The 118,464-nt window shown below is 46.9% G+C and overlaps 1 protein-coding gene across 1 annotated transcript; it reads left to right on the top strand.

Moving 5' to 3' along the window:
- Positions 1-19,241: 19,241 nt before the first annotated feature.
- On the top strand, positions 19,242-112,869 carry MARCHF4 (membrane associated ring-CH-type finger 4; the record flags this gene model as incomplete). Its single annotated transcript, XM_084208891.1, has 4 exons — positions 19,242-19,700; positions 84,958-85,113; positions 93,965-94,157; positions 112,508-112,869. 4 exons carry the CDS (start codon positions 19,242-19,244, stop codon positions 112,867-112,869), a joined length of 1,170 nt encoding a protein of 389 aa, XP_084065017.1.
- Between the last annotated feature and the right edge of the window lie 5,595 nt (positions 112,870-118,464).

Below are 118,464 nucleotides of genomic sequence, written 5' to 3'. Positions count from 1 at the left end.
CGCGCGGGGCTTTGGGAATTGTAGTTTTCCGGTCGCGGCGCCATCTCGGGGGCGCTGGGGTTGCGGTGTTCCGGGGAGGGAGGCGGGATCCCGGGGCCACCCCCGCCACCCGCTCAGGCCCCGTTCGGCGTGCGGGGACTCTGCTGCCGGCCCCAGACTGAAGCCTTGCCCCAGGCAGCACCCAGCACTGTACGGAGGGCCGGACCCCCTCGCTGGCTGCCCCTGGTGTGTGTGTCTGGCGCGGCAGTGTGTGTCTGTTTCTGGACGGTGGCTGAGCGGGGAGTCAACAGCGAGCGGATGTGTGAGGACACTGGTGACGGCACTTGGCAGCAGTGAGGAGGGAGTCTGCCCCTGGGGGTTAGGAGCAGCAGCTGACATTGCAAGGCTGCTTTGTCATTTTTGAATATCGGTGGTAGGTTGGAAAACACCTCTGAGATCATCGAGTCCACGCTATGACCAAACGCCACCGTGTCAACCCCACCATGGCACTGAGTGCCGCGTTCAGTCTTTCCCTAAACACCTCCAGGGATGGTGACTCCACCACCTCCCTGGGCAGCCCTTTCCAATGTTCAGTCACCTGTTCTGTGAAGAAATTCTTCTTAATGTCCCACCTTAACCTCCCCTGGTGCAGCTTGAGGCTGTGTCCTCCCATCCTGTCCCTGGCTGCCTGGGAGAAGAGCCCTGCCTCCCCTAGCTGCACTCTCCTTTCAGGTGCTTCCAGAGAGTGAGAAGGTCTCCCCTGAGCCTCCTTCTCTCCAGGCTAAACACCCCCAGCTCCCCCAGCTGCTCCTCATAGTCCTTGTGCTCCAGACCCCTCACAGCTCTGTTCCCTTGTCTGGACTCACTCCAGCCCCTCAATGTCCTTCCTGAGCTGAGGGGCTCAGAAATGGTCACAGCACTCAAGATGTGGCCTCACCAGTGCTGAGTGCAGGGGGACAGTCACTGCCCTGGTCCTGCTGGCCACACTATTCCTGATACAGGCCAGGTGCCATTTGCCTTCTTGGCCACTTGGGCATTGCTGATTCATGTTCAGCTGCTGTCAGCCAGCACCCCCGGGCCCTTTTCTGCTGGGCAGCTTTTCAGCCATGCTGCCCCATCCTGTAGTGCTGCCTGGGGTGGTTGTGGGTGAAGTGCAGGGCCTGGCACTTGGTCATGTTAGATGTCATACCCTAATCTCAGCCCATTCATCCAACCTGCCCAGCTTTCTCTGCAGAGTGACAGTCCAACCCAGCTTGGTGTCATCCACAAATATACTAATGGTACGGTCCTCTCATCCAGATTGCCAATAAACAGGACTGGCCCAACACACTGGCCCCAGACACTGATCCCTGGGGACACTACTAGTGACCAGACAGATGAGGGGATGTGCCTGGAGGCTGGGAGAGGACAGATGTCAGGGCCTTCTACAAGCAGAACACAAAAGAGGACACAGGAAACTGTGGGCCCATTAGTATTACTCCAGGCCCTTGGAAAGTAGTACAGTCTTCCAAGAAACTATCACAAAGCAAATGAAGTAGGTGACTGGGGAAGCCAGCACAGATTTATTAGAGGGAAATCATGGCAGATTAACCTGATCACCTTCTACAGCTAAATGATATTTTCTGTGTACATGGGAAGAGTTGGGGAGGTAGTTAACCTGGATTTCAGCACAATATTTGACCATGTTTCCCATGGTCTCCTCCTGGATGAGTTGACCAGATAGGCTGAATGGGGGGGGGGGGGGGGGATCTGTGAGATGGGGAAGGAATTGACTCCCAGGCCACAGCAGAAGGCAGCAGTCAATGGGTTTTATGCAGGCTGGCACTGGCAGCCTGTCACAAGTGCAGTCCCTCGGGGAGCAACACTGGGTCCTATGCCATTCAAGAAATTACACTGGAAGAAGTTTCATCTTGAAATGAGAAAGAATTTTTTTTTGCATTGAGAACAATCAATCATTGAAACAACCTCCCCAGGGACATAGTGGGGCCCCCATCACAGAAGGTTTTCAAGATCCAGTTGGACAGGGTGATAGATAACCTCATCTTGGCTCCCTTTCCCACAAAGGGTTACATCAGATGGTCTTTCAGTGTGCTTTCCAACTTGGGCTGCTTTATGATTTTGTGAACATCTTCAAAATAAGGTGATTATTCATATTTGCATCAGTTAAATAAAAGTTAAAATAAAAGGGCCTCCCAGGGTTTTAATTATACATGGGGCTTGATTATACACATCAAGATGCCTTTCCTGAGCAACCACATTCCCCATGTGGGTGACCAGAGCAGTAACTGGAGAGAAAGCAGAGAAAAGGCTGTGGGGAGCACCATAAATCCCTCCCACCTCAGAATTTTACTACCCTGCCCAGTGGCAGGCCCAGAGCTGCCATCCTTGTCCCCAGACACCATTTTCTCTCACCTGACAGGCCCTTTGGCTCGGGACACTGCAGCCAGCTGGCTGTTTCACAGTTTATTCATTCTTCTCTCTGCTAGTTAATTAGAAAAGGTTATCATTAAATTGCTTCCTGATTAAGCAGCAGTGACTGCCATTAGTCAGGAGCTTGTCAGCCTGAGAAAAACAAGGCAGGCAGGAAGAGTGAGGTGCAACTCAACAAACACCACATCCCTGAGAGTGCTTTTCTCACCTGGGAATCACACGCAGACACGAGCACATCACATGCTCACAGGCACTTCCAAACACACCACTTTTCAAGAAAACCACAGGCTGAGGAGATGTCTGGGTCCAGGGTTTTGCTTCTCTCAAGCAAAACATCAAACTTTTCACATGTTTGAGGTCCTCTTGCTGCAGAGCATGTTTGCTAGGAAGGGATGCATAGCCTCGTGGTCTCTGTCCAGATTTTCTGCCTTTGCCCTTTCTTCCTCTGCAAGCCAGCAGACTCCAGGTGGCTGCACAGCAGAGAGGGAAAAGAGCTGATGAGAGACCTTTTTTCTCTCTTTCTTGTCTCACTTTTAACTGCCCAGAGCTAAACCAGATCCCAGTGTCACATATGGATGAGAGAAAGAGGGAAGGTGCGGAGCATAACCCTGCAACTGTTTCCAGCCACCTTCTCTCTGCCATCCAGTTCCAGGTCCCTGGCGATGGCTCCTTATGCTTTGAGAGATGTTGTGGGGAAAAAAACCAACAGCTTGGGAAGAGTGAGAAAAGCCCCATCCAAGGACTGTCCCCAGCTCCTGCAAATATTTGGAGCAGAGCAGTGTTTGCAGAGAGCCCTTGAGCTGCATGGTCAGGCAGACACAGACAGACGTTGAAGCATTTGTTCCATATGGCACAAGTTCAGCGAGACACAAGGAACAGGCCGGCCATGCAGAGAACAGACCTACAAAATGAGAGGCCACTTGCAAGCAGTTTACTGGTGCACTCCAGGTGTCCTTTCAGTCAGAACATGCTTCCAGCAGTGGCTTGGACTCATCCTCCACATACTGGGTCAGGGGCAGAGATGCAGAGTGAAAATCCTGGGAGGGATAGTACACCCCAGCTGTGCTGCAGAGGAAATGGTTGACATCCTTCCAAAGAAGTGCTCTCATCAGTGAAAAAAATTAAGGAAATGGGGTTCTCAGTGTTGTTCTTAGCAGGAGCTTTGTCTCATTTGGTCGTGCTCTAAACCTCCTCTCATGGGCTGGGCTGGCTGACTGCTGGCTTTAAATGAGCCAGAACTGCCTGTATTGTACATCTCATATGAGCAGCAGCTAATATCTAATATGAGTCTCCCAGAACTTCAGATCCATTCTGGAATCTTATGGATTATCCTTTGAGGGGTCTTGGGCTGCTCTTTAGAGGTCCTACTACTGTCATATTGAAAATATTTGCCCCATTTCAGCACACTGCCAGCACACCTTGGTGGTTTTCCACATGAACAGAGCTCACTTCCTTCCTCCTGGATGTGTGGCCAGCCTGCACTCTCTGCTGGGGCTGAATTGCATGCAGGGCTGCTGTGTGTAGCAAAGCTAACCAACAGAGAACTGGAAATCAGCCCAGACTAAGGATCCTGAGATGCCCCAGCTTCTGGGAGGGTATTGGTAGGCCACACTGAGCTCAGAGACACCATAACCAATGCCCAATTGCACCAGTCTTTGACTAGCCGTGGAGAACTTGTAGTTCCATCTTCTAAAATAAATTAATCACATGTTATCAGCTCGTACCCAGCTAAGACCAGTCAAGTGGTTGGACTGGGGGCATACAGGTCAGCTTTTAAGAGAAGGTTGTGGTGCAGGAGAGTCACAGGAAGGCTTCTGGACTGTCGGAGCTTGTTCCAGATGGAGAAACCTTTATTTTGGGCTGCTAGGGTCTGACCTGAATACTCCTTACAAGACCTGTCCTCTGTAGGCTGTGGGGTTGTACTTCCTCTGCTCTGGTATGGGATCCTCAAGAAGGTCAAAGTTGCCTAATGGGGAACTCTAGCCCTGGGCTTGGAGGGCCAGGGTGTGCTTGGGGAGATGCTGACCCTGCATCCCCTACAATTCCCTGGATTTCTTTTCTTAGACAGCTGTAAATCCCCTTGACTTTCCCTCTGCCATTGAGGCACATCAAGGACCATGGCCTCTTGGCCCATTTGACAGCTCAGGCCCTTTCCCTGAGCATCTTTGTTAGGACCAAAGACAAAATCTGGAGTCTGCTGAATCCTGCTGTCCTTGAAACTCTGATGAAAGGGCACCTGCAGAGGCTTTTCTGTGAGTTTTTTTAGCATAAGATTGCTCCCCTCCTCTGACTGCCAGCTCAGTCAAGACCACTTCTTTTTCCCTCTTTTTGGCCACCCGGTGCAAGAAAAATTAGTCACCCTCCATTCTTTTGAAGTAGCCTCTTTTATCTACACAGCTTGTTCTTCCCTGGCATGCTGAAGCCTTCCTGCTCTTGTTTATAGTACAACCCCTCCAACAGATTGCAGGGTCTCTTTTCTGCCTTCTGTCCTTCTTGGCTGGATTCCCCTCCATAGCTCCAGTCCAGAGCAATGGTCTGCACAGCACATGGCCCCCGCTTCACTGCCAGGCCACTGCCTCACAGTGCTGCTGCAAAGTTGAGTCTGCTCCTGATCTTTTGTGTGAGGCAGCCCAAGTGTGGGGGGCAGCTCATTGGCACCCAGCACAAAAATTTAAAAGACAAAAACCCCATATCCTACATTGAAATTCTGACAGTGTTTCCAAAGCTTCCGTGTCACCAGCATTTAACACAGTATGAGCTGTGATCGAGCTGGGGTGAGGGCACTGGCAATGTAGACTCTCCAGTATCTTATGCTTAAGATTGGAGCAGAGCACACCACTGGTTGGGATTCTTTGTTCAGATGCAAAACAGAACTTTATCTTTGTGAAACACAGTTGAACTGGCAGAAGGGTCCAAAGTTAGAAGGAAAGGCTTGTGTGCACACAAAGACAATTTAACTGCATAAGCTTTATTTCTTTAGGAAATGAGGTTAAACAAACTAAAGTTGCGTTCCTAGTTCTGTTCTGGAGTTTAAATTATTGGCCTGGTTTTCAAGCCCAGAACAAGCAGCTAATCCTGTGGCCTTGTATTTATATGAAGCCAAGTATTGAGATCCTGTTTGTTAAAGCTACCTACGGTTCTCTGCCCTTTCTCCTCCTGGTGCATAAGAGACCCAGAGACATGGAGATATCCTTTAAGCAGTAGAATCAGAGGTCACTGGTATGATATCACTCCAATGTAATATTAATGGTCCTTTGCTCTTTCACAGGCGCAGCATCTTTCCTTGAAGGATCTCAAAGCATAATCCCTACCAAAAGGAGTCGGCAGAGCACCTCTGGAGTTCTGTGGGATGCAAGGTCTGATGCCAAGGGGTCTTCCAAGAGAGAGACCCAGACCTGTGGCATGCTCAAGACTTTCCTAAAAGCCCTGAGCTTATAGTGGGTTCTGATACAATTGCTTGCCATCCTCTACTGTGGCTTAGATGGGAGCAATGTGAGACTGCTGCTTGAATTAGGAATGTGGACTCAGCTGAGGACTCTCTTCTACCCCAGTCTTCACTCAACCAATGATGCAGGAAGGTTGCTCTCATCTTAGAAACCTCTATGAGTGTAGTTCTTGGAAAGTGAGCCAGAATCTGGCCTTGACAAACAGCACGCTTAAGCACATGCTCAACTTGAAGTGTGTGCTTAAGCTTGTTAAGTCTGCTTCTTCAACAGAGAAGATTTTCCTTTGTGTTGGGAGTCTCATCTGCTAAAGAAGGTGGAAGTCACAAGGTGATTTGTTTATTATATTTTGTGCAGCAGCCTGATCTAGAAGACACTTGCTGTCAGCGGCAGTATTTTGCTACCAGCTTGTCTCAGTGATTTCCACTGGGCTCCATGGGATGGCAATTATTCCACAACAGGGAGTGCTCTTGAAGTGTCAGGGCAGTGTGCTTGCTCGGTACTGCTGCAATCTGCCCATACGTCTCTAATAATAAACAGCAAGGGTCATAGGCAATGGGAGCGCCCATGCTTTGTTTAGGGAGGGCATTTCCCCTTTCTGATCATATAATAGCCAGATCCTGAGAAACAACCATAAAGGTTCTGTTTAAAAGATTGTGACTACAGAAAGCAGATGCTCATCAAGTTAAATAAGGAATTTAATTAGCCAGCATTTTATCTTGTTTTCAGCAACATGATGACAAATCGCATCTTAATAAAACAACGTTAGGGAGCAGCACAATTCCAGTGCTTCAGGAAATGAGAAGCAGTATAAGTTATAGGCCTGTTCCCACCAAAGAAGTCATTCCCATTCAGAAATCTGACAGGCTGTGAAGATGGATAGTGTTTTAGCAAAATGGTCCTCTGGCATTTAGAAAGATTTACACCACTTTTGGCTTTAAAAGGCTTAATACAGGGTGGTGAGAGAGGAGGAGTGGCATGAATAGCTCGACGGACTGGTAATGCAATTAATACTTTTTTATTCCTGTGGTGGCACAGGTATTCAGGGTTCTTCACAAGTGAATGGAACAAAGTTATACTTTTCCTCAGTGGGGCTATAAATAAACATAGATGTTAGACATTTTATGATAAGTAACAAATTTAGTGTTTGTCATGTCAAAATTCAACTACAAGCTCTCATTTGATGTTTTGTGTAAGATACTGATCCTTGCCTAACACTGAGAAAGGTTTATGAAGGATCCACAGAATATTTGCTCATGACCTGGTTTGAGAATCACAAAAGTTTGTCTAAGCTCAGCTTCTGGGACCCAAGAAACTATTGTTGTTTGGAATATTTATGTCCAGTAAAAAGGATTACAAAGCATAAGAATGGCAACAATAACAGATGGAGGAGAATTAGCTTAATTATACAAGAATTAAGGAACTACTTCTCCTATTCAGCATGGCTGTCCAGTGAATCCTTCCTTTTCTCTGTATCAGGGATCAGACCCAAGTTTTAGGTGACAGATCATGTGATTATCACATAGCTGTCTACTATAAAATGCACATTTTGATCCTAGATTATGTATTGAGGCAATACATTTCCCCTGCTGATCATTTGTTTTAACAACACTTATTTCTGATGGTCTATTTGAGATTTTCCATCTTTCATATTCAGAAGTTGCTTCATAGAGCAGCTATTCATATTGCACCACAGAAAGGAGGAAAGTGCAAGAGTTGTCTGATTGGATTTCTTTGTCATGCGAGGGTGCACACATACAGAGACAGTACAAACACTGAGTTTATTGACTCAAAGACAGTCAGTGCAGAAGTGTGGGTTGGGAGTGGGCCTCCTCTTTTAACAGGCAAGAAATTCCTTTTAAGATTATCTTGCAGGAGCTTGATTTAAGACTGAGTGTGGAAGAGTGACGTTTTCTCTTCTCTCTTTTGGTGGAAAAAAACTGAAATGTATTGACCTGGAAAATCCAAGCTCAGAAGCAGCAGCTGGGTTTTCAGCAAGTCCCTTGATTCTTTCCATGTTGTCCATCTGGATTCACTGTAACACAGAGAAATCAAGCACTGCCTCTGAGGTCAAGTGAAGTTTGGAAATGGCCACCATTTCCATGTAATTTTCTGAGGATGAGGGGGCGCTGCTCCGTCCTCTGAGAGCGCTGCTGGATGTCAAGGTCTCTAAGCAGTGGTGGGTATGACTTCTCATTTGCAGAGCTGTTTGCAGAGTTGGACCCTAAGCCCTCCTGGAGTGAATTGTGAAGCAATGCACAAATCAAATCAAGATGCTGACTGAGATTGCATCATGGCACAATATCATGCTGACAGAATTTGAGGCTAAAAGCAGTGACATTCATGTCCTGCAATGTCTAATGCATTGTAAGATTGTAAAATGACAAGTGAGTCCTGGAGGACAAAGACTAATCCCCCTGTGCCCTGCAAATACTTTCCAGTCCACAGACAAGTTAAAGACCAAGTCTTCAAAATCTTCTGATTAGCACCTAAACTTGATCTCTTAACAGCAGAACAGGTAGTTCCCTCTGAATTTGCAGATGCTGTCAGGTTTTATTCATGGGCATGACACCTTGCAGTATTAATGTTCCCTGTGGATGCCACCATCTTTTTTTAACAGATTTTCCATACTTTCATTAATTACTTAATTGGCACACAGTAACGTAAGAATTGAAGCGTATTCCTATAGGGCAGTCATACTTTAGACAGGCACCATCTATTTGCAAGCTGAATTAAAAACAACTGGGAAAAGCATTTTCAGTTGTCCCTTCTTCATCCCTGATTTCAGCAACAAAGCTGATATATTGCCAGGTACCGATCCCACTACCTGGGATTTGTCCAGGTTGAGAACTTATTAGTGTTTATTTGAGGGAAGAGGGAGAGAGAGGGAGAACACAGCTTGTATAAATCAGATTAAAGTATTGACAACTCCTAAGCAATGCTCATTCCAGGAACAAGTTCTCTATGTGATAACACCACTGCTATAAAAGAATTGCATTTTGAATGCATGCCACTCTGCAAATACCTGGTGGGTCATGAATTCTTGAGGCTTAGCTCCTAGAAGAGAAAACAGGATTGCTTAAAAAGTTAAATACTCTAGATGGAGATCATGTGAATTATTTAATGTGGGAAACTTAACAGCCATTGGACCCTGCCCTAGTTGATGATTCAGAGGCATCTTGGATCAGAGTAGAGTAGAAATTATTGCAGGTGATACAGACTACATGAAAAAATCTTGGCCCAAGCCTAGTGTGCAAAGAACTCCACTGTGTGCCGTGATTAACCTTGGCTTGCACATTTCAGTGGGGAGGCATGGTTAAATGCAAACCTAAAAGTACAAACTCCCGTCTCTTCTCTCCATGTGGCTGCTGGATGTCACAACCATGAAATATAATAGTCAGTGTGTGTTAAGAGTCCTCCTCTCTGTCTGGTCCACAAGTAATGTACGTCTGTCTTTGATTGCAGCTACAGAACTCAGCTTGGGCTGCAGACACTGGTGTTTTTCTCTTGGGAGCCGTCGATGCACTCAGCAGCAAGGCAGCTTTGCCACTGGTGTCAAGTATGGGCTTGGCTTCCTGACTGTCAACCTGGCATCTTGTATCAGCACTAAAAAACCCTGTGTTATTTTTATTTGACCCTTTTTTTTTTAATTGCCACAAAGCAGAATGCATATCGATAGCAATGGATAGCAGGGTTGTAGGAAGCAGAATGAATATGTGGAGCAATGGATAGTAGGGTCGTAGGAAGGAAAGGGGACAGCTGCAGATGCAAGTAGAGAGCTCTTCAGTGGCTCTAGCAGTATCCCAACCCCTTTCCCCATCCCTCTTTCACACACACAGAGAGGCAGTTGAGCAGTGGCAGATGGAGAAAGAAAATAGATAAATAAAAGTGTCAGCAGGATGGATTGATTTGCACTTGGTCTCCTTTCATCTCTCTGCATATGACTGCTGGTATGTAAAGATCACACAAGCAAGGGACTCAGCACTGACCTGGAAAATTTATATCACTGAACATAAAAATGAATCAAGAAGAAAAATGTAGGAAGGAGGTGGTCAGGGGAGAGAACAAAAGGAGATTAATTTTTTTCCCCTTGTACATCAGGATTTCATTGGGACAGTGATTTTATGGGATCACATGGTGCCAGTGCTACTGCAGGTGCAGCTCTGTTTCAGAGAAAAGAGACTATGTAGGCAGTGTCCTGTGCTGAGGTTCCTTGAGGTTTTGATCCTTTTCAGCCTAAATGAGAGTTCCCCAAATGGCATCAGAGCCAGTCAGGGGTAGGCTCAGCAGCAGAGTCCCAGCACATGGTGGCTTTAGATAGAAAAGACTCCATCTCTGTCTGCACATTCTCCTGATACCAAGGAGGCTCTACCAGTACCTCCACACACACATACAACAGGGAGAGCAGGAGAATACATCTCAGTGTACTCTGGGCATATTCTCTTGTGATTTACCAGTTTTTCATTAAGTCTTCATGCTTAGCATGAAAGTCATACCCAGGATCACAGACAGCTTCAACAGTGGAATGAGGTTCAAATTTGGCCTGTGTTTTATGCACGAAAACCTTCCTTTTTAGAAAATGCTGGAAACATTTTTCCTAAGGCACCATTCTCCAGGGCATCCTTGCCTCCTTTTCATTGCTAGTTTCTTCACAAATGCAGGATCTTTGGTGCTTAGTCACTCTACTATTCCTGCTGTTTATTGCCTCCAATGGGCATAATTCTCTGCTTAGGAGACCTTTGCGAGTTGCTGCGGAGGAGCCGTGGGCTGTTGTCATCCCGTTTCCAGGGGGCAATAAACAGCAGCAGTCAAACTTCCATGGAAGAAAGATTGTGCGATTATTCAGTCATAAAAAGAGGTAAGAAAAATAGAGATATATTGCATGTGTTCTTACTTGCGCATCACACAAGGATGTGCAAATTGCTCTCGAAGAGAGACATGCTATGAGGTAAAATAAGTTCTCTGCGCAGCGCTTCACTGCTGACTCAAAGGGGGAATTCTCTTGCCTGTGCCTCAGTTTCCCAATATAAATTAAAGAGGTTGTAGCTCTTCCCAACTAGCTTGAGTGCTTTCTGGGGCAGGAATTAATTTATGTCCTTACAGGGCAGGGCAGGAAGGCAGAGTTGTGAGTTTGGCGATGATGCAGGGAGAGAAGTGTTTCCTGGGGTTGACAGCTTGTTTCCCCCCTCTTCTTGAATGAGAGCACATTGTCTGGGAGGAAGATCCAGAGAGACCACACTGGTCTTAGGATGGAAAGGACTGGTATTAGAGCCAGCCCGTCACCACAGTGATCTGCACTATGACCTGAGGGTTAAAAAATATCAGCAGAGAGAGCCCAAGCCTGTTAGGAAGGAAAAGCCCCTTTAGCAGCATGGAATTGTTGCCTACTTGCAGATACTGGCGCAGAAACCATTACTTTTGAGGGCTTCCTTTTAGGGTCTGTGAGACTGAATATTTCAGTCTACTGGGACCAAGTCATTAGGAACTGCATGACCCCAAAGACTAGAGGAGATTTCCAGCTCATCAGCACTGAGGGTTCCTCCCACAGGGAAACCCAGGCACTCACCACCTTTACAGATGCTGCTTAGCTTGTGGCAGCATCCATCCCTAAAATGCTCCCCCACAATAAAATGTAATTACAAAACTCTTTAACTACATAAGCTTCTAAATCAATTAATTATTTTGGCAAGAAAATGTGTATGGTTTTGAAATTTTGCTTTAATTAACATAAAGTGCATTAGGAAGCAGTAGATCTGGGCCATGTAACAGTCTCTCACTTCATGTGCTCCTGAGGCCCTGGGAGAGTGTCAATGAGATGTTTAAGCTCCCTTTCAAATACTGTGTCTGGGCCACATGCAAGGCCAAGACCTCCTTTTCAGAACAAAGTTTCCATTCTGAGGTACTATTGGGGGATGCTCCTTAGAAATGCAATGGTCAAAAATCAATTCCTGTTTCCATGGATGTAAATCCACTAATTTTTCCCACTCACAGCTCTTCTATTTCCCTCTGCTTTCATCGTCTGCACTATGCCACCTCCAACAGCCCTGCCTTTAAATCCACACTCCTCTCTTCCTGTTGGAGCCTTCAGTTCATTCATTGACAGACACTGCACTTGTCCCTTTTGCAAAGGTGCGGGGAGAGGTCACCAAGGAGAGTGACACCTGCCACTGGAACCTTTGTGCACTTATTAGTGACAGCTGTGATCTTTCCTGTGTTTCTGATGTGCGTTGGAGCATAGTCAGGCCAAGAGAGGAGACAATGCAGTATTTGAACAGGCTGTGGGTCAGCCCGGTGTTTTGTGCCTGACATTTCCAGGCAGATGTGGAAGACTACTGCCTTCTTCTGTGAAAATGATGTGGAGCTGCTGCATACAGTAGGTAGTTCTTCAGCACAGGGAGACCATAGGATGTCCTCCTGCAATGTACTTCAGTGTGCCTTTCTCTCATATCCAGTGTCCCTGCTCTTCTCAAGTCCCATTTTATGCAACAAAGATAATTTAGGAGACCTAAAAACGTCTTCTTCTCATGGCTGGGTCTTGGTCTCTGCCAACATGGAAACTCACCTACTGCTGATGAAGCTAGGGAGATTATCTGGCTTGTAAGCAGCTTCACTACCTGCACTGTACTTATGCAGCATGTGTGTATCTGCCAGCTGAGCCAGAAACAAGCTGCTGTAGGTGGGGAAGCTATCTGGGCAGCCTAAGATGTTAAATCCTAAGATACATATTGGTAAGAATTTGGGAAAACAGTCTCAAATATCCAAATATTCATTATACTGAAGTAGAATTGTATCTCAAGAAGGATCTTAGCTCAGCACAGGATTCATAGGACTAATCTCCTGGACATCCTGGTGTGGTGTCTCCATGCACTACCCCTTTATGCCAGGTACAGATCCTCCTGAGGACAGACTATCAATCTTCCCATACAAAACTGTTGCTTTTTTCTTGAGGATGGCAGTGTTGTGCCAGATGATGGTCCTAGGGGGAATGTCCCCAGTGTTACTGTGTCTGCTGATGAATCCTGGTAACTAAGCAAATGCTGGATGACTTGCTAGATCCTTTCTGTTCACCTGGATTTGGAGAGCATGGGATATCTCTTAGGATCGGCCCCTAATGGGCTTGTTTAACAACATTGGTTTTTCTCTAAATCCATCAGAGAAGTGTAAGCTAGTTCCAGGTCTGTTGTGTGTCACTAAAATAACATATGTCTGAGAATGCAATTAGACACTTGAAACAAATTTGACTTGACTTAGGAGAGTAGTGGAAATATCCAAGGGTCTTTTTTTTATTGTCTAATTTTCAGGTCCTTTTAGGCCTGGGATTTCATGCCAATTACTACATTCCTGGATAGTTAAATCCACTCAGCATTTGGCTGAATGCCTTCTGAAGATATCCTGAAACACACCGTCTATTGCAGCTGCTGTGTTCCAGTCAGAGTTCTGACTAGTCATCCAAGGGGACAAGGAATTCCTTTTGTAGGAGGCAGTGTAGGACTTGTTACCCGCAAAGCTCCACGTTTGAAGTTGTCTAGTCCTGAAGAGAAGCGCTGTGGCACTGCAAGTTTGAATTTTAAATCCAGAGCCTAAAGAAAGAAAAAGTGGGAGCTGTCCTCATCAGCAGTAGTATCTTCTCACCCACATTCTCCTGCACATTGACTGGCCTCAAGCTTTCTTGTAGAGAAAGCTCTAAAACAAAGACATGGATTTCTTCCTGAGCCCAGGATGTGCAGTTGTACTTTGATTTGCTTGGGGTCCTCTTGCTGGACATGCTTGATTTTTCAAAAAAGAACCAATCCTTTTCTCTCCCGTTTGCAGAGAGCAAGCTGCCATGGAAATAGAAAAATTTGCTTTGTATCAACTCAGAGACAGTCCATGATTTTTGCAGGAAGAGAGCAAGTGGAAGTTCAATCCCTGCCTGGGGAGAAAGCAATAGCACAGGAACTCCCTGTGTGCAGAGTGTGATGACTTTTGCTCCAGTCCAAGAGAGCAGACACACCAAGGCACAAAACTCCAGAAATTATTTGTGTTCTCCTCTGAGAAGATTATTCCAGTCAATATATAGATTATTTCTGAATGTTTAGAAGATGCATAACCCCCACCTGCTCAGCCCAGCTTTCCAGCAGCAACATCCTTTGCATCAGCACATTTGCAACTGCCTAGAAAGAAAGAAAGAAAAAAAAAGTGGCAGAGCTCCCTCTGGCCCCTGGCTGCATCTGCCCACAAGCTTCCTCAACTGAGTTATGGTAATTACATCACTTGAGATTTATTTAATATCTCTGTCCGGGAAAAAGAACTAGGAAGTCTGGCTGTGACAAGCAATCAGAGGGTACTCAGCTGATGAGCAGCTCCCCATCACTGAGAGAGCAGCAGGAACCTTCAATGTATTGGATTTAAGTAATGGTTTGCCAGAGGGATGGGGCCCATGCCACGGCAATCAAAGCTACTCTGCACCATTAAGGAGCTGTAAGTGGAGCAGGAGGCGCAGTGCAGCTATTGACCGAGTAGGTGGGCATGAAAATGGGTTTAGGTAACTGTTTCCTGAGAGATGGAAAACACAAAGGAATGTTTCTCTGGCAGCTTTCTGGCTCCCTGATCCTCTCTGTCCACATCAGCATTTATATTGTCTGTCTCTCACATGCTTGTGCACAATGACCAGTGTGCTGAGTTCAAGCTGTTCAGCTGCAGTCCACATAATGTTTTCCTGCTTGCATTTGCCCTCTCCCTATCTCTGCCATTAAAAAAAAAATCTCTGAGCTAACAACATAAAAAAAGAGGAATAAAAATTTGCTTATATGATTTTATGTCAAGCTGCCACACAGGCAGACCAAGTACTGATGACTGATGCAGCTCTAGCCACTCTTTTTCTTGCTTCCTCCACCCCCTCTGCACTGAGCCATGGCTTGTACAGAGAGGTGAAGAGGAGGCACATGAATAGCAATACTTTTTTTGTCCTTGTTGAGGGAGTAGCTAAGGGCAAATGGGCCCACACTGTGCTTTAGATAACCAGTGTTAGAGTGTCTGCTGTGAGACCAACCTGCAGCCTGACACCTGAATCCTTCTATAACAAACAGGCCTGCCAAGATTCCTGGATATCTCCCCAGTCTAATTTCCTGGTCAGTAGCTTGGACGTAAGCAACCAAGAGGAACTGGTTATCCACTCTTAGCAGATTGAGTCATGTGTTTTTTCTTCCTCTTTGGGTACCTGAGGAGGGCAGAGGTAGTGTCTGCCAGAGGTGATGCCTCCAATAGTTGTCCTCCCAATGCTAACCTCTTGCCTGTTAGTGGGTTAAAGAGACAGTGGATCAAAACTCCCAGAAACAGGTTCTTCTGCAAAAGAAGGTGCTGCCCATCATTTGCTGCACATTGCTTCCTGTGAAGCAAAATTAGAAAGGCTGAACAGGCCTCCTAACAGCTCCTGACTCTCACTGGGATCTCACCAAAGTGTCTTGGGCCAGCTCTTTACAGTGCAAGCATTTTAAGCGAGACACCTTGATCCATACCAAAGGGCCTGAATGCAGCATCCAAGTGTGAAAACATTGGCAGCTGTCCCATTTACCAAAACAGAAATAATACCCACTCACCTCTGGGAAGCATATGGAGCACTTCCGATTTATTATTTGTTTTATTTATTTTGTCACATTTATCAGCCATTCAACTCTCTGGGCACACAGCCCATACATTAAAACCCAGAGTATAACACAAATATCTCCTCTAGCCCGAAAATATCCTTTCTGTAAAACCAGGCATGGGAAGGAGGGAAGGATGAAAGATGTTTTACACAAGCAAAGGATGACAACAATATATTTTTCTCCAATTCTGTTACTGATGGAACCATTCTGAAAATGTTGGTGACATCAAGACAAGAAGATGGGAGCAATAAAAAGCATGGGGGGTGGTGGTGGAAAGCCATCCTGGAGCATGGACACAGAGACTCAGCCACTAGCCAGCCTGTCTCACACACAGGAAGTCTCTAAAATGCTCTTTCCATTATTATTTCTCTAATGACCCCATTAGACACATATGAAATTCTGAGAAGCTTTAATATGTTGTATTATACAGCCACACTGGCAAATCTGCACAGCTTTTCTGAGGAATGGCAGGCTGCATTGATGAATGTTTTAAAGCATCCCAATGTGTAATTTATTTCCTGGAAATTAATTGCATGTGCTGGTTTCATTTTCCTGTAGCAAATAATCAGTCTGCTCCTTTTTAATTAGGTAACAACATAGATTCCTCTACTAATCATGACACGCAATGTTTTATGCACGTCATGTCTCTTTCTATGGGAAACAATTTCAAATCATTGTCTAGGGTCCAGCACAATTTTCCAGAGACATGAGGTTATTTATCAGTGGTATTGCCTGGGTCACTGCAAATGAAGACCTTGCACACAAGACCAGCTAGAGTACCCAGAATGGGCATTGGTGCAGACACTGGCCTCTTCAAGAAGTTTAAGGAAGAAACCAAATTAAATGAAATTTCAATGGCGTTGACATGATGTCAGACCCAGGCTCCAAGAGGTGTGTCTCATCTTGCAGGTATTCACTGGTCCCTGAGTTGAGATATTGCACTAACATTAGCCATATTGCACAGACTGTATCAATAATACTTTTGGTCTACATCAAACTCAGCACCTTTGTCAGCTGTTCCAGCTGGAATGCAAATACCAAGTCCCACTGGAGACCTAAGTTCCCCCTAGCATTCAGAGGCTGCATGGGTCTGCATGGACATACATAGGAAGATGGGGTGGGGAAAGCCACTTCTGCTGATGATTGTAGAGAAGAGCTACTTGCCAAGAGCAGCTGCTACTTAAAATTTTCAAATAGGCTGAAAGAGTAAAAACTATTGGTCTTGGCATCCATTCATTACTTGCACCAAAACTCTAATTAAGCAATAGCGTTCAGTCATATTTACCCTCCATTGGGCTACAAGGAACCCATATTTCTACTGAAATACATGCTACTGAAACAAAACAAATCTATCAGCAAAAAACACTGCTGGAGTAAAATGTAATAATGATATCATAGCTATTAGACCGTGAAAACCTCTGCAACAAATTAATCTGCTAGGGAAAAGTTTGTTCGTGGGGTTTCGGCTTCCTGCTGGGAGCATGTAAAACCCTGACCACTGCCCGGGACATCGCCGCACCTGCGGCCTCTGCCTCCTGCCCCTGGAAGTTCCCGCGTGTCACAGATCCCCGCAGCGGCCGGTGGGAGGTGGAAACCCGCCTGGAACACACCGGGGCGCCGAGGCTTCGCCGCCTTCCGGGCGCCCCTCGGCCGTGGGGCCGCGTCCCGCAGGGCCGGGCTCGGCGGGGCGGGCGCGGGGCTCAGCGGGGCCGGCGCGGGGCACGGCGGGGTCGGCGCGGAGCTCGGCGGGGCCGGCGCGGGGCACGGCGGGGTCGGTGCGGAGCTCGGCGGGGCCGCTGCGGAGCTCGGCGGGGCCCGTGCGGGGCTCGGCGGGGCCGGTGCGGAGCTCGGCGGGCGGGCCGGGGGCGCAGCGCCGGCGGAGCCTCCGCGCCCCGCCCCGCGCCGCCCCGCCCGGCGGAGCTGTCCGCGCCCCGTGGTGCTGAAGCCGCAGCGCCCGCCCAGCCCCTTCCCCGCCCCTCCTCCCTTCCTCCCCGGCGTGGGCTCTCGCAGGCAGCCGGCAGCTCGGGGCATCAAAGGTTGGGAAGGGCTCCATTCCTCGCTTTGATTCTCCCCCTCTCACCCCGCCTTTTTGCTTCTTGTTTCTCTCTCTTCTTTTTTCCTTTTTTTTTCCCCCTCAATCTGGGGGAGGAAGAAGAGCGCGGCCACGTCCCACCCCTCCCTTCCTGCAAATCCCCGCTCGCACTGCAAACAATCTGCCTTCCCCATTGCATCCAAGGGAGATAGCAACAGCAACATCATCACGGCAAGCCGGATGGGAGAGCGGAGAGGAGGCTGCTGCTGAGGGAGGAAGGCATACACGCAGACACCAGCTCGATGTTGCCAAAGCGGTAGGAACCGCACGAAAAATAAGCCATGCTGCCCCATGTGTCTGGCGCATTGTGCTCCATCCGAGCCTTTTAGGAGGAAGAAGAGAATTATCTGCTCCGATTTTTTTTCCCTGCCAGCGAGAGTGCGACAGACTTGCGATGGTTGAATGTCAATGCCTGTGAGAGAGAGCAACAGTCAGAGCAGGAGGAGGACAGAAGGGGAGGAAAATGAAGGTGGGGACGGTGGAGGAGAGAAAGAAGGAGCCTCGTCCAATGCATCAAAAGGAGGTCCCTGCAATTGCTGATAGAGCCCTGACCGCCTCGCCATCCACAATGGTCTGTACAAGCTGCCAATGCGTTTGATGACGTTCCTGTTTTGTGAAAGGAGGAAAGGAAACGTGACCATGTAAGATCCACGTTTCCCCGGTCAATTACATGCGAAGAATAGATCCGATTTCGACGTGGGTTTTTGGTCCAGGATGGTAACAGCTTAGGGAATAATACAGCCGCCTTCCCTCATCAATTTCGCCCTGATTTTTTTTTTTTTTTTTTGTGTGGTCCAGACAGCTGCTGGAATAGAGAAGGTCAGAATATATAAATATATATAAAATATATATGATATATATATTATATATATAAAAATATATTTGTCTCAGTACATCTGGGATTAAGCTCATTGAATGCTAATTATTTCTTTCCGGACTTTTAATATTTACAATGAAATCTTTTAAAGGCAACGGTAAAATCTGAAGCCACCTGGGAGCACAGTGTTGAAAACGTAGGGTGTTTTCCCACAAACAATGTGAAGGTCTTTTTTGTCAAAGAGGCAATTTTGATAACAACAACAGCTACCAATTTTGCATTTTGATAGCCAGACCAGCTGCTATTTTGTCTGGATGCACACCGGGATTCGTGCGATCGGGTTTTATTTTTTAATTGAAAAAAAATATTATAAAATAGAAGAAAAAGGAAAATTACTTGAGATGCCAAATACTGTCGAGAGAACCATATTCTCTCTCCTCCCCACACCCACCGGAGACGTGGACCCTTCTTTTTTACAGGCTTAGGAGTTGCGAGAGCTGATCGGGGGCTTTCTCCCGAGACCGCCGCCTGCGCCCCTGGACCCTCGGGCGTGGGAGATTTATTTCCTCCTCCCGCTGATTTCTAAGCAAACTTGTGGAGGGGGGAAAGGATCCCTCGGCAGCACAGAGTCGGTTTTTTTCCTGGTGTGGATTTTTTTTTCAATTGCCGTCCCCGCCGGGTTGCAGCGGGCTGCCGGGGACTTGGCCCCCTCGCCCTCCGGCTCTGCTTTTGTGCGTTTCCCGGCGGCCAGCGCAGCCCCCCGGCACTGCGGCCGCTGCGGAGCCCCCCCGGCCGCGGGGCGCCCGGCTCCTGCCCTTTTCTTTCCCCCGTGCCCGCCTGCCAAGGAAAGGCACATGTTAATACCACCCGGCGCGGGCATTTTCTGCTACTGCTGCTGCGGGCTCCTCCGTCCGAGACAGATGTTGCGAAACCAAGGCCTCCTCAAGTGCCGCTGCCGCATGCTCTTCAATGACCTGAAGGTCTTCCTGCTGCGGAGACCCCCCGCGCCGCCGCCGCCCTCCCCGCCGCCGCCGCTCCCCATGCCCGGCGGCGCAGAGGCGGCGGCGGGGGCCGCACCGCCCGGGGGGCGCGGGCCCGGCTGGCGGGCGGCGGGCGGCGGCGGCGGCGCGGGCAGCCCGGCCGCCGAGGAGTGGGGCAGCCCCGCCGGGGAGCCGCCCGCCTCCCTGCCCAGCAGCACCTCCTCGGATGACTTCGGCAAGGGCAAGGCCGAGGACCGCTACTCGCTGGGCAGCAGTGTCGACAGCGGCATCCGCACCCCGCTCTGCAGGATCTGCTTCCAGGGGCCCGAGCAGGTGAGCGACCGCGGGCGGTGGGCGCTGCGGTGGGGCCGCCACGGGCCCGGTGGCAGCGATGCTCCGGCCTGAGGGACGCGGGGCCTGCTGCTCGAGGGGCTGTCCCTGTTGTCCGGAACAGGAGCCCAAACCCTGCCTTCTGCCCAGGCCCCGGGCTCCAGATTTTGCACCTCGGCAGTGTTTCCCAGGGAGGTGTGGGGTGGAGCCCTGCTCCGTCCTTTTCTGCTTTCTTTTTCCCGGCAGCCTTGCCCCGGGTACTCATTCCCAGCCTGAGAGCCGACCAGCCGTGGCAGGGGAGGAGGGACATGCTGGCACCTTCATGGAGCAGAGCACATCTCAGCAAGGGAGACTGTTCGGTGCTTTGTGGGTACCCAGTTTCGATGATTCCAAAAGTGATGCAAAGGAGGAGTTTAATGTGCTCTTTGCTTTTAAAAATACAACTTCAGTCTATACAAAACACGTGTCACAAGACAACCCCACTTCAGTGTTTCCCAGGGGATGGCTAATAGGAACTGTGCAGGTGCTCCACTGCTCTCCTGCTCCCAGTTGCACTATCTGCAGGAGAAGCACTGCTAGCTGTGATTGTACCTGCTGAAGCTGCAGCCTTGAGATACTCCGTGGTACAGACTGAGCTTAGGCAGGTGAAGTTTCCCTCCACCACACAGGAGAATGAAACAAATGCAACCCTGCCAGAATATAAGATGCCACTCTGGAGCATTATGCTCCATATTTAATGACAATTAAAAGCATCTCATGTATTTTCAGGCTGGCAACTTCCTTACAGAGATGTACCCAGCAACATTTGTACCTAACATGACACAGCTTGCAGGTGCAAGGAAGGCTGCAGACCTCTGCTTGTGGGATCAAGCCCATATGTGCAGATAACCATTATTACTCAGGATAATTCCATTACTTGTTGTAATAGGGGATCCTTGTATGAAAAAGGGTTGCAAAGTTCAACTTGACTATTTCCATTTTGGGCGCAGATTCTGGTGTGTAAGTTGATACATTGAAATCTTATGCAAAATGGGTATTACCCCAGGTGTTCTTTCCCCCTCATGAACTGGGTGCTCTGCTAAGGAGAAAACCAGTTCTCATTTGAAAGTGGCCATGCTCTGGCACACGTCCTGCCTTTCCCAAAGTTGGTACATCTGTAATGCAGTGATTGTGCCTTCCCTTATGTTGGTTTGAGGATGGTGGTGATGGGTGCTGGAAAGTGGGGAATGGGCTTCAATTTTTCCTTGGGAGAAGCGGGGTCTGCCACCAACCAATCCCAATATCCACAGCCCTGCTGGATGTGTCATACCAAGGGTTCCATAGGTCCCAGCTCAGTGCTCAATGGACTGTGCCTTCTCTAATGGTTTATGCAGCTGGCAGATAGCTGTGAGACACAGTTTTCACCATAGGCTTTCAGATGGGAGTGGAGGAAATAATTCTTTTTTGGAGATACTGTACACCTTCTTCTCTTGCTTGTCTTGTCCCCATCTCTTCTAAAAGTTGGAAGCCGTGCAATTCACTTCCTGGGAATTTGCATTATTCCACATTTCTAGTACTCTTCCCTGGCTTGCCATTCTGCCTGTGTACACAAGACGTAGGCACCTCTGAGATTGGCTTAGTGTCAGAGCAAATAGAGCCTAAGCAGAATTAAAAGGTAGCTTGCTTCCTTGGAGAACATTAATGCTTGAAAATAATTGGATGCTAGTTTTTGCTCTGAAAACCAGTGTAGGTTGCATTGTAAAAGTGAGACTATTTGCTGACCATCTGCCAGCCTACCTGAGTGAGGAGCGGAGCAGATGTGACTGGCATCTCATAACACTTTCACCAGGATTTCTCTTTTTTGATTCTCACAGTTTCTGACCAATACAATAAGATATTTGCAGCTGTATTCTGCTACTCCTCCTTGAGCAGTACCTTATTCTACAAATAATTTTTTGTTCATTGGCATTGCTTGAGGAGTATTTGAAACCTTTGCCCGTGCAGCAGCTGGGAAGCACAAATCATTATGGAGGCCCAAACTGTGGGTTTTCAAAGCACAGCCAGATCCTGACACAGCTTCCTGGAAGTGCAGTTCAGAATAACTGAGCACTGAATTGGTACAGCTGATGTCAAGACCTGCAGTTTGGTTTATTTGGTGCTTATGTCAATAAAACTCCAACAGGGCTAAATCCCACATTCCTTGTTCCTTTTTGTTATGGTGTTTATTACTGGTACAGCCTTTATTTCCCATTTTTTTTTACAGCTCAATGGCTGACCAAAGACTCTTCATATTTTGGACCCTCACAACTGTAAAAGTTATAGATGCACATTATTCTATACCACCCCTGCCAAGATCATGATGAAAATTTATCTGCTTGGAAACAAAATATAATTGCTATTTCTTTACTCTGCTGATTAATAACAATGACAGATCTAAACAGTATTTTATTTACCTGTCAAAACCATCTGAATTTGCTGCAGCTGTGGGCAAATTTGCAGGGCTGCATCACAGTAACAAGAACAAAAGCCTTCATTATAAATTGACTGTTAGGTGCTGTAAGCTTATTTACTCAGATAAAATGACAGTGAGTCTCCAAAAGATGTTTTAATCCTGTTTTGATATAAAAAAATCCCAACCAAAACAACAGCCAAAAAGGTTTCTTAGTAATCTGGCTTTGCTAGTAGGTTTTATTTAGTATCTAATGCAAAATAAAATTGGTAGGGATTTTTGCTTTAAATTTATGATTGCCCAACATGCATAATACTTCAGGCTACTGAATTGCTTATATTTTAAGCTCCTCATTTTGGTTTGTGGCTCTTATGGGTAAGCTGATTCTTCCATTTAAAAATGTGCTGAGGACCATAGGAAGGAGGAAAACTCATTATTGTGGAACTGTTCTAATCCTTGTGTGTTAGTCAAGAGAAACCAGGGAGGTGGGCAAGAAAAGAGTGGACCTGATGAGCAGGGGATCACAGCATCTGGGCTTGTGTTTTGAGGCCATGAAGAGCAAACTCTGCTCAGGTCTGAGAGCTGAAAAAGGCAGCTGCTCACACTGAAAATGAGAGCTAAACATGGTTGAAGCTGCAGGACTGAACTCAACTCTTGGCAATGGCATTTTCTTTCAGGGACTTGCTTGGCATTTTCCTGCACCATTGTGTCAGCAAATTCTGAGACCGTGGATTGAGCAGCAAAGCTCTGGAGAGAAAGTGAGGAAGAAAAATGCTGGAGTATTTTCTTTTGTTTTGGTTAATGCTTAGTGTTTGTAGAATTTTGTCTGCTTTCCTGGATCTCTGACAATGTTCTGCAAGAGAAAGAAACTAAGATGATCTCCTCTCTGACAAATGTTTTACATATTTGGCATGGTTCCAAGCTGAAAGCAGGTCATGGGGAATACCAGAAAAAGACATGGGTGAAAAGTCCCTTTGCATCAGGGGATAAACTGTTAGCCCACTTCACAAGGAGTTAGCAGTGCTGTGGAGTTTAGGGTCTCAGAAGTGGTGCTTTCAGCTGTGCTGAGAATAAATAGAAAACCATTCTTAAATGAAACTGATATAATCTGGAAAGCCATGTGTTTTAAGGTTTGCTTGTTATATTGTCAGTTAGAGCGTGTGCACATCTTTTCTTACCTATCATTTTCAGTCTGCATTTCTCTTTCTCTTGTTTGGGAAAAGATGCTGGAAAGATGGAGATTTGAAAAGTCACTAGTGGTAGATTTGGTTGGCTATGGAGGATCAGAGAGAACAGATTGTAGACTCTTACCTGCAGGCTGGTAGCTTGGACTTAGCTCAGTATTCAATAGAAATGCTTGGATGAAGACTATTCTTCCCACCAAATTTCCTGCTAGACTTCTGGGACACCAGTTCCTTAATATGAGAACATGAAAACCTTCAAGAAAATTGGAAGGGAAAACAACTTAAAATGGATATTGAGATACGCATTTCCATGTGAGCATGTAACTGGGCTGTGGAACTCCCTGCTGCAGGACAAACAAAGAGCTAAAGTTTAATGAAGTATTATAAAGCCATGTGATTATTATGAATATCTAGAGTAATCACAATTAATGATAACACTTCTGAAAGTAAAATTCATCCTTCACATCTGAAGCCAATCTAGAGATCAGGGTAAGACTGACTAGGAGCAGGGCCCTGGAGCTGGTGTCTTGCCCCACAGCTCACCAGCCTCCCGTGTCTGACTAGTGAGATCCACTCCTGCAGGTGCATGTCTGGATTTCATGTTCATGTAAGGTAATGTCTTCAGTGTGTAGGCCCCTGCCATATTCAGGACTTGTCTAGAATTAAAGTGACCTCGAATTATTCATCCTGGACTAACACACATTCTTGGGGCCCTGTGTATGTTCAGGGAATGGTCAGTACCATTGAACAGCTGATCATTAGCCTGAGTTACTTGAAATAGCCGGTGAGAATCTCAACCTCTTCCTGGTACAGACATGAGCAAAAAGCATCGTCAGCTCCCTGCATGGTAGGGTCTGCAGAGAAGGCATGAGCTAAGGTCAGGAGATACTGCTGGTATACAGACTGGTCTCTCAGCAGCACGGAGGAGTGGAGGAGGTGTCTGGGATACCTGATTTCTGATTTGCAATGTTGCAAGATTGAGGAAAATGAAGTTCTAGAGTGAGACAAAGAGGAAAAGAGGCAGTCTGTTTCAGAATTCAGAGCACAAGTATGATAATGAATGACTGGAAGAAGAAACAACTGTGCAATCAGTATCACAATCATGTCCAAAGCCGAGAAAACTTGCAAATATAGATGCTGGTGCTTCACAGGGTCTTTCCAAACTGTCTAGACCATCAGGACACTGTTTTTAAACATGTTGAACCACATGACAATGCAGGCTTCCATCCATGTCCTTTTCGTAGGTGTGTCCCACTGGATTCATTTCTTTGCTGTTAGAAGGAGAATCATTCATTAGAAAACAGCCAGTCCTGCTAAAACTGGAGAATAAGAGATGCTGGAATGCAACCATTTACATTTCAATCTGTATATTCTAATTTATGGGAGAAAGAAGGAAAGAGAGGATGCTTCCTCTGATGTTCAGTTCATCTCTCTGCCTTCCTATCTTTGAATCTTAAGACCTCTATAGCTACCTCTCCTCTCTCACCTGTCCCAGGATGAAAGCCATACTGTGCAGGCAGAACATTTTTGGCTTTGGCAAAAGCTTTGCTTGAGCTATCAACTGAATGGAGCCCAGGATGTCATCTATTTTAGATTTAGTTGCTGTTGCCACAGAGTTGATTGGCAAAGCTCCCATTAACTTCAACAGCAAAAGTGTAGGCATCCAGTAGCAAGGACCTGACCCCTGTATTTCAATAATGTTGTGCGCACAGCGGGGTTTCTATAAATAATAGTGAAAGCCACTAATCCCATTGACTTTTAATTGCTCTGGAAGACAAGGTTTTCACCTTTTGTGCCTGCTGAAACTCTGATGCCTGACCCATTTATTTCAGTGCCACTAGCTAGCCTGAGCAGCAGTTTTTCTTTTCTTTCACTTTCCCCTGTATAAAAGGCTTCATGAAGGAACTTGTCTATGTGTCACTGTTTCTTAAATATACATTTCAGGCCATGATTAACAGTGGCTGATGTCAGTTAGTGACAGAACAAGCAATGCAAAAGCATGGAGCTCCATTGTTTGCATCTGTAGAGTCACCGTTATTTCCACAAAGGCAACACTTGCTTCTGGAAGGGCTCTGTTCATACAAAACTGAATTGCATTTAGGTTGTCTTTTAAGCAAAAATTCATTCCCAGCAAGGGACTCCTCTGTGGCAGCATTTTGCTCACATCAGTGTTTTTGCATTCAAGGCTGGCCCAGTCCAGAAGTCAGAAATGGTTGTGCCAAAAATCTGTGATAGTGTGTGTCCTATGTGCCTTCTGCACATCTCCATTCCTCCTAGGCCTGTAGTAAGATAATAAGATGTACTGTAATTGTTAGTGGTCCATGTCTGAGACCATCCCATCCCTTTATTATCTGGCTGCCACAGGAATAAAGCCATGTGATGGTGTTAGCTGTTACGGGTTATGCTCATCAGCCCTCCTCTAAACCCACTGGCTAATGACAGCCACATCTGGCTGAGAGTGGAGATCTGAAAGGCATTACATTCCTGTATGCTTCATGAAAAGTAGCTGGGTGAAGAGGAGGAAAGCTAGAAATGTCCTGCTGAGGGAGAGATTATAGCATTATCTGTGCTAGACACTGTAGAGACCATGGAGGAGAGAGCTTCAGATGGAGCAGCAGCTGTAATAGGAACGCGTATCCCATTAGACAAAAAAAGAATAACCCCATCATGATATGGTTTCCATGGGAAACCAGACTTACAGAATAGCTTGTTAACTTTTTATCTTTCTCCCTTTCCTTTGTTAATCAGAATTGCTTACCTAAAATGAATTGCTTGATGCTGAAGACTTTCTTATCTTCCCCCATCTTTTCACAACCTACCTTTTATCCTTTTCTGATTTATCACTGGTTACAGTAGAACAGATTACACTGTTGGCAGTGGAGAGTGGTGAGTGATGACTTTCTTCTGGTGAAGAAAGTAACAGCAGGACCTGGAAACCTATGTAGACAATAAATGGACTGTCCCCATGCCCCTCTGTGAAAAGTGATGAGATAAGGCGAAACCATGGTGGGCAGACTGGTTCCAGTGACAAGGCCCCTATACTGAAATTCTCACACATCTTCTGTCATGTCATTTCTTGTTCTTTACACTCTTGGGTGGTTTTCTCTCACCTCCTCTTCCTTCTTTTCTTCTTGGCCAAAGACAATTGACACATCAGAGCTTGGTCTCACCCATCCTATCTATCTCTATCTGCACAGGTTCTCCTATGGCCTATGTACCATCAAATCCAAGCCTCCTCTCTGTGCAGCTTGGAACACAGGTGACATTGCTCCCAACAGTCACACAAGCTCAACTTGCTTCTCTTGGTGGGGATGGTACAGAATGGGAGAATGATACAAAAAAAAAAAAAGGTTTACATATTATAATTTCCTACATCTAGTACCTTGTATGTATTGTAGGAACCAGTCTGTGCTTGGGGAAAACTGTGTAAACCCCATGGAGGATGTGGTAGTTGTATCTTGAAGGGAACCCTGAGAAAGTTTTGTCTCCTCTGCAGAATAACTTTGCAGGGAATATCCATTTTGGATGGAGAACTGGACTGTCAGAGATACTTTTTTCCATGGAGTCACAGACATATGCAAAACAACTTTTGCAGAACATGGGAGAGAAAATAAACTTGATATTCAGCCAGTTTGGAGGTCAAGCATTGCTATGGCCTTTGTGGTTTCTTTGCCATGTTGCTCTTAGCAGAAGGTTACCAAGGTCTGCTTGATTGACAGTGTGTTCAAGTTTAGTGTAAGGCCATGAGGTCACCTTTCCCATGCAAAAAGTATGTGCCATTAGCCAAGAGGTCAGTGCTAGAGGCACTTCTAAGGGTTGCAGTGCACTAAGCATTTGGAGGTGTTTGCCCCCACCGTTTGCAGACAGTCCTGTGGCCGCAGCCTCTGTCAAGTCATTCCCTGGGATTGCCATTGTAACCTTTGGTACTGTGTAGGTTTAGCTTCTTTTTATTAATGTGTGCACTGATCGTGCTCAAGCCTGGGGTAGTGCCCAGGTCTCAAGAGATCTACCTATCCAGAATCCTGACAGAGTCTGATCTAACCAGTTCTTAAGGATGGGCATAGTTGGAGAACCCATCTTTCCTGTTGACATTCATTTCCTCTTGCCCTTTCCTTTTTTTCCCAGGAAGTAACTGAAGGTATTTTCCCGTATTTGCATGTAAATACAGTGAAAATTCATCCTTTCAGTGATAAGTTTAAGTGATAACTGAAGCCATAACACTGCTTCTCTAGGCCAAACAATCCCAATTGTGCCTTTCCTTTTATGATGTATTTTCTAGACTGCTAATCATCCTTGGTGTTACCCTTACAAAATGCTCCATATTTTGCTATAAAAGCACTGGAAACAATTATCCAGCTGAATCCTTGTCAGTGCCAAGCAGGCAGAAAGGTTTTGACTCCTGTTTAACAGGTAGCAGAAATCATCCATTCCAGGCTAATATTCGCCCACTTTATTTTTTCATTTAGTTAAGGAACAGCAGATGATTATTGATTGCTACTCAACTCCTGATCTCCATGTCCTGCAGAGCTGCTTCTTGGCCAGTCCTCTACCCTAGCTCTGTGCAGTTGGCATTACTGCACTGGTGGAGGAGCTGCATTTGGCTTTGCTGAATTGCATCAATTTTTCCCCAGTAGCAGCCCCTTACAGGAGGGCCTGCAGATGCAGTAAGCATTAACTCTGTTGAATCTTCAGATCCTTAATGACTTGAGCTCTTCTGCCTTGCCTCCTGAGGGACACTGGAATGAAAAGGCTGGAGGAGCAGTTGTACTTTTCTTTAAGGATCCTGTAACTGCCATAGGTAAGACTTATGGCTGGGGCTGGTCCTGCCGTCTTATAGCCATGTGGAGGAAGGGCAAGTGGATCCTCATTCCTTCAGTTCAGGTGGCTGCTCTCTGCCCCAATTAAAGCCACTCTCAGCAAGGCTGATTATGATTTTCCTGACAGTTTCAGGCTTCTAGCCAGGATGTTTAAAATGTTGCCCGCACCGCCCCTCCTGCTTCTTCAGTCACTTTATGGATGGGGTGGCTCACATTTCCTCCTAGCACCTTCTTGTGCTAGCACTGTCACTTGGGGCATTAATCCTACTCCCAGCTTGAGCTTGTTTTCTCTCACATCCCAGCTGTATACTCATGTTGTGTTCATTTGCTTTCTCTAAGATTGCATAGATATTTGTTCAGATCCTCATTTCTTGCCTTCATTACTGTGATCCCTCCCTCTCCAATTTCCAAGCACAGGCATTGTCCTGCCTCAGTGGAGTCAAAACCAAGAAGCTCACTTCTTTGACTGGTATCTTGATGAAAGAAATGGTTTTCCAAGAACTTCCATGTGCATCTCCACACCCTTCAGTGTCCCCTGTCCTTACCCAGATAGATCTGTGTAGTTTTTTACTCCAATTCTCAATGTTTGGGAGAGCTAAAAAAAACCCATGTGGAAGGATCTGTTGAAGACATAGCACACAGCATCAGCGTTGCAGGAATCCTGCTGGCACTTCACCCACATCACATCAGCACCTACCCTGGCAATTTCCTGCAGGTGCTGAACTAAAACTCAATGAATGCTTTGCACTTCCTGCAAGTACAGGGCCATGGGCTAAGCCTGCCCCTCCAAACACCCCAGTGCTTTTAGTTTTATCAGTCTTCTTCTCTGTCTGATGTCTTGCATGACCTTGCACTGTCTGCTAAATTAAGCACTTCCCTTTTCTTTTTCTCCTTGTTAAGCACACTCTAGGACCTGTCAGGGCTTAAGGTGCTGGAGAAGTACAAGAATATTATTATCCCATTCCAAGTGATATTAGAAGAACATTAAGACGGATCAGATGGGCATTCAAGAAAAGTAGGTAATAATAAAATACTGTATCAGAGAGAAATAGCAGTTAAGTAATTAAAGAGAGAGTTTCCACAAGAGGCAGAAGGAGAGTTATGGGTGCTTCTGGCCTCCTGACCATTCTTTATTTTAATACTATGATAACCTTTATAGGATGTCAATATGTCAAACATTGCACCAAGAAGTGAAGCAAAGGCTTTTTTTGCCCTACAGAATTCACATTTTAGGACATAAAACCCAAATATTTCCTTAACATTGAAAAGGCAGGCATTCTTACAAGATTTAAGGCCAGAGGGAGTTACTGGGTTAGTCTAGTTTGAACCTCTCTGTAACAGCAGTGAAATAAGTTCCCTCAATGAAATTCCTGCTTGAAGCTTAATAGCAGTGCAAGGACTGGAGAAGAAATATCCCTTCTTGATTTTCAGGTCCCCAACAATGGGAAATTGTTGCAGTGCCCAAGGAGAAAATCTCAGGAAACAGAGAACTGAAACTGTCTTTGCATATCAACTTTTGTCTTTCTGTCACAGAAAGAACTGTGTACTGTTGTGCATCCTTAGAAACCAGCTTCAAAAACCCTTGGGCTAGCTGGCAGAGAAGATTTCCCTCATGGAAGAAGTTCTGTGTTGGAAGAGAGTTTTATTCCACATCAGATTAAAAGCAAGAAACTTTCAGCCTGGAAAAACACTCGTGGGATCCAGCTAGTTAGGAAAAAAACAGTTCATAGCCTCCTCTGACATATGAGAGCAGAAGTGCTGTCACCTACATTTAACCCATATCTGGAGAATTTTATTCATAGACAAGATGGCTACATCATTTCTAAGAAAAACATTTTTAGAGCCCCCATAGCCTGAATGAGGAGTCTTTCATAAAGTCCAGTTTCATAAAGTCCAGTGCCACACTGTCATGATCTGTCCCAGCTGGTCATGTTGGGTCATTGTTATTACTTTTCCCATTCCTTATGCTTTATTTCTTGCCATTTTTGGAGTCATGTGAAATCTCTGGGAGAGTTCTTGGCCTTCCCATCCTGCAGCTATTAATGAGATTTCTTCTCTCATCTTTTTCTTGGTGATGCCAGGCAGGAGCTTCATCTCTTTGAAGGTGTGCTCAGGCATTCAGTGCAAACATCAGATGATGATGACAATTTTGAGTTATAACTCATGTCAAATGAAATTCACACAACCTCAGAATATTTTAGGGAACCTCAAGAGATCATCTTGTTCAATTTCTACTCAAGCAGATCTGACCAAATCAGATCTCCAGATACCCAGAGCTGGATAATTCCAAGGACTGTTATTCCAGTCATGTCTCTGGACACCAGATTTAATATTTACTTCCCTTGTGGTAAAAATATGTGTGTGGGGGGGCGTTTTTGATTTATAATCATAATTTATTGTGTTTGAAATTGTATCTGTTTCCTCTTGTAACCATACACCTTCGAGAAGAGTCTGGCTTTCCTGCTGTACCATGAGGTGGCTGAAGACAGCAGTAAGATCTCCCCATAGCTTTTACAGTGATTTTAGGAGGAGCTGTGCAAAAGAAAGGATTAAATGTCTGCTCTAACTCCCCAGTGAGGATTTCGACAAGGGCTGAGATTTGTGTAATGGTAGTCAGATAAATACCAAGGGAAAATACCTGCCCATCCATAGCTTGAAGAATGAGAACAAACATTGCTAATAAGAGCAAAAGCTCAGTTATGTCTCTTTGTCATAGCCAGGACACTTCTTGATCCAATAATCACTAAACCTCAAGGAGGTGATTCCATTTCAAATCTGAGTCTTACAGAAATAGTGGTTCTAGAAAACCTTGATTGAACAAGAATGGTTTTTGTTTAAATTGAACAAAAGGATGAGCAAATAGAGATCTGTAACTAAGGTTTTCAACTTTAAAGAAGCAGATTTTGAAAAATTATTAATCTCTAAAAATATGCAATATAGCAGAAATTTATCTACGTTGTCTTATTACTACCAAAACAGCCATTAGTCTCTTTATAACAAACAAAAGCATTCTGTTACAATTGCTGCTTTCTGGAATCTTACAGTAATTCTCTCTTCTACAGGCCATTTTTGCTTTCTGCCTTCAATTTATTTGCCTGGAAAGCTGTTTAAAACCTGTCCCAAGATATGTTTTAATAGAAATGAAAAATACTCTCTTCTGTCTTTCTTACTTGCTTCCCTAAGCATTAGTACTTATCCATGCCAGTTCTGTTTATAAGTTTGACAAGATACACTCAGTGACATTTAAACTCCTCTGCCAAATCCAGCCACCTTTGATAAATAAAGGGCTGCAGAACTCTTAAGCTCTTATGAGTTGCCTGAAAATGTGTGGCCAAGTGGGGCATACTCCCCACAGTGGGTTTGTGATGCCATGGAGGGGAACTGTCCTAAGAGGCCCACACCTACTAGACATCATAAAAAAAGACACCTTACTACCAGGTACACTTCAAGGAGAACATACACGCTGGCTCCATTGCTCTGAGAACTTCTGGTTGTCTTTGCTTTTAATTCTCTTTACAAAAGGCAAGAGAAAGATCCATCTGCCAGCAGATGTGGAACTAGCAAGTTTGAAGGTAATACTGGAATATTACAGAAAACTGTACATTTAGGAAACATAGGGAACTGTATAGTAAAAGTTCTAGAGGTTTCTCCACTGACCCCAGTCCAGGATCTGTTATTTCAGTCAGACTCTGTGAAGGGCACTTCACAACAGGGTGGTCACACACAGCCAAATGGGACTTGTCCTTCAGGCAGCACAAAAAGGGAGGATGTTGATCCAGCCCTAGGACTGCTTGAAAACCTGAAGAAACACCTTTGGTAGATGGCTGATGGCAGCAGCTCTTTCTTAAGCCTGCAGAACTCTGCATGTCACTCCATCACTGTAGAAAACTCAGCTGGAGTGGAGAGCCAGGTGATCAGGGGAAGGATTGTAGTTAAGTGATCATGACTGGCAGGGAGAATATCAGAAATAATTCTGTGCAACTTAATAAGAGAAGGAACTTTGATCAGAGGCATCCAAAGTGCATCTGTCAGTAGGAAAGCAAACTAAGCTGCAGGGACTCTTCAGAAGTTCTTATTGCTATGGTAAGCCAAAGGAGATGCAGAAGCTGCTACAGGCTTATAGATTTCCATGGAGTTCTCCAATAACCTCCACATGAGAGATTATTTGCAAACACAAGGCATTCAAATGTGTGTGTCTGTGTGTAACTGAGCTGCTCTGCCTGTGTTTAGGAGGATCAGAAAGGTACGGGGTAAAAGTTGTCATCTCTGAAGGTGGCAGGTTTTCTAGCATAGCATGGCTCTGCTTTCTGTTTGTGTTGGATCCAGTTATTTTTCCCTGTAATGGATGTGAGAAGGCCTCTGAGATTGGGTTTCTGTGATGAAACAGAAGATGGAGGGGGATGTTCTTGGGACAGATGAAAGCTGGAAAACACGTGCTCTGCTTCTTGTGCTCTGATCAGCACAAGATTCTCTTGCACGTGATGGAACCTCATTCATTCACTCATTCCTGCAATCTCACTGCCACCAAAAAAGCCCAATGGCATTCATCAGCTCCTTGCTTCTTTGCATCCCAGTTCTGCATTGCCCCATTTGTGTGTTTCCTTCCAAGGGTTTACAACTTCATCCCTCTCCAGGTGGCATCTCTCCAACATGGCAATGTAACTCTGTCTTTTCTTATCAGATAATTTTTGCTCCTAAGCACTGTGAATGGAGCAGCAATACCAGCCCTCCTAGGCTACAGGGGAGATTTTCACCTTCTCTAACTACATCGTGAATGTTCCCAGTTTTTCAGCATGCTCTGCATTTTGGCTTGATTAGGCTATTTGTTCTGTTGTATTGCAGAGACGAGGAGCAGTGCTTAGGCACAAGAGAGTACGTTCTCTCTGTATCCTGTAAAATAAGAGAAAATTTGCTCAGCTGGAAATGAAACAACTTTGAGTTCAAAACTCACTTTGACTGACGACTGTTTTGCATTTTTGTACAACCATCAGTGCAGGCCAAGGTCTTTACCCCTATGTAAATGCTCCTAAGGCCGTTAGCTATTTGCATGCCAGAGATACTGACGAGTCAAAAAGAGGCTGCACAAATCCATGGAGATAGGGAAAACCATCAGGATTTCCCCCCTTCGGCATGCCTGTACATGTTTGGAACAAATTTTCACCCCAAGCCCCCTTTCTCAGACTGCCCTGTCCAGCTGGCCAGTACTGTTTGGTACACTGTGACACAGCTTCACTTGTCATGGGTGGGTTGCAGCATGAACAACATCCCTTCCTGTGATTTAGATCCTTTCAAGGGAGAGAGAAGGAGTTTTGCCAGATATCCATCTACCTATAAATGCATATGGCATAACTGCCGGGACATAGCTGAACTCATGTGACTGTCTTTTAAATCACTGTGTCTACATTGCCTTGAGCTGTTTTTCTTCTCTCCTGAAATGTGTGCAGCAGCATTGGCATCGATACCTCCAGTGCACTGCTCTCCTTCTGGACTGCACAGCCTTTGGGGCTCTCATGAGATGGTCAGAGGACCATGGGGGTCAGGGTCCTGGGTTCCCATTAACACACTCTGTGGCCTCTCTGTCTTCAGAGGTTCTGTGTGATTCCCAGGCAGCAGCCAGCCACAAGCACCGCAGAGTGTGCTGATCCCAGCGCTCACCGCTGAGCAGGGACCGGCTGTATGTGTGTTTGTGGCAGGGTGGGAGAAAGCAGATGCCAGGTGGCTGAGCCAAACTGGATTGAGGAGATTAAATAGTCATTTGTGGGTCATGCTTTCGTGCAGAGGGCAGATCGATGCAATGATGCACATCTGGGCTGTGGAGCAGATGTAGCAGTTTCAGCTGCTGTGAGGCACTTTCCTTGAGAACTCTGCTGAGTGCACTAGGGGACTGGGAACCCAGCACACCAGCCAAGAGCTCTCCCAGCTGGGTAGAGCTGCTGTCTGCTGTTACTGGTACATTTGTAGTGAGAGATCTGCACTTTGCCTGTTTCTCCAGTAGTGTGTGCATGGCATGGCCAGTGCAGTGTGGTGATTTGCAGCGTATCACAACTGTCCTGAATCACAATGGCTCACAGATCAGGGTTCCGTGTCTTGTGGTTTTTTTACAATCCACTTACCAGTGTTCTGTGTCCATCCACCGAAAAAGATTTTTCCATCTGACTGGTCAGCTGTAAGTTCACCAGGTCATGAAAGCAGACTGACCTGGAAAGATCCAAGACATGAAGAGGGTTCAGAACTTGATTTAGGCTTGAATACTTTCTGATACTGGGGTGTCAGGGCTGTGACTATGAAACAGTAGTGAGCCCTTGCTGGCAAGTGGTAAAGAAAACTTCCTGGCCATGTCAGAAGATTGCTAAGCAAATGGCACACTGTGATATGGAGGAAAACCACATGGCCTCCTCCATGAGTGCTTGGAGAGGGCACCTCTGCTTTCTGCAGAGCTGGGTTTTGACTTTCTGCAAAAGAAAAAGAAGTAGTCTAAAAAGTGTGGGGTACTGAGCAGCTAACACAGTCCTCTCAGATGAGAGTTACCCTAGGAGGTCAGAATTAGCAAACCCCAGATTTTAGAGTCAGAGTGGCATCTGAGTCACTGGATAACAGGTCCCAGCCCAGGTAGGGGGTTGGTCTCTGGCTCTGAGAGGACACAATTAGAATATTTCCCCCATTGGGATGGCTTGACTAGAGGAGGTTCCTCTTCCAGTTCAAGTGAATGAAAGTGGATGAGCAGCAACCATGGATCTCAGCTTCTCGTCTGAGCTTTGTAAACAAACTGTGATTCTGGGCACATCACCAAGGTGGGACACAGCTCTGAATTGCAGACACCTCAATGTGAGTGTCACAATGTAGGTGTCTGCATGTGGACTGGGTGTTTAGGCAGTGAAAAATCAAGAGCTTGAGTCATGCCCACGCAATGATTTCTTAGTGGAAAACATCTTGAGGTAGGTAATTGTGCCCCTAGCGAACGCAGGCAGCGGAGCTGGAGAGCCAGACACCTACATTGGCTCCGCTGACTCACTCCCAGGGCTCTGCTGTCAACATTGACTAGACCTCCATTAATTATACAGGAACCAGGGCATCCAGTGCACACAGAGCTGCTGCATCTACATTGAGTACATAGGACCCTTTCCTGCCTCCATAAAGCAGACTGGAAACCTTCACTTCTAGGAATGCTTTAAGGAATCCTTGCTCATCTACAAAACACTGAAATTACTTCAACCTAGGTGCTCTGCAAATGCTGAGTGTTCATGTTATTATAAGTAAACAGGAATTCAGAAATGCATGCACAACACTGAAGAGAAGTAAACAGATGGGAGAAGTTGCCAAGTAAGGCCACGCTGAAGTGATGAGCAAAAATAAGTGTTAGAGACAGTCTGACATTTTTATAGCAAGACAGACGCAGCCAGGATTTAAAGCATATAGCAATGAAATGAGGTCAAGAAGGTGAGCTGCCTCTTCTTGGCCAAGCTCTTCTTCTGTTGGGCAGTCCCTTCTGTGCTCAAGCAGAAAGTGCTCCTCACTGTTGGCCTGGCTAATCAGGATAATCATGGTGCAAAATGGCTCCAGTGGACAAGGCAGGAAAAGTGATATTGTTTGTGGTGAGTTGTTGTGTGGGAGAAAAGAGATTTTTAAATACAGCCTTGAAGTCACTGAGTGACACCAGCACTGGGCTGACTTGAACTGACAACTGCTAATTACTGAGAAAAAAATGACTCACTAAAAAACAGTAATTGTCTTACATCTAATAGATGACTTACAGTCAAATAGAATGCTACAGTCTTGGCATGAGGGACATGCATAATGTGACAGACAGCCTGCAGCCTCACATATCTTTTACAGAAAGGGAGTTCAAAAGTTGTGCAAGACGTGCTGTATTTTAATTAGCCAAAGCCCAGAAAAGCTGCTCTGCAAACCTAGGCAGAAACTGCATGAGGACACCCTTCTCTTGGCAAAACACTGAAAATCCAGTCTGATGTTGCTAACAGCAAAAATCCCCTGGCTTCTGAAAAGTCACTCTTTTCCATTTTACAGTATCCAACTGGAATTGCTGCTGGAAACTCTCCTATGGGGAGGGGAGAGCATCAGCAGAAGGGGTCTTCACAGAGAAATATTGAAAGAGAGCAATTCCTGGGGAATGATGCAGTGAACATGTGACAGGCACTTCTGAAAATTCATGTGTCTGTCAGAATTGATGAAACTATTTCCTGTTGGTGTGATAAGAATGTATTAAATATTTGTCTGGGTTCACACAAGCATGGATTATAAGAAAAGCTCTTGTATATTAAGGGATTACATACTTTATTACAGTATATGCTACCTAAGTAGTACTGGGAACAGTTCTCACATGTGTCTGTGCTACAGGGGAAATGTAAGCAAAAAGCAAATTGTTTATGGTGGTCCTAGGTGTAATTTGTATCAACCAACATGGTTTTCCTATTTTTGGAATCCAGAATGATCTTTTCACCTTCATAAAGTGGCCTAAGTCAGTCTGAAATTTGATGGTGCTGAGGCTCTCATAATTTGGATGTAAGTTGCTCCACCACACTTCTTGGGCATGGGAGCACAGGGGATGTGTCTCTGGTCCTCAGATCACTTTTTATGCTTCAGCAGGTCATTTTCAATCTCTGTTTTGGGAGGGAGAGTTCAGCAGACCTTGGCTCTGAATTTCAAGATGCTGGGCCCATTCAACAGACAGAGATGTCTGATGGGAAGCAAGGCACACAGCATCTCTGTAAACAGAACCATCAATTCAATGCCATCTTTATTTTTTAAAGAAAAGTTTGGCTTGGTTGGCCCTTGAGCTACTGTTCATTATTTTCCCATGTGCATGTCAATAATTCCTTGTTATTGGGTCATTTCTCTTTGTAAAGCACTTTTAAGTACAGTTCAACACCAGTGTGGGACATGCAATTCCCTAAGACGGTGGTGGCCTCCTGCTCACTTCTTCTCTTTTTCTCACTCTCTTGCAATCACTTGAAAGTTCCCTTGACCTCTTGCTTAGCTGGCTCACCCTTGACTCTAAATAGTAACAGCCTTAATCCAGGGGATTTCTCTAATCCTGGGGTCAGAGTGGGAAGCATGAGTGACTGCTCTGAGCAGCAAACCCATTTATGCAAAGCGTTTCACTCTCTGAGCAGCATCGTTCAGGAAGGATGAGATTAGAAGGATATCACTGGCAAAGTGACTAAGAGATTTATCTTATTCATAGGCTTGGCTTGTACTTAAGGAATTTACATTATTGGGATTTTTTAAAAATCTGAGCTGGCTGAATCTATCAGTCTTCCAGCTGTGTCATAGATATCGAAGGCTTGTTGTTTCCTTCCTGGTTCCTACCTTGCAGCGCCTACACATTGCTCCCACTGCTATCTCTTGTTGCTTTTCTACACCTGTTTCCACATGCCAGGAGTACCACAGCCTCCCCCAAGTCCCTAAGAGATTATCATAAGGCAACTCAGTGTCAAGACACTTTCCCAGGTATTCAGTCTGTTTTTTCTTTAGCTTAATTAATTTCTTCATTATTTGTCTAGTTAATAGTGTTGGGAATGATTAAGAGAGTTGCATCTCCCTCTGACACTGATATGTCTGTGTATTTATAATAAAGAAAAGTCTATGTCATTTAAGCTTCTAAGTCAGTGATTCCCCTCTAGAGTAGGGGCTGGGACAGATCATAGTATGGACATAGGTATTTCTCTGCATCTGTCCTGAGAGAAAATTCTCAGGAGCTCAGCCCTCAGGGAACCCCTACCCCAGCTGAGATTGGCAATGCCAGCAACAAGTGCCCCAGCTCACAACAGTGAGCAAAGGCCTGGAGTACCTTTGCTCCACTACAACTGTGTATTCAGACAGACTGCTTGGGAAATTATATTAGCTAACCCCACACTCCTCTGCTAAGGAAGACTGACACCTTGCTGGGGGGTGGATGAGGAGGGGGATGGTTGGCACAAAGGAGTTGCACTGGGTAAAGGCTGCATGAAAAAAGACGTGCAATGCTGGAAGGCAGAACATCCAGGGTGAGCACAGTCAGGCTAAAGTCAGTTCAGGAACTCTGTTTTTCCAACATGGTGTCTGCCTGCACAGCAATTCAGACAGGAGCAGCAAGGACATTCCCAAGGGAAGGAAGGAGGTGTCACTGAAGTTAAAAGAGACGTCAGTGTCACTGAAAGAAGGTAAAGTCTTATCTACAGACCTTTGCTCAGGGTAAGGGTGACTGTCCAGTGTTTTAGTGATGTGTGTTCATGAGCCAGCTGAGCCAGTCCAAGACCTTGCAGCTATAATGAGCAGCAGCCCCCCTCAGCTCTGCATTTCAACCCTTTCCAAGCTCTAGCAGCAGGGACCATGCAGCCAGGGACTTGATACCAAAATTTTTTAAAAATTCTGATTAGCTTTTTTTTAAATCAATTCCCCTATCTGACCACCTGGTCACCAAGATGGCACTGGTAATGGGGCAGGGAAGGGCAGTGGGAAGGGGGAGATGGCAGCACAGACTTAGGCATAAACTGTGCCCAGAATTGCATCCCAATACCAAGAACTTAGCATCTCCCTTCTAGAAACAATGAAGTATAAGACATTTGAAGATACTCTGCAGCAATTTTAAGGGGATTATTTTATATTCAACCCAGAGATAAAGCAAACTTCAAGCTCAGCTCTTCAAGAAAACAAGCTCCTTGCCTGGCCTGACATCTGAATATCTGTCCCAGGAGGGAGTCCCTTTTACTTCTGTAAAAGGAAAAAGAAAGCCAGTGACACTTTTAGGCATGGAGCCATGCCATTTTTGTTCTTACACACTTTGCAGTTTTTCCCATGTGACACTGAAGTTGTTCCCAGCTAAGGGAGGAATTGTCTTGTGGCCATCCGAGGAAGAAGGGCTATACGAGGTGGTTGCAAGCTGCAATTTCAGAGATATCTTTCTTAGTACCCAAATACTCCCGCAGCACAAATGAGGATTGACAATCTGGGCTAGTCAGTGGGGGTTGCTAAAATGCTAAAGGGACAGAAGCACATTGTGTGTGAGGAGACGTGGAGGCATTTGGACTTGTTCAGTCTAGCAACAGGAAGATGAAAGGGGAGATCAGCTGTCGCCTTCTACTTGAAGTCAGAGCATAAAGACCACAGAGCCAGAGGGGCACAGCAAAGGTGCCCCTCTGGCAATGGCACAAGTTACAGCAAGGGAGATACTCATTGGATATACAGAAGTAAACTTTTGCAGTGAAAGCAGAGTAGTGCTGACACAAGAACCCAGACATATGGTAGATCTCAGTCCTCTGACGTCTTGACAATTCAGAAAAATGAAGCTTTGAGCAACCTTGAAGCTAGCCCAGGTTTGAGGAGAAGGTTGGACAAAAGAAATCCAGGGACCTCCCAACCTAAACTCTGACCTTAAGAAAAACAGGGGCTGAGGAGACTGAGAAGTGGCTGCAATGTCACTGGTCCAGTTCTCCAATGTCACAATTCTCCAGCATGAGAAGGTTTTAGCCTTCTCATTCTGGAGAACTGTGTTACAGAGAAAAGATTCTTAATCACGCAGAGATGTGAGCCCACCCACTTGCCTGCCTTTAGACATGACTGTGCCTGCAGCCATCTCAGTGTGTCCCAACTTCTGTCTGACTGACCTTTGCAGAAATGAGCTGGCCCAGCACGAGAGCCTGTCCTAATGAGCACAGCAAAGCTATGGCCTTTTGAACTGGTGGCAGCAGTCCGTCCATGACTGATGTCCAGGAGGTGCCTGTGCTCTCCACTCATGTTGTGGGGGCTGGTAGTGCCATCCTTCACTTTGAGATCAAATTAATATCTAGCTAGTGAAAATTTGGGCCGGAAAAGACTGGATAGATGTGCTGTATATGCCCACCATCTGCCTTACCTGTACCTCTGGCATGACTCCTGCCCTATTCCCTAGATAACCCCCAACCTCCCATATCATCAACAGGGTTTACTGTAGGTTATACCAGGTCCCTCCAGTGTAACATCAGACCTCTGCTCCCCAGATGTCAACCTCTTTGCTTTCAGTATTATTCTCCACCTATCTTGCTGAGGCACCCCAGTAACATATTCCCAGTGACTGTCACCTCAGATTCCCACTTAGCATCCCCTCTTAGCAGCACCTCTCTTACACCCCCACTTCCCAGAGCCTTCCCAAGCTCAGTACTGCAAAGTCATCACTTTGTGACCATCCTCACATAAGGCTCTTTCTACTGTGGCACATCCCCACTTCCCTCTTCCAGTAGCTCTTCCAGCCCAGGCCCCCAAAATGGTCCTTCAGGTGTCCTCCCTTTATCTTCACCTTCCTCCCTGGCAGGAGTGTGGGAGGAGAAGGCAGGCAAAACCTCTCCCTTAGAGTGGGCGTGCTTAATTTGGTGTTTGTTTTCAGCACCGTCTGCTCATCACTGTTTAATGGATTTCATTTATGACGTTCAAAGAAAGAAAAAAAAATATCTCTGCCTCAGTACAGCACCTTATTTCAAGGGAAAATACCTTTCCTGTTTGCCTCTGGATGCTTGTTTCTGTCTGTGGGATTCAGCTATCAAAAGGCATAAGTGTGGTCATCTGACACATGCATTGAAATGCTGCTCATTTTCTCCCTTAAGGAAGTAGATGAAAGGTTTCAATCAGGTGCTATTCTGCCAAGGGAGAAAGAGATGATAAAATGCAGCCTGCCCCAGTGGAGAAGTCAGGCAAAGAGGGAGCTCTGGGCAGGTAGATGGGCTCAGCTGGCCAGGTCTGGCTGCCCTGTGTCCCTTAGCATACCCAGCAGCAGCAGGAAGGGACTCTATTCCCTATCTGCTTTTGCTGGGGACTGACCCGGCGAGCCCCTGCACTGGGGATGGCCAGGAAATCTTGACCAATTTCTGGCTTGCCCACAAGTCCAGGCTATTTGAGACCTGTTTGATTTTGTGTCCACTAAGTCCTTTATTTAACCAAAATCAGACCTCCAAAAATGTCAAATAAATTATTTATATTCCTTTAAATAGTTACTAATTTCCTCTTTAAAAATTTTCTCTCCTGTTGTCCTACAATGAGTTAGAATTGGGTGCCACAACTGGACAGGGCAGGCTTTCCCAGCCTCTGCACGGGGCTTGGTACCACATTGCTGGTTTGCAGAGGAGCCATTTTCCTGATTGTGGCTCTGTCTCTGACTCTTATTTAAGCTGCTGTGAAAGGAGAGGCATTAGGGAACAGCTATCAGGTCTCCAGAGAGCCAGACCCCAGCAGAAGTGTGAAACGTCACTGTGCCTGTGGGTGAGAAGGAAGAAAGTGTGTTAATGCTTTCGAGAAGCACCATCAGGCCACAGACTTTATTTCTCAGCCATCCATCTCACAGTCCTCTTAGCAAACCGCAAATAGTAACACCTCCCTCCATCCGTCCCTCCCTCCCGGGAGCTGGGAGGCAAAATTAACTATTGCAAAGCTCTCTGAGCGCATGAGGCAGAGTCCAAAGGGTCTATGAAAAAGCCTTTCCACAATGCAGATTCTCACTTGTGACGTACTTTCGGTTTTTCATGGGATTAAGAATAAAGCAAGACGAGCCTCCTCCCAGCGCTCGGAGCCGGGGATGTGTGCAGGGAGGATTTGGGCTCAATGCAGACGCTGCTTTCCCCAGCACGAGTGACTTGAAGGAGTGAGCCCAGCGTCGCATTGTGCTTTTAGCACAAAAGGGTGGATTTTGAGGCTCAGTGCAAAGAAGTAGCGCTGCCTTTCCCTGCCACCCTGCTCCCACCTTCATTACGGCAGAGTGCGCTGCCAGGAGCAATTAAGCAGAACGAGTTTTGTTCTCCCAAAGAGCAAAAGCTCTCTCATGGAGCAGTGGCTTCTCGCTGCTGTAACGTGGCTTAGCTCAGGAATGTGCCGTGGCTTTTGAAAGGTTGTTGTTGCCAGGCTGGGTAGAACCAGCTGGTTTTGTTCGAAAGAGGCTGAATGAGAAGCCATGGAGGGGCATACAGGCTGGTTAAAGGAAGAAAGGATGGTGCCAGTACAAAACCTCTCACCTGGCATTTGTAAGCCTGTGGCATTAATGTCTGCTCTGCCAGTGTGTCCTCCAGTGAGCCTCTGCCCACGCACCAGCTCCTGCCTGGGCATGGGGGACACTGTGCTGTCCCTTGTCCCCAGGGAGACCATCAGGGTGAAGGCATTGACAGTTCGACACCCTCAGACAGTATGAAAGAAGGAGACATAGGCACACATGCCCAAGATAGCCACTATTAACCTTGCCTCATTTTATGTGTTTTTACAGCTGCCGCAGATGTCTCGGTGTCTCCCTGGAAGGATGTTAGGCACTTACAGCCCTTTCAGCTCAGACAGAGCTGCCTACTGGAGCTGACGGCTTTGGCCCTGGCTCCATGAGGCTCCCTCCTTGTAGGGAGACTGGTTGAAGTCAGAACTGTCCCTGCTCTGAAAAGGACTTCACTCGAATGCATCTGGGCTTCGGCAGCTGGGTCAGTGCTGGCAGCTGCTCACCCAGATCTGGTTGTAAAGTCGGGATGGAAATAAGACAGAGGATAAATAAGCAAGGATGTACTGGGAAGCCCTAAAAGAGAAAATAAGGACATTATTATTGATTCTTAAAGATAATAACAATAGTAGTTATCGAGTCGATCTTGCAGCATCAACCAGCCATGTTGTGCTATTGCAGGAGAAGGGAGAGGTGCAGAACCCCTGCACGCCAGCCGCACAGCTCATTTTCTCTCACCCAACAGAGCCAGAGAGAGCAGGATTGTAAAATGTAGCCTGAATATCATAAGCTAAAGTGACCTGTAGGATTTTCGCACTACAGTCAGCTGGGGAGCTGTTGGCAGCAGTAATCCAGAAGTATTTTTCCATGGCATCAGCCCAGAGGGTGGTGGAATTGCTGGGAAATGTGCTGAATTTGGGGAGCTTTGGAGCTGCTTGGAAGTATGTTACAGGAGATGGAGAGGAATTGGGGTTTGGATTTATGGTAGTGCTGGCTCCCATTCCCAGGCTCTGTGGCAAAATGGTCTCCCCATTTAAGCTATCCCAGGACTCACTGTAGCTCCCCAGGATCAGGGCTGGCACAGCCACCTGTGGGAATGCTGCATGATGGGGTGTATCCATCCCAGCCCAGCTCTCCTCAGCCTTAGTGCCAAGGCAGAGGATGCTCTGCATGGAGCTAAACATATTTGCTGTCCTCCAGTTACCTCTCCACCTGGCCCCTGTGCAAGGCAGGTAGCTTTTATCTGGGGAAAGAACTACCAGGACACTGCTGCTGCATCCCAAGTGAGACAGTGCAGAGGTCGGGTGACCCTAACCCACAGTGCTGTGGGATAGATGCAACCCTGACTCAGTTAAGAGGCTTATGTTATGGAGGGCATGTGCAACTCTGTCCAAGAACATTTGCTTTGTCCTCTCACTCCCTAAATCTGATTTAGGGTGGCCTCGTCTCTGAGGCCTCCAATTCCTTTAGTCTGTTTCCAATCACCCTCCTGGCCACCCAGCTAGTGTGCAGATGTATGTGTGTGTAGTGGGGTGTTAAGCCCTTTAGAGCATGAAATGTGATAGCTGTCCCTGCACGCAGTGAACTGGGGCTGCAAAGGGAGATGGAATTAATTGCACCAGCAGTAGCAGTTGATTGGCTGTCAGCATCATGGGAGCAGGGAGGTGAGTCTGCAGAGAGGGAGCCTAATCAAAAAGCTGGAATCAGCTTAATCAGGAGGAGTTTTCTTCAGCTGGTAGCTGGACAGAAACGACATCTGTTGGCATTAGTGCCTGAAGGCATCCACCGGGTTAGAGGAGCACAGTGGAGGACCATGGCAGCCACTTCCATGTCGGCCCAGGCTCCCCAGGGGTGTAGACAAGGACTCACAGGACAGCAGTTGGGATGTGCTGCCTGAGAAACCTGGTTTGATGTGATCATAGGGAAGCGGACACAGACAAATCCCTGGGCTGTGTCCGCATAGGGAAGCGGACACAGACAAGCCCTGTGGGCTCTTAAGTGAGGGCTTGGGTCTGAAATGAAATACCATATTTAAAAGTGAATTTTGGAGCTAGCAATTTACAGAGGTAGCTGTCCCTGGCAACTAAGTCAGAGGATAAGGGACATTTAGCTGCTCCTCCTGCGTGAGATTCAGCCTGGCATTTCTGCTCCCCAAGCATGGAGCTACCATGAACCTGCTCTGCCGTGGCAGGGTAAAGCACAGTGCCAGTCAAAGTTGGTTTTACTGTGTCGTAGGCAACACTGACAGCTAATCTCCAGCCCTGTTGCTCATCTTCATAGCCCCAAACCCACTTTGCACAATTCAGTCTCCACTAGGCCCAGATCCTCAGTGACTCCAGTTTGGTGTCTTTCCCTCCTTGGTGCCATGGAGAGGTTTTACTGCAAGCATCAGAGATGTGAGCACCCAGGCTGATCAGTGCAAGGCTGATAGTCACCATAATGACAAATTACCCCATGGCTCTGCCTTTTGTTCCAGGGCTATTGCTACCATGTCGGTGACACAGAGATGAATCATTCTGCCCAGCGGTAGCGCACAGCCTCCTCCGGAATGGCTGCTGGTTACTCATGCACAGCAGGAATACGTGCTGCCTTACTCTTCCAGGAGGGTCATCTACAGCTGCCTCTTCAAAATGCCAGAAGGGGCTGATTTGGCCCATGCTGTGGCTGAGTGGGGCTGATACCCTAGATGGGCAAAAAAAGGGGCAGCACATTGTCCCTGTCCCACTGTGGGGAGCGCGGTTGTGCAGGGTCTTTTCTTAGCATCATGAAGAAACAGAATTTCCACCTTTCCGTAGAGTCATTTGAGCTGATCGCAGTAGGAAGCAGGGCTGGGTAGCAGGGCCCTGTGCTCAGCTTGTAGCTGATTCCCTGCCTGACTCGGGAAAATGAACTAGGGCTTGCCTGCACCAGAGAATTTCCCCCCTGCACTAATCTGGTCTGGCAGAGGAGGCCGACTGAAGTGCCAAAATGTTTTTTTTTTCCCTTTTCCTTTTCATCCTCTTTTTAAATAGCAGTTCAGCTGATGGGCAAAACACAGTCTAGAGTAGCATTACAGGCAGCAGAAAATTAGTTCAGCTTTTACCCTCATTAGCTGATTGCCAGTAATTAACATTTTGTCATTAACTACAGATGTTTATGGCCTGGAAGAGAAGTTTGGGTGTCTCCATGTTAGCTCTCAGAAATGCACTGATTATCTCCATTTAATTGGCTGCCTGTGCCTCAGTTTCCTTATCTCCTACAGGGAAAAAAGGTCACCCCTGTCCTCTGCTTTACATCCCAGCCTATAAGGGCTGTCAAAGGAAGATGTGCTGCCTTCAGATATAGTTCTTTTTATGAAGTTCAGCTTCAGAAAATGCAGTTTTTCACTCTTTCTAGCTTGCCATCCCTTCCCTTTAATAAGCCTCACTATCCAATAGATCATAATCTTCTTGGCATTGACCTTTCATTGTTCTGGGAGCTTTATGCCATCTATTATTTCCAAATAAGCATGGATGCCCACAAGTTCATTCATGCCTGTTTTTTGACAGCACCTGGTTACAGTAAGGTATCTTATAGAACCAAAGCTGGAGACCAGGAGGAACAGCTCTGAAGACCCAGCTCCTGGTCTGAAAACACAGGCAAGCCCCCCAGCACCTGGATCTCAAACCCATTGACAACTGGGGATGGATCCCATCACTCATGGGATGCCTCTTTGACAAGCTCCTCTGTGTCCCTGCAGTTCAGAACAAATCTTTTCATAGTATTTGGTTTCTCATTAAAATAAATGCATTTCTGTAGCGACCTCCTCAGAAGGAATGGCCTCACAGTAGCAAATTCATGTGTGCAGCCTGGCATTTCAGAGGAACAATGTAATGGGAAATAAAGCCAGCTGGAGTTTAATCAGGAAAACCAAAAGAAACCTCTCTCCTCTTCCCTCTGCTTGTGCCTGGGGCATTGAGCAGGGCCCAGCACTGACCTGGTTGTTCCCCTCCTGGTTTTTCTCCTTCCCTCCTGTTCCCACTGCAGCTGCCACAGCCCTGGGAGACATTAAAGGCAGCAGCACTCTGTGCAAAAATGTCTTTCCAGGAGACTGCTTTAAGTGTCACTGAGTGAACAGGGAGAGGTAGGAAAAACTGGAAAGTCATGCACAATACCCTGCCAGTTTCCCTTTGAGAGTCATTGCTGTTTATGTCCCCAGCATCCCCCTCCCGTTCCTCCTGCTGTGCTGGGAGCCTCAGCACTCTCTGCTTCTCAGCCCTTCCTCCTCCTCTGCCTACATAGCCATCTACAACTTCTGATGCTCTTTCTGTGAGCAGGAGGAAGCAGAGTGGGGATTGACAAGGGAGTTCAAAGGCCCTGGGGATCAAGCAGTGACACTTTCTTGCTGACACAGTGACTCCGAGCCTCTGTCTGCTGGTTCCACGCACAGGGTTGTACACCAGTGCCTCTCCCAGACGCTGCTGCGGTCTCTGCAGGTTGAGACAAAGGCTCTGGCTGTATCTGGAGTCAGTGGCAGTCTTTAACAGAAGGGAACATGGCTGTTAAGCAGAGCTAAAGGCAGCTGGGTGATTTCTGGCTCACACACCAGGCCCAGTGCTCAGCTGCTCTCTGCATGGGCAGGGAGTTTGCCTGTGCCAGCAAAATGCACATTGATGCAGCCTCACACACCGACCCCTCCCACGCAGCAGCATTGGCTGCAAATGCATTCCCATCTCTGGATTTATATCCCAGCAGCGCCCCGGCCGTGCTACTGCTGTTAATAGGTGTCAGCATCAGCACCAGCAGATTTGATAGCCCCCAGGCAGAGCTCATCTGAAGGATAGGGACATTGCAGTATCAAGGCTGGCATTGCTCCAGCACAGGATGGTAATGTTGGTGAGGGAGTCCATGGACAGGCTGTCACACTGAGGGGAGGAGGCAGCAGAAGTGAGCTTTATGCAGCAATGTCCAGAACTTCCATTTTCTTGCTCTCACTCCTCTTTATTTTCCTCTCCTTCTCTATGGGTGTCACCTGCAGAGTCTTCAGCACTGCTTTTCTGTTTGGCGTCCCTCAGCTTTGCACAGATTAAATGCAAGTGTAGCTGTCAACTGCTAGAGCAGCACGGGGAAAGCATGACAGCACAGAGCACACCACGCCAGGAGCAGCCAAGGCAAGTGAATTACTGGGCATCTGGATAAATCCAATGGAGAGTCCAAGGATTGGCCTCAAGCAGGGACAGTATGTGGCCAGAAGCTGTGTCACAGCCACACATAAGACCAGGTCATTAGGAAGGAGCAGGACCCCCAAGGTTTCCCAAGCTGTGCAGAGCGTGCTTGCACACAGCAGGAGCAGTGTGTCTCAGAGCACTCTGTGCTCTTGGCATCCCACTCAGGCTCGGGGCACGGGACAGTCACATCTGATCTAGTGCCAAAGCAGTGACCCTCTTGGCATGATTTCTAAGTCCCAGTGGCTCTATTAGCTATTGCTCAGCTCTCCAGCTCTGCCCTGAGAGTGCTGTCCTGCTGGAGGTACTTGGACAAGGCAGGAATCTCCAGTCCTGGATTTCCCTCTGCTCTTGGCAGACAAGCTTTCCTCATATAGTTGAACCCCCAAACACCTACTGGTTCCCTGTGGAGGGAAAATTCCTAGGCCAGTTTTGGTGGTCTGCCTTCTCTGCTCCTCAGCACATCACCCAGTCACACCAAGTGACATAGCTGCTTTGCAGTCAGAGAGGGAGCTTCAGAGAAGCCTGGAAAATGTGGTCTTCCTGCTTATTAGATGTCTTCAAGATGGGAGGATCCTCCATCAGCAGCCTCGGCAAACACTGTCTCCCATGCTGGCAGCTCGTCCTAGCTCTGTGGTTTCCAGGAGTAAAGATCTGGGATCTTCAGGGAGGTCTTGAAGAAAAGGTGGACAGTGCTGACGAAGACTGCTTTCCTCTGTGCCTTGCACTCAAAGACTGCAAGTCTCTGGTGCCTAACCATGTGAACTAAAGCAATTTCCAGGATACGACGGCACTTCTGACCCTGTCTTTGCATCCTCTCCATTTTGTGTGGCTACTCCAGAGTCAAATAAGCAATTCAGATCAGTGCATTGATTTTTCTACACTGACAGTTTGTAATAAGCCTTCTCTCTTCTATGCATTCCCTTATTTTCAAGACACATAAGCAATTTTATCTTAGAATCCTCTTATCCTTGCCAAGTTTGGCTGAAAGTGGCCGACAACTTAAAAATTATTTATTGGGGGTTTCACACAGGCTTGTGTATTACCCATTCTTGCAAGCATCATTCCCATTACAAACCATGCTAAAAAGGGGAAGAGCAAAATCTGGTGTGAGTGGTCATGGTGGGGGAAGATGCAACACTATAGAGATGGCAGTGATGGCAGAAGTGAGGTAGCTCTGACTGCAGGAGAGAGGAAAGAAGTACACTCAGCAGTGCTGCTGAAGCAATTGGATATATTTGACGTGTGCTGGGATGATCCAAAACACTGCAGTTCTGGACAAAGGTTGGTAGTTCAGGTGTGGCTGAGCATTGCTTTGAATGCCTCCATGCTATGTGCTTGTGTGTTTCACAGAGTTTGAGCTAGAGAACTGGACAGACTGTTGGGGGTCCCTGGGAAGACTGGGGCAGGTACAAACTGGTGTGTGCATTTCTGTCAGCATTAGGGCACAAGCATGTTGTGCCCCAGGGAGGGGCTTCAGGGCAGGACTGCCAAAGTGTCTCAAAGGGTTTGGATGAGAAGGTCTCTGACAAGGGCTCAGTGTGCCACTGAGAACGGGAAAAGCCCATGGGACAGGTCAGCACCAAGACTGCAGTAGCTAGGAGAGAAAGTCCTTGATTTTCTTGACAGTGCCCATGTGGCCCTTTGGTCACCAGGTGGATGCCAGTAAGACCTTTTAGCATGTGGAACTTTTTCTGTTATTCAGAGTGTAGCAGCTTGGCCAGCTGTGGTCATGGGTACCTTAGAACACCTGGAAATGCAAGTGGGAGAGGAGGACTGTGTGCAAGTGATCAAGAGCCTGATTAACATTCTCCCGTGGAGAATGTGTGTAACTGCTCAGTGCACAACTCATGGCTGGAAGGTGACAGCTGTTAAACACACATGCAGAAGCCTTTTGCAAACAAAGGTAAATTTATGGATTTCTTTAAGCAGTTCTTTTATAAAACAATGCTTCTGGTTTCGCTGTGGTGTGAAATTTTGCCAGGTTTCCCTCATTTCAGAGCCAGTGACACTTAAAATTTCAAACATTACTAGATTTTGTTTGAGACTTCAGGAGCTGGGGGAGCTAGTGCATCTCTCTGTAAGTTCTTTAATAGCTAATTGCTTTCACTCCTTCAAAAAAATGCACTTTATTTCTAGACTGTATCTGTTCACCTTCATCTTGCATCTACTGGATCTCATTCTGCCTGCCTACAGGATTAAAAAGCCCTCCACTGTTAAAAACCTTCTCCCAGTGGTAGTACTTAACAGATTACAGTCGTGTCACGTCTTCACCTTCTCTTCATTAAGCTAAGAAGATTAAGCTTCTCTCTCTACTCACTACAGAGACAGGTTTTCCCAAACACAGACTCACAGTTCTGCTTTTCACCTCTGAAATTGTAGGAGGTTTGTGCAGAGTCAGGGTATGCTCCATATGGTTCAGATGACCAGACTAACCTCAAGACATGAGGATAAGGTGTAGGCTGTGTTTGAGAGGCTGAACTCACTCTCTGAGGTGCTGATTTGCCAGACTCTGGTCCATGGAGATGAAGCACAGTACTCTCCTCTCCACCATATCTTCTTCCAGGATGTATTTACAGGAATTGGAGGTGAAAGAACATTTCTCAACTGTCTGAACTTAGAGCAGCTCCCCTCTGCATTTGGCAGTCTTTGGGTTAATCTTGCACTTAGAAGTTTACTGATTTGCAGAAATTTCCCATTTACTTCTTGTGTGCACTTCGTTAAGGATAGGCCCATATGTCCTGTCTGCTCATCTAGTATGAAGAGGATTGACACAAATGAATGGTGCCATCCACAGCCTGATCATATTTGGCATCCTTAAATTTGGCAGAGGCTGTGGAGCTAGCTTAAAAAAGAAGAAAAAACTGTAAGATGCTGTCAACTCTGCTTTCCTAAACGGTTTATTAGAAAGTACGCTGTAAGAATCTGCTCAGCATTTTTGTGATTTGATCAAGAGTACCCAGGAGGGATGAGTGAAGCATCTGAAAGGAATAAGAATTGATCCAAAGCCTGAAACTTATTGGAAGTTTTTAAGTTTGAGTAGCTTCACATAACTGTTCCCATTGTTGTTCTCACGATCTCTTACCTTGCTAACACTGGGACCTGGGTTCTGTGTAACAGAACTGCTCTAAAGCCAGGACATGTCGTGCCTGGCCAGACTTGCCAAGTCTTGAAGAGGATTTCTGCCTCTGGATTTCTGGCCAAGCCACACTCCTCAATCACAGGTTTCTCCCTCAGTGTAAATGCACAGTTTCTCATCTTGGCAGTCTGAGGACATTTCATCATTGCTGTCACCCAGGAGCAGTGGGTGGGATAGGCCTATGAGTTGAGGACTGAAGGATGTTCAGTCCTGTGTCTTTGCATGATGTTTTGAGTTGTTGCCTGTGAAACACGAATTCCTTAGTAGCTGATTTGGCTTAATATGCTCAGATTGTTTTGTGTCAGGTCCCCAAAGCCTTTCCTGTCCTCTTCTCTCTGGTTTGTGGAATAAAGAAAGGGATGTCCAGCTTTGCCAAGGACTGAAGAGTCCTCAAGACTCAGAAATCCTCAACAGGACACAGAATGATTTAGTGGGTAACAAAACTAAGCATAAAACAACTCCAAGCTTTAGGGGGAGTAGAAAGAAAAGTAATCATTGGAAATTACCCCAATGTCACCACAGTCTGCCTGCTGCTTGGGGACCCTTCCAGTGCAGACCCAACAGACTGCCCAGAGCAGTGTTACTGAGTTAAGGACCTCTGGTCCCCAGAGTGATGGAAAAAATAGTGTTTATCTCAAGAAGCTTACTTTAAGTCAGAATGGCAGTGACTGTTCTCACTGGTGGGAATGAAAGTTCTCATGGTGCTTTTGGAAAGGGCATCCAAACAAGATCTGGTGAAAAGGCATCCAAACAAATGCCTGGGCCACTCGCCAGGCTGGGGAAACTACTGCTTGTGTCATCTGCCTGGGTCTCTCCTCAGAATTATGAAATTGTGGTAGGCCTGCCAACACCAGTGGCATTGATGGTAAATTACAACTTTCAGTGGCAGTCTAATGCCTCCCAGCTCTGGGCTCTAATCTCCCACATTTCCAGTTACCTATACGGACACCTTCTCTCCATGAGTCAGGTCGGTGAGTTGGGCATTGAGCAGTACATTTGATGCCTTTATGTGGCACCAGACTTTCCAGAACAACAGGACTTCTCCAGAGGAAGAATCTGCTTTCCCAGGAAGGTGATAGGGTGGTGGTTGAGCAGAGGAAGCTTAGCGTATTAATTGTGAATTTGTGCAAGTAACAGGGACCCAGTTCCCCTTCTGTCCTGTGAAAGGTCTTAGGTAGCAGATACACTCAGTTACAATGCTCAGACTAAAAATAATTAATCCTTATGAATGCTGAGAAGGAATCTAAGGAGACTCCTGTCTTTTTGGTTATAAATCCTCGCTAAATGCATTCACCAGTCAATCAAACATGTAATTTAACACTGGCTACATTTCTTGTCAAGTGAGGAGATTATTAGGTGTCTGGGCAGGGCGGGTGGAACAGAGTGCTGACCTTTTGAAGTCAGTGCCACTGTGGTTGTTAAAATGTCCCCTCAGTGTCCCTCTGAACTTCCCAAAACACAAATGGATAGGATGTTTAACCATTTGTCATTGAAGTCATGGGTGATAATTTCAAGCCTGAGGAATGCTAATCACATCCAAGACTACGAAAGGAACTGTGTAACTGAGGAAACCTCCCATGCAAAGATTCTTTTCTATGCAGCAATCATGGGTGTTCATTGTGTAGAATCATAAAAGGGTTTGGGTTGGAAAGGGCCTTAAAGATTTCAGGTTTCCAACCTTATTGCCATGGCCATGGGGACCTTCCATAGACCAGGTTGCTCAATGCCCCATCCAAGCTGGCATTAAACACTGCCAAAGATGGGACATTCACAATTTCTCTGGAGAAAATATGCATCTACAGGTTCACGTTTCTTTTTGCACCTTAAAAACAAAGAACATTGAGAAGGCTGGGAAAACAGTCTATAAAAGTAAAGGATTAAAAAAGGAAAAAAACCCCAAAATTATGTGTAACTGAGGAAGACCTGTGTTCTCTTCAGCTTTCTTCATTTGTGAGCACTTTCAGAAGTCCCCAGACTTCTAGCAGAGCCCAAGCCATGGCTGCTGCATAGTGAGTGGTTGTTGCTTATCAGGGGCAGGAAAAGCCTGATGGAAGGACAGAGTGGCTTGGTGGGCCAATGCACTGCTGAATTCTGCTGATGACATGAGGTTCAGAGGCATCATCTGTGGAGAGGAAAATGGCAGAGGAGGACTTTTGGCATGGTCATGAGCACGGAGACCCACTGGATGAGAGGAAGACACCAGCCATGTGTTTAGCTTATGATGGCAAAGTCTGAAGGAAGGATGCTGACCTATTTAGCTCTGCTAGATGGGGTATGGGAGACCGTAGCATGAAGGAGCAATGTCCACTAGCAGTCACCATGATTCTCAAAGGAGAAAAATTCAGAAACAGCCTCAAGGGGAATGACACAAAGAGAAAAACTACTTTTAAAAGCCTGGGTCTTTTACTTGGGACTGATGCTTGCCTTGGGATACAGCTTGGTCTATCCAAGTTAAAAGTTTCCCCCATAAAAATAGTCAGTTCAGAAAAGTCTTGTGTAAATCAACCACTCAGAGTCTGTAACTCTGCTATTCTTCACACACCCAAAACCTATTTGCCAAAAATAATAAATCAGGTAGCTAAGGTAAGAAGAAGGTGGCATGAAACTTAAGCTGGAAGAGGACTTGAGATTCCAACAGTAGGTATACAATTTTATATGTACAGTTTGTTAATCCCAGCTGGATTTGTTTGTTTTAGTCATTTGAGATGCATTCACTAGCAAACTAAAAATAACTTTGAACTTATGACTATTTCATCATCTCTGGTTTCTTCTCCCTGCTCAAAAATTGGAACTATTAATCAGACAGTTAATCTTTTAATCTACATCTAGTTGATGAAATGGGTCTTAATCAGTGTAAAGCCTCCTGTGAACTCAGAGTATTGAATTTGGGCAAGGTCTAGATCTCCACACACACTCTTCATCCTACCTAAGTAGCCAGGTCAGCTGTCAGGAGGCAGAGATGGGAGATTCACTCTGGTCCAGCTCCTGCTCTCATAAACTGTAAGCCCAGACATCCTGACCTTGTCTTGGCTTTGGCTCATCTCTCATGGCCATGTGGCGAGATGAGAGAGAAGATGACAATCATTCAGGTCAGTATTTAAACTTCCACTCTCTGTCCAACTGGTGGCTGTCCAACATGGCTGTGTGAGGACAAATCCAGCAGGCAGCTGGGACTGGCTCTGGCTGTAGCTCATTTCCTGAGCTCCTCAGAGGCACTGACAGTCCCATTGTACCTGAGCCACTGTGCCAGGCACTGCAACTTCTCCAGCTCCAGTATACCTCATGCTCTCTGCTAGGAAAAGGCTCTTCCCAGCAAGTGCAGCTGGGAATGAGGCTCTCCTCCTGAGCCTGACCAAGGGACAGCAAGCTTTCCAGCTTCCTGGAAAGGACTTAGAGTAACTGTATTTTTCCACTGAGAAATCGCAAGGTTCACTTTAAATGGATAGTTTCAGCTTTCCTGAAATGTCATGGAAAGTAAAAGGTAAGACTGTCATTGGGGTGAGTGGTCTCTATGAAAAACTGTCCCCTGTTGCCCCACACTATTTGTGAAACCTCTCCACCCAGAAATGTCTTCAGCCCCACAGATCAGGATCTGAAAAAGGTAGCAGGAGGGCAGCTGAGCGAGGAGGAATCTGGCAATTCTTGATGGTCCATCCCTGAGTAACTGCTTTGCATTTCTCTTTCACTCAGAAGAGGCTGCTGGCCTTCATCAGCCCCAAAGCAAATTTTCTACACAATTATTCCTTCAGCCTTCCCATGTTGGAGGACTCTTCAAATGCTCCTCCCTTACTATTCTTGTGTGACATCCTTTCCTCTGGTCATAAGAGACTGTGCATAAGACTCCCAGCTCCTGCTGGAGCTCTCCAGCGTGCTTGCACTGCCTTCCTGGGGAACAGCAGACCTCATGCACAAGCTGCTTTGTTCCACATCAAAAACTAGTTCCCAGTCTGTTTTGCATGACCAGCCCCAGCGCATGTAGAAAATATCCCTCCCGTCTGAGTGAGCCCAGGAAAGGGCCTTTAGTTCTTCAGAGCCAAAACCATGGTGGGTTTGAACACACCCTCCCTGAGTGACCTGCCCCAAGACCATGCTGTGAAGAAAAATAAATTACCCAGCCAGTAATGCTGCCTGCACAGACAGCATTAAATGACTCACTGGGCTTTTCTGCCAATTTGTTTGGGGTTTTAAAATGTTTTTTACTATTACTTAGCTGCCAAAAGTGTTTTTCGTATCCTCTCATCTGCTTTTAATGGACTGCATTTAGTTTTCTTTTTTATTTTTTTTAACCCAATATTAAGGCATTTTCTGTTTTTAAATGGGCTGTTGATTAGCTGTGTCAAAGTTTTTGGTATGTCTGGGGTTTCTTTTCCATGTGTGTTAGGGAGAACAGGACATGAAGCAAAAATAGATGTCTTACATTTATTCACTGTGCTGGCCATGAAAACCATTCCTGTTTGAAATGAAGTCTTGTTATCTCAAACATGCCTCTTACGTCTGTGGTGGCAGCTGCCAGAGAAAATGCATTACTCTTCCAGCTTGTTCAGTGAGGTTGTGGCACTGTGTGTGGGAAGGGAGGAGTGTTTTTTTCTGGAAGGACCCTTTACCCAAGTGCAGATGCCTTTCCATCACAAAATTTGTGCTCCTGGGATGAGGGACACCAGGAGAAAAGAAGATGGGGTTTGTTCCTCAGGAAAACATGGGGAAGTGCAATTGAGATGAATGGTGTGAGCATGCTGCATTTTTAGGCAGACTGTGCTGTCACTCAGCTCCAGCGAAGACTAATGTGCTTTTCTGGCGGAGCAGAGGGCCTCCAAGAGGAGCAGCACAGCCTGCACTGCCCACCTACACAACAGCACATCAAGGTCTCAATCCCATCCTTTCCCAAAGTCTTCGCCAGCTCTGGAGATGGAGGCGTGTGTGGATGAGACGATGCCACTCAGAGCAGCTCTCCAAATTACGTCATGGGAGAAAAACAAGGAATACAGGCAGGATGGAGGGAAGGGGGAGGCAGGCAGACTGGAAGGGTGAGTCCAGAGGCAGGCAGGGGAGAGGAGAATGATAGGATCCTAGAAGCAGAGGCAAAAAGACAGTTTGATGCTGTCATCAAGCTAGGAGGATCAGGGGAAGAGCATGGACATCCGAAGAACTGTGTGTGGCTGTGCTGGAATGTGTGGGTGTATTTGCTATCTGACAGAGATTGCACAGCATCTCCATCATCCCTATCTAATATATTGATTGTGATTAATGCCATTACATGGCATATCTGATTAATTAACAATGGCTTCCTACTTGTGGCTGCTCCTCGCCCAGCAAGTGCGTCAGCTCTTACCCTGCAGATGCCAGCACTGGTGTTGCTGATCCCCACAGTGATCCCCACAGTGGGCTCCCCACTGCCCACCACCAGAGAACAGGGTACAAACAAGAGGGCTGGAAGGGATACACAAAAGCCACTGCCACCCCACTGGTGGCAAACCAAGCTTTGTCACAGGGAGAGCAGGGTGGCTCGTGACAGCAGAAATTATAGCAAAGGGGAGGATGTTAATCTGGTCAGATGGAGCAAGAGGCTTGGAGGAGTCAGAGTTGCCCATATGCAGGGCCTCGCAGCCCCAGTTGCCATCTCTCCTTGTGACATTTCTCTCATGGATGGTTTTCAATAGCTGATAACCTGTTTCCATGACAACCAGCCACTGTTGTGACATAGGTCTTGAAACAAGCTCAGGCTGATGTTTTCAAAGTTCCTGCATGTCTCAAGCAGTCAGAGAGCTGCCTTTGTGCCCTCCCTTCATCGCTGGCAGGCCTCCGAGGTTGGGAGGAGGAAGGTAAAGTTTCCCTCTAATGAGGGCAGTGGGTGCCTGGCTACATTTTTATGCATTAGTGAACCAGAGAGAGATTAAAGGGTAGAGGCTTCACTAAAGGATTAGCAGATTTGGTTATTCAACTATCTCTTTAAATTATTATCCCTAATTATAAGTATGATGAAAGTCCACTTGGTGAGGGATTAGAAAAGAGCCAGATGCAGCTCTTGGGGCCCTTGTGCTAGAGCCTGGCTCTGAGGAATATCTCTGTGTTGTGCTTTTGTATGCTCCACTATGCTCTTTCTTGTCTGGTTGGAGAACAGCTCCCTTAAAGGGAAGCTGGGGTCCTGGTGCTCCCTTTTCTCCCCTCTGATCCCAGTGAGATGTTCCATGTGTAGGAGAAGCCAAAGGCAAGTGGGACCCCCATCTCCTTTTTGGCTCTTCACCATCTCCATTTGCTTTCATTTCTGACTGCACGTGGTTTCTTTGCCTTCCCACATCACAACATGAACTGAGTCTTACCATTGTTCCAAAACCCTTTGGGGTCGTCACATATGCTCCAGACAGAAAAAGTATTTTAGTATTTTAAATCCACACAGTCTTTGCTGCATCTAGATCTTTTGCTTCTGTGTCATTGTTTTCACTTAAAGAGCTCCAAAGTGCTGTGCAAAAGCAAGCCTTGGGGTCCTGCTGCTGAAACTCATGGTGGGAAGGGAAGAAAGTCACTGCCACTAAAGGTGCAACAGCTGACATGGGGCCAAATATTCAAAGTGCTCTGGAAAAGGCTGAGCTGAAGGACAGGGACTTCTTCCTAGGATGAAAGCTGAAGTTTGGGCAGGAAACAGAAACTAACCCACCTATGCCTGTGAAGTTCACACAGAGAGGTTCTAGGCTGTTTTGGGTGTTATTTTGTGGGTGCTGAACCCCATTTTCCTGGCAAGCTAGCTTTTTTTCCTGGCAGCCTGCAGAGTCTGGGTTGAGAGTCTACTGTGATGTAGAGCTGAGCATTTGGGACCAGAAAAGGGTCTAAGATCAAGGGGTTGAACTAGTTAAGCTCAAACATCCTCTTAGGGAGTGGCAGAAGCAGCTGGCATCCATGAGCCTGGGTCATGCTATGGTCTTGGAAGTCCTAATCCCACTGGAAGAGCAGACCTTGCCAACAGCTGCGAGAGGGACCAGCCCCATGTGAACCATGTCTCAGGGCAGCTCCTTGTGAGCCCCAAATCCAGCCACAGCAGTCTGGCTTCTCTTGTAGCTGTGGTGTTGTGCTACAGATTTGATTGAATAATTTCTTTTTTGGAGGTTGGGTCTTTGGGGGTGGGGGAGAGTAAATTGCTGGCAAGAATTCAAAACATGGCAATTAATAGGCTTAAAGTGTCATGTTTTACAAGACTGTGTGCACAACTTACAATAATGGGAATTGTAATTATAAGTTCTCCCAGCTGACGGGGAAGGCACAGCTTTGAGAGTTGGAGTGCCTTATCCAGCCCACCTCACAGCATCTCTTTGGGATGAGGAAGAAATGAGCTACAGAGCTTGGGAATATCATTATTTTAAGGAACAGTTGTTACATAGGTTCCTAGAGGAAACCTGGGAGGTCCAGGTGAGGATCCACAACAAAAATGGATATCACTGTCACTGTAAAGGTCACAGGGTTTCAAGTTATCACCTGGTAACCACCCTGGAAACCTGGGCTGGAATCCCTGTATTGAAACAGTAATACACTCCCTTTTGGACTAATTTTTTGATGGCTGGAAAGGAACAGGACATCTCCAAACTCCCTAACCCTTAAGCTGAAGGGTTTTTCAACATGTTTCAGTAACAGCATTCAAAGTCACCCTCTTGCTGCTTTAAATGGTTCACAGCTTGGAGGGCCTTAAATGAGTTGTGCATTGTGAAGAATAAATTACATCACAGTGTGTGCAATTGGCTCCAGCCGAAACATGAGCCCTCCTTTTCCTGACTCAGCGAGTTCTCCCAACTAACTTTTAAGGCTATTAATGTTTAAATGTCATCAGCACAGAGGGACCCTCTCTTTTGAATGCTGAGGTCAGTCACTGCCTACAGAATGCCTACAGAGCAATAAGGATTTTAGTTATTCACACTCCCTCCTTTTCCAGGGAGATTAGTGCTTTGTTCACAGGAATATGGTTGGGGGTCTTACAGGGCAATGCAAAGTATGCCAGGAAGATGCAGTGTCTGATGACTGGAGGTCTGTAGTGGGTCCTGAGTTCTGGGTTTAGCTCTTAAGTTCACATTTAGCCCCCTGAACCATCTGCCCTTCCCATGCATCAGTTTCCCCAGCAGTAAGTTGGAGACAGTGGTCTTCCTACCCATGAATCCTGAAAAACAGCTCATAGGAGAGGGGTTATACTCTCGACGCGTTGCTAATAAATACTGCAATGAATATGAATCATTCGGTAGCCTTACATATAATTATATACTCTCCTTAATTATTGAAAAGCTGCTTTAATAAAACATGCAGCAAATAATTCAAAATCTATTCAAATAAAAAGATGTGCAAAAATTCTTCCTGTAAATATGTGCAAAAAATAATTTGCGTATTATTTAAAAATCAGAGCAGTCCTTTGCTCTATCTATAGAGAATAATTGAATAGAAAAATATTGAAGTCAGTAAACAGCAAATTAATAATTCACGTAGTATTTACAGTCACAGTACACTATATTTTCCACCAAGTGCATGTTCTCTTTCCACCAGTCGACCAAAGAGATGCTGCAATCTAAGGCAGTGTGTCTGAGCACTTTTGTGAACTGTTTGGTGACAGGGGGATGCTGCTGTGAGTGAATTGTCAAGTCCAACTGACACTGGGGTCTATGAAAACTTGCCAAGATGGAAAACCAACCCCTGTCTAGAGATCTGCAACATTTCAGCTCCAGATCCATGCAGTGACCTCATTTGCATGATCTGCATCCTGGTCCTGTTATCACAGACTGAATCCAGTTTATGGCAGACAAATAAATTGATTTTGTGTTATTTTTCTTCCTCCTAGCTCTGCAATGGTCAGTTTGGGAGGTGATTGTCCTATGTTAACATTAATTCTTCTCTGGAAAATCTATTGAATGGCCTGTACCAAAATCTGTGTGTTGCTCAGGAAAAATGTCATTCAGGGTTCTCTTTTTAAGAGGAAATGGAGGTAGAACACTGATTTTACCAGAGATCTCCAGTGGGATTTGGGTGAATCACTCAGAGCCAACCTGAACTGTCACTACAGAGTGCAAATTTGGGGGAAAAAGGAAAAATTTTGACGGCCTGCTTTCCTGAGCCCCCTGCCTGTTTCTGTGGGGAGCAGGGCTGGCGTGAGCACCTTCAGTACTCACATACCGGGTGCTCAGGGCTTCACAGTGTTGAGTCAGCACTGCTGCTGAGTGGGATATGAAAGCAACTGCTCATTGCAGAAACATGAGAGGATATTTCTGGAGCAGCTTCATTGACCACCAGACTGTGCCCCCAAAGACAGCCCCATCCAGCAGTGCAGCATCCCCGCTTCATCCTTGTCCCCAGCCATAACAGGGAGAAGGTGTCCTCACACTTCACACAGTGGTGCAGTGGTGCAGGAGGGGACATCCCAAGGGCAGTGATCGGTCCTCCTTCATAGGCAGCTGGGACCAGGCTGGGGATATCACAAAGTCATAGAATAGATTGGATTGGAAGGAGTCTTTAAAGGTCACCTAGTCCAGTTCCCCTACAATGAGCAAGGGGAACATCAGGTTGTTCAGCCTCATCTCACCTGACCTTGAGCATTTCCAGGGATGGAGCATCTACCACCTCTCTGGGCAACTTGCTCCAATGTTTTACCACCCTCACCATAAAAACTTCTTCCTTATATCCAGTATAAATTGTCCCTTCTTTAGTTTAAAACCATTACCCTTTCTCCTGTCACAATAGGCCCTGCTAAAAACTCTCAATTTTTCTTAAAGGCTTCCTTCAAGTACTGGAAGGCTGCAGTCTGGTCTTTCTGGAGCCTTTTCTTCTTCAGGCTGAGCTACCCCACCTTCATAGGAGTGGTGTTCCAACCCTCTGATCATCCTCAGGGAACTCCTCTGGACTTGTTAAAGTACATCCGTGTCCTTCCTGTGCGAGGGACCCCAGAGCTGGATGCAGTACTCCAGGTGGAATCTCATCTTCTTGCCCCTATCTGCATCTCCACAAGGGACTGAAGTCTGAGAGTGAGACTAATCTAATGAGGGCAACCCTCCAGGGGAGGTTTTAGACCTGAATTCAGCAACTTTTGGGTCACTTCAGTTCAGATCAGCTCATATCTTGCACTTTTTCTAATGGCACTGCCCAGGGCACATCTCTAGAGTTCAGTGCATTTAAAAGTGCTAACTAAATCTTGGAGGGCCTTTTCAGAGGCTCTTTGAAGAAGTTTTTCTAAGATCTAGATTTATATTGTGTCCCTTCCCTTTCTTCAGATGTGAAACTTCAGTGCTGCCTGACTTCTCTGGGAGTTTATCCCCAGTGTGGTCAGGTGTTGCTTGCCTTCTGAAAAACCAGAGCATTCACAGCATCCCAGTGCTCAGGGGACTGGAATCAGAAAAAAAATAGTCCTTTTTCCTTTCTAGCTCACAGATCTAAATCCTGGTCCATGAATGCCCATGTAGGGTGGTCCTGTCAGGAGAAGAGCTGAACTTTGTTTCTGGGCCATTGTCTCAAATGATGTGGTTTTGCAGGAGCAAGATGTTGAGATGTCCTCACAGCTATGTATCAGTAGTGCTGGGTTGGAGTCAGGGAGTTTTGGTTAAAGGGAAAGAAGGGGTAGGTGGTTCTTCAGCATGGGCCATGCTCAAGGAAAGGCCAGGAGCAAGGGAACCAGTCTTCAACCAGGAGTTTGGAGTGATGAAGCCAAAAGGATGGAGGTGTTGGTGCTGAGCAGGGAAGAAGGAGCCACATTGACACGACTCAGACATAGCCCTCAGGGCAGCATCTGGATCCTCTGAAGAGGGTGGGGAGTTCGTCACTGGAGATCTGCGTCAGGGCTTGTTTCTTCAATCAGGATCCTCCCACTTCCTCACTCTTTCCTCCCGGGAGCCCCTGACTGACAGCTCCCCAGCAGGGACCCGTGCAGCGCTGCCAGTCACTCATTACTGCCAGAGATGGTACGCGCTCGCTGCAGCCGCGGATGGTGCCGCAGAGGAGCAGGGGGTGTCTGAGGGACAGGAGGAACATTTTACTCCATCCATCATTTCCCTTCCTTGCTGGGGCTTGCGTGACTTCATATCTGACAAAAACAGGGGTATTATCTCCAGCTCTGTGACCAGATTTTAATGAGGCAGTTCTTTTATTTCTGCTTTACATTTATTGAATGCCTGAATGCAGAGACGAGACACTGCATGAGGATTAAACCATTATCAAACCTGCCAGCAGTGGCAAATTGGAGCTATCTCTGTTTCCTGTCCAAAATCTCCTACAGAGACTGACAGCCATTTTGCCCCAACCCACAGTCATGAATTTCAGCAGGGGATGGTTAGGTGGTTTGGGTTGAAAGTTGCTCATGAGAATCAACTTCCTACCCTTGAGGGTTAAGACTATAAGACCCCAGAGCATAAAAGGCTGATTTCACAAATATTGTCTTGCCATCCCATGGGTCTGGCTACAGGTTACGACTGGAGACTCCACTGGAGGATCTTCACATGGTGAGGGCTGGTGGGGCTAAGTATAGAGCTGTGTTCAAGCACCCACTGATGCCATCAGGAACTGGCCTCAGACTTCCCCAGATGGAAGCAGGGAACATGGGTTATCCTGATGTTGCAGCATGGATGTGTCACGTCCATCTTGGCCAAAACAGCTATTTTGATTCATCTCTGTTTATGCATTTTTCTTTGACGTTGACATTAGGGGAAACAGAGGCAAGGGAGAGGGCAGGATCCACGTGGCAACACCTGCTATTTTCACTCCTCCACGCTGTCCCACGGTTTTAGTTCCCATCATCTCTTAACCACCTGCTCAGGTGAGGTCCTTGGTCATGGCCTTGCCTTGGTGGCAGGGCAATGCCTGGAGGGAGGAGCTGCAGGCTCTGTTTCTCCTGGTACCCCTGCCGTTGTGCACTCATGGATACAGTCCTGGTATTGTCGCATTCCTCAGGTCACATACTGTCTGAAGTTAGGGCCTGATTGTTCTTGGAAGCCTTAGCTGTTCTACTACCCAGGTGGAACCTTCCCTTTTTCAAGGGGATGCTCTACTCCTCTGTAGTTTTATTTACATCTTTATATTTATGTAATTATCTCTACTCCTTTATAATTTTTTTTAGAGATAGAATCCATTGCTACCATGAGTAAGGACCCTTTTCTAGGTCTTTGGCATGTATTTATATATTTAGCACCTGCTTCATGCTAATGCTGCTGCTTTCTTTGCTCATGAGGACACTAAATGAAGAGCTGAAGTGACAAATAGGTTTTTCTCTTTTGTTCTCTAAAAAAATATGACGTGCATTGTTCACAGTAAAGATATATTTCAATCAACCAAAACAGAAGAGACTGTCTCCCCTCTACATATATATAATGCAATTTCAACTACAATTTAAAAATAAGGAGTTATCTCTCTAAAAGCTAATTCTATTAGTGTAAACGAGACATCAACTGATCAAAAACATGTTTGCATTTATAAAAAATTTAAATTCTAGTCAGTGTGATTGTGCAGCACAAAGACTAAAAATACCACATCTCAGGTTTTCTGAGGCATAATTTCTGCCTTGGAGATGAGAAATTTCCAGGTGTTCAAGGGAAGGTGAGCACACTGCACCCCAAATAACTTCAGAAACATCTAGAAACCAAGCACTGTCCGCATGGATCAATAACAGATATGGCCCAGCAAGGAAGTGTCAAGACTAACTCATTTGCTGTGGATGGTTAATGGTCCTCTCTTACCTGTCTTGACTTGTCCCTAAACCAGGAGCTCAGGGAGCCACGCTCAGATGGAGAGTCTGCAGGGGAGCACTGCACAGTAGATGTGATAAATCCCACACTCTGTCTCTCAGTCAAACTGTTTCTCTTGCTGTCACTGCTTCTCTCAGTGTTCCTCTTCATTTCAGGTTTTAAAAAAGGCTGATGTTGCTACTATCTATAGGTTATGCAAATGAGACATTTTCCCCCAAAAAATACACCACCTTCCATCGGTGTGTTTCTAGAAAGCAAGAAGCTAAATAACTAGTTCACCTTGGGTCAGAAATTGAATGGTAGTGGAGACTTCAGGGTAGAAAGCTACAAAATCCAGCATCAAGAACAAGGAACAGTTAATTACTCATCACTTCTTCCAGTACAAGAGCCAAAGGGTGCCCAGTTGCCAGATCAAAAAGCAGCACAAGGAAGCATAATGCATCAGCTGGGCAGCTCACTTCCTTGGGATACTGCAGGAGAAAAAAAAAGATAAAACACCTAAAAGAGGGATTAGGAGTTATTAAACACAGTGGTCCAGAAGTAGCTTCTTTCAAAGAGCTCTGGTCTGACCCTGCTCTTATGAAGGCTGTGGCTGGAAAGCATTAACCCCAACCACTGCTGCAGCCCCAAGAGGAACACTAATTAAAACACTTGTCCAGTGCAGGACAAACAGTGCCCAGGAGTGATGGGAGGTGATTCAACAGATATTGGTGGCCTTAGAGGCAATATCATCTCCTGTCAGCAAAGGGGCCCAGCTGGATCCTAGGAAATGGGAAGCTGATCTGCTCCCCAGCCTCAAGAAAACCATTTCCTTGGTATTGCTCCTGACTCAGCTCTGTCTCAGTAATGTGATTGTCACCTCTGCAGGGCAGGCACAATCTTTTACTATCTATCTGTTCCATTCTTAGGAGAAATCAGCCCATCTCTAAGGCAGTGTCTCTCATTGTGCTTGCCATTGAGACGCAAATGGGCAATAATTAAGTCTATTCTGGGAAAAAAATAATCCATTCCACTGTGTATTTTACTCTGCATATTTGAAGCTGTTCCATTTACAGGCACCCTCCATGTGTCACTCCACTTACAGACTCTGATGCAGATGGTCCAATTATTTATTAATCTGGTTTTAAAATATCCTCAGCATGTTTCAGCAGGAGACACTTTCTTCAAGGTCCCAATTTCAGCACAGTCAAAAAGAGGTTTCCTGTTGAATTTGCTGGAGAGTAAGATTGAATCTTCTTTTGTCCTTTCTGACCTTTCCTTTCATGTACTACTACTAACATCTCTTAGACTTGGGAGAAGCAGTTACTCTTGTGGTGCATTTATATTTCTTAAATGTCTGAAATGGAAGGGATTATGGTTTAAATCTTTCCCTGCATCCCTAGAGTGCATTCATACTCTCACAAGCCATAGACACATGGATCAGAAAAAACATAAACATTTATGTGAATTAAGTGTTAAAGAGCTGAGTTGGGTTTTTTTGTTTTGTTTTCATCCTTTCTGCCACATGTCCCAGAAGATTCAGAACATCTGGAATGTTGGCTGCAGGCCTGAGTGAACTAGTTTTAGTGGCAGCCCATTGGATTTTTGCCCTCCCTCTTTACAATTGTGTGAAGCTGAACAGGTTATTAATCCAGTCCAGACATCAGAGCTGAATGAGGTATCACCATGACTCAGGGTTTTCCCTTGATGGGAAATAGAAGATGTCTCACTGCAGAATAAGCCTTTGAACTGGCCACCAGCCTCATTCACGGGCTACACTGAAACCCAAAGGCCAAATTCTCCAAGCCATGGGGGATTTGAAACATCAGCCGTACCCTTCCTGTGCAGAAACAGCAGAAGAAAGGTGCTAGGAAATGCATTCACCACCTCAGTGCTTTTCTAGCACTATTATTTGAGTACTGTTGCTCATGTGCGCAGGGAGGTGATACACCAGAGGGGTCCAGAAAGCACTTCAAGATCTCTGCCTGCACCCTCCCACTGGCTTCACAGGATGAGGTATGAAAATGGCCATAGACTTCAAAAGGTGACAAACAGAAAATAACACGCTCCAGACTTCCCTCTTGTACATCCTGTGAATCTGAGGTCATGGTATGGCACTGCCATTGCCACAGCCAGCCTGAGCACACCTGGGAGAAGGACTGCCTCGTACTGAATGGCACTGAGGGTATTTTAAAGGTCTGAACCTCTGCCTCCAGTTCAGTGCTCTGCCCCACATGCGGGAACAGCTGGAAGCACAGAGAAACAGAGCAGCAGGTTTCTCCAGCACAGCTCCTTATTTGACTTCATATCCTGATCTGCCTCTCAAAGGTACCCATCATTCAAATCACTTCATTGCAAGATTAAGCTCCCTTTTGTTGCACCAAGTGAGTAAATTTAGAAACAGTTAATCAGTATATTTGTCTTACACCCATTAAATTATTATGCAGCAAACAAGGTTTCCCAGGAATAAAACTATTATTGTGGAAATGAAAGGAGATGTTTGTTTAATTCCCTTCTGCAATGAATTGTTTGGACAATGCAACATTTGAACTGATGAGCAGGAAGCACAGGAATTCTGCCCTTAAAGAGAAGTGGAAATCTCCCCAGCTCTCCCCCATCCCAACTCCATGGCTTAGAGCATCACGGTCTGCCTTGGGCCTAGGAGGGAAACACAGACAAGAGGGACACTGAGGGCTCTGCTTTGCTGAAGGAAATTTTCAGCTCATCTGGGCTTTTGCTGCTGTGCTCCTTCATGTTTTTCTTTTGTATTTTTGGCTTTTTGTAGCTAGGGGTTCCCATCATTTAAAGATCCCTTGGCTTTAGGAGTAACTTGTGAGGCTTCCACTTCACACAGGCTGGTCTCACAAGGCTCCAGTATACGCCTTCTGGTACAAATAATATTCCTGCACTTGCTGCTGTAAAGTCCTGCACACATCAAAATCAGAAGGGTGATGGTTCCTTGTGTCTGATATCTCTACCCCCAGAAAAGCGAAGATAACTGAGCTCCTTGAGGAACTCTGGGATCAGTAATTTTAAGTGACCAGAGTGCATCTGGGCTGAAAAAGATCCATGTGATCCTGCAACACAGGGTGTCCCTACTGTCCTCTGCAGTATTGATACCTGTGTCTGGCTGCAGGCAAGGCTGGGCCAGGGTGGCACAGGGACCACACCATGCTTGCAGTGCAGTTTCAATCCAGCAGCAATGCAGAAACAGGCTACACACAAATCCAAGGTGGCTTCCTGAGCAGGAGCTTGGGAGCCCAGGGAAAAAGAAACTGCTGACCTGATTTGTCCCTGTAAATACACAGGAGACACATAACTCTGGGTAGAAAGTTCAAGCTGTTCAAGCTTCCCCAAATTATTCTGCAACAGGAGTATTTAATATAGATAGAGCTTGAATGAATTCAGGGTGAAACTCACAAGTTTCCAACTGACCAAGTAGGGAGCTATTGGAGGAACATTCCAGAAGGAGCTGGGTCATTAAACTGAACTGATATTACAATGAAGCAGAGCACGTTTGAGAGCAAATTTATGACACGCAATAACAGGAGGCTGGAGCTGGTAGCTGAAGTGATCTCTTCAATCTTACACCTTTCTGCTGAAAGCAGGCTCCAATTTCTGAACACAGAAGCATTCACACAGTTAGCAAGGGCAGACGTGTGGCTGGTGACCACAGCCCAGAGCTGCTTGCCATGGTCTGCCCTCCCTCAGGAGATACTGGACAAGGCAACAAAATCTCAGCACCAAAAACTCCTTCCTCTGAAGTCAAACCCAACAGGGCTCTCTTTCTGGAAGAGCCTCCTTTGAATACATTTAAGCTTTTATTTCTCTGACTGCAAGGATGAAGGTGTGTTATTCCTAATACCCACAGAAACAGTAGAAGCATTGTGGTTCACGACACATGGTGGCTGGAGCAGAGTCAGTGTGGAGGGAAACTCCTTCTCAGCCCAGAAGAGCATCATCCCAGCTAAGGTGGACCCTTGCCACATAGGGGATTTTTGTTCACTTTCTCCAATTGCTTCTCCTTGAACTTTGCCAAGTAATCATTGACCTCCTTGACCTTGCAGCTCCCATCAGGCCACACACACAGCAGGCCTACCTGTGCTTCTCCAGTCTTTTTCTTTTGCTGTTTCTAACATGGGTATTTGCCTGTGCAAAACCCCCTCTGGGCATTGCAAATCTAAATCAGGACAAGCAAGTCTGAAACCAGCCATGATCACCTGAAAGCAGCCAGCTCCAAACTAACACACACATGAGGGAACAGATAAACCTCAAATTAGTAGACAGCTTATCACTCATTTATCATCACTCAAAGCTTCCAGTTTGCTAATACACCTGGGTGATCTTTTTACAATTACTGTAGTATTGCAGAGGAGCATCCTTCAAAATAATTCCAGGGAGAGAGAGAGCTTGCCTGGCACACATCTCTGAGTATCTCCCAAGTGAAATAAGTACTGTTTCCACCTAAATAGGATCTAATGAGCCATTCAGTAGAATGGGGGGAGGAAAGTCTTTGCCCTGAGGAAAAGCATCCCAAAGAACTCAACAGCATCTTGGGTCTGCTGCTGGCAGTGCTTGTCTCTCAGAAAATACAAGCTACAATAGTTTTCTTAAAGTATAAGTGAAAACACAAAATTGCAAGAAGGAAATGAGCATTTTTAGGATATGGGTTTCATAATTGTTCTCAAGAATCTCGGTCTTCAATTTCACAGTACCTTATTCTGTCACAGTTGCAAAAATGATTGGTAAAGACATATTATGGTGGATGGATTATTGCTCCCTGCATTTGCAGGGAGCCCAAGACAACAGGTCAGACGTGAGTGATGCCTGATCACAGGTTCACAGCAACACAAGGAGCAGTAACAGCACTCCCAAGAACCACTTCACAACTCACAGACCCACAGAATTACAGCAAAATTACAGAAATAAGTAAATACCTACCTGAAAGGCTGCTGGGTTGCAATGGCATGTTTCTGTGAGCCTGGGGAGGTGAAGGTGCAGTCCCATAGTCTACAGCAAGGTTTGCAGAGAGCGTGCATCAGCTGACTTGATAAAAAGTGAAAAATTTACCTTACAGGGAAAATAAAAACCAAAACAAACAAACAAAAAAAACTATGTGAGCAGACCCATTATTCCAGTCCTTGAACATGAAAGAAACAGTGCTTTGTGGACAGAAAACTTATTTTTAGCCCCAAGACCATATCAAACTCTTGAGGTTCAAGAAAGAAAAAAAAATAGAACTGGATCAGATCTCTGGTGAAAAACATTCCTTCCCCATTGGCTGAGGGTCTGTATTCAGGCTCATGGTAGAGGAAACAAGTCTGGAGCATAGAACACAGCAAGGGTGAGGTGTGTTAGACATAACCTACAATCTTTACATCTACAGCAGTCTCATTTTCTAGTCCTGCACACTGCAGAGCTTAAAGTCTTCTCTAGGGTTTGGAGTACTGTGAGGGGCTTCTGAACCACAGATGCTTAAAGATGAAGTGTGTTTAGCATCAGGTTAAAAAGCTCATGACGGCTCTCTACTCACATTCAGCCATTAATCTGCTCTTGAGAAATTCTGTACCTGGGAAACATCCAGAGTAAATAAAGGTGGATGCAGGAGCAGTCCCACTCAGCTCAGTTCAGAGCTCATGCTTCCATTTGTACCTGGCTGCACTGAGAACAGATGGGTCCCCTTGGGGCTGCCTGGACTGGGGCAAGGGCAAATTCCTTGATGAGAGGTGGGTTTAAGTGTTTTCTCGTCAGCACAGGCTGCCAGAGGGGGTTTTTTTACTTTTTTTTTTTTTTTCTTCTACATGAAAATAGCTGTGTTTTAGTAAAAAACCTAGATTGCATTTCATTATGAAACACTTCTAATCCATGCCTGGGAATGAGTTCACAGAGCACATGCTTGCACTGCATGACCATAGAGACAAGGAGAGGAGACAGGAAAGGGGAGGCTGAGAAAAATCAGTGGTACCTGCTCCCCATGAGACAGCAAAACCAGTGAGCTAAGCCCTCCTAGAAAGGAGGTACAGCCTAGCATTGTCACTGTCCCAGAGAAACGAATCCTGCATGGCTCAGAGTTACATTCCACAACTCACTAAAGCCAAACAAAGGCCATAACATTGCTGACTGAAAGGGAGCTCAGCCTCCTTCCATCCTGCTTCTAGGGACAGGCTCCCTTCTATAGATCTTTATCTGTAGGGATCTACAGATAGAGATCTATAGAATTCAGCAAAGCTTGTCATGGACACAGCCACCCAAATAGCAGCAGCAGCACTAGAGAGCCAGCAAAATCTTCCCAAGCTTCCTGTGTGACCCATAGCAAACCCATACCCAGACAGCTCCCTGCTTTAATAGAGACCTTAAAATTACCTCCTCACAGCTGCTCTGAGAGGCAGTTCAGCTATGGAGAGTCCCCTCCTGGGCATCCTGGGACTGCTCTTGGCCGCTAGCCCAAGAGGACACCCCACTGCCTTATCCAAACCCTAAAACAGCCTCACTCTGCACTCTTAAAAGGTGTGCACAGGATACTCAGGTGTGTGCACAGTCCCTCAGGAATGTGGAAATAAGCCCAGTGGGCTTTCTCCTGGGTCAGTCTTGCTGAGGTGGAAGGCTGCAGCAGCTGCAGGTGGGCCGTGAAGATGCTGTGTGTCCTTGCAGGAGAGGTCTGAGCTGGGGAAGCCCTGGGGTCCCCTTGGACTGTATTTTTTGAAGTCAGGCACCCAGAAATATTTTCTCCTTTAAACAGGATGCTTTTAGAGTTATATTAATACCTTAAGACTGTAGTAGGACTGTTTCATCCTCTAGGGCACTTTAGGATCCTCCCTCTGCTGCCTGGTGGGAACCGGGAAGCTTTTCTATGTGTGACAATCTCCATAACTGACTGCCAATGTGTAAAAAGCCTGACTACACCCACAGCAATGATGAATTATGGCATTTCCCATGTAGGCCCCCACTCCCTGTGTCTGTCCCGAGGTACTGTCCCATCATCTTTCACAGCTGTAATGTATGATATTCCTCCTGAGACAACACTGCAGGTGGACATGACATAGGATAAGCAGCTGTCTGTTGCCATCTCCTCCTGACAGTCTGGAACGAAAAAGAAGAAATTCATGCCTGTAGAGAGGTGATGTAAAGTGCAGACAGGGAGGAAAGGGAAGGTGATGGCAGAGCGAGGCAGGTTTGAGTGACTGCCTGTGCATATCTGAGTTTGCTTCATAGTTAATGCACGGAATACACTGGGTTTGCTTCTGGAAAACAGTGTGCACAAGGATCTGTGCAAAGCTGTGGACAGTGCAGAGCCTGGGCCAGCCCTGCTCTGAAGGGCTTGTGCCGTGGGACGATGAGCAGATAATCAACCCTGAGACCCCTCTGCCCAAAATCCTAAGGCCCGAGGCAGAGAAGCAAAGCATCACCCAGGCTAAGGCAGGGCTGGATTTGCCGGCAGTCTCGAGGTGGTGTAACTTTAACACGTTCAGTCCTAGCAGTGGTTTGTCCCTGTCCCGTAAGGAAAAGCAAATAACCCATCTCGGCAGGCTCCCGCCCGGCTCTGACTGCCCAGCCGGCTGCTCTGGGCTGCCGGCAGCCCCCGGTCGCCTCTCCGGCCCCTGTTCCCTGCTCCAGCCCTCGGTCCCTGCTCCAGCCCCTGTTCTCTGCTCCAGCCCCTGTTCCCTGCTCCAGGCCGTGTTCCCTGCTCCAGCCCGTGTTCCCTACTCCAGCCCCTGTTCTCTGCTCCAGCCCCTGTTCCCTGCTCCAGGCCGTGTTCCCTGCTCCAGCCCCTGTTCCCTGCTCCAGGCCGTGTTCCCTGCTCCAGCCCCTGCTCCCTGCTCCAGGCCGTGTTCGTGTTCCCTGCTCCAGCCCCTGCTCCCTGCTCCAGGCCGTGTTCGTGTTCCCTGCTCCAGCCCCTGTTCGTGTTCCCTGCTCCAGCCCCTGTTCCCTGCTCCAGCCCGTGTTCGTGTTCCCTGCTCCAGCCCCTGTTCCCTGCTCCAGCCCGTGTTCGTGTTCCCTGCTCCAGCCCCTGTTCCCTGCTCCAGCCCCCGGTCCCTGCTCCAGCCCCTGTTCCCTGCTCCAGCCCCCGGTCCCTGCTCCAGCCCCTGCTCCCTGCTCCAGGCCGTGTTCCCTGCTCCAGCCCGTGTTCGTGTTCCCTGCTCCAGCCCCTGTTCCCTGCTCCAGCCCCTGTTCGCTGCTCTCAGCGCACTCCCGCAGCTCCGCTTCCTCTGCGCTTTCGCACCTCACTCCCTTCCATCGCACTGCACCCAGGTGGCCGCTTCCCCTCCGCCTCCCTCCCCTCTTCCTGTGCTCCAGCGCCAGCCTTGCCTTCACGTGCCCAAGTTACCTGCAGGCTGTGCAAATAAAATCATTCCTGTGGAGGCAAACATGCCCGTATTTTTGGCTCACCTTGGGAAAAATCTCATTCAGCTTATGTCCCTGTTTCCTTGAAACCTATTCAGGTAAGGAGGGAGGCAAGCTCCCCTCTGTAACCGTGGGCAAGTCTAATAGCTGCAGGCTTGGATTATTACTTTTTTCCTATTAAGCAATGAATTTAAACAGAAAACGAAACGGTCAGGAGGGACTTTGACACCCTGCTTTCAGTTTGTAATACGGCCAGCCCTAAAACACGTGGCAGTGCAGCAGAGCACGTTTCAAGACCTGCCCCCTGTGTGCCTGTGTTCCTCAGCACTGTTACCAGGCAGACTTTCATCTCCGTTATCTCCAAAGAAATAAAGAGAAGGAATTAAATTAAAAATTCAAAACCCGTTGCTCTTCTCCCAGCAGCAGGAGGGCAAAATAGCTGGAGGAGATCCTGAGCAGTGAAGGCCAGGATGCAGGTCCCACCCTGAGATCTTGTTCAGCTTCCATGGTGGCTGCCAGAGCCCAGGAATGTGGCCAGGCCCAAGGAAGGGGTCAGGAGGACATGGGGTATTTTCACCCTCCAGGCCCTGGTAGCCTTGCTGGAAGGCACTGCTGCTTTCATTTCATACTTACTGCCCCTCAAAAGGAAAACCTGGAAACGTATTTACTACCTGTGGAAATGTGTGGATACCAGAGATGAAGGCAGACATGGTTTGGGCAAGAGCTTTGAATACAGGTGTTGTATCTCTGCCAGGGCACCTTGACCCTGCTCTGCCATCCCTGCAGCAAGGGACCACTGAGCACTGGCCCTTCCCAGGTTTGCATGGCAGCTGGAGGTACTCATTTTGGAAACAAAAAATCATCTGCAGTTGCCCATTCATTTCACCCAGGACGCAGAAGGCAGACTGAGAATTTGTATATAAACATATTGAAGAGGAGAACCCGCCTACCAGGAGGCTGTGAAGTAGAAAGGTAATTTCTTTTTCCTTAAAGTTTCAGTTTGCTGTCACAAAACACTGGCAGGGCCTCTGATAAACAGCACCTCTGCAGGTGAACAGGGCTGCTGCAGGGATGGTACCTGCCTCCAGAGCAGAACTGGCTGCCCCAGTGCTTTAGGCTGGACATGCTCTGACTGCCAGAGCAACAAAGACACACCAGTGGAGATCAATGTCCATGCAGACAGGTGGCCAGCCATGCTTAATAATCTTCTCTTCAACTGCCCGGTTTTTTCAAGATCTTTATACACTGTGGACGTATGTAGATAAATGAAGAGCAAGGATCACAAGATGGAGCCTTCCCCAAACCCAGCAGCAGGACATCAGCAGAACTGAGGGAGGGAGAACTGTTGCCAGGTCCCACTCTGCCCATGCCTTCCCCACGCAGCTCCCATCACACCGCAGCCCATGAGGAGCATCTGTGGCTGCTGCAGGTGTTTCCCATTCCTGGAGCATCACAGTGGAGGGTGATAGCTGGGTAATGAGTTTCTTTAGTCTTGCTTGAATGCTCTCAGCTCTGCAGACACAATTTCTCAGTGTTTGACACCAAAGAGCAGATGAGTAGCTGATTACACAATACCCTGCCCTGTGCAGTTAGTGGGACTTCCTCCAGGAAATACACATGTGGATAGTGATCATTTCTGTGCTTATCTCTCTACCAACCCCAACTCTGCAAAGGCAGGGAAAAAAAAAAGAAAAACAACACTAGGAGCTTTCAAAAACCTCTTAAAATCACAACAAAGCCCAGGAGTGTTGTACTAAAAGAACTCAACTCTTGGTGCTTGCAGCCCCATCCCTTTGTACTCATGACATCCAGGACAAAGCAATGAGAACAGCTTCCCTCTTTCCTCTTCTCTCTCCAGTGCCCTTATTCCATCCCAGCTGCTTGCAGCATGAACAACAGTGAAGGAGTGATGAGTCTTGCCAGAATACAGCAGGTCACTGTCAGGGAAGTGGGCTGAGCATTTTCATGTTGTTCCTGGCTTGCTGCACCAGAAAGTGGAGTAGAGCAGCTGGGTGGATGTAAGGGACAACCCCATCCGTAAAGCCAAGTGCGGGTTAGATGGACAATAAAATCTTCACCACTGGAACTCAGGAACAGATATTTGAACCTTCCTGCATGGAGACACAACTTGCTGAAAGAACTGTAAGTTGTTATAGAGGAGATGTGTTGTTTCAGAGAAAGGCAGCCTAACCTGTAGCTAAAGAAGGCCACAGCCCAGTCTGACTGGACATAGTTCACAGAGCTGGACTAATCCAGGTGTGGTTGGGGGAATCTTGAGGTTCTGTATCTGAAGCAGCAAATCCCATGGGAAAAGGGCAGGAGAACCTGTTTGACAAAGCACAATAAAGAACAATAACAGAGCAATAATAATTCATATTTCAATAGGGCATCTTTCATGCTGAGGGATACAAATTATTTGGCCACTGTTTGAAGTTCAGCCACCTGTGGAGTGGAGCATAGCTGTGCATAGCATCTGACATTGCCTCAGTGTTGATGTTTTTGTTAGTATGTAAATTGCCAATCAGTAGATCTTCAAAAGATTACCACAGAGTCAGATAATAAGTCAGCCCTATGTAATGCTTAATACCTGGGCACTGATAGTGCTGAAACCTCAAAGCCCTGGCAGTGTTTATATATGCACATCTGTGTGTATGTATTTCACTTTTATACACACTAGTAAACCTGGTCTTCAACTTGTGCAAAAGACTGATAAAAAAAAAGAAAATGGCCTCTATAGCCCACTTGACTAATGTTACAGCTATTCTTACATTTATTTCTACTTTCTCTCCTTTCTGTTTCATACTCTGCCTGTGAAAGGGAAAGCTGGATTCCCCAGCTGAAGTAGGAAAATACAAGAAGGCTTTCCAGGAGATGTATGCAGGCAAAGACTGAAACACATGGATTTATGCAGCTTTGTATATAGGAGGCCTTTTGCCAGGGCAGCACTGAAAAAATCATAATTAGTGTTGTGCAGCTTCCCCTGGGGACAGTGCAGTCAGTGCCACTGGTAACTCTGGCTCTATCCTATTGGGCCGCTCTTGACTGGAAAGTTGTCACACTATGCAAAAGGATTTGGGGATTAAGCTGCCTTTTTCCATGGTGTATTTTTGCTGCACTTCAGCTAAGTGGGCCTGTGGGTTTATGAGCTCTGGAGCAGGCTCCTGTGGTGGCAGGGAGGAAGGTTCTGAGAGTCAGCGAGAGCATGCTCCCCCGCCTCCTAATCCCAGTCTTCCCCAGGGGACTTCACCTACTTTCCCAGGATGCCTTGAAAACAGAAAGCAAATGAAAGGGCAATGTGACCACTCTTGCCATGGCCAAATGGTGTAAGACCTCCTGCTTTTATCCTCTCCCTTATCCCATTCCTTACTCAGGCTGCTCCGTGCTGTCGCTCTTCCATCTGACTCGCAGCCCTCTGAGCAGCCAGCCCTGCAGACACCCCCCACCACAGCCCCATGAGTACTTCCCTGGATCCCGCTGGAGAGGTGCTGCTGGAAGTTCTGCCTGTTGGGATCCTGAGTGGTATCCATCATCTTGGCACAAGTGTATCCCTCAGGCAGCTGCTCTGCTGCTGCTGGCAGACACCTACAGAAGAAACCCTTTATATTTATGGCTGGTTTTCAGCTCACTGCCAGTAAAGGCAGTTTAGCTTCACTCTGTAGCTGCATCATTTCCAAAGGAGGTGCTTCTGCCTCCCGTGCACGTTTGTGCCAGCGAGCATTTTGACTTCCTGCCAAACACTTAAGTGACCTTATGGCAGGACTGCAAGGCAAGGCTCTGGAGCTCCACCGCCCTGCTGACCCTGTGGGCCTCTGTTCACCCCTTGGCTGCCTCCTTCATGTATTTTTGTTCAGCATCTCTGCTTGCAGCGTTGCCTGAGACGTTAAAAAGAAATGCCTTCGCCACTAAGACAGTAAGGAACTTGATCTCACATAAATTAGGATGTTCTGAGAACCATTTTAATTTCTGCTAATCAGCAGATGAAAAATGAATTACTTCAGATGTCATGTCCTATTGCACGAGTCTTGAAACATTTGGAAAAGCCATAACAGAGTTACCCAGTAATTGAAGGGCTCTACATGAGTGAACTTTGTAATTGCATATTCTTCTCCTTGAGTCTGGGAGGCAGAAAGGAAAAGCGGATCAGGCCACGTCTTAATGAACCAGCTCAGTCCCGCAGTGCTAGTGAAGCCAAAAGTAAACAAACCACGCTCATTATTTTATATCACAGCTCCCCAGCTGCTGCAGCAGCCATGTGTGTGTTGTCTCCCACCTCACTTCTGCTTTCAGCCCCCTGCCAGGCTGTCCTCAGCCTTCACCCCAGGTGCCCCCAAGGCCAGCAGCCCACATTTGAGCTGTACCTCATGCCACAGGAGACACAACAGCTTTGGAGACAGATGTAGCTTTGGAGGGTTTTCATCTCTGAGCTGCCAGTCTTGACCATCCCAAATGGAGCAGGAAAAGCTCCTGCATAACCATTCCCATCCAGACCTGTTGGGACAGTCCCTCCTGTCATGTCCTCATCTCCACTCCCAGCTGGGAAACACTGCTTTCGAGTAGTGGAGATTTGCTCTGTGCTTCTGTTTGCACCTTATTATTGACTTCCACTTGTTGAATGTGCACGTGGCCCCCTCGGTTCCTCACGGCACTGCCCTCAGTCCTGACTGCGGTCACTTGAGAGTATTATGGCAAATGACAACCCTCAAATCCTGGCTGCCATCATCTGCTCCCCTCCACTGATGAGCTGCTGGTGCCAGGGCAAAGTGGTTCCTAAGCAGTTGCTGCGCTTTTGGAAGGAACATCTCACTTCTGTACGACTGCCAGTAGCACCTGGCCATTTTCTCATTCCTGAAGAACCCAGGAAGATCAGGCAAATATTACAGAGTAAAGATTTTCTCAGGTCTAATGTTGAAGGGTTTTTCCGCTTTCTCTGAGGAAAAAAAGAAACAAACAAAAGCCTTGGTCTGTTTGTTTTACTGTCTTTAAAAGTGGGGTCTACATCTGGAGAGTCAAAGCAGCATCCATTTCTGTAGATTTTCCATGGCTGTTCCTCAGCAGCTGATAGCATAATGTTTCCTGAAATGGCCATTAGCTGAATATCTTTATGAACAGCTTCCCAGGGAAGTAGCTGCAAAGTTCAATTTGCTGAATTATGAGCACATCTCGGATAAGAATTGCATTGTATGATACTTGTATTCTGAAAGCATTAACTTTATACTTTGAACTTAGAGATAATAAGGAATAATTGCTATCTTTTTATCTATAAAAAAATTAAGTATATTTAGAAAGATTTTATTTGGGTGAGGCTTTCTCTAGTGAATAAGCTCTTTGTACTCCCCCCCCCCCCACAAAAAATAAAGAAAACTTCTGTAATTGGTTGTAGATTTATTACAAGAAGGCATAACTTAAGGGTACTTGATTTGTGCTGAAGAGTTGTTTGACTTCATGGTGTCGCATCAGATTTATCCCAGCATCTCATCCTAGGAAGCAAAATTGAGTTCCCTCTTGTATCTCACACAGAATAAATCTAAGTATTGTCTGAAATACTTTAAATTTAATTAAAAAGAGCCAGAGTGAAACAACTGTGGATTTCTTTTGTCAGAAGTAACTCGAGTATTCTGCCTCCTTGGGGTCTACAGTAAATCTCCAGAAGCTTAAAGCCCTCAGTGCCTTGGGTGAAAGCCCAGGAGCTACCGGTCATGGCATTTCTTCTCTGGGATGCTGAAATGGCTCCACTCTGTATTCAGGATGAGTCTGGGGCTGACCTCAGTGCAACACCCAAGTGCTCAGGGGTGTTCAGGTATCTTGATTTCACATGTGCAATACTGTGACTTCCATGCACCGAAGGCTCTTCACTTAATCGGTGCTATTATCACACCTGATGAGGCACAGCAGGTGGTATTTGACACACTTGCCTTTTGATTCCTTGCAACCAAGCAACATTTAGTAAGAATTACTTAAATCAGCTAATCAAAAACGTGTTCAATGACATTAGGATGAAGTGGGCTGTAGAACACATAAGTAATTTTTCTTGTGAATATCCTTCTGTAGAGAGAAAAGCAAATAAATACCATATCCTGTAACCTCTCTGCTCCTTGGGCTATTAATTATTAATTTCTGATTCCTTATTCTGTATTTCAGGTAAGGTTCAACTTTGTGCTAGTGGAACAATTTTTCAGGATCAGTTTCAGCTACTTTGTCATGGGTTTGCTGGTGGCAGCACGACATGGCAGGAGTGCTTGCAGGTCCCTGTGTTTGCTGAGGAGCTGATTTGCTCTGAGGACTGCCTTGTTCTGATTTGCTCTCATTTGCTTATTGGCTCTGAGGAAAACTGATGGGTCAGGATTCCTGTTCAGCAAATCTCCTCTGAGAAGGGCCTGTCTGTTGGCAAGACCTGCACGCAGAGATGGAGTTCAGCATCTTTCCTCTCAGTTAAGGGGACCCTTAGGGACTGTCCTTCCCTCTCACTTCCCCTGCAGTGGTTGACTCAAATGAGAACCAATCTCCAGCATCCCTTTCTGTGCTGTCTCCCTTCCCTGGCCAAGTGGGACTTCAATTGAATGGCTCTCTGCCCTTCACCTTTCAGTGGCCTGAAACCAGGTGTTAAAGTACTCCATAGCTCATTGCACATAAAATGCCCTGTGATTCTCTGTTTCTCATAAAAATGCAATTTTTTTCTGCTGCTTTGAAGGAAATTGGTGTTAAGCCATGAGACATCCAGCCCTTCCTGAACCAACTCCCTTTGGTCTTTACCAGTGGTGGCAAAGAAACTCCCAGAGCTGTTGGATAGTACCAGGCTGTGGGCAAGCACATGACCAAGTTGCTGTCAGATAAATACTGAAACAGCCCTAGCCTAGATAAAGTCCTTTTTTCCTTTTTTATAGTGAAAAGGGATTGGGTCATGTCCAAATATTTGATATTAAACTCTGCAACTTGCCTGTTTTCTCTTCTGTTACCAAGGCAAATGCGCCCCAGCTCCCTGACAGATCACATTAAGCTCAGAGGAGCTGTGTTCAATCACCTTGCTCTGGAAATCAGTGAAGGAGCAAGGGCAGAGCCACCACTCCAGACTGCTCCCAGGATGAGTCACCACAGCAAAGGCTCCTGGCTGAGTGAGCCAGAGCCGCCTCTCCAATGCGCTGGGCTTTCTGCACCCAGGACTTCTCAAGCCTCTTCCTTCTTTCTTTTCTTCATGAGATTTTATTCCTTGTCTTCATTTCTCTCTCCCACCCTCCTGCCCTGCAGAACTCTTTAAGGTTTTAGCAATTAAGGGTGGAAGAGAAGGCATCCTCTTCCCTGCTCCTGGGCAGAGCTGAGAGATGATCTGTGTGCAGAGGAAACCCATTGCTGCTCCTGCCTGGCTGAGTCTGTGGCACCATTGCTGACCCTCTGGGAAGGTGGAGTGCAGAGGTGGCAGAGTAGGAGCAGAGCAATTTGGTAAAGAGGGCATCCAGTGCAGTGGTGCAGCTCAGGGCCCTCTTGGGACTTTCCTATTCTCTGCTGAACAGCCTCAAGAAAGGACCTGTCAGATGCCTCTCCCCCACATCCCTGCACTGTTGTTGGGCATGGGTACAGGGATTTGACCCACTGTCTGCCTCCAGCACAGCTGAGACTCTTGAGTCATCTGCTTCAACCAAAAAAAACATGTTTTGACTTAAAACATAGGCAAGCTTTGTTCCTACCCTGATGAGCAGCCAGATGAGGTGGTAGTCCCTCAGTTCTGCAGTGAAAGAAGAGTCCCTCGGGGAATGGCAACGCTCAGAAAATGGAAAGTTTCCCTTCCCACTTCTCCATCCCACTCCCACATTCTGAGCTGACACCTCTGTCATTGTCTGTCTCAGCAGTGGTGACAGGCACAAAACACTGCACACAGAGAAAATTTAAAATTTCCCTGGTCCACGGTGAAGCCAGAGGCTGTGGGCATCAGCTGCTCAGCTGGGAACTCATGCCTCTTGTGATAGTGGTGGGATGAGTTTTCCAGCAGAAGGAAGATGCAAAGCAGGTCCCACCCTGCCCTCCTCACAGCTGTGGCTGCAGCCTTTTGTGTTTTCATCAGAGAGGTGCAGAAAAAGCCTGAGCAGTGTGGCAGCCTCAGCACTCCTCACAGGTGCCACAGCAGCAGCCTCTGTGGGTGGAAAGGCAATTTGTGTTGTTTTTGGAGCACTGGGAGCTCTGCAGACATGATGGCTTTTCAGACAAGACTCGCTGGAACAAATGTGGGGTTTCAGCTCAGGACCTTGTGAGACACATCCCACACTCCCAGACATCACCAAAATACTCCTGGTGGTCCCAGAGGGCTGTGTGATGGTTTTGCTGGCTGCACTAAAGCTGAGATCCCTGTCTGCTCACAACCAGCCTGTAGGCAGAGATGCCTGAGGCACACAGAACAGCTAATACCCATTGAAAATTGCAGAAAACCATGATAAAGCAGAGAGCTGTGCTCCTTCTACGCCCATCTCAGAGCCCTCAGCCTGACATGCCCAGCTGTGGCTGCTCCTTCCTACTGCCAAGAGATGGAGGAATCCTGGAGAGGAGCCCACACCTCTGCCACAGCTGAGCCCTGCAGGGCCATGGTCCTGACCCAGGGAACTGCCAGGCCAAGAGCACACACCAGAGGCTTCAGCCAGGCAGTCACAGACTTAATAAAATTACAGCTAGGCAACAGAAACAATTGTCCAGAGCTGGATTTTTCTCCTGTATGGGACTGCATTTTTCTCTTACTGTTGGGATGGGGGAACTCATAGCACCTCAGGGCACACAGATCTTGCCTGCCATGGGCAGTGCTGTCTCTGAATGGAACAGGGATATCGGGTTTTGAGGGGGAGCTGTGGGGTGAGCCAATTCTGGTCACAGAGATGGCAGTCTGTATGATTTCTTTTTGTAATCACTTGCGTGGATGCTCCTATAGGATCTCCAGATTTTAGGGAAGTTCCCAGTTAGGGTATTCCCCCACCTGGGTCAAGAAAAGCCTCTCAGCAGATTTCTTCCAAGATGGAGATTGAGATCAGCACCCAGCTCTGCTGAGGTGCTTGGGGAAATGCCATCTCACCAGAGCTCCATACATAACCATGTCCTGTGCTGTCCTGACACCACAGGAGAACTAACTCCATTCCTCTCTGGGTCCACACTCTGTGTCAATTTGCCCCAGTGCTGGAGAATTTCATGCAATATAATACATATGTATACACATATAGGTACCTGCTCCATGTCCCTTGTTGCCTGTTGCTGGCTGACACAGGGCTTGCATGCATGGGGAAGCATTTGAGATGCTGGTAATAACATGTTTAGTTCAAAAGGATAGAAGGGCAACTCTTGTAAGTGTGTGAAGACAGAGTGGTCATTAGTACATGGTTATTGAAGTTTACCAGCTGTGTAACAATGGGCTTCTCTTTGCCATTTTACTTAATTTGTCTGTAATTATGTTCCTAAAATAGAAATCATTTGGCATTTATTTGCTGTAATAAAACTTCCCATTGCATTTAAACTCGATGTGAAGATTTAAGTATATTTAGGAGACACAGCTGAAGACCTGAAATTAAATGACCCTGGCTTCCTTCTGCAAACAAGACATAAATGCTAGCAGTCAGATGCACACATGCAGATCTGTGAGGAGCAGAGCAGCTGCATGTACACCCCCAAAGAGAGGTGGCAGCCCTTGTGACGGTACAACTCCCCCAGTGTCTTCTCATTGACCTGCTCTGGCCCAGAGCACTGCTCCTCTCACCGATGCTTTTGCTACTTTGCAACCTGAGCAGGAAAAATGCACAGGTGAAGAAAAAACTGCAGGTCTTAAGATCATCATCAGCTCTCTTGGTTTTCTGTACAGCTTGCACTGGCTTTCAAAATGCTTGCTTCAGTGGTTGTGGTGGTAGGATGTTGTGCCAACCCAGGTGACCAACCACATCCTGGCCCAGTGACACCATCATCCCCAGCCCTGCCCTGTTTAAAGGAGACTGGCTGGGCAAATTTGCTGTACTTAATTTGCAGTTAAAAGAACAGGCCTGGGAAACACATCCCCTGTCTGCCTGCTGGTGGGCGAGCAGCTGCAGCTGCGGATGGGCTCCCAGCACTGATAAATGACAGATAAAAGCCAGGCAAAACTCTGCCACCACCACTCAACAGGGGTGACGCTGCTCCTGACGTGGTTATTTTCTCCCTGGATATACCGAGCACCGCAAACATGCACTGGCAATAATTTTTTTCCCCATTCTTTCTCAGCACTCCTGCTAGTAGGCTTTAAATAGCAGGGGCCAGATAATCATTAACCACTTTGACAGATTGCAGTGGGGACAGATTGGGAATTCAGACAGAAAGGACAGAGCTGGAGCAGAGCTGCACTACTGGTGCATCTCCAGCAGTATTGCCCTCCTCAGGGTAAAGCCAGTTCAGCCTGGCCTCGCCCTTGCTGCTCCTTGAGACAAGCTTCCATCATATTGAGAAATAGGGAAGAATATTATATGTATAATTGATCAGTATATTGCTCTTTCCAGAAGTAGGGAAGAGCGTTTCATGGGTATGTTTGAAATGGTTGTGGCTGAGCCAGAGCACCTTTCCCTTTTTGTTAAACTCTGGCTTTTTTCCTAATTTAGACTTGGAAAAAAAAAAAAGGAAAAAAAAGTGCCCTGACTCCAAAGCGCACTTCAGTGTTTCAGGAGAACAAGATGGTAGTGAGAAAACTGAGGAGGAAGCTTGCAGTTGGGGAGCATTTCTCCACTAGTTACTGACAAAGGAAAAATGCTGCTTAGACTCATCCCAGTGATGGGATATGACTCTGCAATGGGAAGTTGCAAAAATAAATGTTGTGAAGAAGGGAAATAGACCCTTCAAAGGGTTTTTGGAGAGCAGTCCCCAAAGGGATTTGGTGGGAATTCTGCTGTTTGAGCACTGGAGAATATGTTGTGCAGACCTGTCTTCTACAAACCTGCAAAAATGGGTGTTAGGGATTTAATTTCCATCTCTAATTGTTGTGATTTTTGTCTCACTTTGGGTTTGCTTTTGTGTTTCTGTAGCTTTTGGCAGCAGAGGACTCTGTACAGCAAAACCTTCCTGTGTATCACAGCCAATGGTCTGTTTCTGAGTTCTCTGTACAGCCAGCAATGAGACTCCTTCTCCTTTGCTGTACAAAGGATTTAGTCCTTTAATATGCCCCTGGTGTTTGTTTTTCTGCTGGTGCAGGAGTGCATGTGCACGTGTGTGCATGTGGCAGTGTTTTACAAATGCCTGCTGTGGATAGAATTGGGCTTCACAGTATGCAAAAATAGCTGTGTGCCACATACAAGGATGTAATATTTCAGACAGCTGGAGAAAATGTGATAAATTGAGTTTTTGCTAGATTTGCTAAAATCAACTTACTGGGGGATTCATCTCCACAGCTGAATCCTGAGGTTGTAGGAGCTGGCAGGACTGTGTGTTTGAGCATCACAGTTAGGGAGGGAGACTGGGTCCCCATGGTGCTGTAGGACATCTGTGAACATCTCTTGGCTCTGAAGAGAGAAGCTCAGATTTCAGAGACTCATTTATTACAGAGCCAACACGAGTCCAGGCTGTAGCTGCAGCTTTCCCCTCTGCCTTTGCCTGGAGGTTGTTGCTCTTAGTTCCTGCTCCATTCCGCTCCATTCCTGATCTCTCACCATCGATGCCTCCAGCTGCTCGTTAGACAAAGCCCAGGTCCTGCACTCACCATTTTGAGCCCTGCAAGAGACCCTGGTGTGCAGTGAGGTGGAAAGGCAGGGATGCTGCAGATCCGGGAGGATTCTGCGTGACCTCCTTGCCGCTGGGGCTGCACTTGTGTTCTGAGGGGCAAAGCTGTTGACAAAATAAGGCACCAGGGACTGAGATGAGAAGGGCAGACCAGAGGCACAGGGCAGTGGTCCTTGTACTAGGCTGGCTCTTGGTGTGGAAGCGGTTTGGTGAGCAGGGAGTTTGCATCCTGTCTGGCAGTACCTGCTCTTCTGGGGTCCTAATCATTCTGGTGATGTCCCACCCCAGTCTCAGGCAAGGGCACAAACATGCACAGCCAAACCTGAGCCCCCTCAAACTGGACCTCACATGGGGAGTTTGAGTGCCAAATGTCAGTGCTCATTCCCATGTGCACCTTTCTCCCATCTAATCCTTCCCTACTTCCCTTCTTCTGCTTTGTCATGTCACCCTTTGCCAGGTGGAAAAGGTTCATGGAGCCTACAACTCTCCTTGATTCCCCATCCCTTTGTATCCCCTCCAATATGTAATGAAAACCAGTAACAAGTAGAGCCAAGACTGTGTTTGTAATATAAACAGTTATTTACAGTTTTGCTAAAATTTCATAAAAGATGACATATTTGGGTGACCTAGCTGAAACAAATGAAACGATTAACATGTTTGCATTAGGTTTTGTAAAAAGAAGTATCACTCTTGCCCAGTGTGGTCCTCAGTTCCTCAGGACCTGAGTCCTGATGTAGTGACAGTTTCCCACCAGGGTTAGCAAGAGCAGGATGTGGTTTATAACCCGAGGCAGTTGGAATGGATGTCTTTTACCATATCCAGCAGTGTCCAGTGCCAGGGTCTGTTATCCTGGTGCTCCGTCAGGCTAGTGATGATGATCGGGGCTGTAAGAGCAAGTATCTTCTCCCCAGTGCTGACAGTATGATCCAACCTTCCCTGTCCCATAGATAATCTTATTCTGCCTTTAAAAGATTTTTCATCTTGGACCACAGCTAAAGAGACTACTGGAATCTATACTATGGCTTTTAAACACTAAACAGTGAGGAGTAAAATGTAATGGCTTCCTCCTAACCTAAATAAGCGATGGCAAAAAACTGTAAAGGGCTCCTGAGCTTGTGTGCACAGAGGAATTTAGTCTCATGGTTAACAGGATAATAGCAGATAGATCAGAATAATACGGGGTGTTCATGGATACCCTGTTAAAAGCTGCACCAGAAACAAGGGAATGAGCTAGGAGGTTCAGTGTTTCAGCCACCACTCATAACTGTCTGGGTCACAGGCCAGAACACAATTTGTTCTCCATCTCGCTTGCTTCTAGGGTGCAAATAGCCAGCCCTGTAGTTCACCAGTGTGACTGTCTGGGATGGTAGATGGTTTGGGAGAGAAATTTGAGGACATTTTGCATGCCTGGGCTTGAGGAAGCTCCCTGGGTCTGAGCAGGACATCAGTCTGCAGCAGAGGCTGTCTCAGAACTTATCACCACCACCAACCTCTTCACTTTCTAAAATAGGCAGCAGAGAGACAAAACCTTGAGCAATGAACCAACCGGTGGTGTCCGGTTGCCAGAGGTGTGTCCGCTGGTTGGGGTCATTGTGGGTCCTCTGGAGTGGTAAGAGCTTTGCTCATCCAGCTCTTCCTTCAGTGGTGACAAGGCATGTAAGACCCCAGTATCTGAGACCATTACATCCCCGACAGTATTGTCCAAGCATTATTAGAGGAAAAGGGCTGGAAACAGCATGATTGCCTGAGCCAAACCAGGTAAAAAAGGAAGAAAGTTCAAATGGTGGATAAGGGAGTTTCTGCCATGCCTGCCACGTGTGCTGTGGAAGGAGGGGAGCCTCGCTGATGCTGTCTGTCTGTTTCAGGGGGAGTTGCTGAGCCCGTGTCGATGCGATGGATCTGTGAAGTGCACGCACCAGCCATGTCTGATCAAATGGATTAGCGAGAGAGGCTGCTGGAGCTGTGAGCTGTGTTACTACAAGTATCACGTCATTGCCATAAGCACAAAGAACCCTCTGCAGGTAAAGGTACTAGAGACATTTCAAAGTCTATTTATTCTTGTTTCAATTTTTGTTTCTGGGAGCAAGTGGATTTTACCTGTGTGGGTTTTCCTTCCCTGTGCACAGGGATTCATATGTCTGAGACACTTACAAAGGATTGCCAAGGGCTGGTCCAAAGAGGCCCCCTGTTCTTCTCAGTGGTTCTGGGAGCATCCCTTGGGAGTCTGCTCTTTCTCTCCTTGGCAGTTCCTATATATTCACTTGCCTCCTGGTTGAAAATTCCGCAATAGTGCTATAACACCTCGCAGCTGTTCAAATGTGTTCATCCGCTGGAGACCCTAGGTGTGCCTGCCTCCGGGGCCAGGCAAGGACTGTGCCATTGTGGGATTTACTGCAACAGAGCACACAGTCTGTGACTGAGCAGTCGAGACTCCATGTGTTTATAGTTGTGCCATTAATCCTGATCTCCTCCTGCTGAGACTCTGCTGTGTTGGCGTGAGGGCTGGTGGAGGCAGATGGAGGGTTCTTAGCGCTCTCCTCTCTGATATCACCCCCTTTTTCACTTTACTGCTCTCACACAATCATGGCATGGCACAGGAGGTGTTGACTCTGATGCTCTGGTCTCTTCAAGCCTGATTCTTGATGGACTTTTGCAGATGTGCACACAACAGGTAAAGGACATCTTGATGTGTCTGTGAAAGTCATTCAAGGACCCAGGTTTTTTCTTGTCTGAAAAGCATTGTTGTGAATTAGTCACAGTACAGACTGGTGATTTAAAATCAGGATTCAGAATGGGGAAACCTGGGTGACTATTAAAAATGGGATAAATTATCCTTAATAGCTATTGATTTATTGTGGGGGCAATGCCTGAAGATGCATTAATTACTGCGTGCCTTTGCTGAGCATCATTAGTGCCTCAGCCATAAGGAAGCACATTACATCCAGACACTTCTGCTTAATCAGCATCATCTGGACTGGAGAGACATTACAGTGGTTTAGAGACCAGGGTCATGTCTGTAGGGATTTTGGTCTGTCCAGTTCCTGGCCCTCTGTGGGTCACTCTACCAGGAGGCAAAGATGGTGCTGGTGACGGTGCCCAGTTGTACAGGGGAGTGGGGGAATGCAAACTCCTGCTCTCTCCTTCAAACTGCGATCTCTGTGTGGTTTTTTTCCAGGCCTGAGGTCACTTACCACATGGAGGAAAAAGGGGCAACCCATTAGGACTCCAGACTTAAATGAACTACTGAAATTAGGGGGACATCATGGGGAAACTTTGCTGAGGGGAAGGAAGAAGCTGCCTGCTCTCTGAGAGTCCCTACAGCTTTTGATTCAATTTTCCATGAGCCACAGGCTGGACACATCAGTAGTTTCATCCCAAGTCTCAGACCCAGAATGTTTTAATTTCTTGGCTCTAGTAACTCAGAGCAGATTGAAACGCAGGAGGGGAGATGTGGACAAAGCAGCTTTTGTTTATTTCTGGAAAGCTGCTCCATGAGTGCCCTAATGCTTCCTGCATCTCAGATTGGGGGTGCAATGCTGAGCAGCACTGAAGGTTTGTGAGTACAAATTTGTGAGCCTCTGTGTCCCCAGAACTGCCTTTAATGAATGACTTCAAAACACTCTGCACTTTCAGGTGGCTCAGGGCAATGGGTCAGTGACTTTCTTCCTGTTCCTCACTCAGCTAAAATTTGTTCGAGCTGCTCATGGACAAGCTTCCACCTCACACACACAACTTTCAGAGCCTGTGCAAAGCTTCTCTCTCTGGGCTCCCCTGTCAGAAAGTGGCCTGATCTGATGGCCTTTGCCATGAACAGTGAGTGGCAGAAAAAACTGAGTTAGAGAGCTCAGCTCCTGGAGCAAGGGTCCCACAGGACTGTGCAGATCCGGGGCTTGGAGCCTTCACATTGCTGGCTTAGACTTCACAGCACTTCTCACAGAAGCACTGGGAAATTTGGGGGATGGGAAGAAGCAACTGGAGTGAAAAACCACTTGGCCTGGAATAAATGCAGTGTGTAGAGCTACAGCTGTGTGCCTGGGTGCCCTGTCTGGTGGCAGCACAAAGGCACTGCTGGGAAGCAGATGCTACCCCGGCATTAATATGCAAAATCCTGTGGGAAGTGGCTGATACACCAGGCCAGGACTTCCTACCAGTACTAAGGGCTTGGGCCCCCTGTAACCCCTTAGTAGGAATGCCTCATTTCTCAGTGGCTCTCAGCATCTGGTAAGATACTGGGAAAAGGAGGCAAAGAAGACACAGGAGTTACTATGCCCCGACACTCCATCCCATAACAAGTCACAGCATGTGCAGGTGGGAGGAGCATCATTTCTGCTTGGTCTACACCCCATGTGTGGATAACACAGACCAACTGGACATAAAAGTATATCTCAAAGTCCCCGACCTTTCTTCTCAGGGTCTGCTGGAACTTGGGCCCAGCTTTATTCTTACAAGAAATCTCTGAATTTCTCAAGGACAGTTTTTGGAGGGCAAATGCTGTAAGAAGTCAAGGTCATCTGTTTTTTCCAGACCAATCACAATACAGGCAAGGACCACACAAGCCTCATGTCCTTGTCCTGTTTGGGTGATGCTCTGAGCCTGGCTAGATTCTAACCAGCAACATGGCCTACCTCTCTCCTGTGTCCTGGATCTGATAGACTGCTGGGAAGCCAGATCCAGGCAGCTGGCAGACCCTGGGCTCCCTGAAGCATGTCCAATTGGTCTGAGCAGAGCAGCACATGCAACACCCACATGTTCCCTGGGACCTTCATGTTTCTCTGCCCGTTTTGACATCTGCTGTACATTTTTTGGAGTGCTTAGAAGCACAGCATGGGCCAGATGTGTCTGGAGACTCATGGTGTGGGCAGAGAAGTTACAGCCGGGTTCATGCATAATTAACACAGGCTCCTTCCAGCCTCCAGGCTATTACGATGCTTCATACCAGAGAGAGACCTTTAGTTTTCTATTTTGGCAGAATTAATCTCTGTGAATTAACCCACCCCACTCCCTGCTCCCTGGATTGCAGGCATTTAAGAGCAAAGGTCTTAAAGCAGCAATAGTGCTAACCTGCTGAGACTGGGAGATTAAAGTTGTTGGACAACATAGCAGGTGTCCTGCCAAGCAGTAGTCGGGCAGCGAATGAGCAAAAATATTCCATCAGCTGTGAACAACCAGGAAATCCAGAGCTTTTGTCCGTCCATCCATCCATCCATCCATCCATCCATCCATCCATCCATCCATCCATCTATCCATCAATCCATTCTGCTCTCCAGTTTGCCAGTCACCGAGACAGGAGTCATAGGCTTGGAGACTTTAAATGCTTCCTTCCATTGTAATACTTGTGTAAAGCCCATGATTTTTAAAAACCCTGAAGGCACAGGGGTTTAGAAGCACGTGATGGTACTGCCTGCACCCTGGTGCTGATACATAGTGGAGTGGGTATCTGCCTTGATGGGCCTCTGAAGTGTATTTAATCTATACACCTCCTTTATAGTCAGTCCTGAACCGCATCTACCCTGATGCTCTGATTTTGGCAAAGAGAAAATCTGTTTGAACCAACCTTCCCAACAACTCTCTGCAGTCTGGATGAGTTCAGCTCTGATTTACAGTTGTTGTCTCCGACTCTTCCTGCACTGAGGGGTGTTTCAGCTCCAAAGATCCCCAGTTATCCAGTGCTGGGGTTGGGATCTGGTCTCTGTTCTCCTCTGGCTCCATTTTATCCATGGTGAGGATCTGTTAGGAGCTGATGAGTGCTCTTATATGGCCTCTTCATCAGGACGCTCACAACTGCAAGAACAGCTGATCTCACAGAGCTTTGAACTTCAGCCTGAGATGCTGAGCTAAAAAGCTTGAGGCAAGTTTACTGATGTCTCCTGCTTGTCCCAGCCTGCTGAATCAGTTGTGTTGAGCATGAGCTTTGCTGGTCCCTGATGAGCTTCAGCTGCAGCCTGCAAGCAATGGGTGCAGTCACTGCAAGAGAGACTTCAGGGCCTGTGTGTTGTAACAGGAATTTTCCAGGATGCCAGTGTTGTAGCCTGAGTCTTACCAGATGCTGTGACACATGGAGGAGGGGGTTTTTCATCATTGCACATTTCCATTGCATGGCCCTATTGGGCCCTCCCTCCTCCTTGCTGCTTTTCTAGTATCTGAATAAGCCACAGCATCTGTAAGTGTACAGCAGGGAAGCAATGCCGCAGCAATGGCCTAATTTTGCTTGGCGAATTTGTTAAAATAAAAAAACAAACCAAAAAACATCCTCCAGAAGATAATTGATGGCCCGGGTCTTGGGACAGCAGCAAGGGGAGAACCACACCTAAGCTGAAAATGATCCTCTCCAACCTTCTAGGAAAAGCCTCTCTTGCTTGTGACCCTGGGTCTGAGAATTAAATTGCTGACTAGCACAGCTCAGGATGTTAATGATGTGTATTAAGGGGACGTGTCAGATACAGCAATAAAAATAAACTGAACTGCCTGAGGCAGGCATGGAGGAGCTCTCAGGGGAGTGCAGGAAGGCTTTTCTAGCAAATGAGACTTCTTTGCAAGCTGCTGCAGTAAGACATAGACATCTTCTACAGGCAGCATCTGCCTTGGATATGCTTGTGCTGGTGCTTGGGAAACTTTGTAGGCTGCAAGTGCCAAAGACAGGGAAATACAGATCAGGCATTAAATACTAGAGTAATGACATTATTCATCTGTGTTACATTAGCAGGTTTTCACTTACAAATCTCTAAGCAGAAGCACTGAAGCAAACAGGGAAACAGGTTTGTGTCAAGGCCAACTTGCAGGTTATGAAACAGCTCAGGAGAGCAAGTGACATACAAAGGCAGTAGTACCAGCTTAGACCCTGACTAAAGTCATCACAAATGTCAGACCTGAGCTCCTAAGAAGCCCTTTCTGAGGCATCTGGGTTGCAGAGCTTTGTGCTTTGGGCAAAATGGGGGAACTTGGGGAAACTGGTCTGAGAGAGAGTGGTCTGCACCTGCAGACATGGGTGGTGTGCCAAAGCACTTGGCCCAGGGGGGTGGCAGAGGACAGACAGCTCCAGACAGTTTCTCCAGAATGGTTTGGAGGGTTGGAGCACTTTTCCAGTGTGGGTGGCAGACCATCACAGAGAACTGCTTGGACATGTTCTGAAGCCATTGTGAGTCTGGAGCTCACAAAGCTGATCCTGTTATCCTGTAGGAGCCTTTAAAGCTTTTTGGTACCACCAAGTCCTTAGTTCTGCCCTGTTTCGCACTGGCAGAGCATCTGTAGAGCTTTCTACCTGCCTAAAGGTCATGTCCCTGACTGACAGCCTGGGTGAGCTGAGGTGTTAAAGGTGCCCTTTAGTGCTGCTCAGTGGCTACCAGGAGCTCAAGTCATTATCAGCTGAGGGAAGAAGGGCTCAGCTTTAGGTCTCTTCCCGCAAGGTGGGATTGCTTGACACTGTGATCTTGCTAGATCTTGAACATTTGAGCTGGAGATTTGGAGGGAGGGGGCTGTGTCTGCTGCCAGGCATTCAGACAAAGAGCTTTGGGGGTTTCAGATGTGCCAGTAGAGGGACTCCAGAGTTGCTGAGCAGCTCTACTGCTGACCCAAGGATGATAGGGTCATCTGCCAAGTCCCTGGTCTGCTGGCCATAATGAGGGTGGAGAGGGCTTGGGAAAAGGGATGATTTTCTAAGGGCTGTTATGAAATCAGAAAGACACAGTGCTGTGATTGAGGTGACCTCCTAAGGCTACCAGTGCAGGGACACATCAAGCTGAGCTCCTGCAGCTGAAATTCATCAGCACATTCCACCTCTGAACAGCTCTTGGACCTTTCTGTCTGAGCACTCATGGGGGTAAGAGGCTGCATCTCTGTCTCACGCTAACATCTTCTATCTTATGCAATAAGATGTGTAGCAAAATGGAATTAAAAGATGAAAAATAATGACTCTAGTTATTAGTGGCTCAAGCTAGATCTGGGACACTAAATTGCAGTTCCCAGGGTTGCCAGAGAGAAAATACAACGTTTATTACTTCTTTTTTTTTACTGAAAAATATAAAATTCTTCTGCATGCTGGCTGTTTTCCCCAATGTTCAGCTTTGACCCATTTACCTCCTTGCCAGAGGGTAATCACACCCCAGTGCCACCTTCTGAACAGAGTCAGGACTGCTGCCGTGTGTGTCACTGTCACTTAGTGCAGATGCAGGGGGAGAGCCTCCTACCCCCTGGCACAGCTGACAGACTCCAGGCTCTACATTATCACCACAGTGAACTTCCCAGCAGCCACTGCCAGCTGAGCAGTGTCAGGCACTGTCCCTGCCAGTGTTTCAGCCTCCCTGTTCCCAGCCAAGGGGACTCTGGTGTAACTCTTCTGTTCCCTGTGCCCCATCCCCTCTGACAGTGTATTTAGTGCTACACCTAAGCCTCCCTTTCTCTGCAAAGCCATGGTGTTGGTGGCACATGGCTAGTTGTAGAAAACAGTTCCTTCTTGTCTTCCCTTCGCCTCTAATTGCTACCTTGGAAGGACCTGTTGCTACCAGAGGCCTTGCAGTATGCCAGGCAGATGGTGAGGAGCCAGTCCATTACCTCCTCAAGAGAGAGAAATGATGCAGAATGATTTGGCTGGCACAGGCGCACGCGGGTCAGCGTGCGGGGCCTGCAGTAAAGCCTTCGCACGCAGCACCAGGCTGTGCTCTCCGCACTCCCATTCCCTCCGAGTCAGCCACAGGCACTGGAGGGGGAGATGAGGTCTGGGGAAGGCTGCAGGGGTGAAACTGCAACCCCATGCACATAGCCAAGCTCCCTCCCCACCACATAAATTTAGTCCTGGAGCTCTGGGCTAATGGCATTGCTTGCAGATTTGTCCTTCATTGGCTTATGGTGCTGTTGAGAACAAAGCTGGAGAGCTGATGGGAGGATGGCAGAGCTGCTTATCCCACCCTCAGAAGCCAGATTTGTGATGAGTGCTGGGTGGCCTTTGCTCTGCCTGATGTCAGGAGAGGAGTTGCACCATTGCACCTCTCCTGTGGACTCCAGCACCTCTGCAGCATTGGGATTTCCAGGCTCTTCACTGTGGGACCTTCTCAGTGGCACAAAGGGGCCAGATGGATTTGGTGGAGGCGTGGAGCAGGTGGGGCTGTGGCAGAGTGGGAATGGGCTGTTGAGAAGATTACTGAGTGGCCCCAGTGCTAAGTGTTTGCCTTTGGCTGGGGCAGATGGCAGGAAGTAGCTGGACTGCCGTAGCTGAGCCCAGGGAAGAGACTAGGTTTAGTCCTGCTTCAGGGGGGAGCAAGCTTTCCCTCTGCTCAGTAGCTCAGTGGCCATTTCTGTGGCCAACTACCAAATAAGCTGGTACTGCCCACCTCACTGGTGCTGCACATTTTGACAATTTGAAGGCTATCTGCCCTTGCAGGATGTAAGCCAAGGAGCAAGGCTGGCAGAGGCAGAGGATTCTCCTTCAGCTGCCACCCACACACCTCAGCCTTTGGCTGGAGCTCTCGTTTGTCCCTCTCCAAATGCAGCCCTTTTCAGGGAAGTGCATTTGGTTCAGGGCTATGGTCATTGGACTGGTAGCAGTGCCATGTGTGCCTGTACCAGCACAAGTCACCTTGTGCTTCTCACTCTTCAGTCAGGGTTCAAAAGTCCTTGCAAAAAACATTGCTAACTCCTGGCTGGCCTGGGCATCGAAGAGGTATCCAGTGCTTGAACTCCCTTCTTGCACTGCAGAAGGATGGGACAAGGCTTGCTGGGTGGTCCTGCTGTCCTAGGATGTCTTTGACCAACATGCAGGGCACTGACATCTCACAAGACTGTCACTTCACAGGGAGACTGAATTTGAGCTGAATCTAGGCTAAAGATTTTCAACTCCTCTGAATCCTCTATACCTGCAGGAGGTTGAAGTCCATCTTTGTTTATCCTCCTGCCAGTCCCACTGTGATTTCAAGGGCATGTATCTCACAGCTAGAGGTGGCCTATATACTTCAATGCCAGGAGAGACTGTCCCTTCTCAGCCTGTTTACAGATTTTATTTTTGATTTGCAGAAGATGCCGTGGACCACGTCCCCAAGTCTTGTTAAAGACTCCAATTTCTGCTCTTGGTTTTATAGGACAGTTTTCTCAGCAGTGTAAATCTGAGTGGGGAGGTTTTATGCTGGATGACAGAGAGGAGTCTGGGTTTAGGATATTTATAAAGTAGCTTATACAAAGCTCTTTGACAAAGTGAATGGATTTGGAGGAGTTATTTCTATATTTTTCTTTTTCTGAGGAAGAAGCATTGACGTTTACCTTGGAACACAGCCTGAGTATGTCATCATCTAAAGGCAGGGTGTCCTGACCACAACAACTTGAGTTGTTTGTAGCACGTTCTGTGGGATGTGCATTGCCACTGTGAGATTCTACCTAGGGCTGTGATCATGTCAGATCTCACAAAGTGGCACAGAGCCAGCTCATATGAGGCCTTCAAAAGAAAGCTTGGTTCTTTGAGACACTTACTCTTTTGGTACTGGGATGCACTGGATGAGGATTTTGCCTGGCCTCTATTTGAGGGAGCGACTGGGAGCAAGTCCCTCTATTTCATGGAGTAGCTTTACGGTTTTTGATGGCCGTCGCATATCTACTGTCATGGGCATGTTATTTTTGGTGCCTTCATCCATCCTGCCTCACTCAGGTCGCTGTGCTTTCCTGGTGAGATGCAGGATTCTTTTCTTTTATGTCAAGAAACCCAAGGCCACGCACTATGGAACAACTGCCACGCTCCATCCCGGATGTGGATGGGGTAAAAGCACCCGTGCCCATAGGTGCTCTTTGAGATCTCCAAAGCCACCACAATGCTGTAAAACAGTGATGTGCTCCAAGTAACTAATCTCTTCTCTTTTGTCCTTCCTCCCTCCCTCTTGTCCCCTCCCTGTACAGTGGCAGGCCATCTCTCTGACAGTCATTGAGAAGGTTCAGATAGCAGCGGCCATCCTGGGTTCCCTCTTCCTCATCGCCAGTATCTCGTGGCTCATCTGGTCGACCTTCAGTCCTTCAGCCAAGTGGCAGCGCCAGGACCTGCTCTTCCAGATCTGCTATGGAATGTACGGCTTCATGGACATTGTCTGTATAGGTGGGTGACCGTATCTCACACCGCGCCACGGCTCGCTCACCTCTGGAGAGGAGTGGGACATGGCCTGGAGAGCCAGCCCTACAGTTTGGCCTGGATTGAGTGCCCACAGCTTTTCCTCCTCTTTGCTTTTATAGCCCATTCCTCACCGTTCTCTCAGCTCGCCTGGGCGGCCCCGGAGTGTTTCCTTGGCTGGGGTGGCAGAGGGACCTGCAAAAATGCCAGAGAGAAGCAGATGTCTCTTCAGAGCAAGAGTGGGTGGGGAGGTCTGGGGGAGGCTGGGGTGTGTAAGGCTTTAGAGAAACTCCTTTCCTCCTGGAATAGCTAATTTAGGGACTGCCCCACACTGGGCATGGTAGGGTCTCTCCACACACAGCTCCTTGGCTCTCCAGCGCAGTCTCTCTGCCAGGCAGGACTGGCTTCCCCTTCCTTGGCCCACCTTGGAGCTGCAAGTCCAAACCAGGTCATGGGCCAGCCTGGGGTTCTTGTCAGGTTGCTGGTACAGAGCAGCTCTTTGAGGATGCAGCTACCTCACACTGCACAAGCCTGGAGAGCACAGCAGCTGCTGTCAGCCTGACCCCAGTAGAGTCTCCCTGGGACCAGTACAGGTCTGCAGGATGGAGGGACATAGCTGCCAATACCTGCAGCTTCTGAAACACTCTGGTGAGCATCAGCCACCTCCAAATGTGCCCCTGAGCAGTGTCCACCCAAGCCCAGGCCACAAGATCACTTGTCAGTTCAAGGGACCCTGACAGGAAGCAAAAAAGGAACCAAAGATGTCTTCATGTCCGGGTCCTGACATCACTGTTACAAAGTTAGAAGAAGCCCTCCCAAACTCAGTGGAAAAAGGCAGTCATCTTGACTTGGTGGATATGTGTATGTGTGGATAGAGTCATTCCAGAAGGAAGAACAGCCCCTATTCCAGCCCTCAGGAGAAGCAGGACAGAGCAGCAACTGGTGGAATTTGGGTGCAGAAGTAAAAGTGTCAGGGACAGAATTCTGGACTGCACACCCTGGTGTCCAGGTTCAAATGGCTCTTGGCCTCAGCAGCCTTCCAGCACAGGACTTGGGCCTGCCAAGACCAATTCCTTCCACTGTTGTCACCACTGTGCAAGCAACGAGATGTGAGCTTGGGCTGTAGAGATCACCCTGCTCCTCCATGTGTGTGGTGGAGCTACCACATTTCCCCAGGAACAAAGTGTGTTAAAGAGGGATGGGCAGCACCCATATGTTGGCACAATTGGCACAGTAGGCTATGTTCTCTTGCTGGTGGAATTGAAAGTGGAAAAAAAATTTCCCTGTGCATGTGTGGTGTGCACATGTGTGGATTTGTTGGCAGGGGACAGAAGTGGAGAGCTCTGAGCTGGGCAGACATAAGTAACATGATTAAATGGCTTTGATAAAGCTTCAAGAGCTGAGGGGAACTGATTAGCTCATCTGTTAATAGGAGCTAAATCTTCCCACATAGCAGAGAACAAACCATGCCAACTTTGAACTGAAGGGGAACTGGGCAGACAGAAGGTTCTTTTGTTTGTTTGTTTGTTTTTGTTAATTTTTCCAAGGATTTGGCATCTATTTCTCTTTTCCACCTTCTCTGAGGGAAAAATAAGTTTATTTGCATCTCCACTGATGTCACCATAAAGCACAATGCCCTAAGCTGGGAGCTTTGTTTTGGTTTTTTTCCAGCCAAAGAACGAGCAGACATCCCATTCCCAGGAGCGTTTCAGAGTCGTGACTTGGGGGCACCCCCTTCTCTCATGTTCCTGCGGCACAGCTGGCAGTCCTGGGGTGCCAGGCATGCTGGCTTTCCCACAAACTCAACAGCCAGTGGGAAGCATTACAGATGCAGTGAGTTAACATGTCTGTACGTGGGCTCTCTTGCCCAGAGCTGGCTCTGCTTGGGCTGTGTGCAGCATGTCTGCCCGTGCTGCCAGCTGCCCACCCATGCTCGTGCAGGAGAGGGGATGTTCTGGAGCACGTGAGCTCTCTCCCCATTCCTGTAGAAAAGCTCATATATGATGCTGCCAGCCCTCTGCCCCTGCCACCCTGCAGTGTAAAACTTGATTGTATAGTGCATTTTTGCTCTTTGAAATCCCAGCTGCTGCTGCTGCTCCTGCCAGCTCAGCAGTGGAGAGGAAATAAGCTCTGAGCAGTACTAGCTGAGAGTGTGTGTTCACTCTCCTCCCCTCCTCCTCCTCCTCTGCCCAGTTCAACTCAGTGACAAATGAGATCTTTAGCGTGAGCTGTGACTCCCTGGCTGTTGTTTTGGTCATCTCTCTTTTCTGAGTGACTTCTCCTCAGCCCTGCAGATTTCAGGGCATGCACTGGCACTAGCCAGAAGGCTGCTCTGTCCCACTGAGGGGCAAGGCCAGGTCAGGCCAGGGTAAGGGACTGATCACAGGGAGTTCTTTCCTGTTAACACAAGCTGAGAGTGTTGGGGTTGTTCTGCTTGGAGAAGAGAAGGGTCTGGGGATACAGCTTTCCTGTACATCAAGGGGCCTACAGGAGAGCTGGAGAGGGACTTAGGGCAAGGGCACGTGGTGATGGAACACAGGTCATGGCTTCCATTTGAGAGTAGGGTTTAATATTAGCAAGAAATACTTTACTGTGAGGGTGCTGATGCACTGGAGCAGGTTGCCCAGTGAAGTTGTGGGTGCCCAACCCCTGGAAGTGTTCAAGGCCACACTGGATGGGGGCTCTGAGCCACCTGGAGTAGTAGGAGGTGTCCCTGCCCAAGGCAGCTTGGAACAAGATGATCTTCCAACCCAACCCATTCTATGAACACTGCAACTGAGGTGAATTCCTCATTCATTATAACTTTGTGATGGATGCAGCAGTGTCTCCCTAGAAGGCTTGCAGTGAGTTCCTCACTGTGGAACAGCTTTTATCCCTCTCTTTATCCTTCTTCCAAACCTTACTGCCTCATGCAGGGTCTTTTGGCAAATAGTCAAAGGCAGCTCTGGAGATTGAAAGTTCTGCTCCTGACTGCCAGCATGGCCCCAAGCCTCTTGTTAGTCATCCCTGGGTTTTAGTTCAACTTCTGCAAGTTTAGGATAAAACCTCTCATGGAAAATTACAGTGGCAATGGATCTTGAAGTACGGGAGTGTTGTCTGTGCAATTCAGTGTCTCCTCCTCTGCAGCAGAGCCCTTTTCCTCTTTTGTTTCCTAGCCTGTGGGTGGGTAGGAAAGATTTAGGAACTAAGAAATGCTCAGTCATGGGGAAAGGGCAGGACATTAGGTGCACTCAGTTCTACCACACTTGTTTTTTCCAGCTGATGCTGTCTGTACATTTATTTGTAACAGGCTGAGCAGCCTTAGCTAGCAGACTGTGATACCCTAGGTCCTACAGTAATTGCATGAATTCCAGTTGTTTCTTCCTCCAGCTTGACCCCCAAGTTTTTCTTTCACTATCAGAGGAGCAGGGGTTTGAAAGACAAAGTCCTTACTGAAGAGCAGGTGGGCTGAAATAGAGCTCCTGTGTAGTTCCTGCCAGTTTGCACTTCAGTTACACTTGGGTGCCTCACATCCATTGGGTAGCCAGTGACTCTTGTCCTGGAGGCAGGTTTATACACCCTGTCACTGGAGATGCTCAGCAGGACACTTCTCTGGCACTGTGGAGTCTCAGAGCTGGAGAAGTCACCAACTCTGCAGAGGTGTGAATAAAATGAGAGAGTCAGTCAGCAACTGTCCAGCTGTTTTGTGTGATCTCCTCTCTACCTAGTGAGTAAGGGATTTAGGTAGCAATTTGCCAAGATAGAGATATCAGCGGCAATTTGCATGGACAGTGCCATGGCAGCGCTGATCTTTCCGGCGTGGAGTCAAAGGTGGGGGCAGGAGTGCTTCCTTGCACATACAGCTCCCTCAGCACAGATCATTTGGTTGTAGCTATCTTCATTTGTTCTGAAATGGTCAGATCATCTCCAAGCTGAACTGTCAAAATATGTCTGTTTACTCAGAGACTATTGATCCATGGAACAAAATCCAGGGGTCTGGATTTGAACCTCAGTCACTAACCTTCAGTAATATACTAGTTTTCTTTGGACTTTTCTAGATCTAGCATGCCCCACAAAGACAGTTGCGAGGACAGGAACCATTATCTATCTCTCCACCCATGATGAAAACAACAACCACAACCAAAGTAAAACCAGCCTGCTCCTCATGATCAGTGGGACAGGTGGTATGGCCCCAAGCACCAGAATCTCTGTCCTTCTGGGCAAGATGAGCAAGATGGCCTTTCAACACTGTTCTTCCCCTTGCTCTCAGACATCTAACAGGAGGACAAGAAGCACTGGAAAATGTTGCTTGGGATTTGTGGGAACCTCCAGTACTGGATTTTATTTAAGAACCTGTTAGAAAACATATGTCAAGAACAGGTTGCAGAGAGATGATCCCAGTTTGTGAAGGAGGAACAAATTAAATGCTTCTTGATATCCAGCCAGCCTTGATGTCTTTGATTCTGATCTCTCTTTCTGTGCTATCTCTGGTCATGTCTGTAGGACAGATATGAGAATTGGATTAAACTAGAAACTGGTGATGGTGCCAACATAGGTATTGCTCTGCTATGAAGTCATCTACAACACAGACATCTGAGATCAGGAACCAGGAAGGGAATGAGAAATGAGATGGGGACTGTTCATTTGATTAACTGCTCTCTCCATGGTCCATGAGAGGTAAATCCAAGAGGTAAATCTCTCACATAGCGAGATTATCAAAAACGCGGTTATCGAAATGCACAGATAAATGGAATGAGCCTTCACAGGCCTCAGTTACTGAGTAGAGAGAGTAGCAGCTTAGAGCTGGCCTCTAAATCCTGAGAGATACCTGCCTGTTAATTAAATGACAGTCCTTGGAGAGGAAAGGAGGGGTTTGCCTCTCTCTCTGCCAAGGTGCAATTAGGGGAAGTCGACATTTGTAGAATAAGGTGTCATTTGGGGTCAGGAGGACAGGAAAGCATCTCCTGTTAAACAAGGAGCAACTCTGCCAGCTAATGAGAGCATGTCACAGAGTGGGCTCAGGCATTCCCAGATGGGCTCTGAGGGAGAAGGGTGTCCCAGGAGGGCCATTAGCAGGCTGTGTGCACAGGGTTGTGGTGATATGGTTTGTGTGTGCTGGCCTGCTTGGGATCACACAGGGCTATCCCTGAGGTTGGCATGCTGGGGGGTTATCCCCAGCAATGCAAAAGTAATCTGATCTGCCTCTCCTTGGATCACTGACTGATGGGCACTTCTGCTTTGTCTGTGCCCAAATCCCTGCTCCCTGGCTCACCTTGGTGCTGACAGCAGTGCACTTCTGCAAGCACTAAATCCTCGTGCTCTTTGAAGTTTTTCCCGCTCTTTCCCTGGCTGGCCCCTGATGGTATTTGCCTTCAAAACTGCACTGCAGCTCAGCAGCGCAAGATAGGCAGAGCAGGGCCATTCATCCAGCCAACGAGTCTTGTTGGCACACCATGGCAATCCATTACCAATCAGGAAATGTCTGCCTGCTGTTTTTAATCCCAGCTGCCAGAAAGAATAATCAAAAGCATCCAGTATGTCTGACAGCATCTCAGCACAACCATAGGTAATAACATAAGAAATCAATAGCCAATTAAAACCGATCCACAGCATTTGATCTTTCATAGTGCAGTGGGAACAGTAATTAATGGAGCTTCCTTGAAACAGTGACAATTCAAGCTTCCTGCCAAGACTAATGGGGTTTTGTTCTAAATTAGCTTTGCTTTCCAGAGGAAATGCCGGGCTGAGGTAGCCTCGTGGTGTTATCTAGCCAGGTCACTTGGGCCTTCAGCATTCAAAGGATTTAGGAGTCAAAGTCACAACGAAATAAAAAGAAACTGAGAAATGAAGTGTCTTCAGGGTCTTGGTCTTCATCTGTATCAATCCCATTCTCTAAAGGAAAGCAGATGTTTTCATTCAGGTCTACACAGTCCCCCAAGGTACAAAGCTGGGAGAATTGCTACCACAGTAGGGAATCAGTTTTGAGGAAGCACCAAACCCACATGTTGGCTCGATGACACCCTAAAGGCAGAGCACAAGGCAGAGTAGTTCAGCAAATGTCTTTGGAGGAGAGACCTGACAGCAGCCCACACAGCAAATGTGTGTGGCTTTGGCATACCTGGAAAAGATCTGTGAGAATATACAGAAGTATTCTGTGTCTTTCAGCTTGATGCACTGCTTGCCATGCTCTTCATGCACTTCTTACCCAATCAATCTGCATGTAAACTGGAGCTATCAGGAGCTAATAGGATTGGCCAGATCCAGGTCCTACCTTCAGAGCAGGCAGTTGGGATAAAGCTAGGCAGCAAAGTCACCTTTTCTTCACCATGAACCCTGGTTTGGACACATTCAGCCGCAGTGTGCATGCTTTAAAAACCACTGAGCAAATCATTGATCTATCAGCTGTACAGAGGCTGTATAGACAGGAACAGTCCCCACAGGGCATGTTATGGGGCTCTCAGTCCAGCTGGGTCCCTCCTGGGGAGCAATCATTGTGGGCCCTGTAGCTGGGCCAGCATCAGGAGAAGTGATGCTGCAGAGCTGACCTGGCCACTGACTCCTTGGAAGGAGTCCAGGAACAGTGGATGCTCGGCAAAATCAAGACAAGTCACCCTTCTGCCCCTGAAAGAAGGGACCTATTTTTATCCACTGTTGCATTGATTGTTCCATAAGAGAGCAGAGGGGCAGCTGGCACGTGTGGAGCACTGTGTGCTCCCAGCAGTGGGCAGGGCTGCAGGGGCTCTGTGTGCCCACAGGACTCCAGCACAGCTCCAGCCGCTCTCCACAGAGCCAGAATGTCGCTGCTGAGCAAAGAGACACAGCTTTGGACCTGGCTCTGAACCCTCTCCCTCTTTGCAGGGAAGGAACTTGGCTTCCAGCACAATCTGAGCAGCACCTGGGCTTTCAGATGTGTGCATTCAGCTCCACACTCCTTCTCCACATCCACTTCCAGCAGGGTCCCACTGTTGCAGCGGGGCTCCAGGGATGTATTTATTGTGAATAACCATATGGTGCTCTCTGCTCCAGTGGATCGATGTGTTTGGTGTTTAATGAGGGCAACATAATTAACTTTTTTTGAGGGGAAAAAAGAAATTCTTTTGCCTTGTGAACTGCATCTTGTGCTTTCAAGTGTGATACAATCAGAATGGTGCCTTACTGTCACTAAACTCCTTGACAAAATCAAGTGCCTGGTGTCCCCGGGTTAAGTTTCCGTACGTGGGCAGAGGCAGAAGCACTCACCTGCCTGTCACAACCTCTACACTGTGGCAGGAAATTCCCTTGTAGGCAGCTGGTAGGATCTCCCATGCCAGCTGCACAAATTGTGCTGTCTAGTAAGGGCAGAAAAAAGTCCTCAGTTCTGTGCCAGGCTGTGTTTTTCCAACTGCCTTCTGTCCCGTCACTCCTCCTACTCAGCCTGCATCCCCAAAGACACATTACTCCTGGAGGTGGAAGCTGTGGTCCATGGCAGGCTGTTGTGGCTGTAGCAAGATAATTTAACTCCATGGTCGAAGATGAGACCATGGTGGGGTCACCCCCCATGTATGAGGCTGCTTCTGGTGTGTCCCCAGCTCAGTGGGGAGCCAAAAGCAGAGGTAAGAAGAGATTAATACGCAGACACATTAATCAAGCTCTGGGATCACCTTGTAGAGACTGATTGATGGCTACCTACCATCTTTCAACCCAGATACAACAGGCTGTAGTGAAGAATATTGCAAACAGGCCTATGGGCTAAGTTGCTAAACTTAATTCTTCCTGAAAGTTACTCCCTGGAGCATTGCTTTCCTTTCTGCACCAAGACCCGCAAATGACAGCCACAGCCTGAGCCCCTCTGCCCCATGGCAGAGCTGGTTCCACAATATCCACACGATGCCAGGTGGGACAATTCACTCTGCTCAGCCACAGCCACATGAAGAGCCTTTCTGTGTTCTCCAAGGCTCTCTAAACCTTTGCTGCAGGTTTAGCCACGCTCAGCTCTGTTCACTGCTGTCATGCTTGTGAGCTCAGCATTGGCAGATCCCATAGGTGCAGGTAAACCCTTACCTGCCCCTCAGCCTCTGTCAGCATTCACTCATCTGGATATTGCAGCCACAAAGGCCTTCAGCTCTGGTGGAAGATCCTTGTAGGTGCAGAGGAGTAAGAAACGTGTTTTGCCTTCCCAGAGATCCTAGCTGGTAACAGATCAGAAATACCAGACCCTTGTCCTTTTGGCTTCTACCACTCTTTGTTAATTTTGAGTAGTGCCTCTGTGGGAGAGGGGAAGACCTTAGCAGGGAAGAAGGTGGGGTGAGACCTATGGGGACGTCATCAGGGAGCAGAGAGAGACTGCAGCACCCAAGGTGAAAGGGTTTGGGAGATCTCACAGAAATCCTGGGTTTGCAATGAAGGATTTTAATTTTTTTTTTGTCGTGGCTGTGAAGGACAAAGCAGCACAGGACAGGTTGCACCATGGCATATCCCAGGAATATGTTTATCCCAACTAAAGGCTGGCCAAGTCCAGCATGAACTCTTTCTGCCTCATCCTTGGGATGCCTTCCTGCATGTTGGAGGGGAAAGATGCTCACATCTCACTCCAGTGAGGCATCAGAAGCAATGACCATGCACATGCCAACGTGTGACATCACAGGCATCTCAGGTCCCTTTGTTTGGCCCATGTGCCCTACATTACCCTGGGGGATGGCAAGGGTGATCTGTACTCACCTTTGTGTCTCTCCTAATTGGTTTGTATTTCTCTTAGTGAAAAAGCACTTAGGTGACTGAAATAGTCTGGAGGAATTGGGCTCAGACAGGACCTGCATCACTTAGAAAATGAAAAAATTGTGAAACTATTCTCATTTTTCCTTATAGAATTTCATTTGCTAATAAAAGCAGAGAGGGAGGCTTTAGTTCTACTTTCAATAAGCAAATGTCATGTTTTGATCATTCTTGAACAAAGCATTTTGATTTAACATTTAGAGATGACTGCTCATGCTGAGTATTTCAAATTCAGTGTCAGAATTTAGAATACAACATTTAAAAAAAATTCAATTCCAAATGAAACATTTTAACCTGTCTGCAAATACACACGTGTTCTTCCATTCTGAGGAACAATGTGACTTTTTCAGGTCTCCAAGCAAGTGTGAATGCAGATTCCCAAGCCCTGCACAGCACAGTGGTGTTGTCCTTTTAAAGGAGTGTCCCTGGAATGTCTAGGGATCAGCATGGCTGCCCAGGCAGTGCTTTGGTCAGAATAACATTAGCTATGGCATGGGAAGGTTCAGGACCCAGACCTGGAGGAATGGTTTCCATCATGCAGACAGAATGAAGTGGAAGTCACGTGCTTTTTCTCTCTTCACCACAAGTATTCAACTCCATGGACTTCTGTAGGGAATGCCTGGAAATCTGAAGGTAGAAAAGACCCATAAAATCACCTAGAGATCAGTGCTCTGTTCAACCTGGGTTGAAATTATTATTTACTCCCTTCTTTTAAAAACCTTGCCGTATCTGTCATGCACACAATGAATGTCTTTCACCTCTTGAACAAAGCCTTTTCAAGATGTGGGGTGTTGCTGTTATATCCATTTTATATTCAGAGGAAAAAAAAACTTCCAAGAGCATCTACCCAGTCGTAGCTACAAAGCAAAGAAGGAAAACTCTAAGAGAGCAAGAGGCTATATGAGTACTGCCACCAAGCCCTATCCCTCCTTTCTGGCACATTTATGGATAGACACACAAGTGGGGAATGGTGCTGGAGAGGCATGATTCATAAGCAAGGGGTTGTTCTCTTGGTGGAGCTCCCATCTCTATTAATTTAGTTGCTTTTTCCAAGAAGAGTCTCATTTATTGCTCCCTGCATAACTACAGACTTCCCTTTAATCCTCTGCTTTATAATGCCCTGTCAGTTAAATACCACAGGAGTACAAGGGCCCTTTGGGGCACAACATCCATTTTGCTGTAGCTGTCCACAGACTACTGAGTTTATGGGAGCACTTCAGTTATGCTTTTATCTACTGCCTGAGCAAGAATTTCTCTGGGTTTCATTTTACCTATTTTCACTGTTATTTCTTGTTTTGCTTTAGGGTGGTTTTTATCACTGTTTTGAATCAAGGGGTAAAAAAGTACTGGTCTGGGCAGTGCAGGAGGAGGAAGTTGTGGTTGGTAGTTTGTATGTTTATAGAACGAAGTACTGTGGCATCTCCAGGGCCATGGTGTTGCTGTGTGCAACTCCAGGGGTCAGCCCAGCTCTTCTGTCACATCTCTGCAGGACAGCTGGTGTTATTTTCCCATTGCAAACAAACTGTGTGGGTGTGCTGAACAAAATGAAATTTCATTTCCATTGGACACCTCTTCTCAGCTCCTTAATTTTGCCAGCGTTTCCTCATGTTGGGTCTTATCAGCTCAGCCCATGTGTTGTGGAGAACATGGCTGAGCAGGGCTGCCCTGGGATGGAGGCAGCACCTCGCAGAGAAGATGTGTTATTTTGCAGCCATAAAAGCTCCCCAAATGCTCCTGCAACACCCTGCCCCCAGCTGCCATGAGCTCCACAAGCCCCATGACAGGCAGTCCTACCTGTCAACTCAGCTCATCCTGCTGGATAAAGCCTTCCTCCTCCCACAGCTACAAATGCCATATCTGTGGGGTGGACAGCTCCTGCTTCCAGGAGGAGCCTGTGGCATCCTGTGCACACAGGAATCACTGCTGCATACTTGTGTCACATGAACTCAGGACATGCTGCAGTGTCACAGCCTGGAAATCGTTTCTTGCCATGTAGCTCAGCCTCATCCTGTAAAATCACAGTGCTTCTGAGGGGGGAGGGATGCTGCCAGCTGCCACACCAGGCACTCCCTGCAGTAATAAAAGAGCTGCCTCTGTCCCCAGCCCCCCACACTGTGCCCCAGGATCGCCCAGCTGATGGAGCAGCAGCTGTGGAGGCTCCCTGAGGTGCCAGCACGCTGGATCCATGTCCCACCTGGCAGGGCTCCTGCTGACTCGGGCTGGGTGTTACAGCTGCAGAGAGCTGGGGCACAGCATGGTGACCTGCCCAGGTGGGATCTGCTGCTCCCCTGGCTCTGCCAGATGGGGTGGAGGAAGCAGGGAAGGAGAGGGGCTCTCACTGCACCTGGGGGGGTGGTCCTGGCCCACCAGGGGCTGAGGAAGCTCTGAGGCACAGCTGCCTTTGAACAAGGAGAAATGAGCTGTAATAAACATAAGGTTTTCTGGTTGGTCAGCACTTGAAGGTTATGGGCCAGCTTGTTTTTGCTCTAGTGACCCAAAATGGAAGAGTCCAAACCTCCATAAAAGACTTTCTCAAGACTGGCAACAGCTTCTCTGTGTACCCTGGTGGGAGCTCTTCCCTGGCTGTGGAGGTAGCAATCTCTGAGGGGCTCAATCTCAGTTTTGCTGGAGTCATGGCCCTGTGGCCCAGGAGATCCAAGCATGGCATGCCAGTGCTGGGAAAGCTGTGTGACAGTGAAACCTCACTACAGTGAAGGCACTTTGCAGAAGAAGGAGTGTTTTGTCTTCCCCAGGTCCATGGGATCCATGATGGCTGTGTCATCCAGTGATAACAGCACTCAAGGGAGTCCAGCCATGCAGACATCCCAGTTCTGCTGAGCCAAAACACAGTTCAGATTCATACATAATCAGTTCTTTAAACATTAAAAAAAATGTGCATTGAGAATGATTGATAAGAAAGTGCCTGATTATAATCAGCTAATTATTTTTCCATATGTTAAGCATTCACTTCAGCTCTAATCATTATGAATACATTTTCAATTTATACTTGATCTCATTCAATGCTGGCAATTGCTAAGACTGCACACCCTCCTAGTACAGTTCCAGCATTATTCAGAGCAGACCTTTGCTAAAAGTCTTATGGACTAGAGAAATCCTGATCACTGGTCCAGTGTCTTGCAGCTTCCAGAAATTTCTATAAGACAGCACCACATGTTCCCAGCTAACCAGTAGGAACTAATCCTGTATGCAGGGTAGAGTGTTCAGCTCTTGAAACATTCTGGGGACAAAAATTATATTTTGGAGAGTGGAGATGACAGTTACAAAGGCATCTATACTTCCTATTCCATTTCCCCAGAAAGCAAAGACTCCCTGAAAATTTGAATGTATCAGTAGTTTGTATAGGAAGCAACTGTTTAATGAAAGCATTCCAGAGCTGAAGAAAAGTAAGATGTGAGGATAATGCACTCCAGAAAAGCAGCAGCAGCAGCCCCAGGGGAGCAGAGCAGCGAGTGTCTCTTGGGAAGAGAATCTGAAGGATAAAAGAGCTGTGAACAGCTCACAGCTGCCAAAAGGGATGATACTAAAGGCACAGCAGCAAACTGTGCCTGTGCAGGGGGAAGCTCAGAAGCGTGGGAAGAGAGCACAGAGGCTGCATCAGGAACTCTTTGAGGACCCAAAATCAGAAGCTGCAATCACACAAAAGGCAGAAAGAATAACCTTCAACTAATGAAAAGTCTCTAGAAATCACACAGGCATGGGGAGCTGTCAGAGTGGAGCCCCAAGATGACCATCCAGAGATTCAAAAGGCAAAAAGAACTGGGTCCATAAGCATAAGTGAATAAGAACAAGGCAAGTCTGAGAGCTCAAATAGTATTTGATAACAAAGGGCCAAATAGTTAAATGTTGCCTTTGTTTCCATCCTCAAAACTTAACTAAAATAATTTTAATGAGGAGAAAGGAGCCCAGGGCAGAATCAGAAAAGAAGAGCCTCAAAAATATTCAAATGAGTTAGCTCTGTCCTTGTCAGCATGTCCTAATGAACTTCAGAGGCAGCTGCAGGAACAGTGGCTGACCCATGAGCATTTCATCATCAGGAACTCAACGAGGATGCAGGAGGTGCTGGGCAGCTGGGGAAATGCAAGCAGAGTACCTAACTTTAAACATAATCTCTATCAGATAATGAAGGCAGGCACTGAGGAAATGAAGGGCAAATCAGCTTAACTGATTCATAGAAAGATACTGAATATTTTTGAGCTAACCTATTGGTGAGCACAGGAGTATAACCAGATGTAATTTGGAAGGGTAATTGCAAAGTGGCTAAGGAGGAAGCTGTTAGTTTAATATTCTGTGGCTTGGGCAATGCTCTTGGTGCTTTGCCTTTGGACTGTCCTCCCAGAGAAGCATGTTCTAGATTAAATAACTATAATGCAGGTGTACAGCCAATGGAGAAACTGCTTTCAAGTATTTTGGACTCTGCTCTCTTCGGTATTTTTGTTAATGACTTAGATAATTAAATAGGATCTGCAGTTATAAAATACACAGATGACACCCAGCTTGAAAAAGCTGTAAGCACTTTGGAGGATCAGATCAGCATTTGAAATTTGAAATTATCTTGGCAAATTGGAGGAATCGACAAGATGTAATTGAATAAAGAGAGGTGCAAAGCATTACCCTTAGGAATGAGAAATCAGAATCCCAAACACAAGCTGGACCAGACAGTCACACTGCTGAAGACAGTGACACACCAGTTTATTTCATTGGGGAACCAAAAGGCAGGTGGTTACTGAGGTGCTGATTCTGCACCTCTCTGCTCTGGGACTGCACCCTGCTGGAGAGTTCACCTGCAGAAAAAGGGGGATGAAATGAAAAGGTTCTGGAGATGATGAACAGGATTGAGGAGAAGGAGGACATTAACTCATTTCCAGCCTGGTTAGCTTGGGAGTTCACAACTCCAGATCAGCCCAAGTGCACAGTCGTATGGATACCATGACATTGTTTGCAATTACAAAACTACCTCTCCCTGCTCTTTGGTTCACCCTATTTCCTGAAGAACACAGGCTCACCCCCATTTCCTCTGCAGCCTTGAGTATCTGCCACAGGGGCATCTAAGTATGCCAGGCTGTTCAGAGCACTTATTATATTCAGCTGGAACTGACCTGAGCACAATGGTGAGGGATGCCAGATACTATGTACCTCTTTCCAAGCCTGTATTTTGAGGAACAGATCCTTCTGACTCCCTTTTCCTGATTTATCATCAGCCACTTTCCTGTTCTTAGGTCAAGATAAAAGGCGACTAAGGATGGAGCAAATTAGATAAGATTAAGGCAAAAAGATTAGTGAGGGCTGAGCTGGTGGAGCTTTGGAAACAAAAGTGCAGAAATTTGAGATTGTCACAAAAGATTAAAGAATTCACAAAAAGGGAGGGAAGGGTTTATGTATGCAATGATGTCAATAGAGAAAAAGCCTAGCAAATAAAGTGTTATCTCCCAGAAAGCTTGGTTTACCTTGGCCTGAGTCACAACTGCTGTGGAGGCAAACATTAAGCTTTGATCACAGCTGCCATAATCTTCCCCTGACACCCAATAATGAAAGCAACAGAAACAGGCTGAAGCATGGCAGCTGTCTGGCTGAGATGAAATTGCATTTGAAAAGGAAAACAAAAAGGCAAAGTCCTGCTGAAGGTGGAAACAAGAGGTGACAAGACAGGGCCTTTTTGAGAAGGCAACTGGCTGGAATGGACAGTGATTTTTTTCTCGTGTAGATAATATCAGTGTCAGTGCAGGGGTGAGGAGCTACCCACTGTCAGCAGAAGCCCTGTTTTGATGGTTTTCCTTACTGGCAAACAAGTGAAACAGTTCCTGCCTTAAAAATTTACCCGTTTCTTTCAAGAAAATGCACGGCAAGTGTTGGAATAAGAGTAAGGTTAATTAGAGGCTGAAAATTCTGCGGAAAACATCACTTAGCGGCAGAGGCTAACCATGTTCAGGAATTCACTGAATGTCATGTCTGGGAAACTGTTGCTCCAAAGTTACTTTAAATTGGAGGCTCGCAACCCCCTGGGTTAATCTCACAGGATGGTGATCCCCGCTTCCCCATCCAGAGACACAAACACTATTCCCTTGTCACATCTGCCACTGTTATCCCAGCAGCCCTTCTGGCCCTTGGGCTGAGGATCTTTCTCTAGATCAATTTTCTTACAAGCCCACTGATGCAATGCACCTCTGTCTCATCTATTCCCAAGAGAGTCCAGCTTTCAACGATTTTCAGATCAAGGAATTTCAGCCAATGCTGGTCCAGCCAGGTCTCTACATGAGAAAATGGGAATGAGAGCACCACATCATGAGTGCCCATGTTCCATGGGAGTTCCACTTCACCAGCACTAAAAACTAGGGATTTCATGAAGCAGGCAATGATCTGGGCTAACAAGTGCACAACTCACAGAAATTTTCCTTCTGAAGAGGATGGTTTTCACAGAGGAAATACTGAGAACAGATTTTGTGAAGCAGAAGAGGGCGAGATAAAATGGGGAGGAGTAGAAAATGACCAGGACACTCCCAGAATCCATCTGAAACTCTGATACAGACATTTCTGTGTTGAGGACTGCACAAAGAGAGAAGATCACACCAGCCTGCAATCTTAACACACACAGAAGATTTGGCTTATGGAATAACTGCTTCTAAATGGACACCGCAGGTTGAATACAGTCTTTCCTAAAGGACTTCCCACTGAATTCTGGCCTTTAAATTGAACATTTCACCTCTGTCAACAAGAATGATTCTTGAGGGGAGGGGTGTTCTTGTTAAGGGATGCACAGAGCTGAATGTAAGAGTTCCAATCCTAATTTATCTGAGGCAGACAAGATGTGTTTCAGTGAGAGCATTAAGCATCCTGCAGCTTGATGTTAACTGATAGACTCTTGCTTACTCTTGGCACTTCCTCTTGTAAATGAGTCACTGTTACTTCCGCTCCCATGCCCACCCCTCCACTTGGTTCCTTCTTAATTTTACAGCTTCCTGAGCTTGACACTGGGAAATCGATAAGTAATTTAGGGCCCAGTAAATACAGATGAAAAGAGGTTATTTTGTACTTTTATAAATATTTGGAAACCAAAACTATCTAAGAAAACAGCTGCTCAATTGACTCAGCAACCCATCCATCAGCATCACACAGTTAATTGCATAAGATCATAAACATTTATAATTAGAAGGCAAACAAACAAGAATTTTATAAACAGCCCTCTTGAATCAGGCTGCGCATTAAATATTTGTGATAAGGTAATTAAGAATAGATTTACAATCGTGGCTCGGTGTTTAATACTTTGTAGAATGGATTTGATGCTATGGAGAATGTTCTACAGCCAAAGAGAAAACATTTGATTTTGGCTCTTTTATCCCAGGCTTAAAGTGGTCTCTGAGAAACACTGGGAAACATTGATCAGAGTGGAATTTCATTCATTACTGACCAGACAGCTCATTTAAATGTATGTCTAATGTCCCTTGTCGTGGGCTGATCCACTTCAGGCATGCTTCAAAGCTCTGTGTCCTTGGCTGCATCTGCAGGCTTTCCCTAAGTCCTGCTTTTTATGGTTGATGCTTTGATCAGACCACGTCAGAATTCTCAACCATCTTTCAAAGCAGGAAGGAAAACCCACATTTTTCTATTATGACATCACAGGTTTGGTTATAAAAAGCCAGCAGCACTGCAGGGTGTGCAATCTCAGTGGCCTGTGGGAACTAGAGGGTAGAGCTCTCTCTTACTGTGGTGCCCTACACCATTCCCTGTCCCAAAATAGTCAGATCTGCATACAAGCTATCCAATGGAGTTAATTCTACAGCCAGTGAGCAGGCTCAGCACCCCATTTCAATGAATGTGATCCCCCTGAAGCTAGTCTGGGATCAAGTCAGCAGGGCTCCTAGTTATGCTTAGAACCAGGGAGGCTGGAAACTCAATCTGTACTGAAGCAAGGATTTAAACTCTCTAACATCAGATGCTGATCCTAAGAAACCAAGTGCCTGCATCCTGTCAGTGGGTAATGGGGAGATCAGCCCTAAGGGTAAGATGACCTTTAGGTGTTTTGGGGTCTGATGTGGCACAGGTTGTCTCCAGTAATTATCTGTCATCAGAAGCTAGAGCTGTCTAGAAAAGGTAGGTGGTTGGTAAAGCTGTAGCATCTGATTAATCAGTAGTAGCTGTAAACCACTTTATTCTGGGGTGCCCATCATCTCTCTACAAGTTGTTGGTCAAGTCAGCCCCTTTGTTTAGGCATGGGTTTGATTCTTGTGAGTCTTGTTCTTGTATTTTTATGCTTGCAACAGGAAGGCAAGAAAGCTACTCTTCTTAGAAGGGTTTTTGATAATCTTGATCCTGACCCAGAATGGTGAAGCCTTCATCATTAAGGACAATGAAGCCATCCATGTGCTAACTCACCCCGTCCTGCCTGCTGGTCTGGCTTCAGTTACATGGGACAGAAAGGCACTTTCCTAAGAGACAGATGGCTGCAAAGCAGACACACTCAGACTCCCCTCATTTCACATAAATCCCATTCTCTAGCAAAGCTTGTGAGGTATATTACAGTGTGCCAGCTAAGCCAGTCTACAGGAGATGTTGCAGCTTCCTACAGCCTCAGTGGAGAAGACCTGTGTTGCAGCCACTGCTAGAGACCTAGTGCTTCCACAGGGTCTAGCCAGGGTGTGGCAACTTCAGTAATAATAGCAGAGCTTAATACTCAAGTACTGTCACCATCCAAGCAACTAAAATTATTTAATTCCTTAGTGCTCATGCAAGGGTGGGGAGGATGATGGAGACAGCTGGGAAATGAGATAACTGCTGGGCTACCGAGGGGCCTAAGCTGCTCCTTCTCTTCGGAACACAGAGACCATTAGCAGTGCTGTGTCCTACAGCCCAGAGCCATCCGCAGACATCAGCCCTGTGCCTGCAGGTGGGCAGCAGGACACAGGCACTGCCTGCATGCTCTGCACACACTGGGAGCTCCTCTGCCTTTTCTGTCAAGCATGCTGAGCTCCCCCTTACAGGAGGCAGTGACGTTCGATGAGGTACCTGCTCTGCAGATGAGCAGAACTTTGCCTTGGATAACAAATCACTTATGGGTACAGACAGAACCTCTTTTTCTGCTCAGTTGCTGCTTCTGGCCTCCACATGTGTCTGCTCTGCTGCTGTGTGTGTGTGCAGAGACACGGGCTGTGCACACACACGGCGCTGGTGCAGCAGCCGTCAGTGACACGTCAGCTGCAGTTACACCCCCTCCAAACACACGCCTGAGCCTGGTGAATCATGCCTATGCAGCATGCAAAATTAGCCCAGTGAGAGATAAACCTCGGGCATTTGTTGGTAAACAGATACTCTTTTGCTGTAAGAGCATAACTCACTGTGCTACATTTACGATCCGTTGGTCGATAGCTGAGATAAAACCGTAATCCCTTTAATTCAGGGGGAAAAGGGATCCAGCAGAGGAGGAGCACCAGTGCTCTGCCTGTCGGTAATTAAAATACAGGATTTATCATTGAGAAAGCACTGGCTGGAGAGCTGAGCTTAACCAGTTAACTGGGGAAAAATGCTGGGGAAGGTTTATGGTTCTTTCTGAAGTTTTGTTTGTGTTTTATGTCTATTTTTTTCCCCCTTCCCTCCAGGTCTAATAATACACGAAGGGCCCTCGGTTTACCGGATTTTTAAACGGTGGCAGGCGGTCAATCAGCAGTGGAAAGTGCTGAACTATGACAAAACAAAGGACATGGAGGAGCAAAAAACAGGGACCAGGACAAATCAGCGCCCCTCCTCCCAAACCACCCACTCGTCCTCCACTGGTGGTACAGCCACTAACTCCGCTCCAGCCGACAGCGGGGCACGGGCTGCCGGCCATGCCACAGGCACCCTCTCTGACCACCACTGTGCTTATACCATCCTGCATATACTCAGCCACCTGAGGCCTCACGAACAGAGGAGTCAGTCTAGTAGTAACAGAGAGCTCGTCATGAGGGTCACGACGGTCTGAGCAGAGGATTTCAGGAGGCCTTAACATGAAGCGGAGGAGACAAAGAACTCATAAAGCAGAGGAGCATGGTGTGCCTTTTTCTTTCTCTTTCCTTTTCTTTTTTCTTTTTTTCTTCTCTTCTTTTCTTTTTTCAGTAACTGCACAAGATATAAGAGGCGGCACCTGGCCAGCTAAGGAAAAAAGCAGGTGGAGGGAGAGCTGCACACTCATGCTAAAGAGGTTAATGTTTTCCAGCCTGTTTAAAAAAAAAAAAAAAAGAAAAAAAGAAAAAAAAAAGAAAAAAATAACAACACAAATCACAAAAAAACCAACAAAACAAGTGCAATACAGACTACAAACTGAGTAGGCAGAGTTCTGGGGAAGCAGAGGAACAGACGGTTGAGCATGTCTTACAAATCCTATTACCTGGAATAGGTAACGCTCTGTGCACAGCCCCCGTACACGCACGCACGCGCACACAAACACACACGTAGTGTGAGATTTATAAAAACATGGAAGGGAACGAAATATTTGGAGTGCTTTTATTTTCCAGACTCCAATTAACCAGGGCTATGAGTTGTTTTGTTTCATGAGTCACTGTAGCCTTGTTTGATTTACCGTGGGGTACCTGAAGTGAAATGGCTGGGGATTTTTCAGTATTGATTTACAGAAGACGGATTGAATCATCTCAGTAAGAAAATCTTAACAAAATCCAGGCATACCCAAATTTCACCAAGAAGCCTGTTTTTTTCATAATGTTCCTGACAAGGGGTTTGTGAGGGTAGAACTGGGAGGGGGGAGGGTGCTCCATAACCTTTATTTGACGTATAGGCATTTTTGGCAAATTTTGTACAAACGTTCCGCAGGTGTTTCAAGCACAAGTACTGGTGTGATTCATGCCTTCATAACCCCAAATCCAGCATCCAGACCTTGCCACCCACACACATCATTTTCCATGCAGACATTCCAGGTTAATTTCCTTCCATTTTACTCTAATCACAAGAAGCTGACCCATATTTGTTGGGTTTCTGCTCCCTTGCTGATTCAGACACTCATGCATTGGAGACGTACCTTTTTTTTTTTTTTGGTGTCTGTATCTCTGCTGCTCAATTTGCAACAGTCTCACTCAGTCTTGTAGGCTGATCCTTTCACATCCAGTCTGTTAGTTTGTTACAGAGTCTATTCCATTCAATCATCCAAAAGAGAGTTAGTCTGAAGAGGGAGCGCAGTTGCTGACTGACTGTGTAGCACTTCTAATAAGTCTCCTTCTCTGGGATATATCCTCGAAGGTATCGGTTGCTCTTCAGGAACATTCTCTTTCAATGCACAATGGCTGAATCATTTGTGGATATTAAAGGGACACTGTCAAGTACTTTTTAAATAGTTTTTAGGGTTTGGGATTTTTTTACTCTCCATTGTTTGTAATATTCTCTTACAAGCTTGAAAATAAAATTTCTTTCCCTACCGATTTTGTCCTTTTCCATTTGGGCATGTATGGTTCTCTCCACTCACCCCATTCCTTTCACCATCCCTGTCCTTCTCCTCCCCACCTTTCTTCTGTGACAGAAGGAAATCCCTATTTCTGATTTCCTGCTGACTGTCTTCATTCTATGGAGGGTATGTCCCAACTCTATGGGGTTGAGTCATTTTGCAGCTGCCACAGAGGAAGCATAAGAGCAGGAACCCTAGAAATACGAAGATTAGCTGGGATTTTGAGGAGCAAAAGCTCAGCTATCACAAAACAGTGACCCCATAGTGTTCAAGCCTGAACTCCCTCCAAAATCAAGATAAAGTCTTCAGCCAAACTGCATCCATTTAGCAGCAGTGCCGAGCAACGTTGCACAATGGCTGAATGCAGCTGCCCTCCATCATCATACCAGCACCTCTCACACCTTCTGTGGAGACAGGGCAAACGTGGGCTACCCGCTCCTTTGACAGCCAGGCTGTCACAGGCCAGGTGAGAAGGTGTCAAACTTCAGCCTCTGTGTTTGAACGTGGCAGCCATCCTGCAGCGTTGAGGATGGAGGTCAGCAGCTTAAGGCGAGGTCGTATTTTTCATCTCAATTACTTGACAGTGTCCCTTTAAATATCAGAATGCAACAGAACAGGTACTTACTTCTCTGGCAGAGAATGTGGGAGGTGGAACACCGTCCAGGAAAGCCAGCTTACTGAGGACCAGTGTGAAACAGCATGGTTTCTGAGGCCACTGTACCTTTGTCTGACCAGATTTACTATCTACCAAAGAGTGCTTTTGGCAGAGGGGAGAAGAGATGGTGGTGGGCAGAGGGAGAGGGAAGGGGCAGTTCCAGTCATCTCTGAAAGTAGCTATCCCCCAGAAGGAAGGTGTTGCAATGAATGATCTATGGAAGAACTGCTTCAGTAGAGAGAAACCTGGCCAAAGCAAGCAAACACAGCAGCCTCTCACTCCTATGCCTGTTCTGGAAGCTGTCCACATTCCAAGAGATGAGTAATAATAGTGTTTTTGGGAAGGGGGAAGCATACACAGATGAAGGGACAGCTGTCACCCATGATGTCGTTTCCCTCCCTGCCCTCCACTCATTTAATATGGAGAAGTCAAATTCCTTTAATTTGGCTAACAGATAAAATGTTACGAGGTCAGAAGCACAACTTGCTGTGAAAGAGTGGTGTACTCTGAGCACACAGGACTCTGCATACTCTCACTCCAGCTCTGCCACTGACTCTGTAGCCTTGGGCTGTTTGGCTCAGTCCCCCCTCCACGCAAAGGGGGAATAACAATACGTACCTACCTCACAGGGGTGTTGTGAGAATCCACGTTGGTAAAGCCTGTTGAAGTGCTAAGCCTACCGCCGGTAGTGACGCGGTGTGTGGTGGGGGTGAGCAGCGCTGCCCTTTTGCTGGTTACAGTCTGAATCACAGCGGGAGCCCATCGCCTTCTCCTCCTTGGAGACCCTCCTCGATCGGAAGCGGAGGCTGTCGCCCGAGTGCCCTCTCCTCCATTGCATGACATTTTAAGCGGCTGTGAGGTGCAGGATAGTGACAGACATGAAGTCCTACTTGACCAGGGATTTGCTACAACGTTTTCTATATCTGTGGGGTTTGTTGGTTTGTTTTTTCCATATATTGTGCTTAGAAATAAACTTTCCACTTAGGGCTGGCGGTTTGGGGTCTATTCTGTTGCATGGCAATGTATACAAGTCTTATTGTCTGTCTTACTGTGCAAATGATCCCGCAGCCCAGTTTCAGAGATGGGCATGGTCTGAGCCTTTTCACAGTGGCATAAGACTCAAAAGCCTGTCTAGACTGTTTAATATTTAAACAACACTATGAACTTGTCAATTGTATGTGTTCTGTGCAATACGAAGCATGTCATTAGCTGGCTTGATGGGCAGAGGGGCTAAAGGAAGGTCAAAACTTGTTCAAAGAGCTTCATACATGTGCCAGCATGGGAGCCAAAGGGCTGCCACCAGCAAAGCAAACTCGGGGGAAGCCATTGGAAACTATTTTCAGAACAGTTTACTCCAGAACAAGGTACTTCTGAGTTTACGAACTTCTAGGCTGCCAGCCTGAGAGAACAAGTGCAAATTTAGCGTGGGGGTTGGGGTTTTGAATTCCCTTTTTGTTTCCTCCTCAAAGTTTTGATGGCAGAAATACTGAGGATCTCTTCCTTCCATAGCACAGTTCTCTCATCGCCCACAATCTCCTCGTGCCGTCCCCTTTGTGCTACTATGCAGGACTTTCAAAGGTGCCAGTGGAGACAGCACGCTCCCGAGACATGAAAAACAAGTTGTGTATTGGGTGATTCTAGCAGATAGATGAGATGGGGCAGAGCAGAGCTATGCTACAGAGGCATCTCTTCTTCCCCATGTCTTTCTTCTAGTCTTGTCTGCTGGGTCCCTGAAGAGATGTTCCCTGTACTTTGTTACAAAGCTGTCAGATCACCTTCCACTGACAAACAAAGCTTGCAGAGTTTGGCAGCTGTTTCTCCCAGCGGAGAAAATTCTGGGTCCTATCACTGTGGAGACCCCTCAGTTCTTGGGCTTTGTGGCCCTCCAGCATTGTTTGGGGGTGGTCAGTGTGGAGGACTGTGTTCAGCCATCATCAGAAATCGTGTGTGTATGGTCCTGCTCAATCTTGTGATTTCTGCCAGTCCCCTGATTTTCTGTCAGCTTTGACAGGTCTTTCTGGTAATGCTTTTCTGGTTATGCTCTTCAGAGGTGTTTTGCTCTGTGTCAGTTGCCAATGCTGTTCTTGCCTACTGAAACATCAGTGCTGGCCTCCAGCTTCCACAGCTCTTCCATTCTTGCCACCCTGTCTCTTGGTAAATACTTACTGCCAAGTTCAAACCCTCTTCCTCTGTGCCTGCAAAGGGGACAAACACATGCACTAACCTAAGGGTCACCAGAGAACACAGGGAATGTTAAGAGTCTGTATCAATAAGTCAAACTCTATAACCATCAGTTTTGATATATATTCACTTTGCCAATCTCAGTGCCTGCTGTTAATTGGTTGCTACCAAAAAACAACAAATGCTGGCAAAACCCAGCTAACGCTTGATTTCCAGCTTAAAATGTAAAAAACTATGTGCTGTTTTTCAGAAAAATCTTGTGTGTTCCCTGTTGTGGTTTCCCAGGCAAGGTGGTGAAGAGGTTCTTGTTTTACCTTCCCATGATGGGATGGGCAACTCAAGGAAAGAGAAAGTCAGCAGCTTAGATTTGAGTCAAGAGATTTGTCAGCTGTCCTGTTTTCACTCAGGGAGACAGGAAAACACTATTCATGCCTGCCAGATCCCTGGCTCTTCTCAAAGCCCTTGATATGGCAGCAGTAGAACACTAGAGCCAATGGCTGTAGCTGGAGGACCATTCTGAAGACTTTCCAGTTCAGAAGACCATCCTCTGTCCACTTGTAGTGGTCAGTCATTCAAGCATCCTCTCTTCATTTTCCTTAAAAGAAAAAGATTATTTTGACTAAGCAAAGCACTAATGCTCTTCAGTGTAGGGTGAGGCTGCACCATTAGCACTTCCAACCTGTGGTACATCCACCAGGATTCCTGTCCTTCTTCTTGTGAGGATGCATGGTCAGAAGAGCTGCTCCTTCCCCTTTCTCTTTTATGCTGGTCAAGCACTTGGAGGGAAGCAATCAGCAGTGCAATTGCCTTAGGGACTGACTAGCTGAGTACCCTGATCTCCCCTCCAGCATCATCTCCCCTTGACTACTCCTTCTCATTCCTGAGGCAACAGATGCCTCATCCCCTCTACCATCTTTAAACTCTGGCCCTGAAGATCTCATGAGCAGACACAGGATTCCTCCCAGAGCAGTTTCTAAGTCTCCTCCATCCTTCACATTTCCAGGCAGGCAAATTCACTGCATTGATAAACAATGACATTTGAATCCTGAGAGGACAAGCAAGTGTAGGAGCCTATTGCATTGACCTTCACCATTTCTTACATGCTGAAGGAAATACAGTGAAAACACCAATTGGTTTCCTCCATTTTGCAGCAATGGACCAGTGGCTCTAGGAATATTTCCCTCAATAATGCAAATCTGACATGCAGCAGTTACTGCAGGCAGGCTTTGATCTCACATCTATCATGTCGGGAAAAAGGAGAGCAGAATCTCACAGTTCTGTGCTGTTTA

Source organism: Fringilla coelebs (assembly GCF_963513975.1).
Source record: "Fringilla coelebs genome assembly, chromosome: 7".
Taxonomy (NCBI): Eukaryota; Metazoa; Chordata; class Aves; order Passeriformes; family Fringillidae; genus Fringilla; species Fringilla coelebs.
The sequence above is the reverse complement of the archived record's forward strand: the minus strand, read 5'-3'. Positions and strand labels throughout refer to the sequence as shown.